This window comes from Sparus aurata, chromosome 12 (genome assembly GCF_900880675.1).
Source record: "Sparus aurata chromosome 12, fSpaAur1.1, whole genome shotgun sequence".
Taxonomy (NCBI): Eukaryota; Metazoa; Chordata; class Actinopteri; order Spariformes; family Sparidae; genus Sparus; species Sparus aurata.
The window spans coordinates 4,810,713-4,954,249 of record NC_044198.1 but is presented as its reverse complement, the minus strand read 5'-3'; the positions used below and the strand labels follow the sequence as shown (position 1 = coordinate 4,954,249).

General features: G+C 41.4%; 9 protein-coding genes across 18 annotated transcripts; 4 read left to right on the top strand and 5 right to left on the bottom strand.

Moving 5' to 3' along the window:
* Positions 1-18,696: 18,696 nt before the first annotated feature.
* Positions 18,697-21,364, bottom strand: LOC115592337 (tripartite motif-containing protein 16-like). Its single transcript, XM_030434948.1, has one exon. It carries the CDS (start codon positions 21,331-21,333, stop codon positions 19,666-19,668), a length of 1,668 nt encoding a protein of 555 aa, XP_030290808.1. The 5' UTR covers positions 21,334-21,364; the 3' UTR covers positions 18,697-19,665.
* Positions 21,365-24,330: 2,966 nt separating this feature from the next.
* On the bottom strand, positions 24,331-26,288 carry LOC115592150 (tripartite motif-containing protein 16-like). The gene has a single exon (XM_030434684.1). It carries the CDS (start codon positions 26,274-26,276, stop codon positions 24,615-24,617), a length of 1,662 nt encoding a protein of 553 aa, XP_030290544.1. The 5' UTR covers positions 26,277-26,288; the 3' UTR covers positions 24,331-24,614.
* Positions 26,289-28,923: 2,635 nt separating this feature from the next.
* On the bottom strand, positions 28,924-31,334 carry LOC115592149 (tripartite motif-containing protein 16-like). The gene has a single exon (XM_030434683.1). It carries the CDS (start codon positions 31,317-31,319, stop codon positions 29,652-29,654), a length of 1,668 nt encoding a protein of 555 aa, XP_030290543.1. The 5' UTR covers positions 31,320-31,334; the 3' UTR covers positions 28,924-29,651.
* A 2,421-nt stretch (positions 31,335-33,755) lies between these two features.
* On the bottom strand, positions 33,756-69,668 carry atp8b1 (ATPase phospholipid transporting 8B1). Its single transcript, XM_030436664.1, has 30 exons — positions 69,355-69,668; positions 56,985-57,167; positions 56,629-56,726; positions 52,431-52,544; positions 52,225-52,323; positions 51,639-51,700; positions 51,409-51,481; positions 50,706-50,776; positions 50,026-50,108; positions 48,828-48,986; positions 47,838-47,926; positions 47,268-47,458; positions 46,897-46,981; positions 45,968-46,091; positions 44,530-44,573; positions 43,638-43,794; positions 43,222-43,410; positions 42,270-42,382; positions 41,946-42,110; positions 41,205-41,316; positions 40,912-40,987; positions 40,283-40,415; positions 39,587-39,715; positions 39,325-39,481; positions 39,002-39,225; positions 38,495-38,578; positions 36,885-37,130; positions 36,399-36,537; positions 35,886-36,016; positions 33,756-35,491 (listed from the first exon to the last, which is right to left on the bottom strand). The coding sequence occupies exons 2-30, from the start codon at positions 57,145-57,147 to the stop codon at positions 35,258-35,260; spliced, it is 3,744 nt and encodes a 1,247-aa protein (XP_030292524.1). The 5' UTR covers positions 57,148-57,167; positions 69,355-69,668; the 3' UTR covers positions 33,756-35,257.
* Positions 69,669-73,161: 3,493 nt separating this feature from the next.
* On the bottom strand, positions 73,162-80,332 carry LOC115592243 (homeodomain-interacting protein kinase 1-like). 8 transcript variants are annotated; one of them, XR_003986092.1, is made up of 12 exons: positions 80,190-80,332; positions 79,657-79,845; positions 77,624-77,815; positions 77,353-77,534; positions 77,062-77,185; positions 76,582-76,692; positions 76,341-76,424; positions 76,095-76,243; positions 74,993-75,985; positions 74,665-74,753; positions 74,063-74,586; positions 73,162-73,511 (listed from the first exon to the last, which is right to left on the bottom strand). XR_003986092.1 is itself a non-coding variant. In XM_030434803.1 (11 exons), the coding sequence occupies exons 2-11, from the start codon at positions 79,831-79,833 to the stop codon at positions 74,477-74,479; spliced, it is 2,211 nt and encodes a 736-aa protein (XP_030290663.1). In that variant the 5' UTR covers positions 79,834-79,845; positions 80,190-80,332; the 3' UTR covers positions 73,162-74,476. The 8 variants fall into 8 exon arrangements, 4 of the variants coding, with proteins under 4 accessions (XP_030290663.1, XP_030290664.1, XP_030290665.1 ...); XR_003986094.1 differs by having other exon boundaries at positions 73,162-73,296; XR_003986093.1 differs by having other exon boundaries at positions 74,174-74,586.
* A 9,139-nt stretch (positions 80,333-89,471) lies between these two features.
* On the top strand, positions 89,472-96,700 carry txnl1 (thioredoxin-like 1). The gene is made up of 8 exons (XM_030436865.1): positions 89,472-89,769; positions 91,453-91,549; positions 92,889-93,062; positions 94,135-94,257; positions 94,653-94,722; positions 94,897-95,069; positions 96,222-96,326; positions 96,420-96,700. Exons 1-8 carry the CDS (start codon positions 89,672-89,674, stop codon positions 96,447-96,449), a joined length of 870 nt encoding a protein of 289 aa, XP_030292725.1. The 5' UTR covers positions 89,472-89,671; the 3' UTR covers positions 96,450-96,700.
* Positions 96,701-99,230: 2,530 nt separating this feature from the next.
* LOC115592389 (tripartite motif-containing protein 16-like) lies at positions 99,231-101,456 on the top strand. The gene has a single exon (XM_030435040.1). It carries the CDS (start codon positions 99,263-99,265, stop codon positions 100,901-100,903), a length of 1,641 nt encoding a protein of 546 aa, XP_030290900.1. The 5' UTR covers positions 99,231-99,262; the 3' UTR covers positions 100,904-101,456.
* A 4,924-nt stretch (positions 101,457-106,380) lies between these two features.
* nars1 (asparaginyl-tRNA synthetase 1) lies at positions 106,381-121,380 on the top strand. Of its 2 annotated transcripts, none has more exons than XM_030436154.1 (15): positions 106,381-106,571; positions 110,431-110,513; positions 111,000-111,065; positions 111,302-111,394; positions 111,602-111,691; positions 112,407-112,485; positions 112,714-112,784; positions 113,148-113,234; positions 114,602-114,823; positions 116,208-116,407; positions 116,640-116,775; positions 116,885-116,998; positions 117,774-117,905; positions 119,299-119,430; positions 119,662-121,380. In XM_030436154.1, exons 1-15 carry the CDS (start codon positions 106,550-106,552, stop codon positions 119,791-119,793), a joined length of 1,659 nt encoding a protein of 552 aa, XP_030292014.1. In that variant the 5' UTR covers positions 106,381-106,549; the 3' UTR covers positions 119,794-121,380. The 2 variants fall into 2 exon arrangements, with proteins under 2 accessions (XP_030292014.1, XP_030292013.1); XM_030436153.1 differs by having other exon boundaries at positions 106,381-106,592.
* Positions 121,381-124,842: 3,462 nt separating this feature from the next.
* Positions 124,843-140,180, top strand: fech (ferrochelatase). Of its 2 annotated transcripts, none has more exons than XM_030436709.1 (11): positions 124,843-124,983; positions 126,430-126,520; positions 129,172-129,291; positions 130,340-130,488; positions 130,965-131,099; positions 132,951-133,057; positions 133,422-133,520; positions 134,345-134,452; positions 136,598-136,762; positions 138,048-138,107; positions 139,324-140,180. In XM_030436709.1, exons 1-11 carry the CDS (start codon positions 124,944-124,946, stop codon positions 139,459-139,461), a joined length of 1,212 nt encoding a protein of 403 aa, XP_030292569.1. In that variant the 5' UTR covers positions 124,843-124,943; the 3' UTR covers positions 139,462-140,180. The 2 variants fall into 2 exon arrangements, with proteins under 2 accessions (XP_030292569.1, XP_030292570.1); XM_030436710.1 differs by lacking the exon at positions 124,843-124,983 and adding an exon at positions 125,099-125,211.
* Positions 140,181-143,537: the final 3,357 nt, after the last annotated feature.

Sequence of the window (143,537 nt, the reverse complement as noted above, 5' to 3'; positions counted from 1 at the left end):
TCTTCCTCAGCCTGTTTCTCCCTCAGTCAGATGAATGGCGCGTGTCCTTGCCAATTTCTCTATCTATGTCATGTTTACTTCGTCTTTTTTCTCCGGCTCTTTTCAACCTCTCTCTGTTTCCCTCTCCGTCCTCCTCTCATCTGGCCGCGCTCCAGATCCGGCAGGGTTTTAGCCCGTGGTCCTAATTGTCAGGACGAGGGTGGATCCTGTACGAGACGGCCATATGGTGCCTGGCTACGGGGCGAAACTCCCCGGGCATTTTAAGGTGAATGTTTGCGAAAATGGCCGCACTGCAAAAGAAAAATTATATACGAGGGCTCATTATATCCCGGGAGAGAAATTTGGTGAGAGGGTGGAAAGTGAAGAGACAACTTGTCTGTTAGATCTTCACCACAAGTGGGTCAGAGCATTTAAAGTTTGTCCTGTGTATGGTGGCCTTGCTGAGATCTCCGGCTCTTTAGACTCACCTCTCTGTCAGACTGGACTGATCTGTCATCAGTCTTGGCTGGACAGTTAGACTGTGCTGTAAAGGGAGTATGTGTTTGTAATGAAGATATATTATTATAAAAAGTCAATCGGAAAGAAAAAGAGACAACACTTCAGAGATGACACCGCTGGCTTACCGGATACACTCACCCTGTGTACAAACAACTGACCTCCTACCAAAGTTAATTTTGAGAAAGAAAATAAGCCCGACATGTCAGATGCTGTAGACCATTTATTGATTTGTTTGACATATTGTTGTGGAGCCAAATTTTGTGACAAACTAATAATCTGTCTCTGGAATCTTTATTTTTGGTTAACCTATTAATTGAACCTAATCTTTAACCTTTAACTTTCATTCTATCCTGCAAAAAGCCGCCAGGATAAAGACAAGCTGTGGTTGGAAATGACACCCATTTTCTTTAAGAAGGAAATGTACGATGAATATGAAGACGTAAATGACAGCTGACAGGCCACAAAATCAATCCTCTGTTGATCTTTACAAGTTAAATCGAATTGGGGGTTTTCTAGAATTATGACACCGTTATTAAGTTTAGACACAATATGGAATTATTACCCATGGTTGTTTACTGCTAGTAATTTGATTTTAACATAAGGACTTAAAAGGTGACTAATAGAAAAACTATATAACAACTATCTGAAACAAATGCTTTCTAAAAAAAAATTTGGATGCTGTTTAAACTTCATTATTCTATTTTTCTCAGGATAATGTCTTCACATATTTTCTTAACCTATGCATGCTCAACAGTATGTGTTAACAATGAATTGTAACTTGTCTTGATTGTATTTGAATACTTATAAATACAATTGATATATCGACTCCAATAACAAGGGATAATGATACTGTTAACAACATTTGTATTAATAATGTCATTATTAGTATTTTTGTTGATGGTTTTTATATATATATATTTTTTTTATATTTTCATAAAACATTTCATAACACAACTGAAAGCGTCCATCAGCTTTTCTCTGGAATAAAAAGGGAAGAGAAAGTTTTACAGATGAAGTTTGCTCTCCTCCCTGAACTCTGGAAAACTTCTATTCTTTCTTTGGAAAATAAAATCTGTGTGTGTGTGTGTGTGTGTGTGTGTGTGTGTGTGTGTGTGTGTTATGTATAGTTATGCAGGTATTCTGCTCCATATGTTAACGGTCAGCAGTTCAGCTCTGCTAATATCTATAGAAACACAGACACAGACACACACACACACACACACACACACACCGCCACTTCACCTCCACAACCATCAGGAAACACAACCTGTTGGTCTCTGACACACACGCACACACACACAAACTGTCCCACTGTCCCACATGACATCTGCCTGTGTGTGCGTAAGTGTATTGTCCACAGATAGGGCTGGTGGTTGGCATCATGTGTGTGTGTCTGTGTGTGTTGTAGACATTAAAGGTCCCAGTGGGAACTTGGGATCCAGCTGCTGATTTCAGAACAAATGACATCTGCTGCCACACACACACACACACACACACACATCACCTTACCATCACTACCACCAAGAGTATATATAAACACACAAAGGCACATGCTAACCGGTTGTGCGACACACACACACACACACACACACACTTTGGAGTGTAACAGATGTAGTGTGGGCCTGAGACACATGCTCGCCCTCCTCCAACTCAGGTGGTGAGAGAGCAGAGGGTGTCACACACACACTGAGAGAGAGAGAGTAAAGTTATCCTCTGTGGTAAAATGTCCAGAAGACATGATTTTCCACCATTCTTCATGCTCTGAACATTATTTTGTTTCGGTCCAAACTAGACTTGATTACTACACAAAATCAGATACATTCACATTTAATTTCGAGCGCAGACAAAGATGTGTGAAGTGTTATATAGTCATTTTATTTCAAGAGGTTGATGAAGCCCAACTGCCAGAATAAATGTCAGCAATGTATGTTTCTGCAAAACCACGGTTCACACTGAAATGACAGCAGAGAGGAGAGCAGATTTAAAGTTTGGCAGCAACAATATGATTGGCTTAAGTAGACCGTGGCAAAACCTGGTTGGTTCAACTGAGTCATCCATTGTCAGCTGATCGTGATGGAGGAGAGAGACGGATGTGAATGATGATACTCATCATTGAACTCAATTTCACTTCTACTTGTACAGTGACATATAGAATATCGGAGGCTTTCATCTTCTCCCTGTGAACACATGGATTTCCTCCAGCTGCCCCAGTTTCCCCCATGCACTTGGTTATTTGGAATCCCTGTGTCACTGCCCTTGAGTAAGGCACTAGCCCCAGAACTGGAGTTTGTGAGTAAGATGCTGCGCTGTGACTCCTGCTCCTCTTAAATGACTGATTCCTTGGTTCAGGGAGTTGAACCTCTAACCCTGCAGTGTCAGTTTTAATACTTCCACATCAAATGTTCTTATTGTGTTGTTGCAAGAGCACGTACTTTTGTTTTTCTTTGTTTTGTTTTGTTTTTGTCCTGGGTTTGAATTTGTGTGTGTAATGTAATCAGTTTTTAAATGTCTGATGTTTAAGTATCAACATTTCTGTGAAAAAATGTGTTTTTAAATGTTGCCTGTTGACAAATGTTGACGAAAAATTGTGAATTTAGTCTATTATAAAGCTGTACATGTTGTTCATCTTTGCACGATGCTGCATATTCTGTCCGTTTTTACATGTATTTGTGGTTTCATGTTTGTGTATGAATGTGTATGAATGTGTGTGTGTGTGTCTGTGTGTGTGTGTGTGTGTGTGTGTGTGTGCATGCGTGAGTAGGGAGGGGGTCAGTGGATCAGAGTGGCAGGTGCAAGGATCGTGGCAACGCCCCCGGGTTGACCACCGGGCTCGAACGCTCGCCGCGGCGATTAATCACCCGGCAAAATGCTTCTGATGTGCCGAAGAGGGAATGAGAGTAGCTTCATGTTTCTGCATCCTTCACTGATCGTGTGTGTGTGTGTGTGTGTGTGTGTGTGTGTGACTGAGAGAGAGAGAGAGAGAGATAGAGAGAGATGCTGCATGAGTATCTGGGATGGAAGGATTGGTGTACTGTAGGTGTATTATTGGAGACGTGGAGATGGAAGAACTACACGACGCATGTTCATTTCTGGTTGTACTGCAAGTGCCCCTCAGTAATGCATCACTGTAATCAATTTTCATTTGTCTGTCATGCAGTGTGGTAGAGTGTTGTGTTGTAACTTACATTACAGCATAATGGGCAAAAAAAACAGAAAAGTGCCATTTCCTGCAAGCTCACAAAACAATCGTCTGACTTCTTCTGACACACAGTGACATTGTCTGGTACAGTATAGTCAGTTCCCCTGTGAAAAAAATGTGTCATGCCGTTCACACAGTATGGCAGTATTGCTTTCATATTGTGTATCTGCTAGTTCTTCGATAGTTCTTTTTTGTCTGTTTATGGGCTTTCTTCACAATGTTGTGTCCCTTTTTAAACTTTTTCCCAGAATTCAATCTGACATATTTGGTTTGAGTTTGTTAGGGCTGGACCCATACTTGAGACTGAGTCTAAGAGGTTCAAATTATTGACGTTTCATTTTGAGGCAATTAATATTTGTACTCCTTTATATTGTTTCACTGGTATAGTTTTATTTCTACCTGCTACCTAGGTTACCACCTACCACGCACAACACTTTCCTGTGAAGTGCTGTTTGGGCTGGTTTTCACTGGCTTTTCCGTCAGCTTTATGGTATTATATTATTAGAGGGACTAGCTAAGTGAAGTAATGCACTACAATAGAGTAATGTGTAATACGTTACTTTATTTGAGTGTCTACCCCAGGCATGCCCAAACTATTCCACAAAGGGCCAGTGTGGCTGCAGGTTTTCTTTTCAACCAAGCAGCAGCACACCCGACCTGACTCATTTAATCGACTGATCTCAGTCTTCTCAGAAAGTTAATTGGTCAAACTGTGTGGATTGACTGGTTGGAACAAAAACCTGCAGCCACACCGGCCCTCTGTGGAATAGTTTGGACATGCCTGGTCTACCCAAACACTGGTCCTCAAACAAGAACAAGAAGATATGTCATGTTCTGATCTGCCGATATGGTGGTCCAACTTAAGAAAACACATGCAAAACGACAAAACACACGCTGCAAAGACAGCAACGCAACACATTAGAAAAACGCGATGTAAAGACCACAACACAACGTAAGTGTTTCCAGAGGATACTTACAAGTGATGCACACGTCCGGACATTTTGAGACACATCTCTATTAAGGCTCTCTTTCCACCAGTGGTGTTGGAAAATGAGATAAAAAAGTAAGTGTTTTGACTTATTTTAACATTGTGATCGCATGATTCAGATATTAGCCTATTGCAGTGATCTGCTGTTACACTATCGTTAGCCTTTTGCTTGTAATTAGCCTGCCAATTCTAATAGATAGATAGATAGATAGATAGATAGATAGATAGATAACTTTATTTATCCCCGAGGGGAAATTAGGTCATTGTAGCAGCGGTACAATACAATCAGAAATACAAAATATAAAATACAATAAGAGTACAGTATCGCAATTTAAAACACTATATACAATATACAATAAGATGCTTAGCAGTTCCAGATAAATATTAAATAATATTAAATATTAAATACTGGGCAGAATGGAACTAAGTGGATTTTAAGGTGCAAGATAAAGAGAGAAAGGTGCATTTTTAATTACAGTGGTAAGATTTAAGTAATAAGTCACTTAAATTATGTGAGTGTATTTCCTGAGCGTTGCTGTGAAGCGTTGTAGAGTCTGATGGCACCAGGTAGGAATGATTTCCTGTGCCGTTCTTTAAGGCAGCGAGGTTGAATGAGTCTATTGCTGAAGCTGCTCTTAAGCTTGTCCAGGGTTTCGTGGAGGGGATGAGAGACATTGTCCATGATCCCCAGCAGTTTTGCCAGCATCCTGTGCTCCACCACCTCCTCCAGGGTGACAAGTTTAGAGCCAACAACAGACCCTGCCTTCTTTATGAGTTTGTTTAGTCTGTTTGTTTGTTTCTTTAGCTTTGATGCCCGCACCCCAGGACACCACAGCGAAGAAGATGGTGCTTGCGACAACAGACTGATAAAACATCTGAAGCATCCGGTTGCAGACATTAAAGGACCTGAGCCTCCTCAGGAAGTAAAGCCGGCTCAGGCCCTTCTTGTAGACTGCCTCCGTGTAATAACCTGATGAAATAAATACACATGGTTAATTCATTGTCAAACCATAGACTGTATATAGTGTGAAACACGCTGGCTATATATTTTTGTCACATACAGATGCAAGGAATGATTGCTAGTGTCTGTATGTTTTTGTCCAATGTGAAGTCTCTATATGATCATGTGACAAGACGTCAAGCCTCCGGCTAGTTAAAGTGCAAAATCCGTCAAGACTGACAAGCTGAGCACACCTGCAAGGCAAGCCAAGCGAGCAGTCATGCCTTTCAAACATAAAAGCGGGTTGTAAGAAATGACAGGAGAAAAAACAGAACCAGAGGAGAAGGTTGTTAAATTTCTCTAAATTAGATTCCTTTGGATTTTTTTTACAAACAGCCCACGGACAAGCCGCTCCTAGCAGCGACACAGCAGTTTAGCTGGCCACAGTATCTGTACGCTGCCGTCAGTGGTGCACCAGCAGGTTACCTCAGGCTATTTGGAGTCAAACGCTACCTATTTGTAGTGACACTTTTTTGGGATCTAGGGTTAGGTTAGCGGCAGAAAATTGACTTCAGTCAATGACTGAGGGTTAGACTGAAAATATTCATGAAAAATAGAAATTCCACCAAAGTCAAATAAAAACAGGTGTGTCCCATTCAACTAGTATAAGAAGACATTGTGGCATTTGTTTTGAGTCAGTGGGTCGAATGACCTGGAGGCTATTGAAAAAAAACATGTCCCTATGCAAGGTGAATGGGATGGATCAGAAGAGAAAGTGTCAGGGCCAAAATTGTTCCTCCAGAAGGTGTTTGGGAGCCCGTTACAGGCCATTTTGAGTTGATTGGTACCAATTTTTGTAGTGACACTTTTTTGGATCTAGGGTTAAGGTTAAGATAAATAAAATTAAAACTGTTTTGCTGGCTGGCTGCTTGATAATGATATAGACAATGTAGTCCAGGCCTTGTTGTTGACCAACCACCGGTCCACAGTGGTACAAAGGTACGGTTTAGAATACGTAGGATGTTGTGTAGTAAAATCATCATCATCTGGGTTTTGTTTCCAGTTTCCGTGTCATGGTGTTGTCTGTTGTGAAGTAGCCTACTGCAGCTCTCTTTGCTCTTGCTTTTCTATTATCGCTTGCCTCTTTATCAAAATCGTGAGGTTATTATTGTACTAAAACTGCCTTTTGTTAACGTCTGCGGTCTTGTCAGCGTCACAGGGAAATGGACAGCTCCTCCACTCTTAGGTGCTTTTCGTCACTTTGACTGTCACGGTGCTGTCCATGGTTCTGCCTTCTACTCCTTTTGAGCCATTAAAGGCCAGAGAGGGAAGGAGGGGACACAAAAGCAGACAAAACAGATGCCGCTAACTGGATCTGTATTGGTATTATTCTGGCAGCCCGATTTTATCAGCTGATTTTTGCATGGATATATTGTTACTGATCAGAACCATAAATCTCTGCAAATTATTTGTCTTTTATTAGGTTAGGTTCACGGCAATATCCCCGCTCTCTCTATCTCTCTTTGGTCGCCCTTCAGAAGCGTTTAATGAAGCAGAAAATCACACAGAAAATGAACAATATACGGACATTTCCATGTACAAGTCCAAACAAGTCATCATAACCAGAGGTGGGAAGTGACGAAGTACAAATACTTCGCTACTGTACTGAAGTAGATATCTGTAGGTATCTGTACTTTACTTGAGTATCTATTTTTCTGAAAACGTTTTACGTCCCCTCCCTGTATTTTAACACAAACGTCAGTACTTTCCACACCTAACATTTCTACAACAGGCTCTGCCTTTATTGCATTTAAGAGGAATCAATCAATAATTTTTATTTTGTGACACTGCACACCACGTTCCCAACAACATAGGACGCATACAACGCACTGCAGACTTAGCGAGACGAAACCCTGCAGCCCTCTGCCTGGATCCTCTTAATTTTGTTATATTCATTGTCTTATTTTCTTCTTATATTATTTTTGCTGTGCTCTGGATGCCTTACCAATCCAAAATGTCGCTTTTTGACGTCCTGGGAATGAGATTCAACAATCAACCTTCTGTCTGGTGCATTTACAAACCGAATCCTACTGATTCTACCTTTAACTTTAATAATCTTTTAATGATATGAATATGAAGTGAGGTAAACTTTTACTTATAAACTCTGAGTACATTTCAGAATCCGTACTTCTGCTTTTACAGGTCTTTTTTTTTACACCAGTATTTGTACTGCCACCTCTGATTATAACCAAATTTCACCAACAGTAATTTAACTGTTAACAGCGAAAGATCTGTCTGAACGATTATTTATTCATTAAAGATCCTCATGAACATGTCTAGTCGGTGAACATCCGTTTGTTTATAAAGGGTCTTAGTTGCTATGGTCCTTTAAAACAAAATATCATTTGATTTGTTTTGGTTATTCAATGAATTCATTTAGAAAATGTAACTTTTTCAATGTGCTTGATTAAAATGTTCTTATTTCCAGTTACCTATTTGATTTTGCCGAACCTAAAACCCTGCTGTCATTGTGATTTAGTAACTGATTACTCATCAACAGAAATGCAAAAGGGTTTTTTACCACAACAGATTTAAAAAGTTCATTTTTAACATTCGTTGATTTAACAATTTGTTATTTTACACAACCACTTCGGTATGTGAGCACAACATGACCAAAGACTTAACTTAGACTTCACCTAGGGCCTCTCTGCAGGACGAATGTTACAAAACACCACTTACAGCTGACTCCACTGATATTCTGGGGGCAAGCTGAAAACTGTTGTTCAAAGTTGTTGGATGTTAGAAAAAAAACGGCCTGCTCCCTCTCCAACAGATACAGGACAATAGTGTGATCTCTTAGGAGTCATGTCTGAGTCAACCTGATGAATCTCAGTCTAATATTCCCTCTTCTCTCAGCTCTGGTTTGGATTTCAGCAACTCCTGAGAAAGATATTTGGCTGTGTAGCTGCTAAATGCCTCCTTCTCTTTCCCAGACAACAGTGTGTGTCTGCTGTTGGTGCTGGGCAGGTAGTGTACAGCGGAAACACAAAGACCGGGTGATGACTCTCTTTGACTTCTTCAGAGTGAAAGCATTCACCTGAACCACCATTAATATAGAAATTGATTAGTGTGGCTTAAAATGCAAAATAGTGATAATGAAATAAATACTTTTTTTATATTTTGGCTGCAAAAAACAAAATCGGAAGAGTGGCAAGGAGGCGAAGACAAGGGGAAACAATCTGCGTGGCTCAGGAGTCTTAAGAAATTAGAAGAAAACATAAATAAAAATGCAAAAAGGTAGAGAGCGTGAACCATGGGAGGGGTGGAGGAGAAGCGAGAGGGAGGGATGGTCTGTCCTGGAGGGATTAGGGAGAGTCAGAGCAGAGTTTTATTGTTTGTTGTTTTATATTGTTTGGGTCTCAGCTGGCACAATGTCTTCTGTGTGTGTGTGTGTGTACACAGAAAAAGCACTTCTGCATCTTTTACACACACACACACACACACACACACACACACACACACTCAGTACTAAATGAAAGTGCCCTCCCAGGTTAGTATTTACATAATGATCCTGTATCAGTTTGATTTATTGGTTCAAATCCTCACCTCTTTTTTCTTCGTATTTTGTTGCGTTTCTTTTCTGTTCTACCTTTTTTGTGGATCCCTCGGGTGAAGCGTTTTACTGATAACACCGTCCCTAATTGGCAGAGCAAGGCACTAATGCAGCCCTGGGTGAGAGTTCGATTCCCCGTGGGGCCGCAAATGCTTAAAAAGAACGAGCGCTAACTTTGTCCACCTAAGTGGGACGTGATATTATAAATGTCCAAAATTAATAAAGCTGTTGTGTTTGTGTACTAGAGGAAGAGATTCAGAGTCAAACGAGAAACCTCCAGGGATGATGAGGCGCGCCGAGGGAGTTTAAATGTTCTTGAAGACTTGGCTTCAGTATAAAGGAGAGAGAGAGAGAGAAGGCATATCCTGCAATACATAGTGTTACACTACGTGATGTATTTATGCTGCAACTGTAACTACACAGTCACACCTCTAGTGCAATCTACATTAAATCAAAATAATTATCGATCCACTTTTTTTCATGACGATAACGAGACGGTGACGAGATAAACATGGCTCTTTGATGACTAAAACATGACGAGACGTGTATGAGTTTTCGTTGACGAGGCGAGAATGGACGTAAATGTTAGTGGGTGGTCTGTCAGACGTTCAAAATGCACGACATTTCTGCTTAATGTTCGTGGAGCAACTGGACAGCCGCTGAGACCCGGGAGATGCTAACGTCTCCTCGGCCTCTGTCTTCGTTGTTCACTTGCTGTTGTAGCAGCAAGCTAGTAACGGTCGCTACTTTCAAATTAAAAGCCCCCCGCTAAGACCCCAGTTCTAAACTCAAATAGGGTGCAATGTAAAACTCTTATTTTGAAGACAAATTCGTTGTCACTTTTTTAATTTTTTTATTGAACAATTTAAGTGTACAAAACCACAAGGTATAGAATAACAATCAGCACATATCAGCACATTTCAACAGTTTTTTCATGAATTGATGCCCTACTTCATCATACAAGAGTGTCACACATATGTTGTGGAAATAGCAAATCTACAAGTTCAACACATTGCAACACACTGTGAGCTTGTAGATCTTTTTATTGACCTAAATTAATTTGATAAAAGACTATAATTCTTCTTTTGTTTTTTTTAACTTAAACTGACTAAGTTTTCTAGTTTTCGTCGACTAGAACTGGACTAAAACTATCAACATTTAAATGTATAAACGATAAAGTACCATAAGCAACGTTATAAAATAAAATGAAATAAAATACTCAAGTAAATAAAATAAAATGCTAACGGAGGCTAGGTGCACCTTTGATGCTTTTATCACCAGTCACTGTCGTCTGTTAATTCACACTCATTTATTTGACGTCTACTTGCTCTCATTTGTTCATCCGTTCATTCATTACCCCTCTTACTCCCTCGCTCACGTGCGCATTTATTCGTGTTGGCGTTTTTTTTTTAATATGCATGTTGAGTGCATCCAGCGTGGTTGACTTCAATCAAACGTACATAAATATATACACATTAATTGAATACGTTTGATCAGTGGTTAAATGAATTCATCTGTTTGTCGGTTGCCTCCACGCGCTCCCAGTCAACGCGCTTTTTAATTTTTTACAGCCGTGATCTTGTGCAGGTGTCTGCCGTGACTGTCACGCTCACCTCAAAGAGAATAACAGTGAACTCCACCAAACTCCCCTGTGGAGTCAGCTCTATCGCACATCCCGCTAATCTGATCAACTCTGCTGAGACAAACAACATCTGACTAAATAAAAATACTTTTTTTAAAATGTAGTTTATAGTTTTAACAGAAGGGAAATGTATTATTTATCCCGTATGAGATATTAAACTGCACACAAAGAGCAGATGAGCGTGTGCGTCTGCTGTAAAGAATACATTTGCTGAACGGCCCTTTAAAGGCCTCAGCTTTGGTGTGAGCACCGGGTGTCCGTGGATGAGAGACCCTTTTTGTCGTGAGCTGATCTTCTGATGCCTCTAATGAATGTATCAATCCGACGGACAGTCAATGAAACCATCAGTCGCGGGTATATCTCCTTTTTTCAATACTTTCTGGTTGATTAAATCAGTCATTATTCACAAGCAGAGGTTACACAAACTGTTTGATCGCTAACAAAACTAAACCTTTGATGCTCACATTTTATACTCATTTTGAAATGTTTTGTGGCAATCAGTAAGCGTGTTTCCCATTAGCATGAGCAAGCCTTTGCTGTTTTCCTGCACTTCTCCCTCTGTGTGTTTCTATAGTAACCTTGGCTAAAATCCAAACAGCCGGTAGGGCCCTCTGAAGGGCACTACACAGACAAGATGAAAGATTTCCACCAGGCGACTGCAGCTTCCAGGCAACAGATAAATGTGATTTTTAAAGGAGGACATGCTTCCACTGAGCTGAGGAGAGAGAGCGAATATCAGGGTGACAGTGGCCGATCCAACGTTTCTATATGAGCTAATAAAAGCCTGGTGCCACTCAACACCCTCAAATCTGATCGAATCTCAAACATTCAAAACACACTAGTAAAGATTGTCTAGCAGCAGCAGCACACAAAACGTGTTAAAGTTGGTTGCCGGCAGTGAACTGGTGCGGTAACTATCCTGGAAGCGAACGATGCCACAGCACTGGACTGATGTTTTGGCACATGTTTGATCTGAACCCTCCCAATTCATGGAGACTGCGAAAGCGTCACTTCAACACTGATGCAGTCACAGTGTTCTTAGAGCAGCATCTACTGGCCATGGATAGCATGTGAGTGAGACGGAGATTGAGACAGGTGAGCATCGTATGAGGAGCCAGAAAGTCCATATCAGGAGCAGTGGCGTGCACAGACTTTTTGAAGGGCAGGTTCGAAAAGAAGGGCACTTTAGCGCGCGTTTCCGCTCCCAAGAGGGCACTTTAGCGCGCATTTTGGCTCCCAAGAGGGCAGTTTATCATGTTTTAACCAGCCAAGGGGGCAGTTTAGTGTGTTTTGCCAATCAAGAGGGCACTTTGGCATGCTTTTTTGGCTCCCAAGAGGGCACTTTAGCACGCGTTTTGGCTCCCAGGAGGGCATTTAAGCACACGTTTTTTTCAACAATTGCCCCCCCCCCTTGTGCAAATCACTGATCAAGGGGGTGGTTGGGCTTGCTAAGAATGCTAAGGTTCATCCATAGGACTTTCGACCGGGAGACCAGTTTGGGTTTGAGTCCTGTGCAGAGCCAACAGTCGACGTTGTCTGTCATTTCAGCCTCCAGGGGGCTCCCTACAAAACAAAACGTAAGACATTTCTGAGTGTTATGTTGTCAATGAGTGACAAAGCAGCAGCGCCTGCAGAGTCACTTCTCTGTTGACTAATGCCAGTAGGATGTTCTTGTCTCTTGGAGACATCACCGTTATCCATAGCCTCTGCTTTCCATGTTGGCTCAACGGCTGCTGTGTATTCTAGCAACGAGCACATCTAGTTGGCCATTTGCTCAAAGCAAGTCAAAATAGGTTAAATCCTGGAACTGTGGAGTCCCCTTTCTCTGCAGCCAAACACTAGGCCAAAACACTGCTGAGAGGTACCAGGTAGTTTGGAAGTTTTCTTTATGTTAAGTCCTGTTCACTGACTTCCCTCACCCGGAAGTAGCTTAAATAAACTAATAAGGGGGAATTTATGATGCTCAATTGCGAGTGTCTCACCATCAATGCGTGAGACCTGGCAGCTCTGTGATGCATCACAATAAGCTATGGCAGTTTAATCTATTTTGTACTCTTCAGTCCTTCATCCCCTCAAACGTCAGCACTGTCAAGACAGCTTGTGGTCAACATCACACATTTTCAGGTCAAGGTTTACACAGATTCACCATGCAGTGATACCATTGGACAAAATTCAACTTTCTTAAATATCAGTATGGCTTTTGGGATGCTGTTCCTGGCCTGAAAGGAACAAGGCGTGAATATGATTTCAAATTTGAGTCATTCTGGAACAGAAATCCAGAGGCCACACCCTAAGAAACCTACGTTTACCAACGCTATCCAGGAATCTACCGATGAGAATATTCAAATTGCCAACATCTGTCGTGCTATATAATACTCCTGTGACCCGAAGACTGCTGAGAAAATAAATCAGAGAGATAAGAACAGTGAGGATGAGGCAGGAGGGTTATTATTCCCACACTCACGTCGCTGTTTGTTTCGTTCCCAGACACTCAGATTGGATGTTGAAGCGGCAGCCAGCAAAGAAGCTTAAGGCTCTAAGCATCAGTGTTTCTGTTTGTTCCCTGAAAGATTCATAAGCGCCACATCCACATGAATCATTCACTAAGGAAATGATTGTCGTAAACATGAAGTGCCATCTCTGCCACTGTGCGCTGAAAAATTCATGCTTTTTAAGGCATAAATTATGACACAGCGCTCTCTCCCTCTGCTGGAGGGGGGTCTGCGACTTCCTCCTCATCAACCTTCCCTTTCCTGACCGAGGTTCACTGTCTCACACACACATTCACACATCGCAAAATTAAGGGAGCGAAGCGTGAAATGAGACATTGAGGATTTAAAATACCACAATGGAAACATATTCCATTACAAGTATGGGGGGAAAGAAAGAATCGGAGCCGTACTTTTTCAGTTCAAATTTCCAGTCGGGTGCTTGCTTACTTTCATATTACTGTCCTTGATTTCTGTCAGTTATAATGACTGTGTTCTCACCCAGAGAACAATGTTGTTATTTCTGATAGGAGGGCAGGACAGAACTACAGAAGAAAGACCTGAGTTGTGAAGAGTGCGTACATCATATAACAACATTGACTCAGCAAATGTAGTTGGATACTTTTTGGCTGTCAGAAAAATAGCTGTAGAAAATCTCTTAACACAGTGACTTAACGTGTCCACTCGGGACTGTAGCCAGGGCATGTTTTTGCTGGGGTCCAGCAGCAGCCGTGTGTATATGGAAACATTTGTTTAGAACAGTTGCTCATTTTCTTTTTAATGTCATTCTTCTGACTGATGGCCCCTGCATCTTCCTCATCCACTGTCAGTGGACAGTGTTTGTTCTATTGCTCTATAATAAAGCCAAATACTTATTAAACTGGCAATAGATCTCTTTTTTTTTTTTTGCTAGAACTTAACCTAGCCACTACAAATGTTTAAATTATCCAGAGGTTTAATGTTTGTCAAATGACAAAAATATCCAGTGCTTTTACAATGATCCAGCCGTAATACTCACAATTGTTGAGGCACTGCCTCGGATGGTGGTCTCCGGCTTGGAGTCTTCTGGCCTGGGTTGTCACGTGAACGTGATATGACGTATGTAGAACTGTTGTCATTATATGTACAAATTAGAACTTATTTGTGATTTGCAAAGACATGAAATGGCAACATTTAACTGGACTCTGTAACAGTAATGTTGGCAGTTTGACTCCAGCCAGCGTTCTCTGGCCCAAAAAAATTTTGTTTTTTAAAAATATGTGCATCCTCTATCCAAATAGGACAAACAGGGTTAAAATCTGAGTGAAAGAGATCATTTTAATTTAACAGTTCCATTTACCCTCTTTCTCTCTCTCCCTCTCTCACCCACACACACTTCCACATTTCCTCTCATTATCATCATTATCATTGCAGGTCCTTGGTTTCAGTTCTTCATTTTGAAGAGTGTGTGTGTGTGTGTGTGTGTGTGTGTGTGTGTGTGTGTGTGTGTGTGTGTGTGTGTGTGTTCCTCTCTCTATCTCTTTCCCGCTCTCATTGCCAGGACCTGTTTTTTTTTCCAGGGAGTGTGTGGTCCTATCTGTGTGAGCATGTTCACATCTTTGTGTGTGTTCCTCTCCCTCTCTCCCTCTCTCCCTCTTTCCCTCTCTGTATATTCGGCCCTCACCTCGAGGCGAGTCGATCCTCTTACAGTAATACCATTGCCTAATCTCAGAGGCGTATCAGAGGGAGCTCAGAGAGCTCAGCACTAATAGGTTCACACAAATGGGATCTAGTCAAAAACCTCCCAATCCTCCTGCCACTGTAAATATGGAGAGCATTATCTAAGTCCGCCTGGAGGCCTCCGATGTGGAACTGATGCAGATTTGACAGAGAGACTGAGAGATAGCGGCCAAAAAAAAAAAAAGTGATTTTACATGCTGTTAGCAGTGTTACAGCGGTAATTTTATTGGTTGTGGGGATGAATCAAATCGAATTTCAACTTTTAAAACCTCGATGGAGCCTGATGTCATTCAGGATTCCTTTAAGGAACAGAAAACATCAAATGTTAATATGAACAGGGGCTTTTAGGGTATGAGATTAAGTAACATTTTAGAGCTTCAAATTAATTGGGCCTTAAACGGTACTAAGGATCCTCTTTCTGCGCTTGCAAAATTGAAATCTTGTTTAAGTGGCCTGTCGGCTCAGCTTTTACACCTGGATTGGAGTGTGCCTTCAAACTATTTACTAGAACCCTAAGTCATCTAGATGCAGGTGTGAGCTAGACCTGCCCTCTCAGACTTCATATATGTTCTCCGTCTTTGACTCGCTGGCTGCCTATGAATGTGTTTTTTTCATTTTTCCACCTTCAACTCTTTCTTTAAAGCAATGTGTGGTAAGTTACTTAAGAGGCATTCTTTGTTTCATTTGTAGATCTCTTAATATCCCAATGGCACTCAAATGCTCTGACGAAAAGAGAAAAAAAGAAATCCAGTGTGCGTGGTTGTCACAGGCCTCTGATAAGCCCAAACAATCATTTCATGCAGCTCAGTTGAAATGACCTGTCACATTCACCTGCCTGCCTGTGCACTCGTTCAGCCAGTTCTCACCCCCAACGCATCCAATATGGCGGCCTGATCATTGGCCCTACGTTTAAGTCACCCCTGTAGCGTCACATCTGGAAGCTCCCCCAGAAAAGTCCGGGTTGGGGTAGTTGGATGTGTCATACACAGGATTTCCCCTGGAGATGGGGGTTCAAGTCTTGTGTGTGACTGAGTGTCAGTTATGGAAGCGCAGTTATTTTAACCCAAAGGATGTTATTTCCTGAGCCTAACTTAGTGCTTTTTGTGCCTTTACCTCATCAAAATGCATATTATGTAATCATAATATATTACATTTTTGTCAGCAAGCTTTATTATGACAGTACGACCTCATGTTGCATATCTGTTATTATAGAGCCCTGAGACTGCAGCAACAGGGATAGGAAGAACCCCTGACCAAGCTGTCGTATGTGCCGAGGTTGGGAGCGAGAACACAATGACTGGAGTCGTGCACAAGGCTAGGTTGATAGGCTATATTGCTAAAGCTATATGTGAGCTTGTCGCACAGGAATGGCGAAGAAAGCGCAACCAGAGTTTCTCAGTACGAACATACTAGCATGACAGCAGAGGGTGCTAACATAAGCGACGTGGGTAGTTGATTGGTTAGCCTCGACGACAATGCTCTGTACTCACAGCTAAGAGCCAATGAACCAAAGAACATGGGTGCTGTCTGTAGTTGACTGTTGTCTAGCAGCTAACCCAGTAATGTTAGCAGAGAGCGCGCACACCAGAGCAGCAGCTGCCAAACCAGGTCGCCATTTTTAGACCGAGGTTTGTTGCGTATTTTGCTTGGATTGTGGCATTTAACAGAGTTGCTTATTTATGCAGACTTGAATAGCTAATGCCACATTCAGACCAAGTGCCTTGTAAAAAAACCTGAATTCACGCTTCGTCAGGTCTGTCGACCAGACGACAAGCAAACAACTTTTAAAATGCTTGTTCCCTGAATGGAGTTTGGATCGATAAGAGCTATGCTGTGCTTTGCTGAGACATATTTCCCAAAATTTCCCAGGTAGTCTTACTTTCTAGCTTACTTCCCTCCACGGCAGCCCCATATATATCTCATCTTGGTACAAGTATACTTACTGTACAGCTCTTGGTGTCAGCAAACGGGCACAATTGGTGAATAGATAGAATTACTTTAATGATCCCAGACAGGGAAATTATTTAATAATTTATATTTTCAATACCACTGTCGATTCCTGCAGCCACAGGGATTTGGTGAAACAGCCGCACGCAACCTGTCATTAAAATAGGGGGCCAATGGCAGGCTTATTCACACAATCAACATCTGTGAGTCAGACTAGCAAATCACTACAATTATCAGTTATTGTGGATTTGATATAAGTATTTAACTATTTAACTTTTTCATGTTCAATGTCATGCTTTGAATACATACTTTAAAGGGGCTTTAAAGTATAAAAGTTTCCTCAAAAGACTGTCATTTTTTATTTATTTAAATAAGCACAAAGGAAAATAATAAGAAATTGAGTTGGTTTGACAAGGGGTAACGATTCATTCATTCATTCAAAGCACGAATGAAACAAATACCAATATTCTTAACCATGATTTGATTTGTCCAGTATGGTTTTGCCCAGATGCATGCAAAAAAAAAAAAAAAAAACATAATTTGAGGTAGAATGATGAAATAATGAATTTAAATCAGATAATGGGGAAAAATCAAATCCCTCATAAGCGTTGAGCAGCTTCTAAACTGCACAGTCAAGCGAAGATACAGAAATATACAGAACATATGAGTGTTGAACTCTGTTCAGCTGTTTCGGTGCCACGTTAGCTGCCATCGTCTGTCCCTGCAGCTGAACTACACACTGATTTTGGGGTCAAATGAATCCGGGCAGAGCTGAGAGATAGAGACACACAGTCCTGCAGTGACACCCAGAGGCTCCAGTCGGCACTACTTCAAAACACAGTTGGCGTAATGCAGTTCACCATGAAACTTGGGACTAGTCTGCAGTTTTACCTGTATTTAATAGGCATTAAACCATGTTATCTACTGAGTTATTTCTTTTAAAATCATAATTAAATACTGAGCACAATTGAATTATTATCTAAATCCTTCATCTGCATTTTTGTAGCCAATTTGGCTATCCGATCACAAACGGGCTAATGAAAACCATGACAGAACTCTGCAGCGATATCTAACGTCAGTTGACATTAGCCACCATGCCGGCCATGCAAGATCAAGATTTCACGCCAAAGGTGTACTGCACTTCAGTGATTAGAAATTTAAAGGGTAATTTAACACTTTGAGGTGTGTTTACAGCTCTTGGTGAGTACTACTAGATATGTGAAAAAACGTAAAGCCCTTTGCCCTTTAAAATCTGAAAAGTAATCAGAAACTAAAGCTGTCAGACGATTGTAGTGAGGTATAAAATACAATATTTAAGTCACTTGTTAGAGCATCCCTTCTCTCTCCCTTGCCCTTCCTGTCTCTCTGCAGCTGTCACTGTCATTAAAAAGCAGAATGACCAAATATAAAAATAATGTTACAAAATAAATTCAATATTTGCCTTCAAAATGTACAGTAGAGGTGTACCGTTATATAAACAATGAACCTTCAAGTCAAGTACATTCACTTACGTGTAAAGATCATGTTGTACTCATGAATACATTATATAAATGACAACCAACAGTGGCACAGTGGAGTATAACATTAGACTTTGTATATTGTTAATGTACATGAGTGTGCTGATAACAGGTTTAGACAAGTGCTACTTTAGTGGACTGTTGAGCTGAGGTTATTCACAATTACATTTAAAAGAGTTCTCCACTGATTTAGCATTGCGTTATTTATTCAAAGCATTCTTTGTCCTTGTGAAAAGCCTTGGAGCCTGCTGCATATTACCCACAATGCAACTCAGTCTCAGGCAGTTCAATCTGAAATTCAGGTGTGTTATGCTACTGACACTTTCTGAAATGAAATCATGAGAAATACTTTATTTGTTTTCCAGAGAAAAATCCACTTTATTGTTCGATCCCATTAGTAAATGCTGCTTCAGAGTGTCCATTCATTTCATCCACAATCAGTCTGTTAAACCAGTGTGTCAGCACTGTGGAGGAAATGAAACAGTGCCCAGGTGATTATCACTGTAGTCATAATAATCATACATCTGTACTGCTTCTCCTGAAAACATTCAGAGTGACAGCAACAAAATAAACATCAGCTGAGATCAACTACTGACAAATACTGTTTCTGCTCCATTAAGGGCCATGCAGTGGAACAGAGGGAAAATAAAGTGTTACAGTAACACCATATATATGAAACACAAAGTGATTGTATAATTATATATTCATTTATCACTAGTAAAATGTTCAGGTTATTTCCCTTCAAACACACTGAAATGTGCAAACTCCAGAAATCATAATAATAATAATAATTTGCAATTAGATGATTTTCTAACAGCAGCTTACCATATTTATAGTTTGAGTCTATGTCCTTGTATTTTCACTCAAAATAATATAACTCCAAACATCTAACACATATATGTGTCCAACCAATCAAATCCTCTTTCTTTACTCCTCTGGAACTGTCAGGTTTCTTACAATACTAACATTGTCTCAAAAAAAAATTTGAGTAGCTGAAAGTGTCATAGTAATTTACAGATTCCAAAACAGAAAAAGAAACCAAAAGGTAGCTCTGTTCATTTAATATTTAACCCACACTGAATGTATGTGCATAGCCACAGAATTCAAACCCGTCTACTTGAGCTCACACAATTCAGCATAGTATCCATGACCATACACACTGAGTCCAGCATAGAGCGGCTGAGTGAAGGTGGTCTGGACTCTGTGGAGGAGAGTCATGGTGTCAGAGACGCTGTAGAAGGACAGAATACCTGCACGATGATCCAGGTACACTCCTATCTTGGAGGACGGAGGACCTGAGATGGAAGTGCTGATGTTGTTATGGCGGAAATTATAACTGTTCCACAACCAATCTAACACCCAGGACCTGTCATTGTATCCAAAGAGACTTTCATCTCTTGTTCTGCTGATATCCTTGTATGTGACTGATACAGAACCCTTATACATACTCCTCTCCACCTCCCAGTAGCAACGTCCAGTCAGACTCTCTCTACTCATGACCTGCTGCTTTTCAGTGAATCTGTCTGGATGTTGAGGATATAACTGCTTTTCTATCACCACTGTTGCTTTCCTGTTCCCTTCAGATAATAACAGCCGTGTCTCTGCTGTGTTTGGATCCAGTGTGATTGGACATGAATACTTTAAGAACTCCTCTCTGCTCTTTGGCTCTGCTTGTGGCAGGAAAACATCCACTGATGTCACTGCCAGTGAGATCTTGGTCCATACGTCACTCAGAATGTCCTGTAGTTTATCTCTGACCTCTGACACAGCTGCTGTCGCATCCTCAAAGTACTGCAGAGGGTGGATGTTGATGCTGGGTGAGTCTGTAGCTTCACTGATTTGAGACAGTGAGGGGTAACTGTGTAGAAACTGGATGTGATCATTTGTGTGTGAGAGATGCTCCAGGTCAGCGTCTTTCCTCCTCAGCTCAGTGATCTCCTGCTGCAGCTTCCCCTGAAGCTCTTTCACTCCACTCACTTCGCTTTTCTGCTTGGATCTGATCTGCTGCTTCACATCGGAGCTCCTTTTCTCAATCAGATGGACCAGCTCAGTGAAGATCTTGTCGCTGTTCTTCACTGCTTCATCAGCAGAGTGATTGACAGCCTCCACCCCCTGCTGGAGCAGCTTCACTTCTTTCTCTCTGTCCTGGATTCTCTGCTGGATCTGTTGTCGACTCGTTCTGAGCTCTCCCTGCTTCTTAGCGCGTTCTGCTGAAGCTGAGACTGTGTCGTGGCCTTTATGTTCATCCATGGAGCAGAGATAACAGATACACTGCTGATCAGTGCGGCAGAAAATCTTCATCACCTCATCGTGACCAGAGCAGATGTTGTGCTGAAGCTTCTTGGAGGGGTCGACCAGCTTGTGTTTCTCAAAGGCAGGAGATTCATAGTGAGGCCGGAGGTGCTGCTCACAGTAAGAGACCAGACACTGCAGACAGGACTTGACAGCTTTAAGCTTCCTCCCAGTGCAGAAATCACAGGCCACATCTTCAGGTCCGGCATAGCAGTGATCAGCTGGAGCAGCTTGGAGTCCAGTCTTCTTCAGCTCCTCCACTAAATCTGCTAACATGGTGCTTTTCACCAGGGCAGGCCTCGGTTGGAAGGTCTGTCTGCACTGAGGACAGCTGCACATTTTCTCCTGATCCTCTTCATCCCAGTAGCTTCTAATACAGTTCATACAGAAGCTGTGTCCACAGGGAATAGTCACTGGATCCTTCAGTAGATCCAGACAGATCGAACAGAAGAATTTTTCCTGGTCCAGCTGAATTCCTCGCTGAGCCATTTCACCCCTCAGAGACACTGAATGTCAAACACTTTCACTTTCTGAACTTGAAGCAGGAAGAGGAGGGAGGAGTCACCGTGCTTTATACACACCAGGAAGAAGAGTCATTCAAGCAAGTCTCTGTGTTAGTGTAGCTCCTCTTTAGAACAGGGAGAGTTTGAGACACCAGACTGGATTTATTTCCTCTTCAAATATATATGCTGATAACAATACACAGCCCATGCGTATGTGTATGATGTTTTTGAGTCTAATAATGGCTGCAGCAATGAATTAATTTCCTGTCAAGGATTAATAAAGTACTCAATCAATCAAATCAATCAATCAACATTACCCTGATCAGATAATAAATCACTTTTAGTCTGATGTGCTGACCCGGTCCACTTACCTGTTAGTACACTTTGGTTTGTTTGGAGCAGCTGTGTGACGTCATTTAAGAGCTCTGTTCCATAAACCAAGTTTATGTAATATGAAGAGTGACTTGACCTGCTCAAAGAGAAGAATGAAAACAATGTTGGTGCTGTCAGTGATCTTGCTTTGAACACTTATATTATCACATCATGGAAGGAGGCAGTCAGGGACATTTTCATCCGTCTGCACTCCTGACTCTTTAACTTAGCTTTTCTCGTTTCTCCATTTTGTACGTCCTCATCTACTCATCGGCTCCGTCCTTCTGCCTGTGACCCAGAAAAAACAACCTCAGCGAAACATATTGAAAAATTTCTCAATTCCTTAACTGCATCTTGAGCAGAGAGGAGCGAGGAGAGAGATGGCCTGCTGGAGGAGCTAACTGCTGGACGCCCCCCCACGGGTTCTGAGTGTAAAACCACTGTCATAAACGCAGATCCAGGTCTGTAAACATCTGTCAGACATGATGTGGGTGCTGACTACAAACAAAACTCATCACATCATAACAATGTAGTGTCTTCAAAACTTGCACTTGCGCAATGTGACTCACTGAAGTCACATAGTGCAGAAACAAATGATAGGGGCCGGCGGAGTGGCTGAGACAGAGACACCATTCACCCTATTGTGAGAGAAAAATGTAAAAGCCTGATAAGGAAGGCAGTTAGAAGCTACTGAAGATATGTCTGGAACAGAACAGATCCCCTGCAGAACCAAAGACGATTGTTTGTGTAATCTCATAGGATGGCCTTCCATCTATCAGAGGTGAGAAGCTCTGCAGTAACTTTTCTCTTCTTTGTTGTTAAACAGAAAACCATGTATGGGTGGGATGCGCCCTGAGCTGCAGATACAATCTGAACATTGGAGAGACTCGACACGATTGACATGACATCACTCTGATCATGTTTACTTCAACGTAAGTCATCAGTGTCTCTGAGGTTTCTTCATCTCTCCTGGATGGTCAAGTGAGCCGAAATTTCACAACACCTAATACAGGACACTGTAGCATTAACATGATTTTGAAGCTGTTATTTTCAGGTTAAAAAGTGACATAATATCCCTTTCAATGTAGATATGTAAGTTACCGTGAACACTGTTATTTTAGCTCATCTGACAGAGATTATAAGATCCAGAAGAAGACTATGACAGAACAATGGACAGATGCTGCAGCCTCATGTGTCAGCAGGACTCATGTTTAATACAAATTCAGATCTTCTCCTGCGTCCTCTGCTCACATCTCATGAGGAAGGGACTGTGACACGAGGAGGGACGGAGAGGGAAGTGAGGATGTACAAACTGAGAAGTGACAAGTGGGGACTGTTCACCTTTGTTGAAATTGTTTTGGTGTCATATTTTCACCACCAGGTGTCGCCCTTGGATTAGTTTTCCCTCTGTGGCAGCTACAGGCCTTTTTCACAGCTGTCACAGTGAAATGAATCCTGCTCTGTTGTCTTCAAGTGTCCCAGTAATAATCTGATGTTGTCTTGTCAGTCTGACTGATAACTAAATGATTTGATGGCAAGTTTGACTTTTTATCACAGTTAGCACTAAATACATGTAACGACTGCAGGACTTTAGTACGTTATTCTCATCTGTACTTGTGTTCTTGTTCTTGTGGACTTCTAAATCATCAGTCACAGTCCAGGTACCATCCTGATTCAGAGTCCTCCAGCCAAGTGTGGTTCAAATGATGGGAAGTGTTCTTGTGTCGCCCATTTAGTCAAAGATCCTTCAGAAGCTGACTTAGTAAAAGTTCTAAAACAAAACTGTGAACGTACTCTGCTACAAAGAGGAGTCCAGCAGTCAGAATATTACTTGTGTAAATAAAAATATGCTGATATATCAAGAAGTAGAAGTAGAAAGTAGAACATATGGGAGCCCCGGTGGGTCACTGGATCAGGGCCGAGTCCTGAACACATGGGCCGGGTTCAATTTGAATATTTCCCCTAGAAAAGTACTGGAGCAGAAGAATAAAGTAACATAAAATGAAAACACTCATGTAAAGTACAAGTAGGCCTACCTTCAGTTTGTACTTGAGTATAGTACTTAATTACATTCCACCACTGATACACACATACATTTAATGTTGATTAGTGGCAATGGCAGGGAGAACAAGCCAGGCTCATAACTTGAAAACCCCTTGGAGCCTGCTATATATTACCCACAATGCAACTCAGTCTCAGACAGTTCAATCTGAAATTCAGGTGTGTTATGCTACTGACAGTTTCTGGAACGAAATCATGAGAAATACTTTTGTTTTTGAGAGAAGAATTCACTTTATTGATCGATCCCATCAGTAAATGCTGCTTCAGAGTGTCCATTCATTTCATCTACAATCAGTCTGTTAAACCAGTGTGTCAGCACTGTGGAGGAAATGAAACAGTGTCCAGGTGATTATCACTGTAGTCATAATAATCATACATCTGTACTGCTTCTCCTGAAAACATTCAGAGTGACAGCAACAAAATAAACATCAGCTGAGATCAACTACTGACAAATACTCTTTCTAACTAACCCTATGAAACAAAAAAAGTGACAAACTCCAGAAATCCATTGTTTATATAAATTATATTCTTACAATAGCTACTCCAGAAATCCATTGTTTATAATAAAATTATATTTCTTACAATAGCTTACTATATTAATATTTTAATTCCATGTCCTTGTATTTTCACTTCAAATAATATAGCTGCAAACTTCTAACACATTTCCATTTCTAATAAAGCAAATCCTCTTTCTTAGTACACTTACATTGTCACATCATTATTTAAAGTGTAATAGTAATTCCAAGAGAAAAACCCTAAAAATGTTTTAATTCTGTTCATTTGATTTTTAACCTACACTGAATGTATGAACATAGCCACAGAATTTCAACCCTTCTACTTGAGCTCACACAGTTTAACATCATTTCCAAAACCATACACAGTGAGTCCAGCATAGAGCGGCTGAGTGAAGGTGGTCTGGACCCTGTGGAGGAGAGTCATGGTGTCAGAGACGCTGTAGAAGGACAGAATACCTGCATGATGATCCAGGTACACTCCTATCCTGGAGGAGAGAAGACCTGAGATGGAAGTGCTGATGTTGTTATGGTGAAATGTATAACTGTTGCGGTACCACTCTAACACCCAGGACCTGTCATTTCTTCCAAATTCACTTTCCTTTCCTGTTCTGCTGATATCCTTGTATGTGACTCCTACAGAATCGTCACTATGCTCCACCTCCCAGTAACAACGTCCAGTCAGACTCTCTCTACTCATGACCTGCTGCTTTTCAGTGAACCTGTCTGGATGTTGAGGATATAACTGCATTTTTGTCTTCACTGTTGCTTTCCTGTTCCCTTCAGATAATAACAGCCGTGTGTGTGCTGTGTTTGGATCCAGTGTGATTGGACATGAATACTTTAAGAACTCCTCTCTGCTCTTTGGCTCTGCTTGTGGCAGGAAAACATCCACTGATGTCACTGCCAGTGAGATCTTGGTCCATACGTCACTCAGAATGTCCTGTAGTTTCTCTCTGACCTCTGACACAGCTGCTGTCGCATCCTCAAAGTACTGCAGAGGGTGGATGTTGATGCTGGGTGAGTCTGTAGCTTCACTGATTTGAGACAGTGAGGGGTAACTGTGTAGAAACTGGATGTGATCATTTGTGTGTGAGAGATGCTCCAGGTCAGCGTCTTTCCTCCTCAGCTCAGTGATCTCCTGCTGCAGCTTCTCCTGAAGCTCTTTCACTCCACTCACTTCACTTTTCTGCTTGGATCTGATCTGCTGCTTCACATCGGAGCTCCTTTTCTCAATCAGATGGACCAGCTCAGTGAAGATCTTGTCGCTGTTCTTCACTGCTTCATCAGCAGAGTGATTGACAGCCTCCACCCCCTGCTGGAGCAGCTTCACTTCTTTCTCTCTGTCCTGGATTCTCTGCTGGATCTGTTGTCGACTCGTTCCGAGCTCTCCCTGCTTCTTAGCGCGTTCTGCTGAAGCTGAGACTGTGTCGTGGCCTTTATGTTCATCCATGGAGCAGAGATAACAGATACACTGCTGATCAGTGCGGCAGAAAATCTTCATCACCTCATCGTGCTCAGAGCAGATGTTGTGCTGAAGCTTCTTGGAGGGGTCGACCAGCTTGTGTTTCTCAAAGGCAGGAGATTCATAGTGAGGCCGGAGGTGCTGCTCACAGTAAGAGACCAGACACTGCAGACAGGACTTGACAGCTTTAAGCTTCCTCCCAGTGCAGAAATCACAGGCCACATCTTCAGGTCCGGCATAGCAGTGATCAGCTGGAGCAGCTTGGAGTCCAGTCTTCTTCAGCTCCTCCACTAAATCTGCTAACATGGTGTTTTTCACCAGGGCAGGCCTCGGTTGGAAGGTCTGTCTGCACTGAGGACAGCTGCACATTTTCTTCTGATCCTCTTCATCCCAGTAGCTTCTAATACAGTTCATACAGAAGCTGTGTCCACAGGGAATAGCAACTGGATCCTTCAGTAGATCCAGACAGATCGAACAGAAGAATTTCTCCTGGTCCAGCTGAATTCCTCGCTGAGCCATTTCACCTCTCAGAGACACTGAATGTCAAACACTTTCACTTTCTCATACAAGACAACAGTCGAGCGGTGATCAAAACAGAGACTGAGCTTTCCTTTTCCTGTTCACTCACTGATGTGTACTGAATGGGGCTTATGGGTTACACCCATCTGTGAGCTTGTAGATCTGTGAAGGACACTGGCAACAGGAAACATGTTAACTGAACGGGACTGGCTGAACTTGAAGCAGGAAGAGGAGGGAGGAGTCACCGTGCTTTATACACACCAGGAAGAAGAGTCATTCAAGCAAGTCTGTGTGTTAGTGTAGCTCCTCTTTAGAACAGGGAGAGTTTGAGACACCAGACTGGATTCATTTCCTCTTCAAATAGAAATGCTGCTCACAATCCACAGCCCAACATTACCCTGATCAGATAATAAATCACTTTTATTCTGATGTGCTGACCCGGTCCACTTACCTGTTAGTACACTTTGGTTTGTTTGGAGCAGCTGTGTGACGTCATTTAAGAGCTCTGTTCCATAAACCAAGTTTATGTGATATGAAGAGTGACTTGACCTGCTCAAAGAGAAGAATGAAAACAATGTTGGTGCTGTCAGTGATCTTGCTTTGAACACTTATATTATCACATCATGGACAGGAGGACAGGTTTAAGACACATTCAGTGAGTAAAATGTCTTCATTTCACTGGCAGATCATGTGATATTCTTGACCTGTGGCACACCATATTGATGTTGAGTGCATCATCAGCAGAGAGTGCAGTCAGATGATAAAACACAGAATAATTTAATGGTTATTAAAATAAATTCCTTTAAAAAGCAGGAAGGAGGCAGTCAGGGACATTTTCATCTCTGTCCTCTCCTGACTGTTTTCATCTCCTCATCTCCTCATCTCCTCTCTCCTCCGTCCTTTTGCCTGTGACCCAGACAGCGACCTCACTGTGCCATATTGAATCATTTCTCATTTACTAAACTGGATCTTGAGCAGAGAGAAACGAGGAGAGAGAAGGCCTGCTGGAGGAGCTGTGAGTGAGGGTACACAGGTGTGTCCTCTGCAGGAGTCTGTTCAACACCATCACATAACAGACCTGTGACACACAGCTGGAATATACAGACCATGGTGTGAGCAGGGCTCTACAGACCTGTTGCTTAGTTATAATAAGTGGTTTCACTGTTTTAAGATGATCAGATTGCAATCAAACTTTCTGGCTTCACTGTTCTAACATCATTCTTTTATCACATTTGACTTTGATATTATTAGCGTCACATTATGACAGGTTGTCAAATGAATTAAAGCAACATTATGTAGAAATTGGCAATTTAGCGGGACCAACTCTTATCTTGTACTAAACATGTGTAACGCTGTGATCCCGCCCTCTCACTGAAGCTACAAAGAGCAGAACCAAGTGACAGAGACACTATTCACTCTGTTACAAGACACTGTACCATCAACATGATTCTAAAACTCTTATATGAAGGTGAAAAAGTTACATAATATCCCTTTAAAAGTAAACGCACAAGTTGCCATTAAAGGAGAACTTCGGTCGATTTAAACATGCAGCTTCATTGCTCAAGCTACCCTTGACTTGCCAGTACCGAAGACGCGAACACATTTGGTCCAGCCATTACAGAGCTCCGTGAAAGGAGACTTAGCATTGAACGCTAACAGCATGGGGTCAGAACTTTACACTGTGTTTTAAGCGTCTTAACATGCTCCACATCTCACACCAAAAGTTATGCAACATCAGCAGACACCTTAGCACACAGCACTGTAGCGTGTATGACTCAAACTGAATAAAAAAGTAGTTAAAACAGTGTGTTTGTGCAAGGAGCTACTTACCTGTTTGTTGACATCAGTGTGTTCCGGTAGCTAGACCAAACTAGTCGATCCGTCGAGCGAGCAACTCAGTCTCAGGCAGTTCAATCTGAAATTCAGGTGTGTTATGCTACTGACAGTTTCTGGAATGAAATCATGAGAAATACTGTCTTAGTTTTTAACAGAAAAATCCACTTTATTGATCGATCCCATCAGTAAATACTGCTTCAGAGTGTCCATTCATTTCATCTACAATCAGTGTGTTAAACCAGTGTGTCAGCACTGTGGAGGAAATGAAACAGTGTCCAGGTGATTATCACTTTAGTCATAATAATCATACATCTGTACTGCTTCTCCTGAAAACATTCAGAGTGACAGCAACAAAATAAACATCAGCTGAGATCAACTACTGACAAAAACTGTTTCTGCTCCATTAAGGGCCATGCAGTGGAACAGAGGGAAAATAAAGTGTTACAGAAACACCATATATATGAAACACAAAACTGATATATAATTATATATTCATTTATCACTAGTAAAACGTTCAGGTTATTTCCCTTCAAATACACTGAACTGTGCAAACTCCAGAAATCACAATAATGATAATAATATTTTGCAATTAGATGATTTTCTAACAGCAGCTTACCATATTTATAATTTGATGTTGAGCTGAGGTTATTCACAATTACATTTAAGGGAGAACAAGCCAGGCTCATAACCTGGAAAAACCTTGGAGCCTGAAATATATTACCCACAATGCAACTCAGTCTCAGACAGTTCAATCTGAAATTCAGGTGTGTTATGCTACTGACAGTTTCTGGAACGAAATCATGAGAAATACTTTTGTTTTTGAGAGAAGAATCCACTTTATTGTTCGATCCCATCAGTAAATGCTGCTTCAGAGTGTCCATTCATTTCATCCACAATCAGTGTGTTAAACCAGTGTGTCAGCACTGTGGAGGAAATGAAACAGTGTCCAGGTGATTATCACTGTAGTCATAATAATCATACATCTGTACTGCTTCTCCTGAAAACATTCAGAGTGACAGCAACAAAATAAACATCAGCTGAGATCAACTACTGACAAATACTGTTTCTGCTCCATTAAAGGCCATGCAGTGGAAGAGATTACAGTAACACCATATATATGAAACACAAAGTGATTATATGATTATGTATTCATTTATCACTAGTAAAATATTCATGTTATTTCCCTTCAAACATACTGAAATGTTAAATTAATTCATTTTAAATTAACCCCAGGAATCCATTATTTATGATACAGCTTACCATAGTTTAAGTCTATGTCCTTGTATCTTCACTCAAAATAAAATAGCTGTAAACTTCACACATTTGTGTTTCCAATGAATCAAATCCTCTTTCTTTACTCCTCTGGAATTATCAGGTTTCTTACTATACAAACATTGTGTCCATTTTTTGTTGTTGTTGCTGAAAGAGTAATAGAAATTGACAGATTCCAAGAGAAAATCCACCCAAAGAGATAGTTCTGTTCATTTGATATTTAACCCACACTGAATGTATGTACAGAGCCACAGAATTTCAACCCGTCTACTTGAGCTCACACAATTCAACAGAGTATTCAAAACCATACACAGTGAGTCCAGCATAGAGCGGCTGAGTGAAGGTGGTCTGGACTCTGTGGAGGAGAGTCATGGTGTCAGAGATGCTGTAGAAGGACAGAATACCTGCATGATGATCCAGGTACACTCCTATCTTGGAGGACTGAGGACCTGAGATGGAAGTGCTGATGTTGTTATGGCAGAATTTACAACTGATGCCGGACCACTGTAACACCCAGGACCTGTCATTGTTTCCAAATGTGCTTTCCACTCCGGATCTGCTGATATCCTTATATGTGACTGCTACAGAATATCCACATGTACTACTCTCCACCTCCCAGTAACAACGTCCAGTCAGACTCTCTCTACTCATGACCTGTTGGCTTTGGGTGAATCTGTCTGGATGTTGAGGATATAACTGCTTTTCTCTCATCACTGTTGCTTTCCTGTTCCCTTCAGATAATAACAGCTGTGTCTCTGCTGTGTTTGGATCCAGTGTGATTGGACATGAATACTTTAAGAACTCCTCTCTGCTCTTTGGCTCTGCTTGTGGCAGGAAAACATCCACTGATGTCACTGCCAGTGAGATCTTGGTCCATATGTCACTCAGAATGTCCTGTAGTTTCTCTCTGACCTCTGACACAGCTGCTGTCGCATCCTCAAAGTACTGCAGAGGGTGGATGTTGATGCTGGGTGAGTCTGTAGGTTCACTTATTTCAGACAGTGAGGGGTAACTGTGTAGAAACTGGATGTGATCATTTGTGTGTGAGAGATGCTCCAGGTCAGCGTCTTTCCTCCTCAGCTCAGTGATCTCCTGCTGCAGCTTCTCCTGAAGCTCTTTCACTCCACTCACTTCGCTTTTCTGCTTGGATCTGATCTGCTGCTTCACATCGGAGCTCCTTTTCTCAATCAGATGGACCAGCTCAGTGAAGATCTTGTCGCTGTTCTTCACTGCTTCATCAGCAGAGTGATTGACAGCCTCCACCCCCTGCTGGAGCAGCTTCACTTCTTTCTCTCTGTCCTGGATTCTCTGCTGGATCTGTCGTCGACTCGTTCCGAGCTCTCCCTGCTTCTTAGCACGTTCTGCTGAAGCTGAGACTGTGTCGTGGCCTTTATGTTCATCCATGGAGCAGAGATAACAGATACACTGCTGATCAGTGCGGCAGAAAATCTTCATCACCTCATCGTGACCAGAGCAGATGTTGTGCTGAAGCTTCTTGGAGGGGTCGACCAGCTTGTGTTTCTCAAAGGCAGGAGATTCATAGTGAGGCCGGAGGTGCTGCTCACAGTAAGAGACCAGACACTGCAGACAGGACTTGACAGCTTTAAGCTTCCTCCCAGTGCAGAAATCACAGGCCACATCTTCAGGTCCGGCATAGCAGTGATCAGCTGGAGCAGCTTGGAGTCCAGTCTTCTTCAGCTCCTCCACTAAATCTGCTAACATGGTGTTTTTCACCAGGGCAGGCCTCGGTTGGAGGGTCTGTCTGCACTGAGGACAGCTGCACATTTTCTTCTGATCCTCTTCATCCCAGTAGCTTCTAATACAGTTCATACAGTAGCTGTGTCCACAGGGAATAGTCACTGGATCCTTCAGTAGATCCAGACAGATCGAACAGCAGAGTTTTTCCTGGTCCCGCTGAACTCCTTGTTGCGCCATTTCACCTCTCAGAGACACTGAATGTCTGGATTGAAATATGTGGACAGAAAGGTATTCAGTGCCATTAAGAGCATAAGATAAAGGGCTTATCAGATCAGACTTTGATTTCTCTCTGAAAGATGAATGGGTCTGACTCGGGTTGCGTTTATAAGCCCCGTTTACAACACAGAGCAAAGATCATATTGTCCACGAAATCCGGCACAAAGACGAAAACATACAGGAGGGGTGTGGCCTCTGCCCCGGCCATTTCACAATCATCTGTTCTATCAATAACTCCATTTGACTGCATATGAGCAAATGCACAGATATTTAACCGAAGAGGAGGAGCGATACTGCATGGGTGTGTGTGTGTAATAGTGATGCACAGATCGCACGGGAGAGGTCATACAAACAATGACTCTGATCAGTTGTTGGTGGGTGAAATAACTCCTTAATCTGGTAAATGATTCAAGACATTACCTGCAGCGATCCTCCATCAACACAAACAATAAGTACATCTTTGTTCTTCCACATGTCCAAAGACTCACACACACACTCCAGAATCATACAGTAAAATTGTTAGGATTGAAGCGGCCATCCCCCTGGTAAATCCAAAGCTCCATCAGAAACAACTCCAAACATATTACATTTATCTTTTTTTAAATCAAAGTTTCATTCCGCTCCATGCGAAGAGTCTCCTCTGTCCTGTCAAGTTTATAAAGTTCAGCTTTTAGTTTTGCTGCTGAAAAGTGCTGAGACATTTGCTGCAGTCACATCACTGCATGCATGGAAATGTTTCAAATAAATGAAAGCAGCCTCTCGCCCTCTATCACTGGACCAGAGTGTACCTGTGATGTAACCCACCTGTGTAGGGATCACATTCGACTATCTGAATAATGTGCCATTTAAACAACAGGAAAAAAAACACTCCTTCTTCGTCAGCCCAGCTTCATGTTTGGTCCACGGCAGAGTCGCTTTCTGCTTCTTAAATATAGCAACGCATCATCAGTTCACCATACCACACCTCACCGACACACCCAGGGGTGCACACGTGGGCACACGTACTTTTGTTTTTTACCCAACAGGGGCTTAAAAGGTGACATATGCATCAGACAGAAACTAGCAAACTTTTGCCATGGGACAACTTTGCACCCTGCCAAAGATAGAGTCCTATGTCTTTTGATCACTAAAATGTATTCTTTGTAGGGCTTTCAAAGTTAACGCGTTAATCGCGCGTTAACGCAACTTCCTTTTAAAGCCGTTAATTTTTTTTAACGCGCGATTAATGCTCGGTATTTTTTTAAAAAAGAAACGCGCATTGTTTGATTTACGGCCGTCAGTGGCACCTGTGGTCTTGATCCAGAGGGCGGCAGAAGAATAAGAAAGGGAATCAGAAGAAGAAGAAGTAGGGTTGGCGTTCAGGACAAACTCAGTGGACTGAAAAGCGAAAGTGAAAGTAAATGGAGAAAGGACTTATGAACGGCAAATTCACTTCCAAAACACTGCCAGATGGTTCGGTCCATAGGACAAAAGTTATCTGCACGTACTGTCGAGACGAAATGAGTTACCATTGAAGTACGTCGAGTCCCAAATATCATTCGTAAGCCAAACACACGGCAGATACAGAGCCCACCGCCCTCGCCAAAAGCAGACATCACCATGTTTTGATCCCATTTAGGGTGAGGGGATATTTTTTGAGCCTTTTATTTGAAGTGCATGATTTGAAGTGTTGAATAAACATTTTCATAAAGCAAGCATATTTGCCCTTTCTAATGTTGTTAAAAGTATTAAGAACATGAACAGGTACATTTAGAACAGGAAAAAATGTGCCAAAGAAATTGCGATAAATCGTGAGTTAACTATGGACAAAATGCGATTAATTGCTATTAAAAAAAATTTATGTTTGAAAGCCCTAATTCTTTGTAATCTAATATCTACCTAGAGCTGTTGCTATATGAGCTACTGCAGGATTAGCCAGTTAGCCGACGTAACTAAATAGGCTATGCTAACATGTAGACTTTCCAGTAAGCCAGATAATTGTTCACTAAAATTGAGGGCAAAAAAGACACATGAGCTCCAATTCTACCTCCATTAATGTCATTAATCATTAAAATAAACAATAATCTTAGATTTTTCCTCAAGCAAATCAATTTTGCAAGATTGCAGTGTAGTGCTGACCTTGGTTAATGTGGCCATGTACATCCTGGACCATCACCGCCACGTTGATCCAAGCAAGTAATCCAGGGTCAACATCAGAAAAGTTTAACAAACTTAATTTGTTAAATGAAACATCACGTCAAAAACCTTAAGTGGCATAAGAATACTGCAACAATCATTTCATTGTTTGTCAACTCCTGGTTATGAAAGGATAATCAAACTGAAAATCCTGAAAATTAGAATCACCGCATTCAAACACAAAACGAAAGGGAACGAGCCTCCCCAATAAAATAAGGACACTTTTCAGATTGCTAAATGTGCCCTTGGCTTTTATTAACAACCACATGATAAAATACCATCATATGACAGAGACTAAACTGCTGCTGGTACGATCAACAGCAGTCCTCATTCATCCACTGCAGTCATTCACTCAGTAATAAAAAGACAGTAACAGTCGGAGCAGGAATGGGTCAGTTTTGGCTTAGTGCTTCCTACTGGATATCCTAAATCTGAACATAGGAATGGAAAAACAGATCATTTTGAGGTTTATTGTAAACAACCAGTGACAGACACGCAGGACATCCTCACTTTTTCACCACTTCAGATCGTGCAATTTAACTTCCAGGAAGTTGCAAAAATCAAGAGAAAGGAACAAACTACTAAGACATCATCAAACGAAGATGAACCAAGACCTTTCTGTGTGTTTCTTTCACCAAGGAGCACTTACATTTACATTCTGTAAAGTGAAAAGAAATGAAGAGACTGCTGTTGAAGGAAGACGAGTGTTTTTTTTAAGTGTTTGCATGAGGATACAGTTTGGAAAGAGGGCTTTAAAAAAATGTGAAGTTTGCAGTCCCTCAAATAAGAAACTCCAACACCCATCAGTAAGGACACTTTGGATATTTGATACAGCAGAAGAACAATATTCACAACTTAGTTTTAAATTAAGACACATTTTATAATCTCTGACCACCTTGCATAACGTGGCATGGAAATATCCTGCCATTATTTATGATAAAACATTAAAAGAGGACACCTCGACATGTTTAGTTTTAGCTCATTGTCTTAATGTACAGGAAAATGTTTTGACTGCATCTCAACAGACAGGGAAAAAACTAACAGTACTAAGTAACAGATGATACAGTTTGATTTCATGTTGCAAACGGACAAATTGACTGGAAAATATATATTTTTAATTTAATAAAACACTTAACATATCGAGTGCGCGGCCGATATTGAGCTAAAACCGTCAGTGTCAAAAAGCAACATGTTAAACAACATTAGTTATGTATCCAGCCACAGTAGTGCTGTGCAGGGACAAACTGACTAAAAATAAAGCTTTTACTTTAAAAAAAATCCTGAGTCGAACGACATTGTCAGTCACACAGTCGCTGCATGACCTCAAACCCCGGTAACGGAGGTCTCTTCGGTGAGCTTTTTTTTTTTTCATTTGTTTTCAAGAGTCTGTGCATAGAGGAGGGACTAGAGGCAGGATCACGGACTGGAGCAAAAAAGTAGCTCTGCATATCTGCAGGTTAACGTGCTGGAGCCACACCAAGCATCTAACTTTTCATTCCTAAAGGACAAGTGACATTAGGAGCTTTTTAAGGCACTTAAATAGCCCAAAGGAACCGTGCACTGATCACCTGACCAGGCTGTGGCTTCTGTGCAGAGCTCGAGATGTTGACCATTACAGCAGCGACTCAGATGATGACGGGGATTAACCCACTGCTCCTCGCACTTTCCCAAATATTTACAATCACTATGGCTACAGCTCTGCTCCATCTCCTGCTCAGCCCCCATCAGATGTTTTCGGCCTCTCTGTGGGGAACCTCCCTGATGCTGTCTTGGGGTCCGCCACGGGCCGGCGGGCGCCGCCGAATGCTCCGCCCAGACGAGATGAGGTCGGCGTAGCCGCGGGAGTGAGAGAAGGCATAGGCAGAGCGGCGGGAACGCCGGCCACGCTGGAAGGCTGATGGCTTTTTCTTCTCTTCCACTTGCATCTCCATCTCATACTTCTTCCTGTTTCTTTGGACCTGGGGGATGATCGGAGATAAGGAGGTTAGAGAAACACTGCTTTGGTATTTTTTCCACATTCCACGGGTTACTTCTTTTCCAACTACATGCATCTCATGACGAATCATTTAAAAAGTAATTTGATTGAACCGCCGCTGGATTAAACATTAGCCACCTTTTTTCATCCTGTCCTATCAAATTTGATCATTCCAATTCCATATAGTGCAACAACAATCTTTTCCATATATCAATAAAGAAACTGTTCTCAGATGAAAATAAGATCCGTAGGACACAGTTTGAAGCTAGAAAGGCCGCATCTACATTTTCCTGATAATCTACAGTTCCCCATATGGGTGATTATTAAGAACAGTCCAGCAGCAGGTCTGCATGTTGATGGACTGATGGAGGCCTCACCTTGTCTCCTACAGAGGGCCAAATGGTTTTATGGAGGAACTGTATGCAGATGACAGGCAGCAGGCTGATGCCCACCGTCAGGATGATGGTTAACCACAGGTAGGGCTGCCGCAGAGCGTTGGATGCTGCACCTACAAACACAAAATATACATCATGAGAGTTGTGGGGCAGTTGGGGGTTTGATGTGGCACTGCATCCAGGACCAGCGCCCTCACCATTCATGCGACAGTCCTGACCATGGATTTATTTTTTTTTACCCAACAGCTAACCTGTAACTTCACAAAATAATTGAGTAATATGATAATATGCTTCATCCCTCACAGTTCTGCTCTTTGTGGTATTGGAAAGACCAAAGACAAAAAAAAAATGGCACCATTCTGAACTGTCCAGGAGACTCTTCAGTTAAGAAACAAGTCCAATGTGGTACCCTTTGCTGCTTTTTAAGAGTTTTTTGGAGTACCATCTGTAGAACCAGCTAACTGTGTCACACCGTGGTGATGGTCGTTGACTGACCTGTGAAGGTGAACTGTGAGGGGAAGATGACGTGGATCCCGGCACTGTGGATGTCAAACATGATCCCAAAGTAGATTGCTATGCTGCCCAAAACTGCAAAGCAGTTGACGAAGGTCCAGTAGGAGGTATCCAGAGAGATCTGACAAACAAGAGGCGGAGAAGAGAACACCAGTCAGCTGACCGCTCACGTACATGCACATCTTCTAAACCTCCAGTATCATATTTAGTCTGGATTGCTGAGTCAATGCTTCCTTTGAAAATTCAGAACAATTGTTGATATTTCTTTTTATCATTACTGAAAGAGATTACACTTCCAAAACATCAAGCCTTGTTGAATCCAAGCTTCAATTATAGCACATTCAAATCAGCATGTTAATGTTAGCATATTAACATGTTCTCGTCTTGTGATTTTTAACATGCCTGATAGGGCTGCAAATATCCCTCTGAAAATAGAAACTAAAAACTAAATACTTGTGTGCGACTGACCTGCAGGTTGACAGTAAAAATGAGTGACGAGGCTGTGACGACAGCCAAGGACTGGTAGTCGGAGGGGGCTTCTCCGTCTTGCCCCATGGTCTGAAGGAAGGCTCCGTAAGGGATGAAGAAGATGATGAGCGAGACGAAGATGCCGTGGAACAAGCTGATGAAAAAGTTCTTGTAGTTGAACATTGACCCCTGCTGGCCAGGCAGGTAGAGCTTGGGGAATTTCAGACTCAGTTTGTCATTAACATCCTGAAGTGAGAATAAGAGGAGGAGGAGGAGGAGGAGGAGGAGGAGGAGGAGGAGGAGGAGGAGGAGGAAGAAGAAGAGGAGGAAGAGGAGGAGGAGGAAGAAGAGGAGGAGGGATCAGTTAACAGAATTCTGGATGACTTTTATTTTACTCTTTTTTTTTAAACAAATAACGTGACAATAAAGACGGTAGAAATTCAGGATACATTCATAGCACACTTTAAAATAGCAGGACAATAAAGATAGTCAAAGAATAAGGCAATATTTGAGTATAAGTTATTAAATCTGTAGAACATATGTTTCAAACCTGAGAAGTGCAATAAGCCTTTATTTTTTAATCACACCTGAGTCTTGGCTACTATATGTAAGGGATAATGCCCGACGAGGTGTCCATAAACAGGAATTAATGGACGACGCCTCCGCGAAGTCCATTAATTCCTGTTTATGGACACCTCGAAGGGCATTATCCCGCTTATACCATGGTCACTTGCCAAAGAAAAGAAATTAACACCATTCATTTATATTTTCATGCGTTTTACAATCAAAATATCAAGTTTTTCACAAGCCAACTAAGTTTCCCTGGTAACGCCTGAGGGTTTGTCTAATACCTGGAACAATCATTACCCTCCCGTAAGGTTCTTATGCAACGGAAACACTGTAAACACACTCCTCCAGTAAATAGGACGGATCACAGATACGACTTGGCAACGGGAGATATTCTAGTCAACTCAGCGATGAGCCAGAAAGCTAACGTTATGCTAGCAAGATTCAAAGTCTATAACATTGCGTATGGTTGACAAACAGTAAATATAATGTGACAGTATGTTTAACAACAAGACTAGCTAGCTATCCAGTCATGTCATTGTCCCAAAAACAATATCAAGATTTTCATTTTCAGGCTGCGGCCACGTTACTGTGGCCGCAGCCTGAAGCAGAGAGCTGAACAGCGAACAGGATGTGAGATTATTCGCGTATCAGTAAGTTTAGAGGGGAAGTGTACTTTCCGCAGCTTGTGTGCTACAGAGGATAAGACACTGAAGGACTGACAGACTGAACTCAGTGCTGGAAATAAAATATTCAGATTTGATACGCCAGCTAGCGCATTAATTTACAGCGGTGAACAGTCAATTTGACTGGAACTACTTAGGAGGTGTCCATATATCAGGGGCTAATGGACACCCTGCAGCCAATCAGAATCGAGTATTCCCCCAGACCATGGTATAATATACATTAACTTTCAGATCAACCTGTACAGTTTCAACTTCATTAAGTAAAGCCTTTGCTATTTATTATATCCAGTTTAAGAACAGGCATGTGGATATTTTGGACTGAAACTTATGCAAAAAATACTATATGCCGGTTTTTACCTGGTCAAGAAGTCCAACTAGTAGAACAGGTAAGCTGCTGTAGCAGAGATTGTACAGAGTGATGAACCAGTCTTCGTAGGCAACCTGCAGAGGAGAAGAAACAATTACTCAGTATGGAAAGTAAACCGATGTATGCTGGGATAAGGCCACATGATATCATTGGGGGCAAACTGAGTGTTGGGGTGAGTTATAGTCATAGTGGAGGACAAATAACGCAGCATCTAGGATGTCTCACATCCGGACAGAAAGACTTTCATGTTAAAACTGTTTTGACTTCTTCAAACTTCATTTGACAGCTTGTACAACTGTTCAGTGAAGTTGACCAGTAGGAGCACAGAGGGCTGTTCCATTGGCCCCTGGCACCTCAACAATCACATTAACCATGTCTTCTAGGTGGTTTATTTCTCATGAAAAAAAGTAGTGAATTTGCGTCGGGTGGATGTAAACAGCAGCAGCGAGATAGTGTTGATAAAGTGCTCGGCATTAGCACGCTGCTGTGCTGCTGACCTGTGAGGAGTATCCGCTGAAGAAGGAGTACCAGAAGTGGACCAGTGTGAAGGCGAAGTTCTTGAAGAAGAAGTAGCGCAGGAACTTGCACATTCGGATGTAGGACCAGCGGCCGTGCACCAGCAGGAGGCGCTCCAGGTAACGGAACTGAGCGAAGGCGTAGTCGCTGGACATGACGGCCTGCATCCCCTCCTGGCCGCTGATACCAACACCGATGTCCGCAGCTGGAGGGACAGAAGACAGGGAGGTTTAAACTAGGATCATTGGAACATGCTAAAGAAAATGTGTCCTTTAACGCGGGCCGAGAACACTCATGTCCTCACTCTTGATCATGTTGACGTCGTTGGCTCCGTCTCCGATAGACAGTGTCACAGCTTTCTTGTACTTCTTCACCAAACTGACAACGTTAGCCTTCTGCTTGGGTGTGACGCGACAGCAGATGACTGCCTCGCACTCACAGGCCATGTCCACAAAGTCAATCTGTAGAGACATATTACCATCTTTGTTATTACTTAAAACAGTCGACACAATCAAATCTCACTTTTATACTTTTTTTTTTTAAATGTTTAATTAATTTCATTGTACCTGTCTCATCTCCTTCTCCAAGTCGTCCATGGGCTGTCCGTCCTGAGGGGTGCTGGGAGGCGGTCGTTTTCCCAGACGTCGGAGACGCAGGCGACGGCGCTTCTTCTTCTTTTCATACAGAATCTCATTCTGAGAAAATCCAAGCAGAATGAATCAGCACAGTCTACCATGTTGACTGGTGGTAAAATGAGGATTAAGGATGATCCAGGGTTCGTACACATTTTTCAAGGTCAAATTCAAGCACTTTTCAAGCACTTTTAAGGGTCATTTTTAAGATTTTCCAGCACCTTACTGGTGGGGTAAAATACGTATCTAAAGGAATATATATACACTTGTGATTTTTTTCTTCACTTTTTATCACAATTATGTACATTGTATTATGCTGTAAACATCTAAAATTATATTCTATAATAGCAAAAACTTCAGAAATTAATTATCCAGTCTGATCCCAATTTTGTAAAAGACACAGAGTTATAATGTCAAGCACTTTCAAGCACTTAAACTAAAATCCAAGCACTTTTCAGACCTTGAAAACACAACATTGAAATTCAAGCACTTTCAAGGATTTCAAGCACCCTTACGAACCCCGATGATCTTTTTCAACAGGGCCGAATTTCCAAATATGATAAAAAAACAAACAAAACAAAAAAATTGATCATTTGTCATGATGTTAAAAACAGTGCTGATGGAACCTACCAGCCAGCCTCCAGTGATGATGAGAGCGTTTTTGCCTGGTTCCGGGAAGAACGGCTGCACAGGTTTCTTTTTGCCTAAACGGGCAGCTGGAGGCTCGTGTCTCCTCTGGGTCTGACGAATCCTCAGCTTATCACTGGAGACACAGGAACAACAGACACTCTTAGACTTACATTTCAAAATTACATTTACAACTTCCCTACTGTAGTGTGTCCTACCATCAAATGATAATATTGTCAAGTAAGTGGTTAAATGCTAATATTAACGGTTATTCAACAGCAGCTCATGGGTATCAAATATGTCTGATGTCCCTCCTAATTTTGACTATTCATTGTCTTTACAGTTGCTGATCAATCATGAAGGAGTGAAATGATAACGACTTTTGTCAGATTTAATACATGTATAGGACCGCGATCTAGAACACAGCAGTGAGACATCTGAGCTTTCTACCCTGAGTGTGATGTCAGAGGAAAATGGTCGCTGTAATAACTTGGTCAATACTGATCAACTTTACATTTGTATGAAAAATAATGTGCTCTATATTATTTCCTAAAATTACACAGATGGAAGAAGAAAAAAAAACTTTGGCGGCATAACACGAAAATTAAAATCTTAAGAGCCGTGAGACTCACTTGACGTCTTCTCCGTAGTGGATCTGCATGTCGTCTGTCAAAAGTGAACAAGAATATCCGATATTCTCTGCCGTTTCTGGGGAGAAATATAAAAAGGCATTCAAAGTGAGAAGAAAAAACATTCTGTTACAGCAGCAGGAGAGTGTGTTTTTTTTTTAAGATGTATCTACTTAAATGTAGAGAGATGCAAACTTAAAACATAATTAAACCACTGTTTGTTTTTTTTCAATATCAGTGCCAAACATATTGGTTCTTCTTAGTGCAGGTGGATTAACAGTATGACTCTGAAGTACCTTTCTTATCTCCAGTCAGGACCCAGATCTTGATGTCGGCCTTGGCCAGTGTGGCGATGGTCTCTGGCACTCCGTCCTGCAATTTGTCCTCGATGGCTGTCGCCCCAATCAGCTGGACAGAGAGATACAGGTGCTTAGTTACAGCTCAGGGTCAATGTTTTTAACTTTTACGGACTTTCAGTTAATAGTACAGAATTTCACACTGCTTTTCAGTTGGCTTTTAAACATTTGCTGCTGTTGTTTTTTGTTTGTTTTATAATTTTGACAGTCATTTCCAGATTCAAGTTTTGTCCTTCTACTCCTTTTCTCCTATTAAATCCTGTATATCAGTAGATGTCAGTGCTGTTAAGTGCCCAGTGTTGTGAAAGTGGAAACAACTGAACAACTTTCTCCTCTCAAGTGTTTCGAAGTGGTATTACTGTTGGTGCAGCTCTCACAAATATAACTGGATCGTTTTCACTTTCCTTGGAGTTCCAACTACCCACGACACACGGCAAAACGTGAGTTTATTCATTTATTTACTCTAAGATGGAACCGTGAATGTAGATGGAAAAAGGTGCCAGGCTGCCAGTGTGACCGGACAGCCAGTCAGATATGTATGCAGGGAAGCTACTGAAACACTGATGGATTATTCTATAACCATTACATTGCGCAATCAACATTTATTCATAACAAATATTAAAACTAAAAACGTGTCCATCGCCGGTTGAAGCGTGAAAACGTTTTTTAGTTTCTTCTCACCATGAGGTTGCTCTCGATCTCCTCATACACGCGGTCGAGGGCTGCGTCTCTGTCCACCATGGCCACCTGGGCGTCTTTGTGTTTCCTTGACCAGGCTGCGTACTCGTCCGCACTGATGTCCTTGTAGCACAAGCACAGCGTGCGCAGGGTCGCATTGGCAAATTCCTGAAGCACAAAAACACAGATTGTTTGCTTCCACAGAAACAGGAGGAACAGCTCTGTACATACATGTCACTGTTTGTACAAACAGTAGAGCCATGCGGAGACAGAACGCAGCAGCAAAAACACAACAGTACAAGTAAGAATAAAGCCCCAAAAACTCACATCCAAGGCAGTCTGGGTAGTTTCTTTGTGTCTGGAGTTGGGGGAAAGTCGTTCATAGATGACGGTGTCGGCTCCTTTACAGTAGAGACGAACACGACCATCAGGAAACTTCACTGAAAGAGAGACAGACAGAAGCACAGAGGGTCAGAGGAGGGAAAGTCATTGTTTCAGTAGTCCTGACCTTTGGCTATGAATTCTTCGGTCATCTCCAGACCAGTTCCAAACTTTGTTTCTCAAGTTCTAATCAAGTCTTTATACGTCTGTCTGCTGGTTGGCACTGTCATACACACCTTCCCCTCAGGCACTATTAAACAAAATGTTTGTGCTGCAGGATCAATTACTGGTCGTCTTTGACATTTAAAGCGATGCGGCGCTCCCTCACACAGTTTCTGAGTGCAACACCACTATCCTAAATACAAAAATCCCAGGTCTGTAACAATTTGTCGGATGAAATGTGGGTGCTACCTACAAACAAAACTAATTCCATCACAACACCTTAAGGTGTTGAAATGTAAATGTTGAAGTTAACATGTATTTTTACGCTGTGATCCTGCCCTCTCACTGAAGTTTCATAGAGCAGAATCAAGTGATTGGGGGCGGAGTAGCTGAGACGGAGACGTCAGTCACCCTGTCACCAGACACTGTACCATCAACATGATTTTCAAGTTGTTATTTTAAGGTTAAAATGTTACATAAAAGTTGCTTTAAAGTAATAAAGGAGTAACAGTAATAAAAATAAACGACTAACTTCATATTTCATTCAAATGTTTTGTTTTTTTATTTAGTTTTTATGAAACATTTTAACTTTGGATTTTTATGTGAACTGATCTTCTCGTACAACTACTATACAACAACATGACCAGTGATGACGTGTGTGTCTGTGTGTGTGTGTGTGTGTGTGTGTGTGTGTGTGTGTGTGTGTGTGTGTGTGTGTGTGTCTGTGCACTCGTACAGATGATAGACATGCGCTTGCGGTCCGAGTTGAAGTCGAGCAGGGCCAACATTTCGTAGGTTGTCTCGTGATCCATCTCCTTGATGCTGATGGTGTCCTGCGTGCGAGACAGAAACACGTAGCCGAAGTTCCTCGCGGCCGTCACCAGGGCGCCCTCATCAGGAGAGGCAGCCTGGTACACCAGTTCACCTGAGAGAAAGGCAAGAACCCATACATTCAGGTCATGTCTAATTCAGTGTCTGCAGTTTTATACCAATACACCTTTCTATGAATTTGATACAAATGAGTTTTTTTTAGGGCATGTTTGGAATAACAGAGGTACCGCAGCCTGTGACAGTCAACCCTGGTTGACACACCTCAGCTCCACTCAGGCTTCTTCTCCTTTCTTATTTTTCAAATGAGGATTTTAGGGTTACCGTCTTTGTTCTCCACCATGACTGTGTGGCAGAGCGAGAGCAGCTTGAAGAACTCTGTAACATCTTTGTCCTTCTTGGATCGGATGATGGCAACGAGGGAATGATCCATGAACTCGAACTTTCTGTCGGCGTGCTGGTTCCAGCTCCAGTCTACCGGCTAGAAATAGGCAAAACAAAAAAAAATGGTTTAAAGGACTACAGCAGAAATGATCTGCAATGATTCTGGAGACACTGCTGATGTGATACTTCAGATAACAAATCACCTGTTTTAATATTGTCCAGTTAACAGGGTTCGTACTCATTTTTCAAGGTCAAATTCAAGCACTTTTCAAGCACTTTTAAGGGTCATTTTTAAGATTTCCAGCACCTTATTGCTGGAGTAAAATACGTATCTACAGGAATATACAAACTCATTATTTTTTCTTCACTTTTTATCACAATTATGTACACTGTATTATGCTGTAAACATCTAAAATTATGTTTCATAATAGCAAAAACTTCAGAAATTAGTTATCCAGTCTGATCCCAATTTTGTGAAAGACACAGAGTTATAATGTCAAGCACTTTCAAGCACTTAAACTAAAATCCAAGCACTTTTCAGACCTTGAAAACACAACACTGAAATTCAAGTACTTTCAAGGATTTCAAGCACCCGTACGAACCCTGAGTTAACGTGTTCATTCTGGATATGGGTGGCATCATATGAATCTGGAAATGTGCTTCTTTGAGCAGCTTAGAATTTAGAGAAAAGGTCAACTTTCACATGTTTAGAATCAAATGTAATTTGGCCTTTCTCTTTCAAAATCAAACAATCACTGAATCTTAGCCAACGGCTCGTATTATAAATGAATCATCTTATGTCTCCTAAAGTTAAGTGTATTTGACGTCTTACCCTTCCTCGGTCCAGCACCACTCCTTCAGCTGTGGTTGGTTCACCTGTGCAGAGGAGAACAAGAACTAATACGTATAAAAATACACAAATGCATGGTAGCAAAATAAACAAATCAGTAGCATGGCATCATGGGAGTTTTTGTCTTCAAAGAGAGATGACGTCCCTTCCAGTGTTCACCATGGGACGTGATTGCGGGGAAATATTTTTGGTGCTTGGACGAATCATTTGTTGACATTGTTTAAACTGTTTCATGAACTACACTTCGTCATCAGTCACGTGAGCTAGCTAATATATACTGGCTGTTTAATCTCTCTGATTAGATATTCTCACAGTTCTATAGTTAAACAGTTTATTTTACAAGTTGAAAAATTATCTTTTTAAATTGCCAGACATGTGTAATCCATGACATCTCTCTTTCTCTCACTACTGCATTCATATTTTCTGAAATAAGGTCCCGTGGTGATGAAAGTCTGTCTCCGTGACAAATGCTTGCAGTTGTTTTACAGTTTAATTCAAGTCATGTTCAGTCGTGTGCGCAGACTTCCCTCCTCGCTCTCCGACTCTCTCCTGGAAGTTACGGTGACAGGCGACCAAATGAAACACACTGTTACCTTGTACAAAATCATATATTATACATAACAAAGATCTGGTCATTAATGCTGAACATTTATCAATATTATATTTTGAAGCAGAATCTGACTCTTTGATTCAGATCTTTGTTTTGAGTGTTGCCTCGCCGTGTGTTTGCTCTCATTGTATTTGTTTATTTCTATCTGCTGCTGATTTACCTGAAGTTTTACATGATTTTTCATACCTGCTCTGAGCAGCAGTGGCTGTTCTGCATTTTTTCCTTTTCCTTTGCAAAGCACTTTTGTAGCAGCATCAGTCGGTAACAAAGTGAAGCCATTTGCAAACTTTTCAACCTGCCTTGATATGTTTGTTCAGCTCTTATCTAAATTCCACTTCTTCCTGCTTCAGGGCACCAGGGATCATTAAAGGCCCATTTTTCATCCTTCTGATAACACAACCTTTTCCAGTAGGTACAGGCAAAGATAAAACACTAAACACGTTATTCCTGCCGACACTGGACATGTGTGTAGAACATCCGATGTAAAATCCTCCATATTCATGTGTGCCATCAACATTTTTGGTATCAAGAAGATGGTCATCATCGCAAATAAAAAGCAGCAGGTGTCACCCTCTCACTGTCTGTGTTTGTCTTTACCGCCACAGCTACATCTTGCTGGTTTCCCTCCCTATATCTTTCCATTTCCACTCACGGGTTATTTTATGAAAGTGAGAGGGTGAATTCCCCCGAGCAAGGCCACAGTTCAACACCTCTGAGCAAGGTACCAATACTGTCAGGGTTACAGTCCCAGTTCCCAGACGCACATGTATCTCTCTCTTAATGCTCGAGAGCAACAAAGCAGATCAGTACCGTAGCTGCGTCCAGCGATGGTGCACTTCTTGAACTGCATGACGTTCTGCGTCAAAGTTCCCGTCTTGTCGGAGAAGATGTACTCGATCTGACCGAGCTGCTCGTTCAGGGTGGTGGTTCGAGCCTGCACAGGGAAGAGAGCTGACTGAATGGAATGTTTGGATCTGGACGGTTTAAAGAGCGAAGAAAGTTAGCTTGAGCAATTATTTTCATCTCAGGACCCTCTTACCAGCTTTTACTGAAACTTTAAACTGCATCCCATAGTCTTCATCAGCAAGTGCACTTCAGTTGTCATTACATGTACTCAGTATTGAATTTTGGTTGCATGATTACAAAAAACTGAATATACAGAAACACTCAATTTGCTAATGAATACCCAGAAATACAGTAAAAGCCCTGAAAACAGCCATCAAGTGGACTGTGAGTTCTGCTTCTTTTGACAGAGCAGGGTTAAAAAAAGATTTTTCTATTGATTTTCTCAACTAGAAGGAAAAAACAAACTGTTGATTATGAAATGAACTATTTTGTAATACAGAAATAGTATAATAATAATAAATAATAATGACTTAAAAGGTGTAATTCGTAAGAAATGGCCAGAATTCTATGCTAGCTCAAAAAATATGGGCTGCAGCATAACCACTTCCTGCTGCAGAATATACTCTATAATTGTTCATGCTCATCAGTGAACAGAGATTATCATTATGCTGTTCTAACACTTGTTGTCTGTCTTTAGCTGGAAGCAATTTCAACAGCACATCAGAAAGTCTCACTGACAGGCGCATATGATCCAAAACGTTTGAGTGATCAGAAACCAAAGAATTCCAAATGTGGTCATGTGTTTTTAGATACTGATTATTTCCTGGTGACGGTCTAAATATTCAAACATTATAAGGACTCTAAAAAGAAATGTGACAGGAGTGCTAATGTACCTTAGCCGGTGTGTCTTTCTCTGCAAAATACATCTGCAGGTCCCAGTTGATGAACTTACTCTGGCCCAGACGAATCACCTCCACACTGAGCACACAGCAGACAGACATGAGAGGAACAAGATTCATTTTCTCAAACCCAAACTGTGACCACATAAAGCTGTTCTGTTCTGAGTTGATTTGTTAAAAGTTTAAAGCTGCAACGTGAAAAATCCTGAAACATGTTTTCCAAACTGCCAGAACAAAGCACCATTGCATTCTCAAAGCCATAAAACATGATACCTCCCGCCACAGCCATCGCTGGCTCGGAGGCACAATAAAAACAAGATGGGCAGGAACAGAAAGGCTGAATGTGTGGGTGTGGTTTTACTGACCTGACATAGAGTGAAATGGGCACCATTGTGTTGAGGACGATGATGTATCCCCAGAAGCTGAGGAAGCCTCGGTAGGAGGCGCTCTGGTCTTTGCCGTCGTACAGATACCAGGCGTTGGAGCCGATCTCTTCGTACCAGAAGGAGTGACCGATGGCCAGACCTGCCGCCACCAGGATCAGCAGTGCAAAGATCTGAGAGGAGGGAGAACCGAAGAAACAGATATACAATACAATAGAGCAATGTCATGAATGGCAAACAACAGTGTCATGAAGTGTTCCTGAGCGCATGTAGAACCATCTTTTCAATGATGCCCCTTTCATACCAAATCATCACACCATCACCTGCTACAAATGAACCCGTCTACCTGTGGAATGTTCAGGTGTTTTTTTGAGCATTTAACAAGTCTTTCATTGCCACTGTGCCAACTTGTTAAAAATGTCTCGCTACCATCAAATTGCATGTTCTATCCCGTCCCAGCTCCTTTAGAATCAGGGTTCGGGGTTTGTGTATGATGAGAGGATGAAAGGTGACAAGACAAAACAATAACGCATGTGAGAATGTCAGACTTACTGTGTAAACCATGTAGTTCATCAGCTCGTCGATTTTGGTCCTCTTGAACCTCGTCTTCCCACCGTTCCTCATGATTTTGGTGTCGGCTCCTGTGACGACATATAACACAATGGTGAAGACTAGCCATTGCCATCAGTCATTATTAGTCATCATTCATCATTAAGACTCTAAACAATTAACTAATGAAATGTAATTTGGTACCGATGAGTAATGAATGTTGATTAGGACAGCAACGGACATTTAGCTTATTTTTTCAACTTGATAGATTTAAAATGTGAGAGGCTGATGATAAATGTCCAATAAGAAGTCCTCGAATGACTTCTTTCGTCTGACAAACAAACCAAACCGCAGAGATATTTACTTCTCTAACACGTCAGACAAAGTAACACAGCAGAACCTCACAGTGGAGAGACCAGAGAGGGTTGGCCATGTTTTGCTTAAAAAATTAATCAAAAAATGTAATAATTTGGCGCGCAGGTGGTCGAGCGGTTAGAGCGCATGCCATAAATGCAGCCGACCCCGGTTCGGTTCCGGCCGGAGGTCCTTTGCTGCATGTCACATCCCCCTCTCTCTCCCATATTTCCTATCTGTCTACTGCATAATAAAGGCGTCTATGCCAAAAAATCTTTAAAAAAAAAAAAAAAAAAAAAAAAAAAATGTAATAATTTATCAGAATTGCTCGGGATTCATTTTTTGGTTAATCAGTTGTTCATTAACTGACTGATCGGTTCAGATTTCTTATGCATCAGGCGTCACCTTATCCATATCCAAGTTTTTTCCTCCACACATAAAGATGAACTTTAAATGAGATTTAAAATGATTGGTTACGTTAAATACATCTGTAAACATTTTCTTAAAGCGATTACTATGCAATCAACTAAATTAGAGCCATGCATCAGTACGACAAAACAATGTTGTTTATCCATATCTTCAACATGCATTGCGAGTACAGTTTGGAGTTTTGCAGTGATGGGACTCAAGGGTTCACACCTGCGAAGATGACCAGTCCGTGACACTCCTCAGTGTTCCTGACTTTGCAGCCTCGGAGCAGCATGTTATCCAGATCCAGAGGGTAGCGCTCACTCTGCCACAGCATCGTTCCTATGAACTTATCCAGGCGGTTGTTGGGCTCCTCACACTCGATCAGAGCTTCAGGAGAGAGGAAGGACACGGGGAGGACTTTATCTTAGGTCCAAAAGTCAAAACAATTCCTTAAACGGGAACTTCGCCTATTTTTAACCAGCTTTGTATCACTAAAATGTTGGCAGTTTATATAAAAGAATAATGTTAAACTCCTCTCCATATCGCCTGCACACAGAGCTTTCTTCTTTCAGTCCCGTCTGCCACAGCACACCCACGTCCTTTCGGCTACAGTGGACTGTCCCTTAACACTACGGCCATTTTTAAAAGTCTCCCCCCCCCCCCCCCCCCCCCCCATTTGCATCATTACAGAGAAGAAATAATTGTGAAACAGTGTATATTTAAAAGTCAACTGTGTCGGGGCGCCCAAGAAGCTCAATCGGTAGAGCAGCCCATGTACAGTGGCTGTGTCCTTGCTGTAGTGGCCCACGGTTCGATCCCAACCTGTGGCCCTTTGCTGAAAGTCATTCCCCCCTCTCCGTTTCCTGTCACTCAATACCTGTCCTATCAAAATAAAGCCATGAAAAGGCCCATAAAAGTTTACTTACTTATCACAAATATCTCAAACTAAAAAACTAACTTCTTAATTGTCAAAATACAAAATTAGAACTGCCTGAAAAATGAGAAAATTTTGACTGAAAACTGGAGTATCAAAGTTAGAAAACACACCAGTGTTCTCTGGCAGATCGCGTCATACAAACTGCATAATGCAAACACAAACAAACTTCATAATTCTTATCTTCGACTTCTGCCATTATCAGAGTGAGGGTGTGATTGTCTTTTATTCACTGTCCCGTAACTACGTTCTCTCCTGGTGTAATAGAAGATAATGTCAACAAGTTCTTGAAGTACCGTTATGTGTACTACTCTCCCCAATAAACTAAGTATCTTTTTATTAAATATATTTTTACAATCATTTAGATTTAAAATTTTAATTGTAAAGTTTTTTTAAAAAAAGGCTTTTGTGCTCTTTTGAGTCCGTTTGAGTGATAAAAAGTATTTGAGGTTTCTTGGAATAAACTTGGCTTGTAATGAGAACCAAGCTCACCATCAAACTCAGCCAGCTGACGTTCCTCCTGCAGCTGCTCATCGGTCACTCGTAGTCCCAACTTAAATTTCAGGTTAGTCTCTCTGCAGAGGAAAAGTAACACATAAAAAGAACTGAAAAACCAAGACCAAAGGAAGGCAGAATCACAAGATCTATGTTGTCACCTCGGTTGTAAAAATACACTTGTATGATAATCTTGGAGACTCCACTACAGAAATGAAATAAATAAAAATAAAATAATTTTGTGATCATTCTTTGATGTTAGTTTCATGCCACAAAGCTCTACAAAACATGATAATGATCTATCAGATTATCTGCCTTTGACAGTCAAATACCTCCATTACAGACAGCCGTGCAGGCCTGTCTGTTTGAGTTAAAGGCGTTTTCTCATTTAATCGCAGAACACTCAGTCACACTGGTCACATGGCTGTGCTTGGCTAAGGTTAAGTCTTGGCAAAAGCTCCGTACACATTTGGTCTCCTCTTATCAATGATTAATTTGTTGACGGACCTCTTGAGAAATGACAGATCAAACAAAAAACTTATGGGAGTAAAGAGCACTGCTCCAGCTGTCACGCTACACAAAATGTATTCCATTTGTCAACAGATCAATTCAGACACTACAGTTCAGAACCAAGTGGGAACAACAGTGGAACATGGCAGAAAGTTAAAGAGCCTTACCCGTCGAGCTCTGCTGTTTCTACATAACACAGGCTGTTTGGGTTGGAGCTAGATAACAGCAGGATGTCAGCCTGAGGACAAGAAACAAGTATTCATATCAAAAATTTGCATTTAACACTCAAACCTGGAACAAAATCTGCTTCTAGTGTCTTTCTGTCTTCAAAACTAGATCAGTAGTTGCTCTGCAATAGCAACAACTGTCCCAGTCTCCCAAAAATTATTCAGTTAATTCTATAATTAAATGATCAATTAAGCATTTCTAAATATTTATTTAAACACTTTTTAATTATTTTATATCTGTGTTTCAACATCTTCAGAGTATAGAAACTGATAATGAAAATCACAGCTGATCTTCTCTTGCCAATAGATGCAGGTAATCAATTTTAAATTCTGGTTCCTAACACAACTTTTGACTTCATCAACTACAAAATAGTATTTGATCATTTAGAACTGTTCTTTATCATTGTGTCATTGTGAAGGAGAAGAAGGAGAAGTGGAAGAAGACTTATTTTTAATCTCTGTCCTGTGTCGTCTCTGCATTTAGTTGATTACTTAAGAGACTTTTCTCATTCTTTCAATGTACACTATTGGGTCAGTGTGAAATGGTATGAAGTCACATAAACACATTTAATCTGTCAATGTGTGTCAGTCAGTCAGCCAAGTAACTGTAAACACAGCCCAGCATTAAGTGTGCTCATCTCACCGGAATAAAGTCATTCTTCCTCAGACGGACCACATCTCCAACCTCGATGTTCCTCCACTTTGACGACTGAAACCTGAAGCAGACAGAGGACCCATCCGAGGTTTTATACATCTGTGTTGTCATCGCTTTTTCATGACTTTCAAGAAAGTTGGATTTATCGAAATTGTGTCAGATTTAAAAACTGGTGAATATCTTCCTACTAACTAAGAGAAGATTATTTTTGCTCTGACCTGCCGTCCTGCAGCACGTCACACTTCCTGTTGTTGATCTCTTTGTCCATCCTGTGACGTGCCTAAATGCAAGAAAAATTGAAAAGGCAATGCAAACAAGATAACATAATACTTAATGTAAAATCCCATGACACTGTGCTGTGCTAAATGAACAGCAAACACTGCTCTGTGTAGCACCGGGGACATGGCTTCAGCACTCTGGCTACATGGCTGTGTAGACTGCTGCTGGGCTCACACATGATCCCTCTCCCATGAACAACATTCAGTCATTTTATCTTCATTCAAGTTAGCCGGGGGGCTAAACTCTAAGTTAGCCAGCTCAGTCGGCGGAGGTCTGCAGTGCATACGCTCTATGGACCCCACAATGCAGATCCAGGTATTTTAATACCTGGGTAGTCAAGCTTGTTTGTGCAACTGAACAACTTTGAAAGGAATGACGGCGACTTATTGTAAGTCGCTTTAGACAAAACCATCTGCTAAATGCCCTAAATGTAAATGAATGAACAGGAATCAGCCTCCAAAGCTGTATTGAGATTGTAATGTTACATCCTTTCACTGCACAAGAAAACTTGTGTGCGTGTCTTACCAGGTCGTCCACCAGGTCTTTGATGGCAGTGACTCCCAGCACCACCACCAGAGGAATCAGCGTGGTGTACCAGGGCAGGGTGGAAATGTCTGGAATAATCTAAATAAATAAATAAATAAATAAATAAATAAATATTAGGTCACTTCTTGCTCCTTTTTTGAACCACTGTAAACCAGAAGACAGATTGTCATATATTTTTGATGTACCTGTAGGATGAGCAGAGCCAGGAAATAGAGGTTTGCAACTCTCTTGAACTGTTCGTACAGATTCAGGGGGATGAAGGTGAGGACGTTGTACTTGTACGTCTTGATTGCGTTTCCCTGCGGGAAACACAAAGCAGCCAATGATAAGTGCGAGGTCAGTTAGCACTTGGTCCTGTGCTGTTAAAGTGCAGAGAGGCACTCCCGTGATTTCCAAGATCAGGGTCAGTTTATTGTTCGTTAGCAATATTCAACCTGTGACTCTGAAAGAGCTTCTGAGAAAATAACCCTGATGATGTCATAGCGATGTCATTTGGGTTACCTCAGCTTGTGCTTGGAGACAACAGATGTATAACAGAAAGTCAGTTTTACACACTTGTTTGAAAGGCGCAAGTACTCACTAGGCAAGGAGGGTCTAACCAAAAGACTATTAAGTTGCATTATGGGAAAGGAAAGATATCATCTTTTGACTCTCCTGGACTCTGGACTTTTTTTAAATGAGTCTCTTGTGAGTCAAACTGATCTGCTGTCAACAAATGCCAAAAATGCTTTGCTCTGTAGATGTATTGATGAACAGTGGCGGTTAGCAGTAAACTCACTAAACTACAACTGGAAACTCATCTTATAGTTCTGCAAACATGAGTGTTGAAATAAAACTCCTCTGCAGGTATCAGTCCAGTTATCATGGTGTCAGTACTAAGGCAGTGCTGTGTTTCAGTAGAGGATAACCATCTGAACTCCGTCCATCACAGCCTGGTTTCCACACAGTGGAGAGTCTTGCCCTGCCACAGTGTCCTTGAGCAAGACACTGAAGCCCTACCAACTCTGTCTGTTCTGAGAGCTTTGATTTCACAGGGTCACCTCAACTGTGCCGTCTGCGGTCCAGTCTGCATTTCACTTGATCTCAGAGATTGGGATCAGGATGGTGTGCAGGCCAGTTAAGTTCATCCTGACCAAAGTGGACAAACCGTTTCTTTATGGACCTAGCTTTGTCATTGGACATAAACCCTACAAAGCAGGGTCACACTATAGTCTAAAATATTATTGACAGTGTAGCATTAACATTCCCCTTCATTGCAACTCAAAGCTAGGGTCTACAATCCTGGAGAGCTAGCAAGAGAGCTAGCAAGATTTGAAAGTAGCATCTCCTCCAAGTTCCACCCCCCCTCCCCACCCCGTCAGTGTTCCGTCCAAAACCACTCCCCCACAAACTTGAACGCGCATCTGTTAGTGGGACTCAGAAGGGAGAAGGAGATGCCGGAGCAAGACGCAGCATTCAGCTGAATTTAGCAGGGAGCAGACAGGAAGTCAAGTGCTGAAATAACAAAGTACATCCGGTTACTTTTCAAAATAAAACACTCAGTGTTGACACCAGCACACATTGTGAGGCTAGCCGTCTACGGTACTGCGCCCTGGCGGATTCAAACCGCAACCAGTGGGGACTGCTGGAAGGCGGAGCAAAACCGGATCGGAGCCACAACGCAGCGGACCCCTATCCAGTGGGAATTGGCCGACTCATTAGCCATTCTCATGGTTAAAAACAACACACAAAGAAGCTAACGTTAGCATCGGGCTAATACGAGCTACAAACATAGCCAAGCTGGCAAACCTTTCATATTTCATGAAAATAACAAATCCCCCTAAAAGAAAACAAAAAATTACCTGTCCAACAGAAAGAGAGCAACCTCTGCATCACTTTTCAAGCCCTTCACATGCCCCAGTTGTTTCCACCGCTCAAACGCTGCACCGATGTTGACTCGCTCCGACTTCTTTCTTTATCCAGAGCCTTTTTCGTGGCAGCCTTTTCTGCCTCAGGCTTTCTTTTCCTTGCCTTTTTAGCGGGGTGAGCTGTTACAAGTAACGCTGGCTGCATTTGCTCTGCCATTGTAACCAAATGAACGTCTTCTCCTGCAACTCCGTATTTCTGCAGAGGTGCAGTGTGCTGAATATTTCCGGCATCAGTGAAATGTAAGGTGTGCACGCGCAGAGGAGGGAGGGACAGAACGAGACATGAGGGCATCTGACCAATCCGTGCATCTGACCAATCTGTGCTATTCGGGCCGGATAGCACGGATTGGTCAGATTTTTCTCAGTCCTGCAGCTGCCACAGAGGTCCGATTATTTTCGTTCCTTTTTCTGAATACATAATGTATTGACTACTCTCAGGATAACGGGATTATTTCACCCAGTATACAAAATGTGTTCTGAACAACATTACAGACCCTAGCTTTAAGGGGGCCAGCCTGAAGCTGGAAAAAACAGCCCGAATATGTGGGCATGGATTCTGGTTAGTGACAATAAGTGGTTTCCAACTTCACAGTCAGTGTTCTGGTTGACTGTGCAGGCAGTGGCCCAGTTCATGGGGACATCAGTAACACGACAGAGCTGCCTTTCATTATAGATAACCGTCTGAACTCTGAACAGTTATAGCCTTGATTCTACAGGACAAACAGGGGTGGTCGACCATCCATCATCTGCTTCGCCTTCTCTCCAGCAGCTTCTTGTTAGATCAAGGACTCTAACTTACAGAGGATCACTCTTTAAGTCATCTTTAACACGTTCTGACTTCAGTCCCACTGAGACTTGCTGCGTCTAATGTGTCCATTGGACAGATACAGCTCGGCTCAGTTGGACGATCTGGTTTCAGCCTCCACAAAGACCGACGGCACAAAGGCTCATAAACAAAACACTCCCCTGTTCACCAACTGCTAAAAAAAAAAAAACCCTGTCACACCAGCGATTCATAATTTGACCAACCAGCTAGAGCTTTAGACTATAGAATGAATACTTTAAATTATATAGTTTTTCTTTTTCAAATGTAGGATAGAAGTCAACAAAAGCTGAATGATAAAAATGTTTGTTTTTTAAATGTAGAGAAATCTAAACAAGCATCATCTAATTTGGATATGAGCTCTCCAACAACACACCTAGTTGTCATTCATCCACATGCTTCCACGTCATCTTACCCTTCATCCACACTGTCGTGCAAGAAAGCAGTGTACAACAGAAGAGTGCTGTAATAGCATAAATGGCTCTTAACATATTTCAAAAGTGACGTTTCAGCAGCTCAGGGAGCCCTAATGAAGTCTGAAATGACTCAGCAGAAACAGACGGATGACATGAGGAGGAACAAATACAAGGAAAACTGTCAAATAAACACAACAGGCTTCCTTGTTGGTGTTGTAGCCTACATCACATGTTTCCATTTCAGCTGATCAGTGGGAACATTTAAAATTCCCACTGATCAAATTGTTCACAATGCATCTTGCCCGATAGCGATTGGCGCCCACGCAATCGGAGCACCCAAAAAAATCACGTGCTGTGGGTTAAGATTATTTCATTTTTTAAAGGTCATGTTCAATTCACTGACAACCCTTTGTACAGTCATTTATATTCACATATATTCATGTTCACTGCTTAAGTTGTGTTCATAACCAACAATGAAAAGATATCTCAGGTGCAAGTAAGTTTTTACTTAAGATCGACTTATAAAAGACAAAAAAAACAAAGCAGCGTTGTGCTGCACCATTGAAATCTTTCCGCAAAGTATCAGAAACAGTTTGGGTTGAGAGCAGTTTGAGCTTGGTTTCCTTTCCTCCAGGAGGCCACTAGTTCAAATTTGTTTCTATGAAAATTTTGAGACTCTGCAGGAGTCACTAAGTCAACACTAAATCAAAGTGAATGACAACACGCCTTGGTTTTGTTTTAAATCAAACATGCATGTAATAATGTAGTTGAATGTAAGACTGTTTTTTAAACTCCTCTTCATTGGAAACTGTGTGACTGTACCCTCATAGTTTTTTAACAATTAGTGAGATGACTGTTTCTTGACCCACAGTCCTCTGGGCCAGTGCTTCCTTGCCATTGGCTCTCTAAGTAATAGTATGTTTGGATAATATAGAAATAGCCACAAAGATCCGGCCCTACTGCAGGTTAATTGTTTAGAGAAAAGAAGTGAAACCAATGACAGCCTTGAAGTAGGAAATCAATCCCAATGAGGATGCTGGATGAGTCTAAAAATAATCAGCACGTTGAATAGCTAATCGAAAACATGTTACACATCCTGCTCTTTGTCCAGGGTGTGTAACCTATGCTCAGCTATGTGCTCAGGATTAGTGTCTATCAGGACCAACAAGGATGGTGGATAAAGGCACCTTTGGGTGAGTCCATTAACAAGCAGTTTCATGTAAACAGCTGAACTTACAGAGTATCTGCTCTTCTTGATACACAGGAAAACTTTTTTCTCGAACTCTGGCAGGTGGTGGTAAGGTCGGTCATTTGCCTTCACCTTCCATCCCATCTCTGAAAAATAAGATCATAAAAAGGTTTACTAAACATATAAACTAAAGAATATATGAGCAGCTGTACCCACCGGGTTCCATTCTTTGTGTTAAGGTAGGCTAAACACATTCTGGACCCATCTCCATAGTGGGTACACAAAAATGGAACCAATACCAAGCTTTTTTAGTGGACTTGGGGAAAGATGTCTTAAAATATGGGCCAATTTATTAAAATAATAATCACTGTAACATCATTATTAGTATTCCTGCAGACACTCACCGCTGGGTCTAACTTCTGCCGGGGGTTGCGGGGCTCCTGGTGGCTCTTCTAGTTCCTCTTCCGAGCTTGCGTCTAATTCGTCATCCGTCTCATCATCACTATATGGCATGACCTCATCGTCAGGCCCCAGGGAACCCTGGGAGTCTGCTCGCCTCCGACTCATCTTAGCGCCTCTGGCTTTTTCTAAGAAGGAAGAACAGTTTGTTTTGTTCAATAAATGGAATGTGAAATATTTGTTGATGAAGGTTCTCAGTCTTTCAGGATCATCCAAGAATGGTTCTAGTGATGGCAATAATGGTTTGTCGAGTTGCCCGCTGCAAAATCTGATACAGACATTATTCCCCGGGATGCATCCTTACAACTTTGGAGATGACTTTAGTGACCGCTTAACCTTTGGCGGCAGCCATAAGGAGACTACAGCAGCAGACTTTTTGCTTCCAGCTGTTTTGGAACTAGCATTAAACACTTCTGCCTTTCGTATTGGTCAGACCACACATCATGAGGGCTGCACCCAACTATTTTTTTCCCCTAGTACTCGATTAATTTCACAAAAAAATTTATCCAAAATAACATTTTAAAACTCGTCATTTATATTTCATTATTGTATTCAATAATTTTCAATATTCAACAATCAAATATGACAAAGTATGGACTGCAGAACATTATTCCCCGAAAAATAATAGCCCAGTTTTAACTGGTAGTCTGTGTTATCCTAATATATATTATGTTTGGCTGGGGACAAAAAGTAACAACAACAACTACTAGTACTAGTAGTAGTACTAATGAGTAGTAGTAGTAGTAGTAATGAGCAACCAGTATGCTCAACCCTTTTGTGGCAGAGGCTTGAATGCAGATCACAAGCAGAGTAGAACGGGTCAGTAGCCATGCATGTTATTTAGCATGGATAAATACTACAGTGGGAACACAACAGACATTTTTCTGTGTAGCATAAGCTTCACTATCACTTTGGTTCAGACTTGTACCCCAGTTTAAAACAGCAATGACCTGCCTCATCCCAGTTGCCCTATACATCATACAGGCCAGTTCCACTGAAGTGTACAGACGCCCACAGGATTTTGTTGTTTCAGCATTAAGCATACAGTAAACCTAAGGTCCAGGACTTGAAACGCCCCCTTGGATAGCAACAACACTCACCAACACTATAATGGTATAAATTGAACAAAAAAAATGAAAAGGGATCAAAAAACAAATTTAGGCAGAGTTTGTATAACTAAAACAATGTAGATGGACTAATGAATCCTCAGGAAACTCAGATCCTCAAAGGAAACAGAAAAAGGAAAAGAGGCACTAATGAAAAGATATAGCAGTCAACTGATGGCTGCAACAACAGTAAAAAGTCCAAAATGTTAAGAAATGAAACTTTAAATGTACTTAAAACAACAAAATGTATCCTGACATGTTTAACAGCAAGAAATTCATGCAGAAACAAACTTAAAAAAAAAACAATCAACCTTGACCTCTTGTGTTTTTCCAATCTACAGTACTCTGTGAATAGATACAGAAATAAAAAGCTGCAGTTCAAGTTTACCATCAGGTTTGACAGGCAGGTTTCTGCCAAACCTCCTGATAATATGATGCATGCGAGATGACACTGCACTTATGGCAGAACACACTGGCATTGGACCAATCACACTGTCTTTTGAGAAACACCTGACAACTACAAGTGTGGTTCAGCTGTGACAATCAGAAGCGACTTTTTTGCTTGAAAGAAAAACAATGGACGCTTCAAGAGGTCAGGATAGCTCTTAGAGCACAAGTTATATCAGAACTGGAGAGAATATATCAACGGAGGATGAGCTTTGGAAAATATTTTTGCTCTCCTCATGACTGCCTTCGAAGAATTTAATTTACCACCTGGCTCAACTGGTGGTATCACTCTCTAGCGCTTGATCTGACTGGTTGAAGTTAGCTTGTAATAGTGTTAAACAGGTGGTTCGTCCAATTACCTGCCTAGTATTTTCTAAAAGTGCTTGCCCTTTCCTTAAAAGCAGTGTCTTTCCAGATGGTTCTGTGCAACAAACCAGCTAACAGCTCCTGGTTAGCAGGTGCCAAGTTTGGGTTGGCACTTCCCATCAGCTTAATGTTTAATGATGCGGAGGAGACCATTAGCACAGCTGATCAGCTTCATTAGTCTGGTTTCCAAGAACAAACTCACCTAGAAAGTGCTCAACAGGACTAGACAGGGACTTCAGCAGGACTGGAAAGAAGGGATAGTTTATAGTACAGACAGACATTTGTATGTCTGGGGTCTATATTAAATCATACATTTCCCCCTCTGATTCAGTCCATCTTTGGTGTCACTCATGCAAACATTTTATGGTTGGTTGAACATTATTCTTTATCTTCAAAATCCACCTGAAAACAGAGGGTCATCAGACACGCCAAGAGGATTTCATTCGTAAAAGTTTCTATAATAATATAATACAGTTCAACAGCAACACAAACTATATCCTCCAAAATGTTGTAGACAACACAACTGTTTTATTGGACTGCATTAGTTTAAGCCATGTGGACCAAAAAAAACAACTGAGTGTAAGGACTGTTATGATTGGGATCCTGCACTGTGAGGGGACAGTTGTTTTATAATGCACGCCATCATTTTTGTGAACTATACAAGGATGAATTCTGATCCACTTTTATGACATGAAACTAGAATTACCACCTGCATGCCTCTGCCAACTAATCAGCTGCTGTTAAACCAGTGTCTGTCCAGTCTCCTAATATAATCTAAGTAATGAGGAGTTTCAAGGAATGCAATACAAAAGGTATTAAGTGTAGTTTCTGGTAAAATGAAAGTTAACACAATATCAACATGTAATAATTCCCAAACATGTTTTCTTCTACATTGTCATGCAAGAAAGCAGTCTAGAATGACTCAGCAAATAACAGGCAGATGACATGAGGAAGAACAAATACAGGGATGTACTGATGGAGAACTTATCACATGGAAGGACAATCACTTAAAAAGGGATAGTTCGGGTTTTTTGAAGTGGGGTCATATAAAAGTACATATCTATAGTCGGTCTATAGCGCAACGCATTAACAGGTAATCTGCGAGCGGCGAAATACAGCACGAGGCCCAGTTGTGCTAATGCGTAGGGATACGGTGGTTCTACTGTTGAGAAAATGTAGTGCCAAAAGAAAGGGCGGTCTGACAGCTCTCTGCTTCTCCAAACTGAGGCTGCGCTGATCGGCAATTACAGTAGGGAACAGATCGACTATAGGTATGTACTTTATATGACCCCACTTCAAAAAACAAGAACTAGCACTTTAAGCTCAATGTAACCAAGACCAATGAGCTTGTGTTGGATCACTGCCATTTGTCTCTTAGTGCATGAGTTCATCAACAAGAAACAGCCAAACACCTTGGATGTGTTCACATGTTGGAAACAAAGCTGATTCTGATAGAACACAACGTTGTTGCCAGTTATAATGCCTCTGTGAAGTTGACTTTACATGTCGAGTTTAAAATGACGTCACTCCATCATTTAGTCATCATTCATAGATTTTTGGAGAAGAAGAAACAAAAGAGGAACATCTGACTTCTACATGTGACATCGCAATACCATTTTGTCAAGTTGCTGCAGTAGAAAAGATGTCAGCCGGGCAGTTTGAACCTTTTCAGGTGTCAATGCGATACAAAACAATATTGTACGTTGTTTATTTCGCAAATGAATCCCAATATCACTTGTACGTAGGTCTCAACACAAAGCAGCTGTAGCCAGAGGACATGCCTGTAACTGTTCTTTAAAAAAAAGCAAACTCTACATTTCAAGACAGTGTGGCTTGATTGAATGAGATCCCGCTGTTCACACACACACACACACAAGTCTGCACATGAGGACTGGGCGACAAGGGGGAGGGAAACAAAGACTTGTAAATACTATGAGAGGAGGGAAGAATGACAGAAGGAGGGAAACCTGAAGTGGTGAGTAAATAAGATGACAGCTAAACTCAACTCAGTAGGTATTTAGATAGCAAGTACTACGAAAGTCTCTAAACACTCACATCTATAAAGGTTTAAAAAAAACTAAATTACTTCTTAGATTTTGATCTTAGTTTTCACAGAACAGATAACATTTTCAACAATGAGACAAAAACTTAATTTCCTTCTCAAAAGGAAGAATGTGTCCAAACTTCTAGATGACCAAACGCTGTCTGTATAGGAGTGTTCCGTTGGTTTTCTGATATCAGTGTGCCTGCGACAGTTTGAATCAAGATGGACTAAAAGAAATGCCTCGACATCAGACATCTACATCTGAAGGTAAATGTTACCATTGTCAATATCCTGTCAAACAACGTGCCACACCAAAGGAGTACACAACCTGAACTAAAGTCTGCGTCATGCCTGCATTCATCCACAAACACCTTTTAGAAACCTGTTATCACGGAAGGCACGCGTGCTATTTAAAAAAAAGTTTCCTTGATTGTGAAACCGACGAAAGACGGAATGCAATGAACCTGCATGAATAAGACTATAAATACCACACCGTGTCACGTCCGTTTTTGTTTTTTTTTTTATGCCAAATGTTGTGTCCTAAATCATTGAGGTGTAGTGATACAATGAACTCACAAATCCGGTTGGCTCAAGATGACAGGCAGTGCAGTCATCTGGAGTAGTTTGCAGTTTGGAGTTTTGTATTGCAAGAATAGGGACCCGCCAGTCCTAAGCATCAGAACGCTCATTTAAAAAAAAAATTTGTTTAAGATGCATTATAAACCAAAATGTGTTATTCAAGCAGCAAACTCCTTGAAGGAATAAGTTAAGTAAGTTGTATAAGTTGCGTTGTTGTAGCTGTGAACGTGGCATCGCGTGAAAACATGCCGCGACTCGTCGAGACCGAAGCCAAGTGTCATCTGTTAGCGGGGGTTAGCGACAACTTCCACACAGGCTAGTTCTAGGTCCATTTTCTCCCTTACATAAAGCCGAATATTCCCGTGTTTAACTTAATGGGGATCTATAGGATACAAAGTAAAAGCCCAGGGGACATGGAGTAATTGCAGGGGAGTTGGGTGGGGGTTTGCATGACTGGAGGGGGGAAACCTGATGGATGTGGGAACAACATGCAAACAAGAGTTCCCCTATGTTGGCCTGCTATCAAGTTTCGGTTTTAGAGTTATTCAGACAGCATACTAACATATACAACATGGAGAAAAGAAAAATGTATCTTTATCCGAGAGCTGCAAGGCCGCTGGAGCAGGAAGTGGGTTTTTTTCCCCTCCATTCTGTATTCTCAATATCTTTCATCCAAAACAAACTCCAGAATCCAAAAACAGATCAACTTTAATCTAAACTTTGGCATTTTGGTCACTGCCTTCTCCGTTAAACTGGATGATTGTGTTTCAAAAGCCAACAGTAAAAACAATGACAGATGGTCACTGTCACTGTCAACAATGAAGAAAGAACAGTAAATACAAGCCCTATGTGAACAACACAGAAGTTTCAGAGGGAAGACCTGTTTAAGAAGTGGAAAAAAACAAGTGGTTACTGTGTAGGATAAGTGTTTAGTTGTGCAAGTTAAGAAATGTCTGCACCACAGCCTGAGACATCTACCAAGCCTGACAACAGGCTCATTAGAAAAGACAAATTCACACATTTCCGGCTTGAGAGCACAACACTTGCTGCCGCGCCCGCCTCACAGAAAAAAAACAACGGGGGATCGGTAGTGAGGATGGCACATCTCAGAAAACCAGTTTTGGTGTGCGGCCCAGGGCGTCACTGTGGCAACAACAAAAGAGCAGCGAGGGCGAAGGGGGGAGGGACTCCCAGACTGGGTCAGAGGAGAACATACCTGGGTGACGACGGTGAAACCTGAGAGGAGGGAGGAGGTTCAGCTCTAACAGAGAGGTGAGGAGGAGGCTTTAGACAAACATAACACAACGTAAAGAGAGACCGTTTGTGCGCTTGTGATCACAGTGCTAAAAAAACACTGCAGACATTTCTGTTTACTCTTCTTTTGTCCTCTGTTAATGTTTCCAGCTCTATCCTGGATAATAAAAAGTCTATAAAAAAATATATATATATATATATATATCACATAGAATTTTTGTATTTCATCTTCTCTGTGATCAAGGGAGGCCGCGATCCTTGCACATGCACACTGACTAATGATATTGCGGTTTGCATTACTTAACTAATTTGATAACCCTATAATGTCAATCCCATTGAGTGTTATGTAGCTTGTTGACATCTCATTAGATATGACCAGCGTTGAGGGTTAGGCCTACATTGTTCTGGGTATAACACAGTCTCAGACTGCAGCTATTGATTTTTTTTTCTCCTTTTTCTTTTTATCACTCAAATAATATAACAATTAATTTAACCAAAATATCAAAAACCTTTCCCCAAATCTTTCAATATTTAATCCAGCCTTCTAATTACCATCAACTAAATTCCATGTCACTGATGTGTCATATATTTATAACAAAAATAGCCCATGTGTCAGATGTCTGATCAGAAACTGATCCCTCAAATTCAAAAGAATGTTGGGACACATCATTTAATTAAATGCAATTCAAACTGAATGTCATAGAAGCCCTTTCAATGACTTCATTTAAACTTAAACTGGTTAAGACGTAGATCTTGTGCAACACTGGAGAAATACGCATTTAAAGACGATCACTGCAAATGTTTTTGGGCCTCCACAGGTAAAACAGTGGAAACAGACCACATCAACAACTGCCTGTAATGTTAGTTTCAGACATTTTCTCGCTCATACATGATCGTTAAAATAAATAGAAAATATAAAGAGCCAAATTACAATGTTAAATGACACAGGTGCTACTTTATGTTTCCACAACAGCAGCGATGTAGAAATGACTAGTAATATGATGGGGCACCTGGTTATATAATTTTATTAATAAGGAACATGTCACATGTATACATTTGTTACAATATATCACTGCACTCCAACTGGACAGCTCAACTACCTTCGCCTCTTGTTATTTCTATCCTGCATGTGCAGATTGTTCTTCTCAGGCAGTTTAATTAAGCAGGAAGCCCACATTCTGTCCTACTCAGCTAGCGAGATCCAGGGTTCCTTCACATTTTTCAAGGTCAAATTCAAGCACTTTTCAAGCACTTTTAAGGGTCATTTTTAAGATTTTCCAGCACCTTATTGCTGGGGTAAAATAAATATCTAAAGGAGTTTATATACACTTAAAAAAATGTTCTTCACTTTTTATCACAATTATGTAAATTGTATTATGCTGTAAATATCTAAAATTATATTTCATGATAGCAAAAACTTCAGAAATTAATTATCAAGTCTGATCCCAATTTTGTGAAAGACACAGAATTATAATGTCAAGCACTTTCAAGCACTTAAACTAAAATCCACGCACTTTTCAGACCTTGAAAACACAACATTGAAATTCAAGCACTTTCAAGGATTTCAAGCACCCGTACGAACCCTGGAGATCCCTGAAGTCTCACCCCATTGTGACGTGACAGCGTTTATATCAAAAACCAAGCCGAGTAAGCGCAGGAAAGTGTTATAAAATGTTTTTTTCACTAGTTTAATGACTAAAACTCGAAGCAACCGAGTTAGTCATTTTAATGAATCCCATTTTATTGTCACCTATAAATAAAATGCCCTCAGATTTTTCAGCGCTGCATGCAGTAACGATATGATCATTTTCTGTTTTCCATTTATTTCTGTGTCTTGTTATGCAGTGCGGATCCTGCACAGGAACGCCACACAGCACTGTCAAGACTGAAAACCATTTATAGAGAGGTGGCGCATTAAGGAATATGCTTTTTACATTTACCCATTACTGCTGAAATGAAGTTTGGACAAAACTGTCTTTTTTTCAACGCTTGTTTTAAGTTCTTGAACAAAAAAAAAGGTATCACAATCACACAAGCCGACACATGCCAAAAATCCCACAGTACCCAGAGGCATTTTTTCCAGGACGTGGTAGGAGATTTGGGCATGGATAACTGGGAAAATCTGTACTTGGAATGACAAAACTTCAGTGTGTTTTTTTCAACCACTCTCTACATGCTCTGTACTAAATCTGGCTCAGATCAGATGCCATTATCAAGGGGGGGAAATGTATTAATGGAATTAAAATGTCTTTAAGGACTGATTTCTATGTCTGTATATAACTAGTTGATCCAGAACAAAAAGGTTGCTGCTTCTATAAAAAGCCTATACTTGGTTCTTGTCAGTGGCTGAATTTCGAGCCAAATTTCACTGAATTCTGCGAGACTGTTTTTGAGGTCTCCTGCTAAAAAGCTGAGCAAGGGAAAAGAAATGAGAACTTCCTGGGCAATTGTCACAAATGTCTGAGCCTTTCTGAGGTGATGATGACAGTCTAAGATATTTTCACTCATTCATTACTTTACGGAATCAGATCATGGTGGGACAGAGGTCTGGGCCACGGCGGGGAGTGTTAATGTCGGTTACTGAGCGTCCCGGCTTGAACTGATGCTATCAGTCAGATTGAGGCAGAGTCGGGTTTCTGCAGCACCTGAGGGGAATCTTTTTGGGCTGTCTTTGTAACAAACAGGTGGAAAACACAAAGAAACAACTGCTTCCTGTTCTCCGCTGGTAAGTAATACAGTGACTGTGCATGTAGAGGAGCACAAACCACAAACTATCCACACACTATTCCTTCCGAGCAGCTCACTTGACTGATCGTCTCTAACATATAAATGTAACAGTATACATTTACAGTGTGTGTGTGCGTGTGTGTTGACTGTTAATGGAGCCTAATGAGGGTTAATCAGCTGAGTGTAAATTGAGATTCTTCAGTCTTTTACTCACAGCTGGAGTCCAGACAGCGAATCCCTGAACAGACAGCCAGTCCACAGAGGTACCAGCAGCTATTGTAACATGTGAGCCCCCCCCCACACACACTGCCAAACCCTCTGAGCATGGCACCAATACGGCCAGAGACAGGGTTCAACTCCTCTTTGGATGATGAGGAAGTTCTCAGGATTTTTCTATGTCTTTGTTTATGGCTTTTCATGCGAGTATAAAGCCACGGTCATTAGGTTTTACCTCAGCAGAAATCATAACATATGATCATTTACAAAGAAAAATCATGCAGTCCTCCTCCAACACACACACACACACACCCACACACACACCATCCCCTATGAAGTCAAATCGGATTTGACTCCTAATTTGCCTATGTTGGATATCAAGTAGGTCTGAGTGGTGACTGAAACAGGTTTGTCAGAGGTGGTTGTGTCTGGATTGAACACAAGTGCCACTGGTGTTGTTTTAGATCTATATTTAGATGACTGGGTGTCTTTTTCTACCCGTGTTTTTTTTTTTACAAATTTTATAATTCCTTCATTTTCCCCTGAAACCACACGAAACACCTTAATCTGGACAGAAATTCTTTGGTCCTTCAATTTATTTGAAAGATGAAATCCAAACCTCTGACGTGGAGCTTAAGTCATGTAGCTATACACCGCATAGTCAACAGAACAGTTACCAAGCCACCATAAAGTTAAAAAGGGATGTTCAAGTGTTTTTATCACGCATGCTCTGCTGCATATCCTACCCCATACACCAATATCAGCCCCAACAAATGGCACAAACGTCATTTTGTAGGCTTTCTTAATGGTATTTTAGAGTTTGTCATTTGGCTGGATAATAATAGCGAAATACAAAATCTGTGTCCATTAGCGGTTTCTTAATATTTATGATGCTGGGGACCAGGCTGTAACTGTTCATTCACTCACTGATTTTGGTGAAAATGGATCATATTTTATGGATAAATACTTTCTAGGTTTCCCTCTACTGTCCTCCAGTCTGCTCTACCTCAGCAATGATGCCATTACTAAACAGTAGTAGTCAGCTGCTGACTCGATGGAGGCCAGTTACAGAACCAACATGATTTATGGAATGGAAGGACAGATACTGGTAGCTAAACCACCGTGGTTCTGTTCTCCCCGTCATTGAACCGACCTCTGTCTTCTCAGAGCTAACATTTCAAGGACATCTCACCTCACGAGGATACATCTTAGGATACATTCAAAAGCAGGCTACAATTGTAACAACGCGCTCAGGACATAAATCGCCATGTGAAACGACACAAACCGAAACGCCAGCAGACACAGCAAAAAGCTACAGCCCAGAGCACAGCCTTAACCCGACGTGACGTCTGTATGGAAAACATTCAGATTTCAAACAGCCGCCATGACGCCTTCACCTCGGCGTAACCTTCAACACATTTGCCTCTCAAGTCACAATTCAAATTCTCTGTCCCTTGTCTTAAGGTCAACCATTTCCATAAGGGGACAAACATTTCCCTAATCAAAAGGACTCAAACTTGCTTCGTCTGCAGAAGAAGACCTTCACTGCTTGTTTATGGAAAAACATCCACGGCTGGTTGGACACGAGGCTCCAGGAGCGCCCACTGTGTTCACACACACAACACCAGCATCGACCGAGTGCGTGTGGGTGTGTTTCACAACCGACCTGAATACTTACAAGCTTGTTTTTTCCTTCACTCTCGTATGCTTTGAATAGGTCAAGTGATGCTGCACCTTAAATCTATTTCATGGCGGATATAGACAACTGATTAGACAAGTGGTGAAAAGTTTTCACAGCGGGCAAAAGACTGAAACCTCTCAAACCACTTCTACAGCGTCCCACTTCTCCAAGCACGTATTGTCACTAAAATATTGTATAATTTGATTACGTAAGGTGTCTTTGAGGATAAATTTTACAGATGGACAGTGGAGCGGTAGACCTCACTGCAGATGGTTTTTAAGTGTTGAGGTTTTCGCATTTTTGATAAGTGGTCCAACTAGTAAGATGGAGTTTGGCTGAAATGTCACTATAACATTATCCTACGAGACAAACCGAGGTTTCAAGACAAGCAAAATCTAGCTGCCCGACATAAAAATCTTAATCAGAAGGGACATGCTGGAAATTATGTATTTTTATATTAATTTCTGTTGATAATGTGTGCACTGATGAACAAAAAGCAATCGCACCATGGACACTTATTCAAACGCAACACTTGTACCTGGTGGCTGTGGTTCCCACCCTTTTTTGGCGTGTGTCCCCTCTAACCAAAGCTATGTTCTTGCAGACCAGATGTGACCAACTTACTGTATCCAGTAAACACAATAAAAAAATTTATAGAATTAAAAAAAAAAAAAACAACAAAAAAAAAAAACGGCTATATAATACCAAAGAAATTATATATGGTAGCCGAACTGATATGATATCCTTCATGGCGCTTTCCAAGCCTCCGTACAAACATCCATTCATGGCACGGATGTTGTAAAGGAAAACTGAGGGACGGTCTTCTTAAATGTCAGAAAGTTTTATATTAGCGTACCTCAGTCTTGTATATAACAGATCCTTGTGTTTTCCTCAGCCATCATGGCGAGACACTTCATTATGCAATGGAAAGACTCAGACAGTGGTGAGACGTACAGGGGGGTGGGATGCGGTTGAGAAATGGGGGAAGAGGAGAGGCCCCTCAGGGCATCAGGCCCAGGTTGCGACATTTGTGTTCATCAATCCAATATTTTCATTCCTTCATGTACACTCATCAACACGTGTGTTTAGCCGATCAAGTTAAAACTAATGAAGTCTGCTACGGAGGCTGTTGTAAACCTCCTTTCATGAAGGTGAGAATATTCGGCTCTTGTTGTAACTGTTTCAGAGAGGTGCTGATTGGACCTCATGAAAACCATATGGAGGGTGCAGCCTGGTTTGTGTCGCCGCTGCCAACAACAGTGTTTCTGATATTCAGGCTACTGTAGCTGATCGAAATACGCTACTGTATGGACAAAAAACAAGAAATAATTCATTTTCAAAAAGACTTTTCTCTATCCAAACATAAAGCCAATGAAGCACCCAGTTTGTCTGGTGATTTTATCATCTGTGATGTCTCTATTATTCTACTGTAGGCTACATGACTTGAGATAAAACTCCAGTTTTCAGTGTCTCTAACCCTCAACTGTGACTATAAAGAGCTTTTTGTAGATGTGGCAGAGAGTTAGAACAGTTTCAGGCGTTTTAAGGACTCTGATGGGATTAAATTGGAGCGCCTGGAAATCTTCAGCACATCAGAACTTTTTTTCTTTACTACAGGGAACAGTCCAAAAGTTTTAAATAGGCAGAGCCCGGACACTGAGGAGGGTTTAAGAACCAGAGCCACAACACAAGCTGTAAAGTGAACGTTTTGAGCTCAAAACAGCGGAGTCTGTTCAGAGAGGAGAGCCCAGCCGAGCCGAGCCGAGCCGCCCAGGTGGAGCACTCATCTGCTCGGTGTAGTATTACAAACACTGTGAAGCCTCATAACTCAAAGTAAAACACACTGATCACACACACACACATACAGGTACATTTCTGTATTGTGTTAAACTTACCCCGTGTCCTAGAGTAATATCAAAAAGGTGAACCCTGGTCTCAGTCGGTGTCCGGGCGCTTTTGTCACCGCACCATGTTGCCTCTTCTTCCTGCTTGTAGAGAGCTCCCCGCCCTTTCTTCCCCCCGCAGCCTCACCTGCTCTGTTCCGCACAAACCTGCCGGACCGGTCCGACACGTCAAACACTTAAAACAACAACAACAAAAAAGAGAGAGAGAGAGCTCCTTAAGACAACGCATGGCATCCAGGGCGGCTGCCTGCGGAAGTGGGCGAGTAGACGCTGTGGTGACGTGACGCACAGGTAAAAGGTGTGTAATTGGATCGTTGATTAGAGCAGGTGGTCGTTTTATTTCAGTGTCTGTACCTTTTTCAACCGTTGTGAAGAGCCTTTTGGTTCTTCGCGAAAGAAAATTATATGTCATGTAAATATGTAACATAGCTAAATATTTACCTAATATATACCTTTTTTGAGGTGTATTCTTTAAAGTAGTATTATTTACAATGTAAAATCAACTTAAGGACGTAAAGCAAGAACCATTAAGCTCCTGAAAAATCCTGTAGATGTGTTGCTTATTGTAAATTAGTATCAAACAAAATTAGATAACATTAGGTACTCTGAAATACTTCATGAATAAAAAAAAAATATTGGACTTTGTGCTTTGAAAGTCACAATACAGATTATTGAAGCTATAATCTGTAACAGTATAACCAAAACGGTTATATTTGCTAAAATTGTCATTATGATCTGACATTAGAATAAGATACAGGCCAGCTGTGTGCAGATGTACTGTCTGTGGCTCCACCCAGTGGTTGTCATTTGACTTGCAAGAATCGACCGCTCCCTGCTAAATAAAACCAATCAGAGCCAAGGTGAGTGTCTAAGAAGTGTCTATCACTCTCGTGCCTATGCTGTTGGCACCCCCCTCCCCCGTGCAGAGGCAGTGTCTGCTTTGACCTGGTCAGCTACTTCAAGCCCAAACTGTACAAAAATGGCGGAGAACAGACAGCAACAACAGAGCTGAAAAATGCCCCACCATTGCCCACATCAAAGTGAAGAAATAAGAGGACTGAAAAAGAAAAGCAATATAAAAACAAAGAATTGGACAAAGCCAGAGAGAAAACAAGGATAAATATCAGAGCGCCATTTCAGAGGTGGACGGAGCTGCAGGATCTGTAAGGACCAGTGATGTGCACAGGGGGGGCGGTGTCCCAGTTGTTGAAAAACGCGCGCTAAAGTGCCCTCTTGGGAGCCAAAACGCGTGCTAAACTGCCCTCTTGGGTGGAAAAAACACACAAAACTGCCCCCTTGGCTGGTTAAAACATGATAAACTGCCCTCTTGGGAGGCAAAAACGCATGCTAAAGTGCCCTCTTGGGAGGCAAAAACACGTGCTAAAGTGCCCAGCTGGTTGGCAAAATACAACTGCCCTCTTGGGTGGCAAAACTGTGTGCTAATGTGCGCTGTTGGGAGGCAAAAACACGTGCTAAAGTGCCCTCCTGGTTGGCAAAACACACTAAACTGCCCTCTTGGGTGGAACAAACACTAAACTGCCCTCTTGGCTGGTTAAAACATGATAAACTGTCCACTTGGGTGGCAAAAGGGCGTCTTTAAGTGCCCTTCTCATTGGCAAAACATTGGCCCTCTTAGGTGAAAATAAAACACTTAATTGCTCTCTTGGGTGGTTAAAACAAGTTTAAGTGCACTCCTGGTTGGCGAAACATGATAACCTGCCCTCTCGTCTTGGGTGGTATAAACGCGTGCTTAAGTGCTCTCTTGAACACACTAAACTGCTGCCATGCGTCATTTTATGGTCTCAACAAGTTAAACCCTGTTTATGTTCAGTACACTTTGTATGGCCATTAGCCCATATTTTCTGTTTTCTTTAATTACATTTTTTTTTTTTTTTGCAAACGGCCGATGGGCTAATAAACTTTTGAGATTTTATTTTCAATTTACAATTTAGGCTAGGTCAGTTAGATTCATTGTATTTAGTAAATGATGGAATAAATTGATAGCAGCTAGATAGATGGTAACTTAAGTTTTAAGAACACATTCCCGTTGTTAAATAAGTCCATTCCATGCATTTACGTATTCAGTTTTAGACACACTCTCTCTCAAATGGTCACATGTCAGTGGGGACTTAATACTGACTGAGGTGCAACCCGGCATCCTACTGCTGTGTGAGGTAGGTAGCTAATATAGCAAGCTGTCTATTAAGTTACCAATTTTGCATTACTAAATACTAGTGTATGTAGCCTGGTGCTATTATTAGGTAGAGATGCCTATCACATGTTTAAGCCTAGGCTGAGGAGCTAGCCTAGCTAAGTCTTGCGGGAATAGCTTTTTAAAGCTAGCCAGTAAAATTAAAAGTGGGGTTAGCAATGCATCACATGAAATCCCATTAAAATACAATTACGTTTGTGGTTGTAACGTGACAAAATGTGGAAAAGTTCAAGGAGGGTGAATACTTTTGCAAGCCACTGCATATGTTTCCAACTGAGCTGTGCACTTAAAAAGGCATTTTAAAGAAAAGCATTTTTAAAAATTAAAATAGAATAAAAAATCCCAAATGCTTAGCCTGGTGGGGGGTCAACTTAAACCTGGCGGAAACCCTGATTTACATGACATTTACAGGTTGTTTTCTCCACATCATGCACTGCAACATGACATATGATTGATGGGTGATCTCTAGCACCACGTACTGGACACAGGCAGTGTTAGTTCATTCAAAAACATGCATGTATGACACATTTCACTGTAATTTGCCCTTTCATGTAAATTCCAAACCAATCAGCAGGGCACCGCAGGGAATCGAACCCCATCCCAGTATACACCAGGAGTAGCCAACACCAGTGCCTTTTGCATTTTGGCCGAATATGATAGGGGAAGCAAAACCTACATTAGCAACAGCATATGGCAGCATTAAATAAAATGTTAAAATGAAATCTATAATTTTTTTCCTCATGAATTAATGAAAACTATGCAAATCATGTTGTTTGAAGCAATTGTTTGATAGGCCAATTATTGCTTATTACTTGTACTTGTAAATGCTGTAATGTTAGAAAAAGAAATCTCATTTTGGCAGAGCAGTGAAGTTATCATTTTACATTCTACATACAGGTTTCTGCAGGTTTGAACAAGTCAAATTTAAGACTTTTTAAGACCTTTCTAAGACCATTTTGATCTGAATTTAAGACCTACGTGAAGTATGAAAAAGTAAGGAAAAATGCAGTCCCTGAATTACTTTTCAAAAATAACCAGCTGTATTGCCATTCACAGAGCAACTCAAACAATGAAGAATGGAGTTAGTGAGTGTGTGTCAGGGTTATTACAAAATTTCATTAGTTTTTCATTTTACTTTAGTTTTTCAGTTTGTTTTTTGTTTCGGTTTAGTTTCAATTAGTTTAACAAGTGATTAAGAGTCTTAGTTTAGTTTTAATCTAGGAATTTAATTTAATTTAATCAACTATCATACACACACACAGAGTTCAAAATCCAAAGCACCTCCGCTTTCAACGTCGGAATTGAGCCGAAGATCAAATCAGATCAAATCAATTTTATTTGTATAGACCAAAATCGCAATCACATTGCCTCAATGGGCTTTACAATCTGTACAGTGAACGACATCCTCTGTCCTTAGACCCTCGACTCGAGTGAGGAAAAACTTGCCATGTTGATGAAAAGACCCTTTTAACAGGGTACAAAAAAAGAAGAAGAAAGAAACCTCAGGAAGAGCCACAGAGGAGGGATCCCTCTCCCAGGACGGACAGACGTGCAATGATGTCGCGTGTAAAGGAAAGAGCAACAAATGACAGTTTACAAGTTACATTTATAGAAAGTCTGATACAGTTATGTAAAGTGAGTGGATCCAGGAGACGACTACGCAGGACGAGGCATCACCAACAGGTGCCCGAGTCACATGACCTCCTGTCAGCCCCGGTGACCTGGAAGAGGGCAGGCCACACAAGATAATTAGTAACAGACGGACAGTGGTATCAAGATGTACAGAAATATAGATATGAGGAGATAGTGAAGCAGAGGAGAGCAATGATCCAGCGGAGCCCAGGGTGTGACGATCTAGATCGGTCAGTATCTCAAGGCAGCAGGAGCCCAGAAACAGTAGATGGTCCCAGGGGCCCATGGTCCATCAGAACAGAGCCTGAATGAAAGAGAGGAGGAGGAGAGAGAGGAGGAAGAGGAGGAGGAAGCTAGAGAGAGTGAAGAGAGTGACGCAGCTTGCAACAAAGACAAAGGTTAGAGAGATGCAATGTTGATCAGTAATAGTAATCAATAAACAGATTGTTTCTCGTCGGCAGCCCGCTGTAAAATGTACAATCAGGAGCCCTGAATTTTGATAGCGTAATGCCCGAGTTGGAATATATGGTGTAATGAGATCTGACGGGGCAAGGCCGTTTACAGATTTGTATGTCATCAGCAGCACCTTATAGTCTGAACTTATATGTACTGGGAGCCAGTACATACAAGATGGTTTCAATGTCGCCTGACTGCGAGACAGCAGAGACGGTGCAGAGTTCGAGTTGAGCAGAACTGGATGAATTTGGACCAGGAACCGGTGACAAAGGTGTACAGAAGTGTGTGACAGCGTGACTTCGCTGGAGACTTTTAGAAGCTAACTGTGTTTTCCTGATTTTGTGTGTGACACCAGCGCTTTCACAGCAAGTGAAAACCCAACACATCACATTACTTTACCCATCACTGGTCTTCATCAACGCAGGAAACACGGCAGCAGAAAGTCTTTTCTGGTGTTGACTACTTTCTCGTCTGAGAAATGTGTGTCATGACCAGAGGAAGATAACTCACCTACGTTTCAGCTCACTGACTGCAGGGAATGTGCTGTATTTCTGTCATAGGGAATTCAGGCAATATGGGGTGTTTTTCGAAGCAAATATTGACATGTGTGATTGTCTGCAATCAGATCTGTCCCAGAATGACCTGCATAGTTTTTTTCAAAACATATTTCATGTTTGTTGGAAAAACCGGAGTAGCCGGAGAAAACCAGAATGGGAGACTAAGCAGACCGTGCCAAGTTTGATTGAAAAACTCCCTAGAAGCCCACAAATCCATGCCGAAGAAACCCTACACAGAACATTACTTTACACATCCCTAATCAATGGGGGAAACACGGCAGCTGAACTTCTCCCTCAACCAAGGGAGAACGTGTCGGAAGCTATTCTTCTCCGTCTTCTTCCCCTTCTTCTTTGTCCCGGTGTCTTCTAAAAATCGAAGGACATTAAATATCTCAGCCTTACATCAAAACAATTGAGACACAAGTAGACTTGACTGTTACTTACCACATGTGGTTGAATCCTCAGATATCTTCGTGTTCTCGTCAGCATCCCTCACTGAGGACTTAGATGTCTTGTTCAGCACAGACTGAAAACTAAAAACACAAAAGAAAAAGTTAATTCCCGCAAATGTCATCGCATCTTAAAGCTGCCACAAGGCACTTTTCAACTTTGTTGATTCCGGTGGCTTTTTAGGACCAAATCAGAACAATCATTAACTACCTTCTGCAATAAACATCTCAATCTAGCTGTCACGTGGATTTGATTTGGAAGTGAGCGAAAGATAAAGGCAACAGATTGTGTTTTGTATTTTTTGTATTCTTTATCATCTTACCTAACTGGAATCTCCTGATCTTCCAGTGAGGTTGTGTTCTTGGCTGTCGCAGGTCCGGCCATGATCACGCCAGATGGGAGGATTTCAGTAGATGGAGTGCAGCCGTCGAGTTGGATGGTACTGCTGTCTTCATCCTTCAGAGGAGCGGTTGGAGGCTCACTAACTGCACTTTCCTGATCTTCCAGTGAGGTTGTGTTCTTGGCGGTCACAGGCTGAACCAGAATCACACCTGATGGCAGAATTTCAGGAGATGCAGTGCAGCCGTCTGGTTGGATGGTACTGCTGTCTTCATCCTTCAGAGGAGCGGCAAGAGGCTCACTAACTGCACTCTCCTGATCGTCCAGTAGCGTTGTGTTCTCGGCTATCACAGGCCGAACCAGACTCACACCTGATGGGAGGATTTCAGGAGATGCAGTGAAGCCGTCTGGTTGGATGGTACAGCTGTCTTCATCCTTCAGAGGAGCGGTTGGAGGCTCACTTACTGCACTCTCCTGATCTTCCAGTGAGGTTGTGTTCTTGGCTGTCGCAGGTCGAGCCATGATCACACCCCATGGGAGGATTTCAGTAGATGGAGTGCAGCCGTCTGGTTGGATGGTACTGCTGTCTTCATCCTTCAGAGGAGCGGTTGGAGGCTCACTAACTGCAATATCCTGATCTTCCAGTGAGGTTGTGCTCTCGGCGGTCGCAGGTCGAGCCAGGATCACACCTGATGGCAGAATTTCAGGAAATGGAGTGCAGCCGTCTGGTTGGATGGTACAGCTGTCTTCATCCTTCAGAGGAGCAGTAGGACACTCACTAACTTCACTCTCCTGATCTTCCAGCAGCGTTGTGTTCTTGGCAGTTGTAGGCGGAACAGGCATCACACCTGAAGGCAGAATTTCAGTAGATGGAGTGCAGCCGTCTGGTTGGATGGTACTGCTGTCTTCATCTGCTGTACTGCTGTCTTCATCCTCCTCACTTGTTATTGGTGTCTCGAGCACATCCGTCGGGTCACTAAAAATTAAACCACACACACACACACACACAGAATAATCCTGTTATTGTCATGGTGTCTGAAAGAATAATGTAAATTTCCTCTTGGATCTTGTTGACGGACACTTACTTCGGGTAGTATTTTGTGATGAATGGATGAGCGAGGACTTTACGGGGAGTGATCCTCTCCCAGTAAGCAACTGTCAGCATGGCCTTCAGGAGCTCGATACACTGCTCTCGCTCTTCAGCTTCAGCCAGGTTATTTTCTTCCAGACGTATCTAGTTAAAGAAACATTGGTCAAATTCACCATCTGTCAACTCATCCTCATGATCATGAAAGAAAATTGATCATAGTGACAATGAACTTCAAACACACTGCTTTCATATCATCCAGAGTCTTGAACTGGTGGCTCTTTCTGGCTCTTCTCTTGGGAACTTTTCTGTAAAATTCAGAGGGAGTCTAAAAGAAGGATCAAAGTGTTGGTATTAATGTTCCTCAAAATCAATCTGAATGATCAACTGTTGCGTGTTGTGAAATGTTAACATGTCAACATGAAAATATACTAATATAATATTAAATAACTTCTGTAAAGGTCAGCGAAGGTTAATTGTGGTACCTTCATCCTCCATTTGCGGGAGCCAACTGATTTGTAGAAAACGCAAGCACGCTCACAGCCAGAAAGATAATTTGAATCTAGCTGACACAGAAGTTCAACAATGCCCAGCACCTACAGATTAAACAGAGAATCACATCAAAATATGCAAGAGGAGGCAAAATATTTATCTCAGGTGGGCAAAGTAACGACCCGCCCGTATCTTATTAGCCTGGTAAGGTTGAGTAAGAATAAAGGGTAAGCCAATCAGAGGCTGAGCAGGGCAGTTCATCCTGGAAAGCGTCAGATCTCATCGTGACAACATGTTAATATTAAGACCTCCGATGGTAGCCAAGGTACAAACTTCTTTGCACCACTAAACCTTCAATAATTTCCTTCTGTCATACTTAAAGTTAATTTAGGACATTTCCATCTACAAGCAAAACAAGACACACAAGTGCAAGTATTTGATAAATTGTCTGACTATAGATGTAGAAGACTTACTATTTCATATTCAGATTCTCCTGAGAATGGTTCACAGCCGCTGACCATCTGGAACATGGCACAGCCCAGGGTCCACATATCAATGGCCTCAGTAAACCACCGGCCCATAATAACTTCTGGAGCCCTGAATGTGGAAGAGAAACATCACAGGATGTTTACACTGTTATATTGTTGAAAGGGAACACATGCAAAAAACATGTCACAGGGAGGAGGCACACAGCTGCTTCTTCATTGTAAAAACAGTACACTACTAACTCACTCCAGTATAATAATAAAAATAGTCTACCATACCTAAAAATGAGTGGTTGGACAGTCAAGCCCGGCCTGGCATCTAATTTGGAAATGGCCAGACCGAAGTCTATCAGCTTGACTTCAAAGGGCCGTTGTTTGTGATTCACCATCATTATGTTCTCCAGGTGGACATCAGTGTGGATCAGCTTGATCTCCCTCAGTGCCTTAAGTGCTGTGGCCATCTGAAAGTACAAGGTCAGTAAGAATCTACAAAAGCCAAAAACTGAGTGTTCACTGCTTTGCTTTCCATCTGATGGTGCTGTTTTTGTACCTGGTAGATGATGGTTCTGATGTCACTCAGAAGCATAGGGGCACAATCTCTCTTCTTCCAGTAGTCATAAAGGCTTATATCCAATGACTCAAACACAAATGCCTTGCCATAGCTGGTCTGAAAACAATCAATGAACTTGACAATGTTGTGTTTGTCAAGGTTGAGGCTCTTGAACTTTTTCAGTATGGAAATCTGGGGACATAGGCGAGTTTGACATGATTAGCAGTTTGCAGTTAGTTTATGTGTTAGCTCTTGTAGAGTGCTGAAAGGTAGAGCTTCATATAGACAATATATACAAGCAATATCAGAAATACATAATACTTGTGGATTATTTGTAGAATAGACTATACATAAAGAATTATATAAAATGGTTAATATAACAAGTGGCTGGCTCATTCAAAGGATACAGACCCTGAACTGAGACACAACAATAACGTTAATTACTAGCTGCTAGCTGCCTCAGGAAAGCAGGAAGCAGGTTGAATTTGTCTTCAAAATAAGAGCTTTACATTACACCCCATTGGAGTTTAGAACTGGTTTCTTAGCAGGGGGCTTTTAATATGAGCGACTGTTAGTCGCTTGCCACAACAACAACAAGTGGACAACTAAGACAGCTGCAGAGACAGAGGAGACACTAGCATTTCCCGGATCTCAGCGGCTGTCCAGTTGCTCATCTCGACGTCCGCGGATGAAGTGATGGACTGACTGCTGTGATCAGCTGTTTCCTGGTTTTAAAACTCCCTGGCTGTGGGTCGCATAACAGTGCACGTCATCGACACCTCTGCCCATCTCACGCAATTGCCGGCACATCTAAGATTTTGATTTACATATCAATGGGGGTGGAAAAAAGTGTACCCTCCTATGCGTTAAATTAGCTGACCAAAACATAACCCCAATATACTGCCTTCAGTCTAAGGCCATGACCACACAGCCCAAAATGATCTTTCATTCCCCCGTCTTCCTTGGCACTGTTTCAAGAATAATTCGTGTCCAAAAGGATCCATTGAAAACAACACAGCATACTGTAGTTCATATTCTAGGCCTATAGGTGGCACTTGAAATTCACCAAAAACTGAGAAGAAGAGACGGAGCATGCGCAACATGCTTGCGCACTGTATACAAACAGATTGTAAGGGGAGAAACTGAACAAAACAAGAAGACGACTAAAATGGCTAGTCGGTCGTCATAATCCTTTTTCGCTCAGCGTAGTGGCAGAGGAACATAATATTTTGCCCTAGAAACCCTATTAGGCTCAATATCTTCTGCGGCACGAACACTAGCATGTAGTCTGCCATCGTTGTTGTTGTGAGATGGCACAGGATTAAGAGGTCGAAGGCTAGAGGTCGAGGGGTGGGGACGATGGAGTCATTAATATGATTCGCTGTCCACGCGAGAACGCAAGGGCAGCGTTTTCGGACTTTTCCACCCTGAGGGTGTTTCAAAAAAACCCAGGTTTCAAAAAAAGTGCTTTTATGCATTTACAAGCACTGCATTTACAGGATCCATGTGGACGATCGGCCAAAACGATGCAAAACATGTGCGTTTACATACAATAGCGTTTTCATGTTGATGGCCCCTAAACCCTCAGACTTAGCTGCAAAAAGGACAGCCAAATTGGCGGCTTGCTGTCCAGTATAAAAACACAGCCAAGATAAGCAACCCTTTGCTGATTTCGTCTTCGTTTGAGACTGAATTTGAGTTCGAATCTGTTTAAATTAATTTACTTTAACTACCTAGCCCAGGTCACTTAGCTTGCTTGTGTTTTGAAGTAGCTGGCGCGTTTGCGCATGCATGGTGACCTGTGAGCCCTAACACAGGTCTCAGACTGGCCGTCCTGTACGTCAATCAGTTAGCACAGATTAGACTTGCCCCTCATTTTCTTTTCTCTTTGGATCTGACTGCACTGATCTCATTCATGGCCTTTTCAGAGCCGAGTTGACAGAAATCTGTCGTAGTGACGTGACACTACAATCAATGTAATATATTTCGTGAACATTAAAATCAAGTTTCAATTTTCAAATCAAGTTTCTTACCTCCTGCCTAGTTTCTTTGCGCCAGCGCTTAGGCAACTTTATAGCCACAGTCTCACCGGTCTCCTCGTCCAAACATTTCACCACCTTTGCAAAGGCGCCCTCTCCAAGAAATTTCAGGAATGTATATTTGCTGGGGAGTTGGAAAAGGCGAGCAGCAACAGCTTTAGATGGTGCCATTTCTCTCTTAGACTGCGGAAACCAAACAGATGAAAAGAAACAAATGGAGAAGTTACTTTTAAAGCCCATAAACATGTTTCAGATATTGTGTTACAGTTAATTCATATTTGTTTTGCTTCATGTTCCACATTTTAGTGATCATTCGATCTGATCTGGTCTGAGGTCTGAGCATAATTCAGGGAAATTCTGCTTAATGTTCAGTACATTGTTGTTCAATTTAAGATCAATCTTCTTTAAATAGGCATACATATTCTCTCTCTGAGCTCTGATTGCCTGCAAATAACTAAACTGTCCCTAATATTATCAATTCATCTAAACTTTGTGACTCCAAAAACAGAAAGTAAGGAGTAACTCACCTGTATTCACACGGTTGAATGATCAACTGTCAATTCCTTCCTCAGCTAAGCCTGCTAAAACACTGATAGGAATATAGAACGCCGTCATTTAGAACTGTCCCTTGACAACGGCTGCTTTAATCGTTGCTATTATCCCCAACACACGCATTCCAAAACCACCCTTCAAAGGCGCGCGCGTACACACGCGTTCTAGCGCGCGCGCATACATACACACACACACACACCTACACACACACACACACCGAGATGAGATAAGCCCAGAGGCGGCCGCTACGTAACTATGGACGACTGTTCGCTCGCTAACTTTTTTTTATCTAATTATTTACTCATTCATTTGTTTCTCCACATATTTTATTGCTGTTTTGGAGTGCATTGTAAATCCATTTTTGCATTTTATTTTATTCACTTTATCACTTGTTGAGCACTTTGAATATATGTTGATATGGTATATTAATAAAGTTTTGTTGATTGATTCACTAATAGTATTATTGTTGTCTGATATAAGTACCGCAAAGTCTAAACTTACAAGGAGTCTTCTCTTCTATACACAAACATTTATGTATTGTTTTTCTTTTTACTATTAGTTATGGTGTATATATATATATATATACATATTTATATATATATGTGTATGTATGTATATATATATATGTGTGTGCGTGTATGTATATATATATATGTATATATATATATATATATATATATATATATATATATATATAGGCCTATATATATATAAATACACCATAACTAATAGTAAAAAGAAAAACAACACATTCCCTATGAAAACTGAGCAGACAAAAAACACAAGTATGGAAACAATTATTGTTATAAAACTATATTTAGCTGACCACAATATATGTTCACTGGCGACAGACACAAAGGCGTGCCTATACAACTAAACATATACACATACTATGTACACGTGATTTAACACATATTGTCACACTGCACAACTATGAGGTGTTTCCACATTTCGAGTTTGCTTGAGCTGGCTTAACAGTAAAATTAACAGCCACTGAAAACATGAAAATGTTTAAATATGTTTGATGTTATTACAAAAGAAAAAAGTTGAAAAAAACAAACAAATAAGACAATCATCATCAGATACAAATATTCACATCATCTCCAACATGATATGACTACGATAGGAACGTTCAATCAGTGCAATCAATGACAATAAGACAATGATTGCTCATTGATCTGTGTCTTGTATAAACTAAACAATGATTACTTCTGTAATGTGAAGTAAAACGACAAGGACAGACCAACAGTCTGACAGCTACCTTCATGACCACATACTCTCAGTCGTAGAAAGAACTAAGGATGATTCATCCATTTTATTCTGTCTGTGTGCTTACATTTATGACAGTCCTTGTGTAAGAAAGTAATACTGAACCAGGATTTGAAGTTTGCAAAAAAATCTAACCTCAGCAAATGAAGTGATCTGATATGTGCTTTCATATATAAAAAGCACACATTGGATCAAATTAATGCGACTGTATGAAGAAGGAAAAAGGTGTGTCAGACAGCTGCTTCAGGCTCAGCAAGAGGGTAGAGGACAGACAGAAACTCTGAGATTGTTAAAGACTGCCAGCGAGTCTTTGTGCTGAAACAAACTATCTAACACACAGAGCCCTGTGTGCGAACTTTTGGAGTTATTCTTCCATGAATCTCTCCATCCATCCACCCATCCTCAACTAAAAACAGCCTTTGAGAAGATTTCTTTACTTACATGTGAATTAAATGTTCCAGACATTGCAGCTTCATCATTGTCCTAATTAATCTGCATTTAGGTTCATATTCCTCCAGAACAAATACAAACACTTTCCTTACAAACCCGATGCTTCTAGTATCTGCAGGACCGTTGTTCTTCTTTCATCTGCCATTTCCTTTCTTGAATGTCGAAAATATTATTACTAGAACACCTTGGATGGCCTCCATCTCTTCTTTGCCATCTAGACCATGACAAATATTCAAAACATCATATGTGTCTGACTCCTGTACTTTACAGCTACTGCAACCTATAACTACATTAACCAATATTAATGATATTCAATTGTTCTTTGTTACAAAAAAAATGCAAAACACCACTGTGAGCTGACAGGACTGATAATAACATGACATATTTAGCTCTTCAATTACTGAAAGCACTTACCATTGTGACAATGACCCCACAGCTACTGCCAGTCTGCCAAACTAGATGGGCCATAACTTCTCTTTTCCATTTTAATATCGACCGGCCGAGGCTTGCTCTCCTCATTTTCAGGTAGTCACTATGTGATTTATGATAGAAGTTATTTCAATTTCAAACAAAGCAGAGAAAGTTTGCTGCATATCGGTATTGTGGTGGAACAGCCAGCAGTGATTTCTATATTTACTACACAGCTGAGGAACTTTTTGCTGCCTCAGACAATTTCTGTCGCTGTGACTATACAGCCTCTTCCAGATCAGTTAGAGTGCAGTGGGACACAAAGGCTGAGTGGGCTGGTTGTATTAGGGTGAGAGCACTATTTGCTCTAAATTATTGGTTTGCGGCTGCATCTGTTGTGAAGTTTATATAGTTTACAAAGCTAAGCATTGTTGCTTTAGTGGTGTTTAATCATGCTGTTAAGGTAACAGTTATTACATATACTTTTAATGAGAATATACAGAGAAAGAACTGAGTATACTTGTAACTGATTATCAATGGTATGCACAGGCTACAAACTCTATAAAAATGGAAGTCTGTGATGTCTTGGTTTTGGTCATTAGGGTTCAGCGGCGTGATGTTGCTCTGAAAGTGAAAATGAGTTGACATTGGATGCAACTGTAACCTTTACGTCTTCTTTAATATAATAGTACCATCAAACACAACCAGGCAGCCCCCTTGACTTGAATGTTATGTTCTATAAACAAGGCCGCTTTAATGCACGGGCTTACCTGGGCTGAAGCCCAGGGGCCTCACGCGTTCAGGGGCCTCCCAAGTTCAGGTTCACAATGAGCTGAAAAGATCATATTGTTTTGTAACTTGTCAGGTTTTCTGTCAATCACTCTCTAATCGCACGTTACGTGGCTGCTGATTGATCCAAATTAGGAGTGACCCACGTGGCCCCATAGCCTATGGCCCGTGGGCTGACCTATCAGAATGTCTATAGTTAGTTTTGGGGTGTGTCCCTCTATGATTGATTGACATTTAGTGGAAAATGTCGGGGAGGACGAGAGTGGTGCCCAGAAAAGAAAAAAACTTATTAAGAAAGAGTTGGGCGAAAAAGAATTACTGAAGAGCATCCCAACGCTTTTTTAAACCAGCTGCTGCTGAAGATGGACCCAGCACCAAGCTCGCTATCTCACACACCGGAGGGAGCGGAGGAGCCGCAGGCCGCGCAGGTGGATGTAGCTGGAGAGGAGCAGGGGACCGCCCGCAGCAGTGGAGGGGGGGAGGAGGGGGGAGCACACGAGTCCCGGAGAGAGGACCAGGCTGCAAAGCAGTCAGGGGGAGACGAGTCAAATGACCCATGTAACAGTGACCCGGGCCGCAGGGGAAACAATACTGATGCAAAAGTGCGCGCTTATTGGGCGAAAATGGAGTCCTGTCAAAGTAAAGATGCTAACATGATGGATCACACCCCATGCAAACATGTTCTATACTTTTTAATTAATAGAGAGGCGTTAGTGGAGCCTGTTTCATATGTCCACGCTTGCTCTCCATACTTCTCCACACCGGAGCGCACAACAAGGATGCGCTCCGACTCGGACTGCCCTTCCACCTGGACACCGCATACCTCGACCCCGTACTCGGCCAGAGTTTACCCTACACACGGTTCTCGTATTTCTCCTTTCACTGACTCCTCGGCGTGTGTGATTACTCCTTCAGCCTGCGTTCATCCGCAAAAGGAGCGGCTCGAGTGCGCTGCGTAAACGAAGGCCACGCGCGGCTCAGAAAGCATCTGCCGCAGGAGCTGGAAGACAAACGACTCAGCAAGGTGGAGACACTGCGGGTAGCTATTTACTATATCAATGTGGAGCCTGCTGGACTTGTATCGGGATGGAGGTGTCGCTTGGAGACGCGCGTAACTGCGCCGCTGCAGCAGAGGTCAGAGTGCAGCAATGATGGCGAATACTCGCTCAAGTTGGCACAGCCATATAAATGTGCCACAAAGTCAACCCAGTGGGAGACTTGGAGATCAGACGCTAAATTCAGATTTTCTGTTGTTAACGCAGTGCTAACTTGAGCCAGTGTGCAGGCGAAGTTGAGCGCACAGAAGGGGAGACTGAGAGCAAGAGTGAGCGATCTGCAGATAGTCTGTGAGAGTGCAGGGGTTATTATTGCACCTTAAAATGCATAAAAGCAAACATGCAAATACATTTATTGAGCACAGAATATATTTCTGTTTCCGCAAATTAAATTATGTTTTTAGATTATACTGCAAACCTCCTGTAAATGTTGCTCAGTTTCATCTTTTTGGCAACTGGCATTAGGCCATGTTGCTCTCCATGGGGCTGAATGGAGTGTGTCTGTGCAGGTGCATGTGATTGGTTCACAGGCCCACTGAGGCCGGAGAACAGGTCACTAACTTTGATCTGTTGCTGTTCTTCGCTTATGCCGTTATTAGTTATTATCAATGTTTGTGCAGACAGATGATGGTTGGTGATGTTTTTCATAATATCGTTTAAAATCATATTTGCACACATTTTGGTTTTATTATCACCATACGTTGTTGTGTGTGGTTCTTCAATAAAGTGTATTGTGTTTCTACTCAAGTGGGCTCAGTGATATGTTAATAACAATATTATGGTGTTTTCTGGCTCAAAGAGGGAAAATTCACTGTTGTATGTCTCAAAAGAAACTACTGCATTTTGTGATGTAGATTACCTAGATATTACGCTTTTTTTAAATGAGAATCGAGGGGATGGAGGGCCCACAAAATCTCTCAGCCCCGGGGCCTAACATTAGGTTAAGGCGGCCCTGGGTGTGGCAAATCAAGACACTGATTGAACAGAACTCAGGCACAGGTCCTGGTGAGCAGCATGGGAAGCTGCTGATATTTCCTCTGGTTATGAAATTCATCCTTGAGGTAGAAGGGAAACATTTCATTGGAGATGTTAAGACAAAAATAAGAATATGACCCTGTTTGTGTGGGGTTTTTTTGGAGTAAGGCTTGGGTCTTTAATGTCCTTTGACTTTTAAGAAAACATGGAAAAAACATCAGAAGAAGAATGGCTTCCGACGCATCTTCTCCTGGATGAGGAAAACCTTCAGGTCATGAGTTACCGCGAATGACGAGGATTAGGGATGTTTGGGATTTTTCTATCTGTCACTCGTTCTCCCTGTGTCTTGCAGGGGTTTTACTCCAGGTGCTCCGGTTTCCTCCCACACTCATTCAGTAAATACATTTGAGATTAAATTTTATAAAATTGTCTCATGACTTTCGTAAGGCTAGGCAATAGGATTAGTGTTCAGTATTTCCTCAGTACTGGTTTCAGGTTTAGTATGTGAAGCTGAACTACTCTGCAGGCTAATATGTGTCCATCATAAAGATGAACTCACAGAGAACTAACAGCAAAACATTTTCAGCAAATAAAAAAATAATTAAAAAAACTGTAAAACACGAACCAGCTCTGCTCCAAACACCACACAGACACAGCTGGAGACTAGCTGGTGACCATATCGGAGCATTCAAACATTGACATGATCACACACTCTCACAGCATTTCCATATTCACTGTAAAGTCATTTAATTTCCTTTCTTTTGTCCTATTGAAACGAATGTCAGTACTGTGGGTTCAATGGAACAGAGCTTAGGAATTTATTCATTCTCTTTTTTATTTCAAAAAGGGCTCACTGGTGTCAAGAGCCTTTGGCAGTGTTGATAAGAAAATTCTCATGTTTTTGGGATCTTAGCAAATCTTGCAGTTCTGGTACTGTAACTGTGATCCAGCCACACAGGGCCGGCTGTAGCCATTTTGGTTCCCTTGGCGAGATTAGGATTTGGAAGCCTCGACCTCACAATATATGGACAGTGAACAGCCATCGGAAACATCATCAACATTTAAATTACTCCTTAAACAAAAACGCTAAATGAAACAGCGCAATAGACGACGCCTGCATTAACGGAACTCGCCTGCTTCAGGCTGGAGGTAGTTGGCGTGCTGGATGTGGTGGTGCTGCTGCTGCTGCTTGTTGCCTGACCTGCAGCTGTATTCAAACATACAGTACATCCATACCGTAACACCACTTCATTAAGTCTGTTGTGTCATTCTACCTCATATAAAGTAGGCACTGTACAAATTAGCTTTATTTCATTCCTATTTTGTAGCTCAGCGGGAAAAGCAGGTCGACTAGTGATCAGAAGGTCTCTGGTTCAAATCCCGCCTCCCCCGGGCTGAGCTGAGCTGGATGTTGAAGTGTCCTTGAGCAAGATACTGAACCCCACATTGCTCCTGAGGGCCCGGCGATGAGCTGGCAACTCGTCTAGGACGTACCCTGCCTTCGCCCGGAGACAGCTGGGATTGGCTCCAGCAACAAACCCAGCGACCCCATAAAAGGTATAAAGCAGTTACAGATGATGACATGACATGACAATCCTATTCCTTTATTTAAGTCCTGCATCTAATTAGTAACAAGGTTTATCTTTAACATTCAGTAATAACAAAAATATCCACAACATTTAGCAGACACTTTTGTCCAAAGCGATCTACAGTAATTCCTACACCAATGGTAGCTGCCAGCACATTAGGAGCAGCGTAGGCTTCAGTATCTTGCGCAAGGACACTTGGGCATGCAGACCAGTGTAGTCGAACCAGCGTCCTTCTGATAACAAGACGCTGGCTCTACCCCTGAGCCACAGCCAACCACAACCGCAATGAAAATAATAACATAGCAGAGCCCACAAATCATTTTCTGGTGTGTTCTCCAGCAGCTGTTGGAGTGCAACGCGGCAGTTTTAGAATAGATTAGCCGGATTATTACTGTACAAGCAAAAACATGTAGATGCAGCAGACAGAGACGGACAAACAACTGCTGCAGCCTGCACACTGCTACTGGCACCAAGTGGTTCAACATAACACATGCTTGTGATTATGCATTAGTGAAAAAAAACAAAACAGAGGCTGCACTTTAGTCAAATAGTTACACACGCCCAACAACATAGGTAATTATTTGTCCACATTGGTGAGAGAATTTCAGCACAATGTCAGACACTGTAGGTAGGAGGAGAACCACTGAGCAGCAGCAGCAGCTAACCAGACAATGATATAAAAGACGACATACCCCTATATTGGGATTTCTTTTCCTCCTCCTCTCTGTTTTATGAATTGCTCACCTGAAGGCTGGGAACTTGACATGCAACAGTAACAGAGAGCTATAAGCTGCCTCTTGACCTCTGTCAGCCAGGCCTGCCGCCCTCTCTCCTCTGACCTGATGCACCTTTAACTCTCAGCTCAGTCAGTGCTCACCTGACAGGGCACCCCAAATGTAGGAAGGGTCAGATGATGAGGAACAACAGGGAGGCACAGTTTGTTTTCTTTCTTTCTTTCTTTCTTTCTTTCTTTCTTTCTTTCTTTCTTTCTTTCTTTCTTTCCTACTTCATATATTATTTTCAAGGTAGAACATAATTCTTTTTAAATTAGCATCACCCCTCCAGCATGAGGCACTTCAGGTGACCTTCTCATTTGCCCATGACAAGAACCTGGCCTGCCGTCACAATCCTTCACCTGAGCCAAAACCTCCTGAATCTGGAGGGATCAAGTGTCATCACTCCAGATCACTGCTTGTTTAACAACTAGCAATATTCTGTTAGCGATAAGATGAAAGATTAAGCAGATCACAGAGAGGGTTACGTTGGGTGAATAAGTGAGAGGATGTTATGACCATCCTGGTTAGATAGATAGATAGATAGATAGATAGATAGATAGATAGATAGATAGATAGATAGATAGATAGATAGATAGATAGATAGATAGATAAATAGATTGCGCAGGTGATGAATTAATACCTTTTGCTGACTTGTAGAATAAAGCATCATGGATTGTTCTTCTTCTACTGGTTGGGTAACTATGATGTAACTACAGGCTGTCGTGTCATGTCATGTCTCCCTCTGATGTATTTCAGTCCAACATGGAGGACAGAAGCTCTCAGTAATCAGAGTCTGACAACAATTAAGGGTCTTAATCAATGTTTAAGTGTCATTTAATTCCAGCAATAGACAGATACACTGTTACACCATTACCCAACTTTAGATAATATCCAAATTTGATAATATCTCAGTTCTGGATTGTTTGAGTCAGATTACGAGGAAGCTTTATTGCCCTCTTGACGTCCCTCTGTGTTTTGGCGTTAATATAGCTGTCGGCCACTTTGAAGATGGTGGTTCTCTGTTGTTTTTTATGGTTTGGGGTAATGTATACCACATCCTGGAATAAACTCACTTTGGAGGTCATGTTACTGGAAGAGGCATTGTTGATTTTTGCAAGAACCACCATAGTTTCACCTGTAAGGACGACAATATAATATTTAGGATTCAAACCCGCTTATTTACATTCACGTGACATCCAGGACAAAGGGTGGAGTGCTCCAGAATGTATTTTATATAAAGACAGTTATTTATTGTGAATGTGAAGTGCAACTTACTCACTATACACGCAATAAACTGTCCTGAGAGGCTAACCCAACCCATTTATTACTCAATGCATTTTATTTGAAAATACTCTTTCTGACCAAGGGTTAGAGAGAGAGTAGATTTTCATTATCTGCATTCAGAGGCAGATCTCCTTCCATGACTTGAACCCACCATGTTTGAGGAGGAATTTTACTACCTGGGGCATAAATGCTCTTCCGAAAACCCCAATCTCCTTGTCTGTTGAACCAACTTGGCGTGAATAGATAGATAGCCAGCAGTGCCACCTAAAGATGTTTGTGCTGCAGGTGCCATTGTGGAGAAACCTGTTGTGCTAGTCATTATGATGGGGTGTTTTAACTTTTGGCTGAACTTTTCCTTTAAGTTGAATTAACTAGACTGAGACTGGGATAGCTTATTATTGTATTAATCTTTCACCAGAACACATCCAGCTGGGTTATGATACTGTTTTAGTCCTGAGAATATCCAAGTAGTACATTGTGAAAGACGGTTTCAAATTCTAGTTGTGTCCAGTTGTGATCTTTTTTTCTTTTTTAGAAATAGAGATTTTGCTTTTAACCAGTGAGTTCTTTCTTTATTCTGTGGAGGGCAGTGACAGGCCTAGAAGCGCCTAAACTCTCAAAAACCACAGAAGAAGAAGAAGGAAAACCCCGCCTTTCCTGTTGTCTATTGGCCAATCAGGAACCCACATCCTGAAACAGCTCATTGTCACTGTAGTGTGGGTCAGAAACGGGTCTGCTAGTTAGCTAACATACCGACAGAAAGCTAAAAACACAACACTTTTATATTTGTTAGGTTGCCCAGTTTCCTGTGCTGAACAAACCGCCAGGATAACCAGCTCGCACCACAGCCGCTAACTGTACCATGGTCGGTGTTAAAGTTATCGGGAGCGACCCGGACTTCCAGCCGGAGCTAGCGGCCGCCGGCTCCAGGCTCGCCGTGGTGAAGTTCACAATGGCAGGGTAAGCTTACTCAGCCGGTTTCGAGGCCGCGAGCTAGCCCGGCATAGCGTTTTAGTTTGTCTCTTTTCTCAAAATATTCTGGAAAACATTTAGGGCTCGTCATTTAACCGTTTCGTGGAGTTGACACGAGCTGAATATGGAGTAGATTTCAGTGCAACGGAAGCTAGGTTGACATGCTGTCGTTAGCAGGCATTGGCTAGCTAACTAGCTGTGGTGCTTACAATGACAAAGCAGTATTACAGTAACTTAGCTGCTGGGGTGTCCTAAGAATTACTGATGTGTTTCGTTTATTAAAGTCTGTATCCCTTAGCCTCTACTTTGCGATCGTCTCCAGGAACAAATGAGCAGCATTAATAACGATACAGCTTTAAATGTCAGACAAAAAAGTCTACTTTACTCCACACCAGACAGTCAGTCCATGTAACGTTGTGTGTTTACTCTTTGAATGCACTTTAATCAGAGTCCGTTGGGCTGTAAATTGGATGAAGTGACGAGAAATCAGTGAGAGATTTTGAGAATTGGTTTGTTTTAAAACACCAGTCTGTGTTTACAGAACTGTGGGATTTCTGGTAGCTTGTAATATTGTTAACAGATCGAAAACCTTGTGGGAGCATTACTCGGGGAAATTAAACATTTCCAGGAGAAATTCTGAACTCTGGAAAGCTGTGATGGTCAGGGCATTTATCTAAAATAGTTTTTTCATTTTATAGGCTGAATCAACCATATTATAGTAGCCAAACCTTATAATGTGTAGCTGCTCTATGTCTATATGGAACTGAGGAAAACTTAGATCAACATTTGAGAGATTCCAACTGTACAGCAGTAGCTCTTGTAAAGTTTTCAAAGTATGAATCATCAGTATCAATTGTAACTGATGTGTTGTCAGCCAATGAGTAGTAAGAAATCTCTACAAAAATGCATATATTGTGTATGTCTGAGTTACATAGTCTGTCCACCAGGGAGCACTGTCAAGGCATTTTAAACTGTACAACATCCCACCCTGTGCCCAGTCCATATCTTGATCTTTATCTAAAACGTCAGTAGACAAGTGTTTTGCCGTAACTTATAATTACAAAGTAAATGTTGATCGCACAGTGTATAAGCTATATAATAATGACACCATCGGCATTAAGACTGGTTCTCTATTGACCAGATCTCATTTTTTTAATCACAAACGTTTTATTACAATAATGTCCAGGTCGAAAACCCCTGCATCATGCATTAGTTTATATTAATTTTAATTATCATTTTTCATGATTTTACTTTAAACTGTATACATCTATATACATCCTATTAATAACAAAACTTTTACTAACGTTAAGCTTGAGACCTAATTTATCTGTTGGGCCTCAGGCTTATTAAAATGACAGCTTGAGTTCGCCCAAAACTAGCAGTAAGTCCAACATTTCTCCATTAATATCAAGAAAAAAAATAGTCCATATCAAACTTGTATGCACACAACACAACCTCTGTGTTGATGTAGAAATGGATGAGAAACTGATGTTATCAGATGTTGTTTTAGAGCTTGCCTTAAGAAACCTATGTTTAGCAAAGACTGCCAGATACTAAAAGCTTGAAAGACGGTATCTATTAAATTATCAGACTTTGTGATCAACTGACTAATCGTGAGAGTACTTGAGAGACCGGCACAGACCAGTAACACACTCTCCTCTGCCTCCTCAGGTGTCAGCCCTGTATCAGAATAGCTCCAGCGTTCAACATGTTGAGTAGCAAGTACCCACAGGTCGTCTTCCTTGAAGTAGATGTTCATGTCTGTCAGGTAAGCCTGATCTGCCACGTCCACCACATGGTTTTCATCCAACATAGTCCCTGAATGACTAGAGATAAGATTCAGGAATAACAGTGGTTGTAAACTAAGGTGTAGCACTGATGATGATGTATTAGAATTATTTCATTAATCTAGCAGTGTTAGAACAGAGCTGAATTCAGGTTGGAAACCATCTTTTGTTGTTATACTAAGTAATATTAGTCTTTGTCATTGCTGAAACCCTGTATGAACTGAAAACACAGTACTTAACAAACTTCACTCACTCATTGTAATCAAATTAAGATGTACAAGAAGCATTAAAAAAGTGAAATCTGTCATTGAAGGGTTGATTCCTTTTTCTTTTATGGGACTGTTTTGTCTATTAGAGACATATAGTATATATGAATGTGGTACCAATTATCTCATTACATTTTGGCTAGGGTGACCAGAGAACCAAACTTCCCCCAGTGTTTTTAAGAGATAGAAGATAAGGCTTGTCTCACTCAAAATGTTTCTTATTGTGAGCAAATCCCACGACAAGACCAAAACCATCACTGTGTGAGTGTATCATTCATTACTTTGACTTTCTTACTGTCTGTACTCAGTGTGTCATAAAAAAAAAAGGCTCACTGATTTCCTCAAACGTTTGGGCTATGTAGTTATTATTAAATGTTACTCACATGTAAGGAATAGGTGCATATGTTGCAAACTACTTTCAGCAGTGGACAAATTCACGATTGTATTAATGAGAGTATTTGCAGCTGCAGGAGTTTGGATGTGTGTGTTCACGGTAATGAAGGAACATGTCACTCACTGTACAGTGTGGCTGCTTGTTGTAACTGTTTTTGACAACAGTAGAGCTCTCCAGCACCGAGGAAGAATAAATAACAAGAGTTAAGACTAGTAAGTGAGATCACTTCATTGCTGGCTTTGGTCTTTTATTGATAATAAGAAAACTGAGAACTTACATTACAGTTTGATACAGTTTTAGTTTGAAAATAGACGGGAAGTTTTTACTTCACTAAGACGTTGCCAGCATGTATTTTACAAGAAATTGAAATGCTTGGTTGCCTCCTGAAACAGTGAATGTGGCTGGAAGGTTGGCTTTGTGAAAATTGAGGACTGTAAATATCAATCTCCTGTTGCAGAAGTCAATGCAACAGAAACTGATCTTCATGTGGAGACAGATATGTGAAGTAGTCACAAGTCACCACAGATGCTGGTGAAAAAAAGAGACACAAGAAGCTGCAAGCCTGAAGACCCAACACAGTTTTAAACCAACAGTCGGGTAGAGACAAGTTTTCCATAAAGCAAAGTTTATTTCACAAAACCATTTCTCTTTTTCTCCCAGGCGACAGCTGCAGCCAACAACATCTCAGCCACACCGACGTTCTTGTTCTTTAGGAACCGGGTCCGGGTGGATCAGTATCAGGGAGCGGACGCTGCAGGTCTGGAGGAGAAGATCAAACAGCACACAGAGAACGACCCAGGAAACAGCGAGGACTCTGACATTCCAAAGGGATACGTGAGTAGAAAATAAAACACAATGTGTCATGAAGTTGGAAACAGAGAAGGCAATACCTATGTACAGCAGTGGTTCTCAAAGTCGTTCCTCAAAGGTCCACATCTGAGTTTTATTTAAGGTCAGTGGTCCTGAACAATTGGCAATAACAAAACAAGAATATGGTTGGGTTTGCTGACAAGTAGAAAAACTCTAAACCAGCTCTAAAACCATCCCATATAAAAATTAATATGATAATGTAAATTTACATTATTAAAAGTGCTGTCTTGAAAGAACAAGAATGTAATGACAGGTGTGGCTGTGTTTCCCAACAAAGGAAAATAAGAAGAAAATCTAACCTTTCCAGTTTTACACAACCTTCATCATGTCAGGATAGATTTGTAATTTTATGAGGTGCACTTAAACACTCTATGTGTCTATAATTGCTTTTCTGTACAAAGTGATGTGGATTTCAGTCAGCAGAGGAGATACAGATAGAAGAAGCTCACCTGTAATTGACACCAAAATGTAGCACACTCTAGGTTTTTTTATTATATGACTTATGACCAATATTTACCTGCCATTGAGGCGGAGAGTCTCAGAGATTTCAATGGAACTCAATGGAAATAAACCAAGATTTGGGAGACTACATTTCTTACTTCACAGTAGACACTGTGTTGTGAAGAAAAAGGACGCACAATATGTACCTGCTTATTTTTAGATGATGGCAGATTCTTCGATTAATGCATGACATTGGCAACAACACTCAACAGCAGTTAACGGCACCACACCAAAGGTGTAATTGACAGTGAAATAAGTCTAATTAGAACCACATTCAGCTGTTGACAGGATCATTGTAAATGATCTCTCTGTATTCAATTTCTCTAACAATTGCTAATGACTGACTTGTCCTTTATAACTGGCTGTGGACCGGGGTACAGAGTTTGAGAAGCCCTGATGTACAATGTGTGTGCAAATTGTGGAGAGTGTGAATCGGGGAGTGGCTTCCAAAGGACCTGTGTACTGTATATGTGAACGATGAAGGGAGGCTGAGATAGACAGGTGGTTGAATTTGGTTTGTTTACTTTATTTTCAGATGGACCTCATGCCTTTTGTCAACAAAGCCGGCTGTGAGTGCCTCAACGAGAGCGACGACTGTGGCTTCGACAACTGCTTAATCAAAGACTCCTCCTATCTGGAGTCTGACTGTGATGAACAGGTATGAGATGTGGACTCTAACAACCTGTCCCCGCCCTGACGTGAGATGTTGTCAGTTCTGTTCTTATGTAGCACATGCAGTTTACATTGATAACAATGGTAAATTTACACATGAATTTTTTCATCCAAGATTTTAAGTCAGTGGATTTACTCAGTTCTTCTCATTTGTAACTGACAACTGTTGATCTAGCCAACAGAAATGACAACCGTCTGTTTTATCAGCTGTAGCTAGCTGTCTGATTCAGCCAATGCCATTTCCTTTGGCTGATTATTTCGGGTTTCCTCCTCGCTCATTTTAAAATGAGAATCTTTTCTTAACAGAACTCCCTGGGTACCAGATGAGTTTAATTTGATGGTAATCTGTCTAATATGTTGGTGTCCTCTTATCTTGTCTAGTTGCTGATAACTATCGCATTCAACCAGCCTGTGAAGCTCTTCTCTATGAAGATACAGTCCTCAGAATTTGGTAAGTTTTTTTTTTAATGCTGCTCCACCATTTGGTGATTTATCTGACTCTATCATTAGGAATTTCCTTATAGCTAAAAACCTGTCTCATGCTTCCTTCTCTCCTTCCCGGCTTCCTTTCCTGCTTTTTGCCTCCTCCTTCCTCATGCTACATTTTTCCTTCCGTCTCTGTCAGCCCAAGCCCCTAAGGCGGTGAAGTTGTTCATCAATCTTCCTCGGTCAATGGGTTTTGACGACGCTGAGCGGAGTGAAGCCACTCAGGCTATGGAGCTGTCGGAGGAGGACTACAAAGACGACGGCTTGATTCCTCTGCGCTACGTAAAGTTTCAGAACGTACAAAGTGCTACGGTAAGAACCACATAAACAACATCACTGCTGAAACATAGCCATGGTTAGGCTTGAGACAAAATGTCATTGTATGCTCACATCAGCAGCAGCAAGCAGCACGCTGTAGTCTTCATTTCAAAATGTGCAAATAAGATACTCATCGCACAACGAGCTGCCAGGAGATGTGTGCAGAAATCTGTGGGAGGAGAGAAATATATATATATATATATATATAGGAGAATGAGCTCATCAACACCATGTGCAGAATGCAATAGAGAGTGAATATAAACCTCTCCATAACCTGAAGGTCTTTACAATCTCACAGTGACAGGAAAAATGCAGCTTTGTAAGAGTAACGACAGTTAGAACCGACAACTTCTGCAGTGATAACTCATAAAAAAACAAGCTGCATCCATTCAGATTGAGGGTTAATTCATTCAATATTTTATTCATTTTAAAACACTGATGGTACAGCTGTATGTACGTTTCTCCACCTGTACAAATACGTAAGAAAACAGTAGGTGTAGTTGAAAGGTGAAGTAATCAGTGGAAGAGACGACAGATTCCAGGTTTTTGTTGGAGAGGAGTTCCTCGCCCTGTTAGCAACAGCACTCCTGTGTGCATACAAGTTGGATGCCTCATAAATATAGGCTTTGTAAGATTATGTGATTGAATAGGGCTGACGAGATCATGTCACAAATCGGAATCAAATTATTTACTTTTAAATGTCTCACACCACACAGGTGGCTTGCCATGGGGTTAGGCTAGCCCCTACGGTAATTCCACAGTCTAATTAAATATTTACCCAACTGATATGACCAGTTTATAAAGTTGATAGAACAAAAAATTCCAGAAGACAGCCCCTGTTCTGGAGATAGTGTAGTAAAACTACGCTAACTACAGTACTTCATATACTAGTGGGTAACAAAGTTGGATCAGTTTCTGCAATGTTTTGTTGCTAATACTTAAAAACTCTGAGGTATAATGTTTTTAATCCCAGGTTAACTAACCATATGAGGAATCCTAATAAGCTTTATACAATGAGCCCAGATCATCCACCCTTAATGTTTACTATGCTAACATAGTGCCAGCAGAGCTATCAAGAGCTTAAAATGAGTTTAACTGACTTAGCTTGTTCATTGATGGTATTTCTCCTTTGTGTTTCCTCATTAGTTGTTTGTCAAGTCGAACCAAGGAGACGAGGAGACAACAAAAATCAACTACCTGACGTTTATAGGCACTCCAGTACAGGCCACCAACATGAACGACTTCAAAAGGGTACGGACCAGTCACAATAACCTTGTTTCTTTATGTTCAGGTTTATTGTTGTGTCGAACTCATAGATGATGGTTTCATTTTGTTGCCGTGTAGGTTGTGGGAAAGAAAGGAGAGAGTCACTGAGCAGTGGAAGCAAGGGGAGGACGAGAAGAAGAGGAAGAGGAGGCTGCACATACATCCAAGGACTTTCCCCTCTGCCAAAGCTGCCACACACTCTGTTGTCGCATACACACATACAGACACACACAGCCTCCAGCTGACCTCCTCGAGCTCTGAATGAATTCTCCATCTGTGGAGAGTCGGTCTATAAATTGTTTGTATTGTAATTCTAATGAAAACCGCTGTAAATAAAACACGATCCTTTTTCAAAGGCATGTGCGTCGTGTCTGCTTTCTGTGGGAACGATAGGTGGAGGAAGTGTTAGAGTAGCGGTACCAGCACGACATGCAAGGCTGGTTACAGTTCCAGCATTGCAGACAGGAGCCTGTGTAGCGTAGCATGGACATCTGTCAAGATAAAAACCACAGTAGAAGCAGTGTCAGCAATGAGACTGACAGAAGATGATTTGAGTAAGAGCACGTTACATTTATAGTGTTAGTGTTTTGCTTCATGGCATCCTGACCAGTGCTTACATTTCCTTACATGTACAACCCTAAATATATCGTCTTAGTCCAGTATCACGGTTTTGCACTCTGTCCAGTAGAGTGCGCCTAAGACATTTTTTCTGCCCAAATTTAACCGAGTCCAAGAAAGTAAACTTTGCCAAGGTCGAACTAATCAGCAGTTTAACCTTGGTTGCAGCTTGTCTGTTTATACAGATCATACGTTTACACAGTAGGTTACTATGAAAAGGCATCATTCTATGTACATAGATGTAACATTTAAAAAATATATACATGTATCGTGTTTATATGTACGTACATACTCATAACTGAACTCAGACCTGCAGCTACACCTGGACAGTCTAACTACTGCTGTCAATTGACAAGACCGAACTCAGTAATTGGTAAGTAGTCTTGGAGTGACTTAGAAACTTAGTGGTTTAGTTTTAGTTACTTAAGTGGGTCCTCTTTCACAGCGTCGTCCACGGTTCTACCGTATACCAGGCTGGATAAACCAAACACTGGCCTTTTTGTGTTTCCCGCTTATGTAGCGAGCACTGTTGGTTCTCCTACATCAGTGGTGTCAAACTGATCCAGTAAAGGGCCGTGTGGCTGCAGGTTTTCATTCCAACCAAGCAAGAACACACCTGATCCAAATCAGGTGTGTTCTTGCTTGGTTGGAATGAAAAACGTGTGGCTGCAGGTTTTCATTCCAACCAAGCAAGAACACACCTGATTTGGATCAGGTGTGTTGGAATGAAAACCTGCAGCCACACGGCCCTTTACTGGATCAGTTTGACACCACTGTCCTACATGCATGGAAGAGGAAGGTAGGGGGAGGGAAGTTCAGCTGGTTGCAATCAATCAACTTCACCCCGAGATGCCACTGAATCCTACACACTGGACCTTAAAGTTAGTTGAGCACTATCGTCATTGTTACAATAATAAACGTGGCGGTCAGAGGACGATTATGCTCGTGTTTATAGGAAAAACACTGATGCGTACATGGATCAAATGACAGATGTTCTGCTCTGCATTTGGCCTGCTTTAACCATTTATCTATTAAACTTTAAACTTTTAAACAGGTTATCGACTCAACCGTTTGCTGCAGTAGTTGCTCACACACACTGTATACACAATATTGAGTTTACATACAAAAGAGTGTTTTGTCTTAGCTGGTCTCGTGCTTGGCAGCCTTTTTGCCCACCTGCCACCATCACCATCCGTCTATCCAGACATGAAATTCAGTTCATTTACATGTAATGTAGAAATGTTAATATGATACATATGACCTGTACAAAGTTAAATGTATCCATGGTTTGCAGAAATGTGAGACAATTCATTCTGGCTGCTGGGCTGGTGTTGAATCACACATTAATTTAGTTCAGCGTTTTAGGTTGAATTCATCCAGTTTTGTCTCTCATGCTCGTTCAAATTGGATAACTTGGCTTCGAATGAATAGAAACCGCTCCTCTTCCTCCTCTCGTGCAGACCTCCAGCCAGCTCCATTTTGTCAAGTCGTTTCCTGCTTTCTGTTCCCCAAACCGATCGGAACATTTTGTGTGGTGCTATAAAAGATGAACCACATTCTCAGCAGATCAGCCAGTTAAACTGAGAAGAGAAACTGTGTGCTAGTTTGGATCAGAGGGAAACTTTTATCAGACAGGGAAACTTTTTAACGTTCTGAGAGGTGAAATAACGCCGCAAGGAATTCAGCTGGACCGGGAAAACTCTGCAGTTAGATTTGGATCTACTGACGGAACCAGTGACTATTCCCTGCAGACACAACCATGCATGCATTGTTGTGGGTTAGAGGGTTAGGGTAATTGACTTTTTGCCAATTACTAGAGATCTTTAAAAAGAAAAGTCATAGTGACCTTTTTTTATATCATGGGATGTGAAACTTGTTTTGATGCTGACATGATGTTTTAACGACTGTAAGATGAAATTCATTCACACATTGAATCACTGAATGCAGGCATAAGTGAAAATCCAAGCGTGGAGAGGGGGATCTGACCCCGCCTTCATCATCATCTGCTTCCTTTTGACTGCCATCAAGATCACTGTGGCACGCATACACATCCTCATTTGCTCTGCCACAGGTCTACATAATATGCATGTTGTCAACAAGGGCTATGAGAACAGGCTGCCACACTGAAACTGCTCCTCGTCCTGGAATGAATCAAATTATCATAGCTCTTCCTGCTTTCAAGCCATGCCCCTCAATCCACATTCTTCCCGCCCCTGTCACAGATCTGCTAGCGTACACATGGGTGTAACTAACATACTGTGTTATACGGAAGTGCATTTGTTGGATTTCAGTCATCAGCTGAAATGGCGCAACGAGGGATTGAGCAGGAAAAACTCTGCTGTTCGATCTGTCTGGATCTACTGAAGGATCCGGTTGCTATTCCCTGTGGACACAGCTACTGTATGAACTGTATTAGAAGCTACTGGGAAGAAAAGGATCAGAAAGAAATCCACAGCTGTCCTCAGTGCAGACAGACCTTCCAACCGAGGCCTGCCCTGGTGAAAAGCACCATGTTAGCAGATTTAGTGGAGGAGCTGAAGAAGACTGGACTCCAAGCTGCTCCAGCTGATCACTGCTATGCCGGACCTGAAGATGTGGCCTGTGATTTCTGCACTGGGAGGAAGCTTAAAGCTGTCAAGTCCTGTCTGCAGTGTCTGGTCTCTTACTGTGAGCAGCACCTCCGGCCTCACTATGAATCTCCTGCCTTTGAGAAACACAAGCTGGTCGACCCCTCCAAGAAGCTTCAGGACAACATCTGTACTCGTCACAGCGAGGTGATGAAGATTTTCTGCCGCACTGATCAGCAGTGTATCTGTTACCTCTGCTCCATGGATGAACATAAAGGCCACGACACAGTCTCAGCTTCAGCAGTAATGACCGAGAAGCAGAAAGAGCTCGAGGTGAGTCGGCAACAGATCCAGCAGAGAATCCAGGACAGAGAGAAAGAAGTGAAGCTGCTCCAGCGGGAGGTGGAGGCTGTCAATCACTCTGCTGATAAAGCAGTGAGAGACAGTGAGAAGATCTTTACAGACATGAAGCAGCAGATCAGATCTCGTCAGAAGACTGAAGTGACTCACATCAACAAGCTTCAGGAGAAGGTGGAGCAGGAGATCGCTGACCTGAGGAGGAAAGACGCTGCACTGGAGCAGCTCTCACACCTCGGGGATCATACACAGTTTCTGAACAATTACACCCTGCTGCCGCGTCTTAGGGAAGCTTCAGACTCACCCAGCATCAACATGTGTTCTCTGTCTCACACCGAGGGTGCGACCGCAGCTGTGTCAGAGGTCAGAGATAAGCTACAGGCCATCTTTGGTGAGGAATGGAGCAAAACCTCACTGACAGAGACTGGAGTAGATGTTTTCCTACCGCAGTCAGAGCCAAAGACAAGAAGTGAATTCTTACAGCATTCGTGTCAACTCACACTGGATCCAAACACAGCACACGCTTGTATATCTTGTAACAGGGGCACAGCACAACATTACTCTCATGATTGTCGTATTGTACGATTGTGCCAACATCCAGACAGATTTATTAGCTGGGCTCAGGTTTTGTGCAGAGAATGCATGAGTGGACGCTGTTACTGGGAGGTGGAGTGGAGTGGACATGTTTTTGTAGCAGTGGCATACAAGGATATTAGCAGAGAAGGAAGAGAAAGTGCGTTTGGAAACAATGTGAAGTCTTGGGCCTTACAGTGTTACAGTGATGGTTATGAATTCAGACATAACAACTTCAGAACCTCCATCTCAGGTCCTCCGTCCTCCAGGATAGGAGTGTACCTGGATCATCATGCAGGTATTCTGTCCTTCTACAGCGTCTCTGACACCATGACTCTCCTCCACAGAGTCCAGACCACCTTCACTCAGCCGCTCTGTCCTGGAGTTGGTTTGTTTTACTGGGGAGACCGTGCTGAAATCTGTGCAGCTTTAAACACAGAAGACTGAAAACAACAGAGACAGACACTCACTCAGAGAACTTGTATGCAGTTCTTTTTCTCACGTCAGCCCTGGTGCGGTGACCACTGCTAACAATAGCCATTCATTATATATTCATTATATTTTATATCATAAACTAATATTATGAATAAATTGTTTTAATCAATCAGGTAAAATGTTTGTATAATATGTAAACAGTTTGAAAAATCTTAAATGGGAAAGAAATGAAGATCTTGATATAGTTCAGCTGAACTGTGTGAGGAATAATCACGCTAGAAAAACACATTTATTATTTTATACATTTGTTTAGTGAGATAATACCTTTTGATGTTATTTGCTGTAAACTATATTTTTTGTGAGAGCCCTGTAATATCTGAAGGACAGGGCAGCAGTGCGGGATTTTAAAACCATGTCTTTGCGATAAATGACATTATAAATACGTACGTCATGTTTAAATGGACTGCTTTGATTTGTCAGATTATTGCGCATTCATAGAGAATTATTTTTTTCCTCATCAATATCCCCATGTAGACTTGTCTGAATAAACACTTGCCTGTTGTAATGATGTGCCTGCTGTGATTATCAAGCCTGTAACCTTTCAGTTCAAAGGTTTAACCATATATCATGAGTCTGACCTCAGGCCTGTACTGCAAAGGAGGCTCACTTCCTCACTAAACGGAGCGACAACGGGCTGATTTCAGCCAAGAGGAACAGGTTGTTTTAATGGAGAGAGTATGAGCGATACAAAAAAGCCTGATCACAGCCTGAAGCAACAGTGTTGCTGCAAATATGACAAGAGGAGGCTGATTTTAATTTCTGACAGCTCTACATTGAGCTGCTTTTAAATATGAAGCTTTAGAGCAACAGCAACTGTTGTTTTAAACTGTGTTTTATATTGTTTTAATATATTTCACTGATCGCAATTATAAAATGCCAGTGTGTGTTTTATTGAAAGCGAGGCTGGTGTGTGTATGAAAATAGGTTACAGTGGGTTTTTTAGGTGCTGTAGCTACAAGCAAATCTCATGTTGTCTCTGTACAAAGACCTTTTTAAATGTGAGAAAACAGAGTAGACTACTCAAGATTTGCGTTTGGGCAACACATAACAGGCGAAACAATTAATTTATTCATGGCCACATTAAGTTAAATGATCTGTGCTGCTGCGAGCGCACAACTTCTTTCAGTGGTGACTGACTATATATAAAAGTAAATTGGCTATAGCCTAATAAATGACCTCCTGACGCGAGTCGGATCATTAGCTGAGCAGCGTATCCCCTCAGCTGAACATCTGTAGGCGGAGACGCTCAGAGAGAAAGTAAACAGCAGCGGATCAGCGCGATCTGTCCCTCCGCACAAATGCTCCGTTCTGATCCAGCCCCACTGGACTTTCAAAGTAAAGGTGACGCCAGCTGTAAATGAGTTAAATAGTGAAACAGCGGTGCTTTTATAGCCGATTTTATGATTAAACTCTGAACAGAACCTGGTCGGGACCAGGTTATGAGCTAAGCACAAGTTACCATGGTGATCTAGTCTGGTTAAAAGAGAGCCACCTCTGTAATACAGGGAAGCCTGGCTTCTGTCTGTATGAAGTGTTTTTTGTATTTCCAGCCCAGGAACATCTTGTGCGCCGCCGACACTGTTGTTGCTGCTGAGTCTGACTGCCGCCGTGCGGTTTGTCGGTTGAGTCGAATGGCACATGACCAGAGAGAGCCAATCACAAGCGTCAGTTTTGGCAGGAGGATGTTGATATGAAAATAACTAAAAACAATATGGGTGGGCGATACTGCAAATTGTGGTATTGATCTGATACCAAGTAATTACAGGGCCAGTATTGTCGATACCAATACCGATACTGATACTGATACTTTTTACTTGAAAATTCCTGAACATTGAGTGATTTAGTACTTTTGCCTTTAATTAGTTGACCATGATTATGATAATGATAAAACACAAGACAAAGATTTTAGCCACATAAGAAAATTATATTTAACTTATTTATATTCATTTAATATAAATTATATTTATTTAAATCTTATTAAATCTATAACCTATCTGCAGTGTTGGGGAGTAACGAATTACATGTAACGACGTTACGTAATTTAATTGCAAAATGTACGTAATTGTAATCCGTTACATTACTGTGAGAAAATATGTAATTAAATTACAGTTGCTTTTGGAAATTTCAATGATTACAACTTAAGTTACATTTGAAAAATCCCCGCAAAAGCTCGGATTTATCAAATAGTTTTTCGCCCTCCTGGATTCATGTTTGTTTTTTAGGGGTGGGCGGATCGATCCAAATATCGATAGTATCGATACCAAGGTGAGTATTGGTATCGGATCGATACTAGCGTGATGAGATCGATATTTTTGTTGTACTTTCTCTTCTATAAATTCAGCAAAGCATTCGTATTTCTTCAGAGTTTGTGTGAGCGCAGCGCCCCTCTTCACTTCTCTCACTCAGGTTCACTGTAACTGGAACTCAAAAATATATACTTATATTGATATAGAGCCTACCTCAAACCTGAAGTTTGAATATGGCAGAATATAATAACACTTTCGTGTATCTGTTGAAGGAATATCAGTATTTCTATTTAGGCTACATACAGATAGGTTATAGATTTAATAAGATTTAAATAAATATAATTTATATTAAATGAATATAAATAAGTTAAATATAATTTTCTTAGGTGGCTAAAATCTTTGTCTTGTGTTTTATCATTATCATAATCATGGTCAACTAATTAAAGGCAAAAGTACTAAATCACTCAATGTTCAGGAATTTTCAAGTAAAAAGTATCAGTATCAGTATCGGTATTGGTATCGACAATACTGGCCCTGTAATTACTTGGTATCAGATCGATACCACAATTTGCAGTATCGCCCACCCCTATTGTTTTTAGTTATTTTCATATCAACATCCTCCTGCCAAAACTGACGCTTGTGATTGGCTCTCTCTGGTCATGTGCCATTCGACTCAACCGACAAACCGCACGGCGGCAGTCAGACTCAGCAGCAACAACAGTGTCGGCGGCGCACAAGATGTTCCTGGGCTGGAAATACAAAAAACACTTCATACAGACAGAAGCCAGGCTTCCCTGTATTACAGAGGTGGCTCTCTTTTAACCAGACTAGATCACCATGGTAACTTGTGCTTAGCTCATAACCTGGTCCCGACCAGGTTCTGTTCAGAGTTTAATCATAAAATCGGCTATAAAAGCGCCGCTGTTTCACTATTTAACTCATTTACAGCTGGCGTCACCTTTACTTTGAAAGTCCAGTGGGGCTGGATCAGAACAGAGCATTTGTGCGGAGGGAGAGATCGCGCTGATCCGCTGCTGTTTACTTTCTCTCTGAGCGTCTCCGCCTACAGATGTTCAGCTGAGGGGATACACTGCTCAGCTGTTGATCCGACTCGCGTCAGGAGGTCATTTATTAGGCTATAGCCTATTTACTTTTATATACAGTCAGTCACCACTGAAAGAAGTTGTGCACTCGCAGCAGCACAGATCATTTAACTTAATGTGGCCATGAATAAATTATTTGTTTCGCCTGTTATGTGTTGCCCAAACGCAAATCTTGAGTAGGTGTACTCTGTTTTCTCACATTTAAAAAGGTCTTTGTACAGAGACAACATGAGATTTGCTTGTAGCTACAGCACCTAAAAAACCCACTGTAACCTATTTTCATACGCACACCAGCCTCGCTTTCAATAAAACACACACTGGCATTTTATAATTGCGATCAGTGAAATATATTAAAACAATATAAAACACAGTTTAAAACAACAGTTGCTGTTGCTCTAGAGCTTCATATTTAAAAGCAGCTCAATGTAGAGCTGTCAGAAATTAAAATCAGCCTCCTCTTGTCATATTTGCAGCAACACTGTTGCTTCAGGCTGTGATCAGGCTTTTTTGTATCGCTCATACTCTCTCCATTAAAACAACCTGCTCCTCTTGGCTTAAATCAGCCCGTTGTCGCTCCGTTTAGTGAGGAAGTGAGCCTCCTTTGCAGTACAGGCCTGAGGTCAGACTCATGATATATGGTTAAACCTTTGAACTGAAAGGTCAATCACACTATAGGTCTTAAAATGTGAAAATGGTTAGCAGTTGAGAGATTTCATTCAAAATAAAGAAAAGTAATCATAATGTAATCAAATGTAATTAGTTACATTACTTTGAGAAAGTAATTGAAATAGTTACACTACTATTACATTTTCAACAGGGTAACTTGTAATTGTAACCAACTACATTTCCAAAGTAATCTTCCCAACACTGCCTATCTGTATGTAGCCTAAATAGAAATACTGATATTCCTTCAACAGATACACGAGTGTGTTATTAAGTGTTATTATATTCTGCCATATTCAAACTTCAGGTTTGAGGTAGGCTCTATATCAATATAAGTATATATTTTTGAGTTCCAGTTACAGTGAACCTGAGTGAGAGAAGTGAAGAGGGGCGCTGCGCTCACACAAACTCTGAAGAAATACGAATGCTTTGCTGAATTTATAGAAGAGAAAGTACAACAAAAATATCGATCTCATCACGCTAGTATCGATCCGATACCAATACTCACCTTGGTATCGATACTATCGATATTTGGATCGATCCGCCCACCCCTAAAAAACAAACATGAATCCAGGGGGGCGAAAAACTATTTGATAAATCCGAGCTTTTGCTGGGATTTTTCAAATGTAACTTAAGTTGTAATCATTGAAATTTCCAAAAGCAACTGTAATTTAATTACATATTTTCTCACAGTAATGTAACGGATTACAATTACGTACATTTTGTAATTAAATTACGTAACGTCGTTACATGTAATTCGTTACTCCCCAACACTGTATATATGTTTGTTTTCAGTTCTATTTTTTCTGTTGTGTGCCTAAATGGAGTGGCACCAAGTCATCACTTTTTTATTGGGGGCAACCATCACTAAGGGTGTCGCATTTTAAAACGGTGAATAAATATTAAAACTTTCTCAGAGTTTTTTGTTTTTCATTTTTAACACACATCATATAGCCTACATATTGAGAATGATCTTCATTGACTGCTTTATTTTTGCCTCAACAAACTAACTAAACAACTCTCTTCATTTTCACGACTGGATAAACACGGTATCATACTAATTTTACTTTGTTTATATGTGGCGGACCCTGCCACCTTTCCAGCTTCAAACAGTCTTGTGGGGACCTTATTTTCCTGTTTATTAAGTTATGGAAAAAGTAAGTATTTCTGAGTTAGTGTCCTTACCTCATAAATATTGTAAATATTAATTGAGGTTGAATTTATTCTCTAAAACTACATAGTGCCCCTTTGAAAAAGATGTAGGCTACTGTAAGTGCTGATTGGCGTGAATGGGGATTTTTTTATTTTTTTGGACCAACCACTGAACTAATAGGGAAGCTGCCAATTTCCTGTGTTGGAAGTGACGTTTCCACGCTGGCCAATCAGTGCTGGTGAACTGCCGCTACTTCAAAAACCCGTCGAGCCGCTTCCTCCCCCTCCTCCTCCTCCATGAGATTACAACGAGCAGCGGCAGGCTGATGTAAAGTTGCACCTCTGCAGCGGAGCAGACACCACCGGCGGTCTTTTTTCTGGGGTTTCACTACAACACGGTTATTTTGTTGGAGTGGCGCAACACTTGGACTGACATGGCGACGGAGATAGCTAAAGGTGTGGAACAAGTCTCAGTGGGTAAGGGAACATATTAGCTTAGCCCGAGCTAGTGAGCTAGCTCTCAGAGACATGTGTGTCTTGCGGATTGCATCAGTTGCCTTGATATTAGCAGTTAGCGTGCTAGCTAACGCTGGTATCTGTTTCGTTATGTCTCTGGTCCGGTGTCCATTCAGACGGGACAGATTTACGCAGTCACTGAATATGTGTGTGGCAGCCGAATGATTGACAGTCATTGATAAAAGCTATGAGGACACTGGAGGCTAATATTTAGCCATGACAGCTGTCAGTCTACAATGCAGCAGCTAAGGGGTTGCGTCAGTCACCTAGCTAACCGGTGTATGAAGCCGACCCCACTTTGTGTTATTATACTATATTTAAGGCAACAGACGTAAATGTAACATATTTCACTAATAGGCATTTTTTTCACATTACACACAGGGACAACATAGTCTGGTGCTAATAATGTCTGTGTCCCAAGTAAACGTCCAAGGGTGGTAACGTTAAGCATCAGTCCTTCAAAAAACGGATAAATAACAGGTCTAGAGACATCTTCTAAAATGTAGAAGAAGCTACCATAATGCTCTGATTTTCTTGTTTTTTTGAGGGGAGAACATGAGATGCCAGTTGCGCTTCCAATTTTGTGGGGACCTTTTAGTGAAAACTCATCAGTGTATCAGAATAATACTGTCCCATCCCTCAAGAAATCGTTATCCCAGTTTGGAGTGAATGGCCTTAACACAGCCCTGATCTCAACACTTTGGATGAACAGGAATGCCCACTGTGAGCTGGACCTCACTAATGCTCCCATGAGCTGAATGTGCCTGCAGCCAGGCTTCAAACTCAGCTGGAACACCTGAAACCAGAGGGTGGAGGCTGTTGTATCAGCACAGTTAACATCACATTTGGTTGGAATGTTCCCGTTGTCCTTAAACTTTTTCACGAATGCTTGACCTAACTAAATGTCCAATAATTGTGAAAACTGTCATCACAGTTTCCCAGAGTCCGAGGGGATGTCTCCAGGTTGCTTCTTGTGTTCAACTACTTGTCCAAAACCTTCTGGACCTCAAAACTTTGTCATACATGGCAGAGCGAAGCAGCAAATCCTTATGTTTAAGAAACTAGAACAGGCTAATGTTTGACAGATGTACTTGAAAAATGAAACGATTAATGCAAGGTCAAAGTAGTCCGCAAATAATTTAAATTTGATCAACGATTGGATTAATGGACTTATCCTTGCAACAGGGCTTTTGGCTAAACACATGTATGTTTTTGATCATGATTGCCTTGATCGTATAGGTAAATTTGAAATATATTGCTCCAGCTGTAAACCAAAACTGGAGGCTTTAAACCTCTGTGCAGAATCCTATTCTGGATGTCAGTAGCACTCCATCCATATTACCTGTCTCTGTCCAGTCTGGGAAAGCTGCAGATGAGTGGGCACTTTAAAGTGTGTGTTTCAGTCTTGCTTCAGGAGGCAAATGTTCACAATCTGAGTCATCGTCAAGGAGTCACTTATCTGGCCAATTTGTGCGTCGGAAGGGGGGGTCAATGTACACTTATCTTTACTTGATATTGAAAAGAAAGAAAAACAAGAAGAGCGTTCCCATTAAATCCTTTAATATTGCCACACAGACGTTTTGGGCAAGACGCCCCTCTGCATTGTGTGTTGGCGCAAATTCACAATCCATCTACGCAGGTGTGGTAATTTTAATTTTAGGTTACCACAATCGGCTCATGTACATCCAAACAGGGAGAGCTCCATTGATAATCAGTCTACTGCTACTACTGCTGCAGTCGTTTTCCAAGTAGAAATGTCAAAAACATGATTCTTCAAGCTTCTTAAATAAGATTTGCTGCTTGTCTCTGTCGTCTATCAACAGTAAAATTCAGAGTCTTTGGGTCTTTGACTGTTGATTTGGAAAAAAAAGAGCAAATAAAGACGTCTCTTTAGGCTCTGGTCACTTGTTGTGACTGCCTTTTTTAACGGTTTATTGACATTTTATTGGCTAAATTATTCATTTCTCTTTTTGAGAAACCTTTTCACTGTATTCATTTATCCAAAATTTCAACGACCATCTTTTGAAAGCAAATTTAAGGCAGACTATTACATTCTGCTATACACCAACAGTAAAATCCTTGTGCATTTCAGAACTTTTGATGCTGAATCAACACTGGAAAATATAAGCAGAACAGTAGTTAATTTGTAGTGTTTATGAACTTAAACGGATGACATATGTGTCTGATGTCCATGAATGTGACGACACAGCAGACTGTAACAGATTATTGGGAAAGAAGAGATTTATTCTAAGTTAGAATTCAGTTGAAGTATCTTTATTCAGAATTCTGGACTATTTTTCTCGGGTTATACATTTTTTACTTTAAGTAAAAGGGTCGAAAGATAGTATTCCCGAGAGTGTTTCCCCTGCACACCATAAGAAGGTGGTATGCGTACTAGGGATGAGCGAGTACAGCATTATCTGTATCTGTATCTGTTAACCACATGAATGATCTGTATCTGTATCTGTACTCGGAGTGGGCAGGGTTTAACCTGGAACTGGGCGGGGTTTAACCCAGATGTGGGTCGGGTTGTCTTGAAATGGGCGTGGCTTTAACCGGTATGTTATTTTAAGCATGCAATTGATATGGGTTGATCAGAAATTGTTATATTTATTGCTGATTAGAAAACTATTTACAGGACAGCATCAGCATTGAGCTCAGATCAATGGTTTTGATCACGATAGCAAACAAACTATTTACAGAACAAGTTTTGCAACAATGAATACAACACATGCGGTTGCAATTATGAAGTAAAATGTAAAATGTAATATTTATACCACTACCTTTATTTTTTTATGAAATACAGCAAGAAAGGGTCAGACACTCTGTGCGTGAAGTCAAAAAAACAGGCAGAGACGCAACGCGAGTCACATTCTACCAAGCCCCACGTCTGAACCAACCCACATTTACCAGAACTCTACTGGTTAATAAGTGAGCACAAACCGAAGTAAATCAAACCTGAAGCTGAATAAACCCTAAACTTTAACGGAAAAGACCGCAAACCCGAATGACTGATAATACTCGTACTCGGCAAAAGTGCTATATCCGTACCGGATACCGAGTATCCGGCTCAACTCTAATGCGTACCTTAGTTTAGGAATATGAGGATTAATCTATTAATCCCAAAAATAATTTGCGGATTAATCAGTAATAAAAAGAATTATTAGTTGCAGCCCTACTGCTATAAAAGTACTATAACCTGAGCTGAAATGGCCTATGTTATTCCCCATAGTTGGCTACATCATCGTGGAGTTTATGTGAAGTTCTGAACCAGAATTAAGAGGACATTAAATACACAAATGTACACAATCTCAGTGTTTTACCTGAAAGGGTGTGCAAAATGTGGACACCTTCAACTTTGATCTCAATCTAAAATCATCAGATCGCCCCCTCTATAAGGAATTTATTCTTATGAGCTGCATCTGATTTTAATTTGGTAAAAGCAGTTGTCATTTGGGCAAAACCAATAGTGAACAGCTAGAAATGTCAACCTTCAAAATGTGTACAAATATCATGGTTAATTATATGAAGTACAATTGAAGGATAAGGGATCCTTTATTTTGATTATTGTCAACACATGCCATGAAAAGCCAAAAGCATCAATATGTTAGTCTCTCACTGATGACTAACCTAAACTCAAGCTCAAGGTCTCCTACTGAATATTGTTAATATGTCACCCTTTCCTAAAAGAGCTTGAAGCTGTAGTTTGTGGCAAATGATAAAAGCCCCGGGTTCCCACCGGAACTCTCCCCGCCTGACGGGGAATGCTGCTGTGTCTCACTCTGCCTCTGTTTCACAGGTGAGCTGTATGTGTCGGACAAATGTGGCAGCGACCAGGATGGGGACGGCACGGAGCAAAAACCCTTTAAAACTCCCCTCAAGGTAAACGATCATGTGGCTTTAAGTATTTCTGTTGTTTAGTTCAATTGTGTACAGGCATGTGCTCTTTAAAATGCCTCATGCTACGGGATTTATTCTTGATAGAAATGTATGAAGGGATATTATTGAGCCACTGTTTTTTATTTATGTATTTAAGTCAAGCAGAACGTATCAAATGGGAGACATTACAGGAACAACATCACATGGCAAAGCAGAAACAAAAAAGTGGCATGTTGTGTGTTGGGGAAGCTGTAGAGCAGTCTGTTAGATGTGTTTGTATGTGTGTGTTGAGGAGCAAAAAGGGGGAGTGGTTTAGAAATAATAGAAATGGCTGAAGGGGAAATAAGATGGAGATAGATAATGAATTGAATATGTTCAATAAAAAACGAAGTGGGGATTGAAATGTGGAAGGGACAAGGAGGGTGAGGGAAGACAGACAAAGGGAAACAAAAATCTCATCTCATTGTGTTTATGAACAAATCCTCACAGGCTCTGATGTTTGCTGGCAAGGAGCCATTCCCGACAATCTATGTAGAATCACAGAAGGAGGGCGAGGTTTGTATAATACAGTTTATTTCTCATTCCTTAATTTGTCAGAATTGTTACACCCCTAGTTATGATACAGTTGATAAACAAGAGATCACCTGGATTAAACTCAAAACGTGTGATCCACTTTTTCTGGATGGCCAATTTGAAACTGACCCATTTTAAATGTTCCTCTTATTTGGTGTTAATTAACTAGATTGTTCTTATTATTTTCATATTTATGTTCCTCAACTTTCGTTTCTCAGCGGTGGGCAGTGATCTCTAAGACACAGATGAAGAACGCAAAGAAGGCCTTCAACCGCGAGCAGATGAAGAACGATGCCAAAGACAAGAAGGAGGTGTGTGTGTTTTACCAATCTCTTCACTTCAACTCCTGTTAGAACAACACAACACAGATAGTTTGGATTCTGAGCAACTTACTGTGTTGTACTGTTTTTGTCCCCTTTATATACAGTTTCACAGTGTGTTGTTCTAGTTGAGCTTGTATTCAGACATCTATATGACCTGTAGGCATGTAACATGTTTGCTCCATATTTGCTGTACAGACAGAGGACAATGAGAGGAGAGAGAAGAACCTCGAAGAAGCCAAGAAGATCGTCATTGAGCTGGATGCCAGCCTGCCTGAGCCTGAAACGGTCAGTGTTTCACAGTATATGTTGTTTCTACTGCTAATTATTCCTTTTAAACTCACTGGATGTTGTTGCAGATAACCACTATAACTTTTCATATGATATATCAAGATATATCATGTCAATAGAAGGTTTATATTACATGATAACATGATAACATATGTGGTTTACATTGAAATGTTTTGGGTACTCCACATACATACAAAGCATTTGTAATTGGTGTATAAATAGTTATAGAGTGCACACAAAACATTGTTTATAGATTCTCATAACTCATGAAGACGTTATCACTGTACAAGATTACTACTATGCTACATTAGTGAAGAACCAGTGTTAAAATCTATTCTAAACAATTTATGGTTTGATTAATTCATTATTAGGGCTTGTCCTATGAAATCATTCTATCAGCTCCCTTAATGCTCAGTAATGAACATGATACATCTTGTTTTTTTTTTTTTTTTTTAGATCTGTACAAAGCTCAAGCAACACAACACTCAATTTGTCTGAAATTGGACATTTTTTTTTCTAAATCAAGAACTGTCTGAACACACAATGCATCCGGCCAGACAGTCGATGCCAACTCTCAGTACTTGACAGTAATTTATGATCTGTGCAACAAGCATATTTTTGCAGTCCCAAATAAGAAGAACCCAACCTTAAAAACAGCTCTACCCGTTATTGCGCTAATGACCTAAAGATGAGCATTGACTGTGTTTTGCAGGTGAAAATCCATCAGCTGGAGGCCAAGAGAGGTCAGAGAGTTAAAGTGTTTGGATGGGTTCATCGCCTCAGGAGACAGGGTGAGGAGCCTCATACATGGAAATAAAAATACATCCACATGTTTCTCTTGTAGTTGGCCATAAGAATTTTTTTTTTAATAAATCAAAAGCACGCTTTGAAACAGTTTTTTTTTTCTCCTGTTTCTGGCTTCAGGGCAGAAAATGCAACAATTCAATTCAATACATATCTCTTTCTTTGAACTTTATTGACACTAATTTTCCTCCTCTGTATTTTCTTGACGCCTACAGGGAAGAACCTGATGTTCATTGTGCTGAGAGATGGAACTGGTTTCCTCCAGAGTGTCCTGTCTGATAAACTGGTACAGCGTAGTAACTTTGCATTTGACACTTAATACAGGTTTGCACGTTTGGCTGGGCAAAATATGTTTTTAATTTCCATTTTGTAGAGAAAGTAACAATAACAAAGCTACTCTAAGTGAATGAGAAATGTGGAACAGAATAAAGTTGAACCCCAGAAAATCAACAACAAAAAGTCGAAAGTCACTACCACACTTTTCATCTGACAGCCTTGAATACTCACATAATCTTTGAAGCTTGAGTTGAATTGTATAAGCTCAAATGTTTATTGTGATTATGATATAAAGCTACATGTTGACTGTCATACTGTATTCTGTTTTTCCAAGGCTAACTAACACTGACTTGTTTTCTTGTCTCATCTTCAGTGCCAATGCTACAACGGTTTGGTGTTGTCCACAGAGAGTACAGTGGCTCTGTATGGAACAGTCACTCCAGTTCCTGAGGGAAAACAGGTAAACACACCTGCTGCACGCCAGTAAAACCTGCAGTACATGTTGAGGAAATCACACAACGTGTTCACATGAACTCTAGTAACCTGTTCACTGTGCGATCTACATATAAATGCAGTAGCTCCATAACCTGGTGTTTGTAAATGCACATTAACGAGTTATGATGCTTGTTTAACTTCTACTTACTAGTTTTTACTAACAGTGCAAATCTGCCTGAATGTTAATGTTCATCTGTAGAAAGTGATTTCTCAAAATAAATTGTGACAAAAGTGGCAGTTTCATGCAATAATTAATGATTTTTTAGGGATGGGGTTGTAATTAGTATATGTAATGATCTCATTTTTTCATCCTAATACACTTCTGTCGCAAGTCTTTGTCCTGCACACACTCAAATGTAAAAAGGTTGATTAGAAACCAGCACTCTCCAAGAGACAATTGGCCATGATATTAGGTTTCTCCACTCCCATACGCCAAAAATGGGAAACTGTTTCAGTGTTGTTTTTCTCTGTTGCATATTAATATGAATTGTAGAGGAACAGATCACAAAGCTGACAGTTTGGATTGTGTCCCGGTTTTGAGTCACGATGGTATATTTTTTTTCAGATCTGAAAAAAACAAAATGGAGCAAAATAACTTTGCATTCCATTCTAATGGAAAGAATGCAAAATGTATAAAAATTATCCAAGTCTAAACTTTGTGTATATTACTACAGTTTTTATTGGCCTATATTTACTCCGAACTGAACCACACACTCTAAAAATTGAAGACTTAAGTGGTGATCGATGGTGGCGGCCTACTTTAATTCCAGTGCATGTATTGGAAATGACTAGAGTGACAGTCACTAAAACACAGCACATTTAAGATGCGCAAAAACACCGAGTCATCCCAACAAGCTTCGCTGGCAGCTCTTAGATGTAGCTAAAGGTTTTACTGTGATACAAAATGTTCATTGCATCTCAGCATCCAGATTCAGGGAATTATGACTTTAAAAAGTAACGGCGCAAGTAAAACTGTATTTTACCCTATAGTGGTTACATTTTGTGCAATTAATCTGCAGGTCACATGCACGCCTAACAGTATGGGGAGGAGTTATTACATTCTGTCACACCACTAGAAAATTGATTTGTACAACCGAGCAAGCTCATTGAAAACGTCCCAATTTTGGCATTTTTAAACTTTATTGTAACTTAGAAAATAAGGACAAATGAAAATAGTGATACATTATACAAACAATTGACTGTTTCATCAAAAAGATGAATTAATAATGAAAAACAATAATTTGTTGCAGTCCTAAATTGAACCGCAACTTAGGAGATGCACTATAAAAATGTGAGAAAGGCCTTCAGTGAGCTGTTGTCTTCCTCTCCCAGGCGCCTGGAGGCCACGAGCTGCACTGTGACTTCTGGGAGCTGATTGGCTTGGCTCCGGCGGGCGGGGCTGACAACCTGCTGAATGAAGAGTCGGATGTGGACGTCCAGCTGAACAACCGACACATGCTGATCAGAGGAGAGAACGTCTCCAAGATCCTCAGGGTCCGATCCACCGTCACTCAGTGCTTCAGGGACCACTTCTTCAGCCGCGGATACTATGAGGTGAAGCACGCAACCTGAATGTCTACTTCATGTTAATTTTAAATGTGTGGTTTTTGCTTTTAAAGGGGAAAAAAAAAAAACATTTGTGAGGGTTGCATTCTGATTCCAGGGGTCCTGTTGGATTCAGTTCCAGGTTGGCAAAATAACCAGATTTGTTAAGAACCAAGGCTTATTACTTTCCTTCTTTTTCACAACATGTTTTTATTCTCCTAACTGCTCTTTATTTACCAGAAAGAGCAATCTATAAAACATTCAGTTGACATGACGAATGTTCCACAGATTTACACATTATATCAGCTGCAGCCAGGGATTGAATTAGAATTAAAAAAAAAAAAAAAAAAGGTGCCAGGCTGCTCAAAGCTAAAGTGTTGACCTTGACTTCACGAACAAAAGCTGAAGAACTCCTGTGCCTGATACTGACTTCTAAATGTGTCCTAAAATCTTGTTATTGCAGCGGTGCAGGGTTAACCACAGTGAGCCCTTTTAGGCAGCAAGCTCAGTGGCTCTTTATCTCTTGTTCAGCTTCTCAGTTTGAGCAGGGACCATAAATTATCTGCAAATGTCTTGTGTGTAGCCTGGGGTTTGTAGTCTTTAACTGATTGTCTTATCTAATATCTTTTGAATGAGTGAACAGCAGGATTTGGCTTTAGTAGTATTTTATCAAATATGAATGCGGTGCCAAATCTTCTTATCAAATCCAAACCCAAATCCATTCAAACCCTTTATTGACTATGTCAGTGTAGATAAGTGTGACTTATCTTAAAGTTATAATCATTAAAGCTGTTGTTTAGTGATTTATTTTTAATATAATAAGTAGATAAATAGCTCTATATTCCAAAGGTCATCACTGTTATAGAGTGTTTGGTCAGTTAACCATGTGTCTTCTAACCAGGCTCATTTAGTAAAACAGAAGGGAATTGTTCTGGTATCCCTGCCTACTGTATCCAATCAGGATAGAGAACTCCATAACAAGGAGGTTCTGTCAGGTTGTGAATGCTCAGAGAGTAGAATCCTCCTTTTTGGTGCTATGTCTGCTGATTATCGCTCCACGGTAATGTGGTAATATAGAGAAAAGGGGGAGGGGATTACTGCAGAATGGACAGGAAGTTAGTTAAAATGATGGCAGCACTGATGGCACCTAATAAGATTTCTGTCCTTTGCACACCAAAGAGTTGATGAGAATCCTGCTACATGATTGTTTTTGTATGTTGATCTGTGGGAATCCAAGTGAGGGGGACAAAAGACTCAGTGAGAGATTACCACTATCAGAGCTGAACAAATCCAGTCATCTTACCTACACTGCAGCCCAAACTTAGTGAGCAAATGACTTTTGAGTCCCTCTAACCGCTCTTTGTTCATTTGTTTGTTTGTTTTCTGTCTGCAGATCACTCCTCCGACCCTGGTGCAGACTCAGGTGGAGGGCGGCTCCACGCTTTTTAACCTCAACTACTTTGGCGAACAGGCGTACTTGACGCAGTCCTCCCAGCTCTACCTGGAGACCTGCATACCTGCCCTAGGTGACACCTTCTGTATTGCTCAGTCATACCGAGCCGAGCAGTCCCGCACCCGCAGACACCTGTCTGAGTGAGTATGATGTTCAACACCTAAGCTGCCCTGTGTAGGAACTGACAGACATGGAGGTAGAATGATGAACACTGATTCAACAATTGTGGTTACGTTGATGATACTGATTATTAATTTAGTAAGACTTAGGACTGCAGAGTACAGTAAATCTATGTAAGACCATTTTTTATTTTCTGAAACTGGGCTTGTAAGCCTCCTATATTTTGATTATTTACTCTTTTTCTATGTTCAGGTACACTCACATTGAGGCCGAGTGTCCCTTCATGAGCTTTGAGGATCTGCTGAACAGACTGGAGGATCTGGTATGTGACGTGGTGGACCGAGTGCTCAAATCCCCTGCTGCTGAGCTGCTCTACGACATCAACCCCGTAAGTCACATTTCTTGGGATATATGTGTGTGCGCTCAGACTAAAATATTCACAGCTTGAATCCTAATGAACGGCTAATCATTCCTTTGCTGGTGTTTTTTCTCCCCAGAACTTCAAACCCCCCAAGAGGCCGTTCAAGAGGATGAACTACACTGAAGCCATTGAGTGGCTCAAAGAGCACGACATCAAGAAGGACGATGGCACCTACTACGAGTTTGGAGAGGTGATTTTTGAACATGATAACACATCCCTGTTTAAACATCCAAAGCACACATTATTCTCCGAATGAGTTATTGTCTGCAGACAATAATCACAACACAGAGCTTTGTTAGGAGCCAAGAGTTCACTTTGTAACTGCAGCCAGCAAGAGTTGTTAGTTACATTACATGTTACTGCTGTCTTCAAACTCCACCCCTCCTAACAGACAATTAAGAGATAAATATGTTGTCCCCAAAACTTACTCTTACCTTTTTTAATGTGGATATTGATTGTGATTAAGTGTGAAGTAGCTGTGAGGAAAGTAGTTAAAGAGCTGATAGAAGAGTGTGTGCAGTTCTCAGTCTGAAGTGCAGTTGTTTGCTTTGTTGGCCGTCTATGGAGTTGCAGGTCTGGAGGTCCTGTCAGTAAGAAAGGGCTCAGCTCCCCTGCAGTTTTTCACACTCACCTGTAGGGGGCATGGCTGTCCTGACTATCAGCTGGAGATAAATCTGATAAATGGGAGAAACATTTGACCAACAGTGACATCATGCTTTGATCTGTGTTACAGAGCACAAGATGTTGAAACATCACATTCATCACAAAATGTTTTTTTGTTGAATTCTATCGGGGTTTTTTTGTTACATAGATTTTGAAGTAAAAAGAGATTTGTTTCAGGCTTGAGTGCCATTAACATGAACGAATTCCTACACAAAACGTATTCTCATAAATGTGCTTTTTTCTTGACTTAATTGGGTGAAACTTCTCTGTTTTGACCTGTCTGTTGTGTGTCTCACTCTCAGGACATCCCCGAGGCTCCAGAGAGGTTGATGACAGACTCCATCAACGAGACCATTCTGCTCTGTCGTTTCCCTGCTGAGATCAAGTCTTTCTACATGCAGCGCTGTGACCATGACAAACGCCTCACTGAGTCGGTACGAACGTCAGAGCTCACTCTTGAATCTAGTTCAACTCTGGGCACAAAACCTAGAGGTCTCACCAAAATGTCTTTGGGAAAAAAGACATTTGCAAAAGTTGATGAGTGCCATTAGTTTTTCAGGTACCAGTAGTTGGTAAAGAACTAAGTTATCATTATAAATTGTTATTAATGTTAGTATCAAATTTCATAGCAGTCTATCTAATATTCAAACATCTCAGTCAAAACCCAGGGTTCGTATGGGTGCTTGAAATCCTGGAAAGTGCTTGAATTTCAATGTTGTGTTTTCAAGGTCTGAAAAGAGCTTGGATTTTAGTTTAAGTGCTTGAAAGTGCTTGACATTATAACTCTGTGTCTTGGCAACATTGGGATCAGACTGGATAATTTGCTTATTACAAGGAGAAATAAAATCTGTGTGTGTGTGTGTGTGTCATCACACATGCAGCCTGGTAGCAATAGAGAAGGATGGCTGAGGAGAAGATGACTTTGATGCAATTTGGACTGATGACACGTTCAATATTAAACTTTGATGAATAAGCGAACAGCTTATAAAAGTTTATGTCAAAAAAGAAAATTACAGGGTGCTCTCAGGTCTCTCTTTGTCTTGAGTGTGCCTGAAGAACGCCAAGTGGCTTCCCTTTTTTTGGATAAAACTTTGTGTTCTCCTTTAATTTCTAAAGTTTTTGCTGTTATGAAACATCATTTAAGATGTTGACAGCGTAATACAATGTACATAATTGTGATAAAAAGTGAAAAAAATAATCATGAGTATATTCCTGTAGATATGTATTTTACCCCAGCGATAAGGTGCTGGAAAATGTTGTAAATGGCCCTTATAAGTGCTTGAAAAGTGCTTGAATTTGACCTTGAAAAATGTGTACGAACCCTGAAAACCACAAGTGTCTGCCTCATGGTGGTACTAAAGGAAAAGCCACTGCACCAAATTTAATCCATTCAGCAGTTGTTTCTATATTTCAATTATTTTTTTTAAACTTCTTCATAATTTCCTTAAACTGCTGGTTGTTGTTGTCAGTTAACATATCTGTTTTTAATAGTCTCTTGAAAACAATAGAGCTCTATAGCTGAGAGGAATAAGATATACCAGGATTTGATGCACACACAATACTTTTTAGTAGGATACATTAGATACATTAGAAGTATTAGTCATGCAGCAACATCTGTTACACTTGACACATTCCTATTGGTATTCGTGTACATAGCTTAAACCTAAATGGGACAGTAGCCCTTAGAACTGATGTTCGGAACTCATAAACTTGGGGCTTCAGGCGATCCTCCACTCAAAGACAAAATTAAACCTGTGCCGGAAGCCGTCATGTTGTTTTCAATGTGATGAGCTGTCTGAATGTCTCGTGATTGTTTCTGTGCTGCAGGTCGACGTGTTGATGCCAAACGTTGGTGAGATCGTCGGAGGCTCCATGCGTATCTGGGACTCTGAAGAGCTGCTGGAAGGGTACAAGAGGGAGGGAATCGACCCAACCCCCTACTACTGGTACACTGACCAGGTAACACAAAACTTATTTTCTGTTTGGTTTTATTTGCTATTGCAAAGTTTTGGCCCAGAAAGGAATAATATTAAGAATGACAAAATTAAATTAAAAAGTAAGGCAAAACATTTTAAATAGACTTTCAGTCAGTGAGGTATTTAGATTAAAAAACATAAAGCTGTGTGATGTGAAAGATGTGATTGACATTGAAATGTGTTTGTGTCTGTGTGTGTGTGTGTGTGTTTTCAGAGGAAATATGGCACATGTCCTCATGGTGGTTATGGTCTGGGTCTGGAGCGTTTCCTCACCTGGCTGCTGAACCGACATCACATCCGAGACGTCTGCCTGTACCCACGATTCATCCAGCGCTGCCGACCCTGAACACTCTGACACACTGACCTGGCGTGTGGCAGCGCTCAATTTACCATAAAATGTGTCTCGACAATATTAAATGAAAAAATAATACTGTGCTCTGTCCCTTCAGCTGTTTTATTTTCTGTATCCCCCTCAATTCTGAAGAGTTAAAATCATAGTGTACTGTACAGGCTCCCTTTTATCCGCCTCACTGCCTTTTCCTGGTTTGTTCTGATTTGAAAACTGAACCTGATCCTTCCTGCACCCGTTCATGTTGCCTGATTATTTAACCAGTTATAAACACTGTCCTGTAATTGTCTGCAAGTTCTGGAAAAAAAATTGTAAAACCTTCTCAAATGTGGTCCTGAATGCTGCTAAATAACAGCTCAGTAAAATACAAAGGAATGTAGTTGCGGTGCTTATCATTTAAGTTAATACTTCTATAGAAAATTAGGAAAAGGAAAAAACTGTAAGTTAAAACAGTAGCAGTACAGTTAGTATATTCTCCACCGGCCATATGAGTTGTCCTGATATGTAAGCAGCTTTATTAAAGTAATTGGGTACTTCAAAAAATGTAAGGACCTTTCAAAAACTTTAGAATCGTAGATAACCTTCAATAGAAATTGATAGAACTGATGGCTAGGTTTTCTGCATCACAGCTTAATTGGAATATATAACAAAGTAGTCACATCCACTCTCAGATTTAGGTTAATGAGGTTCAGGAACCAAATAGTTTGTCAAAAAAACATTGAATACCTAATGTGCATTCACATTTTTCTCTCATGTGGAACAGAATTCTATCAAATAAATGAGTATGAGTCTTTATACAGTGAGCCTGTATAGAATGTCTTTTGGGGCCAAAAACTACAACCATCAGACACTCTGTAGGTTAGAGTCACAGGAATAAAAACACGAGTCGCTTGGAACAAATGTGGACAAAATCGGTGCGTCCATCCTGCTCAGGATGTCGGAAAACTATGGAAATGCATTCATCGAAGACAAATACATGGACTTTTTCATATTGTTATGGCATCTTTCTCAAAAGTAGTAGATCTGTTCTCATAATAATGTGATGAGCTCTGTTTTTTTTCTTCTCTCATGAATGCTTCTGTACAAACACCAGTGATGGTGACAGATTGTTTGTCTGATGACCAGAGAATGAATTCTCTGTCAGTCAGTGTGTGGACGCAGATCCCACGCTTGTGATGTCATTTAGTTTAGTTTTGATGTAAAGATCCCAATCATGATAGATACAGCGCTGCCACACAGACACACAAATGCACACACACCAAACTGGAAGACCACCGTCCTCATCGTCTCTTGGTGGCTTGGTGTTGGTTATACTGTCACCAGTTGGTTAAAACTCCAATCACAATTGCATCACCGCTTCCGTGTACTTCTCATGTGTTTGAGAACATTTCACTCCTAACCTGAAAGAACAAGGCTGGGGCTGGAAAGTGAAAGGCAGAAAGTGAGACGTGGACAGCAGCCTGTCCGTCAAATGATTGTGATTGGTGGTTTAGACATGCTCTCATCATGTTCGTCTGCTCTGCCTCTTGTGAAAGATGACAATAATACTCAGTAACTGCACTTGAATAAAATGGGATTCAAACAGGTGGTTGTATGAGGGTTTTTCTACATCCTTACTTTTCCTGCTTTTGAGTGACGGCTAATGACAAAACATGTCGCTCACCTGCTGAGGATTCATTTTACAGTCAATGTTAGTGCTTTACAAAAGGCATATATCATACAACATTAACATTTGAATTTAAAGAAACAGAATGAAATAAGACTGAGACAATATGTTTAGTTGTAGTTATACCTGGTAGAAATATACGTGAAAGAAACAAAAACATATGACTTTAAAAAGGTATCCTAGAGTTTAGCTTAAACTAAGTGTCACTTTCTTCACTTCTGAAAAATAAAAACTTCTAAAAGTACATTTTAGAATAGTCAATATAATTGGTATAGTGAAATATAGCTTAAAGGGGCTCTGTGAACCTCCGTGTTCTGCTGGATTCTGCTGGTTGTTTATGTTAGTGGACCCTGCCGCTGATAATCGCAGAAAAGCTGACCTGAGTCCTTCCCGAGGAAATCCGCAGTCCCGCAGCATTAAAAAGCTTAAACAAATGACAAGCCTGTGTAGGCAACCGAGAGAGACGGGGAGGGTCTCATTTTTCACGTCACGTTACAATCTGCTAAAAATTGTTACATGAAGCCCCTTTGAATAAAGTGTGATTCAAAGTGAACTCTTAGGATTACTGTCAAAACACATTAAAAATTTTTATTTTTACAGTCTTAGTGGTTCATGTACTAATCCAGGCATATACAAACATGCAGACCTCAAGACCTCTAAGTTGTCTAGTAAGTGTGCTTTATAAAAATGACGTTATAAAACAAAAGAGTAGAGTCACATCATAACTCATAAGACATCCTTATTTGTCTAGTTGTTAGCTGACTGTGATAGTATGACATGAAAGTGGAGTGTTAACTTCTCTACAAATACAAAGTAAAAGAAACCATGTTGGCACTGATGCAACATTGTCTCTGCGGTGAAGACAGACAGACAGACAGACAGACAGAAACATGCTAGGCTATACGGAAACTTCCTTGTTTGGCCACAACCATGTGAGTTATTCCTTGTTGGCTTTGTGCCTCATTCTAGCAGTGTTCTTAAAAGGAAGAAGGAAACAGTTTCACACCTCGGTTCTAGGAAAACTGGTCCGATTCAAAGGTCAGCCGAGCGGTCTGAAAACGTCTTCCTTTGTTTAAGAAAAAACCTTTTCAAAGAAAAGTTTTCAAGGAAGACAAATGAATTCTCTTTTTAGGCCACTTTGTGTCCGACTTAAACAGTCACACAAGATGGAATGAAGTCCTGAGGGCGCTGCTTTTATCTGAATAATGGGGCAATTTATATGATGTCATCACAATTTTAGCTTTAACAGTTGGGAGAAGTAACAGTTCACTGCCTATATATCTATATCTATATATATATATATCTATATATCTATATATAGAGATATATATATCTCTATATATCTATATATCTATATATCTATATAATCAGTAAACAAAATAAATTCACGAAATGCAGAGAAAGGACATCTTTTTACACCTACCTTTTACACTCAAACAGAAAAATACAACCGTAGGCTGTTTGATAACAAGTTTTTGTCTTCTACCAAACTATGACAAGTTTTACCTCATCATGAAACACACTTCATTCAAACTCCACATTCAAACTCCAGAAAAGGAAATAAAGCTTACCAAAACTGTCTTTCATTTCCTTTCTTAGCTTGGTCAAAATTCTAAATTTACCTTGTGGGGTGAAATATTCCAGCTCTACATACTGGTTTAGCTTGCTGTTGATGCCAAACCCTTTCTGCTGCTGGCTGATGCATACCTCCCCCTGTCCCTGCCTGTTTTGTCTTCTCATCCCTGGAGTCATAGTCCTGTAAATCGCCTCCGTCCTAGCCTGGTGTTATGCCAGTTCCCTTCAGCTAATATGGCTACTTAGCTCCATGGCTAACTGAGCTGCTTGTTAATGGCAGTTAGTAGTTAAGGCAAAAGATATGCACTACGAGGCAGTGAATTGTTAAATATGTAGTTTTGAGCTTTCTTACAAATGATACCTTTAAATGGTCCACTTGTTAACATTTTATATAGTCCTAGTTTATCTTTATTGAGCAGACAGTCTTTTAAGTGTGTGTGACTTCATGTTCACAAATCTCATTCTCATAACGCAGAGAGTTGCACATAGTGTCACTTAAAGTTAGTCTGAAACCATGTTTCTTTGTACTTTGAATTCTTATCTAATCTAATCTGATTACCCATCCTCCTTTAATGTATTCAGCTACTGAAATAATTACCTTATTGCAGATTTGAGGGTAGAAGGTAGTACACACTGCATGGCCTAAAGTATGTGGATATAGTCTACAGGCTGTCCCTGTGGACAGGCGACAGAGGCCCATACACTTTTGGCCATATAATGTAGCCCACGAGGAAGGAAGTGTGAAACAGGACTAAATGTATTATTTTAAGTGTTCAGTATTCAGTTTAAGAACAAAAGCACAAAGATGTCAAACATTTCATTCTCATAATCTTGCGAGCACTGTAATCACAACAGTGTATCTGTGCCCCTCCCTCCACACATCCATCTTCGCATCTCGTCTTTCTTTCTGAACCACACAACAGGATTACACAGTGACTGCTACGACTGATAAACAATATCTGAACACACACACACACACACACACACACACACACACACACACACACACACACACACACACACTCTCTCCCTCTCTCTCTCTCTCGCTCTCTCTGTGGTGTGGGCGTGACCGGCCCGAGCTGGGGCGTGGCTACCCTGTAATTTCGGCAAACGTAGATTGGACGTCATACTGAGATAACAGCTTTTCATCAAGTACTCACACTTGAGGCCGGAAATCTGGTTCGGGTTTCTCCACAATAAACGCATGCGATTATCCACAGCCAATGAAATGGATAAAAACACACGGCAAAAAAACATTCCCCAAAATCAATACATTAAAGTAAAACTGTACCTGTGAATACATTTTAGTAATAATTTGATCTATTTAAACAGATCTAAAAGTGCATTACTACAACCACTGGTCTAGGAATCCATGGCCTGGAGATATTTCAGTTTAACTACTTGTTATTGTTGCTTAATGAATGGTTTTTAGCGCATATGTCATACTGTCCACAATAGATTCACAATTGAAAGGAAAACGGCTGCCATGTTTTATTTCTGTAAATGTGTAATCTTGATTTTTCCGTGTCTTCTCTTGTATGGATGTTTAAATTTTTTAACAGTAAAATAATTAAACCCTAGTTACACCGAAAACATGTCATGTTGCACCGCATAAAAAGTCATGAATCCGTGGGATTACAAATGTTGCATCACCCCTATGGTCATCGCCAATGGTTTTATTTTGAACTTGTAAACCGGAAGTGTTGACGTCGTACTTGACACACTTGACAGTGTTTGTACTGCCAGCCGGTGGCAGATGAAGGAATCTGGCTGACACATCGGACTGGGCAGAGAGTCATTCAGTGAGGGGAAACACTCGTGGAGACAGCCGCCCGGAACACGAGTATCCGACGTTCACCTGAGGGCAGACAGAGACTTGTATCGGCAGCGGGCAGACAAAGTTACCATGATGGCAGTCCTGGGCAGCGCCGGTCGCTTGATCCAATGTGAGTGTGACTGTGCGTGCAGCTAAATTAGCCTGATGGAAGCCGCACAGGGGAAGCTTTAAGTTTCGCGGTTTAGTTCAGACTTCAGTGTTAAACAGTACAACGTGCCGCTCTGCATCTGTGCTGCAGTTTAACGGCAGTCTCGGGTGACGGAGCGGCTTCGTGTGGGTCATCGTGCAGTAAACTCCACACCACGCCGTGACATTGGCATCATCATTTCGTAAACGGGTATTAAGCTAGCAGGGATACGGAAGTATTACTTCCTCTCAGTACTTTCACAATGTGGCCCTCGCAGTAACTTTAACACAAACTAAAATGTGTTTTTGAGTATTGTATTAACAACGTGTATTTCTGTGTACTGAAGCTTGTTAATTTTTGCTATTTGGCTCACACTTTATCCTGATATTTGACGATAGGTCACTGTTAGTGGGCTTTTATTTTACACACCAATGGCGGTGTTTCCGTAAGTAGCCCGTTGCTAAGACCAGCTGTCTTGATGCAGCCCAACATTACTGTAGGTTACCGTTTAATGTGAATGTTATATAATGGACTTATCTCGTACTTGGGCTGCATTTAGTAACAGGCAAAGGACCCGTAATTAACTTGTCTTTAACGGTCCATGTTTCCGCGGCCAGTAGGAAGAACTTCATATTAAGACGCAGTTACACAACTCCACTATTGTGAACTTGCATAATCACAGCAGGCCTCCTGGTGGCGGCTCGTGGTACCGCAGCCGGGTTATGAAAGTAACGCTGACAGTATGGAGTGGCTGTGTCTGATCTACGAGATTGTTCATTTACGTAAATCAGGAGATATTTGCCTCTGTATGTACTGTGAAGTTTGGTGCATGTGTCTTTGGTGTTTATGGTCGCAGTAATGCTCATTGTCAAAGTGCGTGTAGGGTCACTTAGGTGACCTCATGAGAGAGGTCATTATGTAGCCAGGGACACATTATATTACATAACATCTTCATGAACTCCTGTGAAGAGGCCAAATATTGTTATTTTCAAAGCCAAATGTGCCGGACTAAAGTGGCATTATACCTGGAATATCGTTGTGGTAAATGGACTTGCATTTCTTTAGCACTTTTCCAGCCTACTGACTGCTCAAAGCGCTTGACAACACTTGTCACACACACACACACACACACACACACACAATGATGACCAAGCAAATCAGGAGCAATTTGGGGTTCACTGTCTTGCTCAAGGACACTTTGACATGCAGCAGGGGGCCCCGGGGATTCAATGGTGCAGGGTGATCACACTAGATGACAAATGAGTGATATTTACTATAGCTGTGTGGTTCTGCTGAAATATTGGGTGGCGGAAAAATGTATGAACTTAAGGTGGTTGATAATGAATAATAAATGCTTACTTACCTGGATAAAGTTATGTGTTGTGGTTGACGGATGCATGGATAACCTGGTTTCTTCCTCTGCTTTAGTCGCCAGGAGCAGTGTGAGTCTGAGTGTAAGGAGACGCTCCACTGCTGCTGCTTTAGCCCAGACGGCCACTCCAGAAACACAGGAGAACAGGTGACTCACGCACACACACACACACACACACACACACACACACACCCTCAACCATCAGACCCCTGACACACACCGTTTCAGGACACCGGCCGAACGTGACATCCTCTCTTAGTCTGCAGGTGTCCCCGGGCCCTTAAACAGTATGAAATGGCAGCAGGATCAATAGATAACGTAGCAGCAGATATGAGTGTAATGAAATGAATAAACTTAATCTTTAACAGTGGTTCCTCAAGCCAAGTCAGCATCTCATTTAAAGTACGGGATGAAACTCAGCAAAAATGTCTGTGGAGGAATTCCAGATGAAAGAAGTCGAGCTGCGAGTTTTAAAAGTGAAAGAGGAAACAAGTTGGATTTTTCAGTTGAAGAGCGAGAGATCAAGTCAGCAGCCGAGCAGTCGAGCCCCATGCACGCTACACGACTCCACGCAGTATGAAATCTTTTGTCCGAGACTGTTGTCATGTTGACACGAGTGTGCACAAGCTACACAACTGACCTCCGACCAGGTGCAGTGATTACAAGATGTGTGTGTGACTGAGTCTTGCTGTGTGATGCCTTCTGGCTTCAAGGTCGTTCTCATTAGATTCTGCTCTTTTCTTGTTATGTCTTGGACAGCTAAAGAGAGGAAAGAAATTAATTTGTCATCAGTCTTTCTGCAGTGTCTCTACCTTTGAAATCAGACAGCTGACATCTGATTGCTTCTCACACAGCCCAGGGACATTTGCACGTCCATAGTTAGCAGACTGCTGGTTGAATAAAATATTTAGTTTCCCCCCCCCCCTCTACTTATAATCATATTATTAACCCTTACAGTTTGATATTTAAACCAACAGACGTGGAGCCATTGAATTTATCTAGATCTTCTAATGAATGATGCATCATGAGTTTCATGAGTTTCAAGACCCCAGTCCCAAGTTCTCAAACGATTTACCCCTGAAACATAAGGAAGCAGCAAAATCCTCAGATTTGAGAAGCTAATATTTTAACTTGATGAACGACAATCAATTAGCCAATTGTCAACGTTATCATGGATGATTAAGCTGTTAGAAATCAACTGAGAAATCTTTCAGGTCTTTAGATTTGTTGGGTTTGCGTAAAGTCGTCTGAAGGAACTGAATGGAGCTCACTCAGCGGAGCAGCTGTTGGACAGATGCCAGCCTGTCCTGATTTAACCTTTAGTTTTTTTAATGGAAATGAACCAGTAGATCCTTGCCAGCTGACTGTAGACGACCTCTGCTTCCTGGGGATGTCCGTTCACACGTGATCCTTCTCATCTCCGCACTGTCAGCTGATTGGCTCTATGAAAGTCCTCTGAAGACGACAGCCAAACAATACTTATGAATGAGACAGCAGATTCTTCAAAGGGCATTCCAGTTCAAACGTGTGTAAAGAAATGGAAGCCACAGCTGTGCATTTGTCAGCTTTACAGTGGTTATGAGTGCAGTGTTGATGTAGTGTACAGTTAAAACCACTGCAGCACCCTTGATATTAGCTGACTGACAGGCTAATATTAGCTGCTGGCTTCAGAAGCTGACGGTGGCTTGTGATCACGCACGGACCAAATAGCTCTGCAAGGTTGCGTTCATGACGAGCTGACCGGACAAACTGAGATCACCTGCAGGAGCTCGTGTGACATCACAAGCGCTCAGCTCTGAGTTCTGCGTAGCCTCATTAGAATTGTTTTCACTTCAGTGCCTTTTTATATATGAGGAATGTTTTTGTCATCAGCTGTTCGCAAACCTGCCTGAAACAGTCTTTAAACTGAATGACTGCTGGCAGCGTCTCTCATCACTCTGCTATCTTTATCTTCCTTGGTTGAAGAAAGGATCGCTAGTAGGATAAGCTAACTAAACTTTAAAACACTCACACGATGTCCTTGAAACTGGTATTTATTATCAATTGACTACATCTTTGTAGAAATGTCATTATTTCATGAGCTGTTTTTTGTGTTAGGGATGCATAATATGTTTTGGGCCAATAAATTATTGTCCAGATAATGTGAAACTTTGCATTATTCCGATAACTGAATGATTTTACACTGACTGAACAACCTCAGCACCTACATACTCTGATACAGTGGGGGGCGATATGCATCTCTAAAGCCACTAAGTAGAAAAGAAGCAGAAGAAGAAGCAGAGCAGCAAGTTGTTCTCGCTGATGGCGTCCAAGCGCTGCACCTGTGTAGAGCCACACAGTGTAGACTGGAGAGCCGAGCTTTTCTTGTCTGTATGGATGTCTGTAAAACATCCTGAGAAAGACGAACATGAATGCAACTTGCAGTGCATGTTCCACCGGGGTTCTGAGAGGAGGCAAAAATTAAAATAATTCAATTTTTAAACCACGATCTTATCAGAGCCGTGGAATATGAAATCATCCACCTTTGCTCGCTACATCGTAGCCTGCAGTGTATCTGTATCCTGCATTCCCTAAACACATCAGGTCAAGTCATCAACAATCAGTGATGCACAATGAACCTGTGCTCTAAGACTAAGACATTCGCAGATAAAAAACAAATATATCTAAGTCAGTGTGCTGTGAGATGTCATCGTAGAGAGGCCCGTTAATTGACCATCAGTAATCAATAACCTCAACACATGTTTGTGGGGAGTGAAGGGAACGTTGGATCACTGAGTGGGAATCTCTTGTGCCTGCAGGAAACCTAAGACGGGCATCCTGATGCTGAACATGGGAGGACCCGAGAAACTGGAAGATGTCCACGACTTCCTGCTGCGGCTCTTCATGGACACAGACCTGATGAAACTCCCTGTGCAGAAGTATGCACCGTGGACACACACACACACGCACACACATACACACACAGCGACTTTTTATAAATTGTTGCTCACTAAGATACTTGGCCATTACTGAAGCAGCATAGTTTATGTCTTACTATTGATCAACCGACTGAGGAACTGACATCAACACATGCTAGATTTTGTCTGTTTCATTACAAAAGATATGACAGTTATCAGCAATATGCCAGTAAACAAGCATGACGTTCAGTCTCTGTTTGTTCAGGGATACAAATGCTGGCCCGCGACTTGAGCTAAAAATAACATTGTAAATGTGTTCTGGAAAGCACAGGCGATGGCCTCCAAAGTCATAGGGTATACACACACACACACACACACACACACACACACACACATAGACACACACAGACACACACAGACACATAGACACACACAGACACACACAGACACGTACGCACGGTATGAGCAAAGCAAACATTTGTCTTTTTGGCCAAAACATTATTTTTGATGCAACACGTTAATAGTGACACATATTCTCCTGTAAAGCACACACATACACACACACACGCATACACACAAACACACACACACAGCAAATGGGGACTGGGGAAGGTTGTTGGGTCAGAGTTCTCTGCTGTGTCTGTTTCATAACTGATGATGAACCAACAAAGGGTTTCTTGTTGCTGCAGAGAAGGAAAAAGCTCTTCGGTCTTCTTCTTCTTCTTCTTCTTCTTTTTCTTCTTTTTTTTCATTAACATTTGAAATAAACAAGGAAGATCCTTGTAAAACAGTTGTTCCCAAGCCAAAAAGACAGGTGACTCATTCAAATGTGACCCAGCATCACAGGTTCTGGCTTCAGTGTGACTGTGACTTACAAACGGATCAACTGAACATTTGGATTGAAGCTTTTTTTTTAAATGACGTGGCTCTCTCAAAATAAGATCAGTTTAACGGAGACACAGTTGCATATCCATTTTTCATTTGCTTTGGGTGTTTCATGAGTATATTGATCTACTATAGTACAATCTACCAGTTAGTCTCACTCTTCATTCTCTCCTCGGCTCCGCAGTAAGCTCGGCCCGTTCATTGCCAAGCGCCGCACGCCGAAGATCCAGGAGCAGTACAGCAAGATTGGCGGGGGCTCGCCCATCAAGCACTGGACCTCTTTGCAGGGAGAGGGCATGGTGAAGCTGCTGGACGAGATGAGTCCTGAGACAGGTGAGGTTGGCTCGGATGGAGAGTTTGAGTGTCCTGTGGGCTTTTGACATGCCTGGTACAAGACATGTCGACATGTCAACAGTGCTGCTGTGTTTCCTACGGGTGGAGTCAGGAGCAGCAGTGTGTGTGTGTGTGTATGTGTGTGTGTAAAGTGTAGATAGTGACACAGTGAAGGAGTGTCTCTTCACAAGCCTGCACTCACCTCACTGATAACGAGCAGCTGTCTGAAAACTGACCACATCTCGTCGTTTCCAATTGAACACTTGAGTCACACCTTTGACAATGATCTCCATAATAGCTTCCTTCTACAATCCGGACCGAGTTAATCCGATAATTCAGATATTTCAGCTAACTTGTAAGAGACAGATTTGTGTTTTTTTCAAAGCCGTTTGTACTCGAACGGTCAAACTGTCGGCGACTGAGTTTGTTTCACGCGGCTGCGAGTTACTAACTCTCTCCGTCTCTCTTGTTTTCAGCTCCGCACAAGTTCTACATCGGTTTCCGGTATGTTCAGCCGCTGACGGAGAACGCCATCGAAGAGATGGAGAAAGACGGAGTGGAGAGAGCCGTGGCCTTCACACAGTATCCTCAGTACAGCTGCTCCACCACAGGTCACAGTCACACACGGCACAGAAACGGGACATTAAAGGTCCAGTGTGTAGGATTAAGAGGAACCTACTGTCTGATATGTGATCCAATATTATATCTACCGAGGGAGGCAGGTCCTCTCCCACAGATTCTGCAATTTTGAGCCGTCATGTTTCTACAGCAGCCCAGAACAGACAAACCAAACCAAGCAGTAGCCGTAGAGAGGTTTGTCACGTTTGTTGCAGCCACCGTACGATCCCTTTCACACTTGGTTGCAATGTGAAACCTCACTGTTAGATACCACTAAATCCTACACACTGGACCTGTCAATAAATAAATACCCAAGATATATATAAAAAAAAAATATGTACAGAATGTTCTTTGCCGTATAAGTGCCTGAAGAGTAACTGAACCCCAAAAACCAATTTTCTTTTCAGCTGAATTCTACATAATCTACAGTTATGAATATACATAGTGACTTGGGATGTATAGGAAATTTTTGTGCTATCGCGATAAAAAGCATGTCACAACACCGTTGTAAGACTGTGACCGTATCTACCAACAGATCACGTGGTTGTTTTGCTCGTAAATTTCATGGATCGAACACGGGACGGCAGTGTAATCTCTTTAAAGTGTTAATAATGCTCAGTCTGTGCACTGAAGCCGTTCAGAAGCAAGTACCAAATTGTCCAAAGATTGCGCGTTAAATGAATTGCAGAGGAGATAAAAGGAAAAATGTTAAGATAAAGAAGAGGTTTGCGGCCGTTAGTGTCACCACACCCTGAGCGGTATCCACCCTGTTCCCCTCTGCTGTCAGTAAATATCAGCAGAGTCAATGAGACTGCATCCTGCTGGATAGACGAGTGTCTGAATCATTGATCATCTTTGTGAAATGCTGTCTACAACACATTCTTAACTATTTGGGCCTACTTGTTCATTGGGCAAGATATTTCTTTCTTAGTATAAAGCTTGTATCTGTTAGCTCCAGTGGTGTATGTGTATATGTGCATACATAGTGGGGAAATGAGACCCGATCACAAGAGCTCACTCAAGAGTAAATCGAGACGCTTTTAATCCAGGTGTGAATTAACGAGCCGGAAGCTGTCCACTTGTGATCGGATCAGTTAGTACGGATGTGAAAACCGAAATGTGAACAACCTCAGTGTTTGACGAAAGGCGACCTCAGACCCGTCAGTGACATCAAACAGTGTACACAAGCACACAATCAAGTATACATGGGAAATGCAGTTCCCAAATGTAGTTCCCAAGGTCTAAATGCACAGGTAGCTCGGAGGCTAAATCAGTACAGAAACCAAATTGAAGTTGTTGGAAAATGTGTTGTTAGCCAGAGTGCACACACCACAGCAACCGCAGCCAAATGTAGTGCTTCATATTTCTTACAAGGTGCCGTGTTAATGTGGGATCATGACAAAGAGGTTTTTGTTTGGAGTTTCCTTTAAATACACTTTGATGTATGTTTTTTTTATTTTTTATTTTTTATTTTTATTTTCTGCTTTTTATTATACTGATTTACATTTTTTGCTATATGTTGACATGAAAAACGAATAAAAAATTGTTAACAAAAAAATACACTTTGATTAAAAGTCCTAAAAGCAGATGAAATATATCCACTTCACTTCTCATTTTGATTGTTAAGTCTGTTTTTGTGGATCTCCTGAAAGGAGAGACTGACCCAGACAGTGCAGCTTGTCTCTGGGAATTAATTATAGCCTGAGCAGTCCTGCCTTTGAGCAAGGCACTTGACCTTGTTCCCTCCAGTGGAGCGACTCAGTGATCAACAGAGAACACTGGCTGTTGTGTTTTTATTTTGATTAATATTTATAGTATTGATATGTCCTTGGTTGTCTTAACAGGCAGCAGTCTGAACGCCATCTACCGTTACTACAGCAACAGAGGCGAAAGGCCAAAAATGAGCTGGAGTGTCATTGACCGCTGGCCCACACACCCCCTGCTGGTGGAGGTTAGAGACACACACACACACACACACACACACACACACACACACACACACACACACACTCACTCACACTCACAGTTTGCCAGAGAGCCCATCAGGCACCTCCTTCTGTCAGAGACACCAAGTTGTGGAAAATAAACCGACTAGGGGAAAGCAGTCGTCATAGTAACTAATGAGCTGAAAGTAGCTATGGTTGGTGACCATGGCAACTAACAAGTGTGACTGTTATAGATCCCTACATTTTGTAACAGAAAATTTTAATAAAATGCATAAAATAAATGAATTGATCAGTTTTGTGTGTTTGTTGGTGTGCTCGTGTACATGTTTGTGTGTGTGTGTGTGTGTGTGTGTGTGTGTGTGCGCGCAGTGTTTTGCAGACCACATAAGTAACGAGCTGCAGAAATTTCCAGAAGATAAGAGAGACGACGTCGTCATCTTGTTCTCAGCACATTCACTCCCGATGGCTGTAAGTACCGACAGTCCTGCCTGCGGCGCCGGCTCCGTCCCAGCTGTACACATTCTCATGATGGGTGCAGCTACACCAGCACCCGTCCCTGTAAACGCTCCCCCGGCCTCCCATTCACTTTAATTTAAACCTGTGTGACTAATTCAGAGGCAGGTTACAGTTCACCTGCGTTCAGCTATTTCCTGTCAGTTTGCATTTTGTTATTTTTTCTTGGCTCAGTGTGGCTAAGATAAAAGTTGACGAGGCCGCCCACATCAACAACAATGGCTATAACAATACATTTATATATGTATTGTTTTTAAAAAAATCTTTCAAACTCTCCGCCACAGCTTTAACACACAGCTGTAGTGGGGAACAATATCGTTCGAGTGTTTTGATGCACGATAGAAACGCTGACAGCCAATCAAAATCCATTCCAATTTGTGGGGCCTGTAATTGGCTAAATTTAGGGACATTTTTCTCCAAAGTTATGTTGCAGGAGTGCTTATAATATTGGCCTCTTACTGTGTTTCCTTATTTGATTATTAAGATGTGGTTCTGAATAAGTCCATTTTTTTGTAGCATGTTAGTCGGTATCATAGATCATTTCAATACCCTGTCCCAGGTTACCATATTACTGCTGATGCTATTGCTACTCATGCTGTTTATGCCACATTTACACCGCAAATGGACAAGTATTCCTGCTTATGATGGCACTACTGCTGCTGCTGCTACTAATACTACCACTACCACTGGTATTAGCACCGCTACTTTTATTACTTCCGTAACTGAACTTTTACCGATATAAATAATAAGATGGCGCTCCTGCTGTTTACTGTGTGCAGGTTGTAAACAGAGGCGACCCATATCCTCAGGAAGTGGGAGCCACAGTCCAGAGAGTCATGGAGAGACTGGGGCACTGTAATCCTTACAGACTGGTGTGGCAGTCAAGGGTGAGCACACACACACACACACACACACACACACACACACACACACACACACACAGACCCACGCAAGTACAAGAAATATGCTGTGTCTCAATTCAGGGTCTGCATCGTTTGGAGGCCGCATTTGAAGGCCAATTACATAACAACGCTGCGCGAAGGCTGTTCCATTTCGAAGGCTCCTCCAAATGCTGCCCGCAAATGCAGCATTCTTTTCCCTCTTTTTGGAGGATGCACCGCTACTATACTTTGTGGCCTCACATATCCCAAGATTCTTTGCGTGCTCGAAAAAGAAGAAAGAGAGAAAATGGCGACATCACGTGGCGTAGATCATCACTTTCGCGGGCTTGGGTGGCAGAAATCGTGACGTAAGGGTAAAACATCTTGTGACGAAACCAGGAAATGCTCCAAAGGCTACACCGTCACATTTAACAACAGCTGACGCAGTTAACAAGGTCTCTGGAAGGACTCTCTTTCGGACCCTGAATTGCAACACCGCAACAGACCGAGGCGTCAGTGTTAGAAAGAAACCGGTGGCATCATCTAGTGGTTGTTTGCTGCAACTGAACAGCAGGGACAATGACAACCAGCAGCAGTTGGTTCGTCATGCAAGTGTCATTAACCTTATTTGGTCGTACTTTATAATACAGCCTGCGATTTACAGTGTAATTTCATTGTATGAACTTGAATGAAATGCGCACCAGTTCTTACTGGTTATTACTGGCGCAGCTGTCATGGTGAGAGTATAAGTGGCTGACCAGACAGCTAAATAATGAAACTGTAAAACTCCAGAAGGTGATAAGGTGATGATTCTCAGTAGGTTCATCCCTACGAGTTCAGATTCAACAAAATTACACTGTAAAGTGTAATTGCACTGTTTTATAAAGGGTTTTTATATAAAACTTTTTTTTTTTTTGTGGCTTCCACACCAGAGAAAGTCACATGGATGAGTTCTGGGTTCAAACGTTAGAAGTGTATCTTGTTACGATGTGAAACATTTCATATGTTAACTTTATATTTTCTATTATAACAAAACATGTCTTGTTTCTAATGATATTCTTTTATAATTTTACAATGTGAAAGTCTAAGTATGATAAGTTTTATAAGAATCAGGTAGTATTTCGTGACAACATGGAAATATCTTTATTAGGTGAAAACCTCTTTTCATATGAACAGACGCTCTGACGTTATAATGTGAATACAGATCTATTTTTCCTTTCCTGGTGTGGCAGCAATGTATACTTTTGTAATTCTTCAAACAGAAACACTTTTCTCTCTCAGAATAATCTCCAACTTGACCTGACACCTGCTCTTTTAAAGAAGATCTTCTGTTACAGCAGGAGTTAAAAGGATTTTCTTGATATGTCTTTTCAACGTTTTCTATTTTTTTATACGAAATATCTGCAATATTTATAGCTGTATAACTACAACTTCAAACATTACAGTACAGTTCTCTATTCATCAGAATCATAGGATATTTAATTTCGTTGGTCGCCACAAGATGGAGCTACTTGTCTGTCTAATACTGCGGTGGAAAACCACCAAGCTTTTAGTTCTCAGGTCAAAGTGGCTGACAGCTTATAAAAAACCCACTCCTCACATGAATTGTATCCACAGCCATTCATCTGTACACAATAGAAGAGGACTGAGAAGTGTTGCCTGCTCCCCGTACAGCAGAAAATAAACTAAACAAGTGTGGAAATAATACCTGAATTACTGTGTGAAGAATGTTTGTGTCGTTGTAGCATCTTGCGATACATTTTTAAGAAATACATTTTGTTTGTTGCAAAATAACACCCTTCTTATGAAACTCTGTGATGGAGCAGTCGTGTTAAATTAAAGTGTGGATTTTGCGAGTACCTGGATAACCCACACATCTGCAGCGTTCACAAACAGCACAATATGACAGTACAGGACATAACGGGCAAACAAACGTTTTGGCTGTTTTAAAGCCTTACCAATAATGGAGCTTAAATTGTAAGGTTTGTCCTGAAGGTGGCGGTAGAGGGAATATCACACAGTCATTAAAAAAAGGGACCACCCTCTGGGGACCTTGAACATCCAAAAGAGCTGACATGGAAATCTGAGCAGTAGATCCTCCCCACCTGGCTGAAGTTAAACTGTAGTCACATCCTGTGTTTGGTCTTTCAGGTGGGACCCATGGCGTGGCTCGGCCCCCAGACGGACGAGGTGATCAAAGGTCTGTGTGAACGAGGGAAGAAGAACCTCTTGCTGGTGCCCATCGCCTTCACCTCGGACCACATAGAGACTTTACACGAGCTGGACATCGAGTATGGACAGGTGCTGGGGGAGGAGGTAAGGAAGCTCCAGGCTGACGAGTCAGCGTCCGTCTGCACAGTTTAATGCACAAAGTATCACATGAAGGTCTCAAGGTGAGGGGAGGCTGAATATTACCTGAATGTTCCGGATAATTTGAGATACTTTAAATTCTCAGGACAGCACAGACACACTAGCTGCTTAAAGCGTTCACCAAAAACAAACATAGGAATTATTGAGAGCACTATTTTTGTTAAGAGATAATTTGGAAACACAGGAAGCACAGCGTTCATTCCTAAAAGTATTTTTAGTTGTTTCTCGCAATAAAAAGGTTGCTGCTGCAACAGCCGACACTCGAGACTCAAACGTTTGAGTGTCCCTTAAAGGGATAGTTCGTTTTTTTTTTTTTAAGTGGGGTCATATTAACTACACATCTATAGTCGGTCTGTTCCCTACCGTAATTGCTGATCAGCGCAGCCTCACTTTGGAGAAGCAGGGAGCCGCTCCAGCCCAGACGCTCAGCTTTGTACTGCAGTGTTGCATCTGGGCTCCGTTCACTGCAGTGTACTTTACATGACCCCACTTCAAAAAACCCAAATTATCCGTTTAATGCACTAACAAGAAGAGTTTTAAAAACAATTGTTTTCAAATGCTTTACCACATGTTGGATGTGTACTTGGGACGGAAATAAAGTTGACTAAACATTGACATTAATTAAGTATCGCTGTGTGCAGCAACATTCAAGTCTCTGCACACCAGACAGTCAGATCAGGTATCAGAGAACCTGAAACCTGGAAAGAAGAACATTGGTCAGAAATCAACTGATCCTGCATCGTGTTTACTTGAAGTGGAATCTGTAAAGTTATGACGGTTAGACTTGAGACTTGATATCCAGTTCAGGAAGCAACCGTGCGTGTGCCTGCGTGTGCGTGGGCGCGTGTGCGTACATGTCCTCTGTTTAAAGGCACCAGTGAGGTGACCACCAATCAATGTGACTGGTGCCACAAAGACACACACACACACACACACACACACACACACACACACACACACAGCTGTCTGTACTTCTTTACTTCTGAGAACTATGACATGATTCATTCCCAAATCTTTTGTCAGGGGGTCGTAACACTGACCATAACCCAAAACTGTCACGCCTTTCTCTTTTTAAGATCCTTTGCAAGACTTAGCGGCCATCATCATGTTGAATGTTGAACTTCACCTGTACTGTTTGATTTGGTACACATGAACTGTGTGTGTCTGCATGTTGGGTTCAGTAGTGTGACATGTGACAGATTTGTCCGTCTTTCTTCCTTTGCGTCCTCAGTGTGGAGTGGAGAACATCAGGAGAGCAGAGTCGTTGAACGGCAACCCTCTTTTCATGAAGGTACGTTTCACACACACTGAGCTGACGCATGTCTACAAACACCACATGGAACTGTCCCGTCATTAAAATGTCTCCAAGACCAAGAGAGAACATTTAGATTGAAAGTCAATGTAAGTAAATGATAAAAAATACATCAAGAATTGAAAGAAGAAGAGAAAGAGACTGAGAAGGTTCTGTGAAGTAAGTGAGCTCCAGGCACGAGAGGCTCAAAAAATGGACTCCTTCCTTCCTTCCTTGCTCCACTCCTTCTTTCTTTCCTTCCTTCCTTCCTTCACTCCTTCCCTCCTTTCTTCCTTCCTCCACTCCTTTCTTCCTTCCTTCCTTCCTTCCTTGGCTCATTCTATCCTTCGTCTTTCTCTCCCTTGTCCCTGTCTTTCCTTCCACCCCACTTCCTACCTTCCCTTCTTCAATTCTGCAACCATTTTCACAACAGGCAACTCCTACAGCTGTAACACTGTGTGTGTGTGTGTGTGTGTGTGTGTGTGAGTGTGTGAGTGTGTGAGTGTGTTGCGCGTGCAGGGTTTATTAAAGGAAGGGGGCAGATCAATGGGAACCTTTAGAGCTGACTACAGTAGAACTGAACCGCCCGGCTGGCTGGCTGGTCAAACCCGCCGCGCTCAGAGACCCCTCGCCAAGTGTGTGTGTGTGTGTGTATGCGCTTGAGTGTATAAATCAATATCCAGAGGATGATTAGTTGGTAGTTACTGAAGGATGGTTTCCTTGGCGTAGTTTTAGTTTCTCAGTGAGCTGCATCAGTCTGCTGCTGTCTGCACCAGCAGCTGCTGGAGAATAAAGAAAAATACATTCATCTGAATTTCTTCTGCAGAAACCGGCTGCTGCTGTTGGCTGTTAATTTCTTTTAATAAATCCTCTTGACATTGTGACAATCCTTTTTTACTAATGTCACTCTTCATTTAGATCTTCCTCGCTAATTACTCCTTTCATTTACATCTATGCAGGAAGTGTTTGATGTTATTTGGATTTTACATCGGTGGAAAATGAGCGAGCAGCAGGAAATAATTGGTGAACAAAAACAATGTTTGTGTGGCGATTTGTACGAGTGTTTCGGAGTTTCTAACCGAAGGGAAAGTCAAAAGGAGGGAACTTTTGTCTGACGAGCCGAGACGCAACCAAATGTTCACAGAGCTAAAGGAGGGAGAGTCTCTTTTTATCTCTGTCTCGATAATAATCGCGTGTGTTTTTCCATCCTGTCCAGACTCTAGCGGACCTGGTCCACTCCCACCTAAAGTCCAACGTGCCCTGTTCCCGCCAGCTGACCCTCCGCTGCCCGCTGTGCACCAACCCCACCTGTGGAGAGACCAAGGCCTTCTTCGCCAACCAGACACTGTCATAGAAAACACACAAACACACAAACACACACACACAAGCACACATCTGTAGGCGCCCTTTCTGCAGCAGTGCCACCCACGCAGAAACTGAAGGCCTTCTTCAAAAAAACACATGCATACTATAGTCAATAAACACATACTGTCTCTCCAGCAAGAGTGTCAGTTACACAGAGAACAAATCACGAGGATCTGGCCAAATGGTTCCTGCGGAGACAATTTGGCGCTTGTTTTATTGTACCTGAGTGTCGGAGCGGAGGAGTTAAGCCACTTCAAACAGAAGAAAAATAAATGTACAGGTGGATAAACAGTTTTGCATTTTGGAAATCATACTTGGATAATGATTGGAATAATTTATATCAGGTATTTGATAAATGGACGATGCAATTTTTTGTTTACGTGCGTTGGTTCTTTTCATGTGATTTGGAGACAATAAGACAAACCAGATTTCTTCTGTTTGAACTGGATCAGTCAAATTTTGGAGTTGACTGATCCAAAAAAAGTACTTTTATGATTTCCAAATGTGTAAAAATACTCCTAATACAACACAAGATGCTGATCAAATTTAAAAGAAACCTTACCTTATCTGTATATTCTTCAGTCTGACCGGCACAACACGCAGCAAAACAAACGCCCCTGTAATGATTTACAGATTCCATTTGGTTTAGTTTTGGCAGATGAAAGAACTGACACTCTGCAGAAGCGTCTGCTCACATCACATCTGCTACAGAATAAGCCTCTCACTAGTTTTGTTGTTGTTGTTGTTTGTGTTTTTTTTTTTTTTTTTTAAATTATAGTTCCCCCGCTTACATTCCATTCACTTGGCCCCTGCAAACTCCCTTCAGAGATCCTGTTTCTCTTCTTGCTGGTGCTAAATGAATCACAGTCAGCCGAGGGTGATGACACCACCCATTAGGGACGACTATTGTTGGCTGTTTCTCTTCCCCGTCATCACGTCCGTTGCTTCGCGCCGTTGGGCCAGGAGCCATTAACCCCGTCCCATCCAGCCGCAATCCTCGCACTGTCACTGGAGGATGCCGGTGCTCCTCAAAACACGCGATGGATGAATTCGAGTTAGCTTAATGGTGCGGTCCCACACGCGCAATTCAGGGTGTGAACATAGTTGAATTCCGCGTGAGGCGAACACACTCTTTTGCTCACGCGATCCACTCATTTTGGGCGTGCGACCGTACCCTGAGAGAGAGAGAGAGCGCGATTTAGCAGAAATTCAGGCTACTTTAGGGATTCAACAGATTAACTTTGACTGTCGAGACAAAATTCAAGATAAAAACTAAGACTTCATTAGTTAAGAATTATAACTAGGAATTAATGCTGCGTCTGTTTCATGTTGATGCTATACATAGGTAACAAAAAGGCATTGCGAGGCTTCTATAGCAAACTAGATCGCAGCTCTAGTCCAGCCAAGTTAAAGAGAGTCTGGGGTTGAAACCACTCAGGGTGCCGTGAAATAATTTTTGGGGTATTGTGACGTGGTTTACAAGCTCAGCGAAACATTATGTTATGATACAAGTTCATTAACAAGTTTATTTTTTATACTCTGTTTGCTTTTTTCCTGCTGAATTATTAAGCGCTTTGAGCATCTTGCCCTCTGCCGATGACATCAAAGCCTGAAAAGGGAACATTTTAATTGTCACCTCTGTACACGTGCAGCCTGTGAGGTAGTTGTTCCAATCGACACAAACAAGGCTGATTGAGTGTTCATATGTCATCACCACACCTGAGCCCATTAAAAGACAGCAAGGGGGTCCTCTCAAGTGTTCAATGTTGTAGAAGGGCAGACAGCTTAAGGCGCTAATGCTAAGTGGACTTGCTCGCCAGTCAGTATTGGAAGTTGACTCGGCGTCTCAGATGTCAGGTAAATGATGCTGTTGGAAACACCCGTTCGGAGGCTTCAGGCTTATATATTTTATTTTTCCCTGCTAACAACCCTGTACTGACTTTTTCTTTAAATCGTCTTATTTAATAAATCACTGAGTAATTTTCGACCTCTGAGCTAAATATGTGCAGATACTACTTCATTATTAATGCTGATCTCACACTTTTAGATGTATGATTTTGTTCCCTATTTAGTGAATAGGGGAGGCCTTCTGTTCCATTTTGTTACTCTATATAGATCAGGGTTCTCCCCAGAAATTTTTAGTGTAGCGGCGCACCGTCTGTCGTGTGGGGGGGGGGAGACACGGACGGACAGACAGACGGTCATCAACTCCGTCAGCCGGGGGACGGAAGGACGCTCATCGCCGTCAGCCGGGAGCTCCTAGCCGTCAACCGGGGGACGAACGGACGCTCGTCACTGTCACGCGCGGAGTATAGCGGCGCTGAGTTAGCGGTATAGCGGCGCAGCGCCGCTGTTCCACCGTCTGGGGAGAACCCTGTAGATTATACAGTGTTAGCTAGGGGCTAAAATACAAACAAATTTCCACATTTAATTCATAAAATGTCTAAAAAAATCTTCGTAGGTGTGATGAGAGCAGACAAAAAACACTTTTGAGGGACGGCACGATAAGTGTAAACGAGCGGCAGAAAAAGACAGTGATGCTGGAATTGTCCTTCAGTGGCAAGATGCAGTATGTGTTCATTAAAGAAATACTATGTAGAGACGTAGCAGAGAGTGTCAAAAGTACAAACGTTGAGTGTGGGACTAGTGTTTCATATGAATGTCAGTTAACTTTGATTTCTGTCTGCCTAATCTTCAGTGCAGTTCATTGTTGGTCCGCTCACACCCGCTAATCACAGCACACTTACTAAATGTGAAAACTTCACTGAATTAGTCAGTGGGTTGACTTTATTTTGTTTCACCTTCAGGTGCTACAACTCCAGAAAATGTCTCGGTGGTTAGAGGTTTGATCCCATCCACTGTCCCATCCACTCTGATTATTTTGAGACATTATGAGACTCCTAATATAACTTTTATGGTTAGTAACTTGACCTCTGACCTCCGTTGTTCCCCCTCTCCTGTTTTTTTGTCCCGTTACGCCATGAGAATGTGCCTTTTACACTGGCTAACTAGAAGTACTGGACTTGTCAATTTAATGTGTGTGTAACCAAAATGCTAGCAGGAAAAATCCTCCCTGAAATCTGAATTTCCATGTGCCTGCTGTGATCTGGGCCGTCAACAGCTCTCTCCGTCGTAGAAATCCAGAAAGTCGAAACACTTCCTAAATGACCTCAAGTTTTCGAGTTTGGCCAATGGTCTAATCCTCTACCACTGAGCTAACTAGATATTGGATGAGGTAGCGAGCTACAGTATCAATTACTTTTAAGCCGCCCAGGGTGCTAGCTTTTTTTATTTAAAAAATAGTAATATCAGTAACATCAGGAGATTTTCCCTGATCCTCCATTTCTGCTGCCGTGGTGCACTGTTCGCTTGCTTGCTAATTAGGTCTACTTGCTTATGCATTGTCCTCACTCACTAACTAGTTAGTTCACTACTCCACTAACTGCAGACATTCTAAAGACGCCGTCAGTAAAAGATGGCCGCTGACTTTCCAGTCATCTGAGCTTGATTCAAAACTAGAAAAAAGCAGATCGTTAGACCGGGAATGTCTTATATTCCCCAATTTGCGGTCAGTGGAGTTGCTCTGAGACATTTGAGGTGTTTCATTCTGGATAGGTGCTTACACTAACTCAGACCAGCCTCTTTCGAGTCACCACAGACAGTCTACACAGTATCTACAGCTGGAAATTGCTTATGGATGTGGTTGCCTGATTACCAAACAATAATTCACCATGTTCTATGAGATTTAAGTCTTTTTTTTCTCTTCACGTGTAGCTTTATTACCCCTCCTTCCTGCCAGCATTTATATTTTACTCTTTGAACATGGTGATATGTTGTAATCACTGGCAACCATCACCAGAGCACTCGTGAATTGTACAGTTGTCTGCTTCCGCTGTGCGAGGCCTCATTCAGACCCGACCAGGCGTTGCGATGAAAACACCATTTACACTAAATTTATAAAATCATGGATTTTCACAGACCGAACAATGACGCTCTCCCATTGGGTCCAACCGCAACGCCCACACAACCCTTTGCTAAAAAACACCGCAATGCCTGATGTGGTCT

Coding starts and splice junctions, on each gene's coding strand:
- LOC115592150 (XM_030434684.1), bottom strand. CDS start 26,276: ATGGCTCAGCGAGGAATTCAGCTGGACCAGGAGAAATTCTTCTGTTCG.
- atp8b1 (XM_030436664.1), bottom strand. CDS start 57,147: ATGAGTCGGAGGCGAGCAGACTCCCAGGGTTCCCTGGGGCCTGACGAT. Junction 46,092..46,896: donor AGAAAGACACACCGGCTAAG/GTACATTAGCAC, acceptor TTCCCTGTGCAG/GCTCGAACCACCACCCTGAA. Junction 39,716..40,282: donor TCATCACTGGAGGCTGGCTG/GTAGGTTCCATC, acceptor GGATTTTCTCAG/AATGAGATTCTGTATGAAAA.
- LOC115592337 (XM_030434948.1), bottom strand. CDS start 21,333: ATGGCTCAGCGAGGAATTCAGCTGGACCAGGAAAAATTCTTCTGTTCG.
- LOC115592243 (XM_030434803.1), bottom strand. CDS start 79,833: ATGGCACCATCTAAAGCTGTTGCTGCTCGCCTTTTCCAACTCCCCAGC. Junction 77,816..79,656: donor GCAAAGAAACTAGGCAGGAG/GTAAGAAACTTG, acceptor CTATGTCCCCAG/ATTTCCATACTGAAAAAGTT. Junction 77,535..77,623: donor TCAGAACCATCATCTACCAG/GTACAAAAACAG, acceptor TTGTACTTTCAG/ATGGCCACAGCACTTAAGGC.
- LOC115592389 (XM_030435040.1), top strand. CDS start 99,263: ATGGCGCAACGAGGGATTGAGCAGGAAAAACTCTGCTGTTCGATCTGT.
- LOC115592149 (XM_030434683.1), bottom strand. CDS start 31,319: ATGGCGCAACAAGGAGTTCAGCGGGACCAGGAAAAACTCTGCTGTTCG.
- fech (XM_030436709.1), top strand. CDS start 124,944: ATGATGGCAGTCCTGGGCAGCGCCGGTCGCTTGATCCAAT. Junction 126,521..129,171: donor CCAGAAACACAGGAGAACAG/GTGACTCACGCA, acceptor TTGTGCCTGCAG/GAAACCTAAGACGGGCATCC. Junction 130,489..130,964: donor CGAGATGAGTCCTGAGACAG/GTGAGGTTGGCT, acceptor TCTTGTTTTCAG/CTCCGCACAAGTTCTACATC.
- txnl1 (XM_030436865.1), top strand. CDS start 89,672: ATGGTCGGTGTTAAAGTTATCGGGAGCGACCCGGACTTCCAGCCGGAG. Junction 93,063..94,134: donor CTGACATTCCAAAGGGATAC/GTGAGTAGAAAA, acceptor CTTTATTTTCAG/ATGGACCTCATGCCTTTTGT. Junction 94,723..94,896: donor GATACAGTCCTCAGAATTTG/GTAAGTTTTTTT, acceptor CGTCTCTGTCAG/CCCAAGCCCCTAAGGCGGTG.
- nars1 (XM_030436153.1), top strand. CDS start 106,550: ATGGCGACGGAGATAGCTAAAGGTGTGGAACAAGTCTCAGTGG. Junction 110,514..110,999: donor CCTTTAAAACTCCCCTCAAG/GTAAACGATCAT, acceptor AAATCCTCACAG/GCTCTGATGTTTGCTGGCAA. Junction 114,824..116,207: donor TCAGCCGCGGATACTATGAG/GTGAAGCACGCA, acceptor TTCTGTCTGCAG/ATCACTCCTCCGACCCTGGT.